General features: G+C 35.0%; 6 protein-coding genes and 1 long non-coding RNA gene across 11 annotated transcripts in view; 3 read left to right on the top strand and 4 right to left on the bottom strand.

Annotated features, from left to right (window-relative positions):
- Positions 1 to 3,385, top strand: part of LOC127845768 (uncharacterized) — a 12,085-nt gene extending 8,700 nt beyond the window's left edge. The window contains exons 3-4 of one of the 2 annotated variants that reach the window (XR_008033384.1): positions 5 to 2,196; positions 2,954 to 3,385. This is a non-coding gene — a long non-coding RNA (uncharacterized LOC127845768). The remainder of the gene's footprint in view (positions 1 to 4; positions 2,197 to 2,953) is intronic. The other variant, XR_008033383.1, reaches the window with a different exon arrangement.
- A 3,220-nt stretch (positions 3,386 to 6,605) lies between these two features.
- LOC127846295 (uncharacterized) lies at positions 6,606 to 7,217 on the top strand. Its single transcript, XM_052377463.1, has one exon. The coding sequence runs from the start codon at positions 6,606 to 6,608 to the stop codon at positions 7,215 to 7,217; it is 612 nt and encodes a 203-aa protein (XP_052233423.1).
- A 13,797-nt stretch (positions 7,218 to 21,014) lies between these two features.
- Positions 21,015 to 31,001, bottom strand: LOC127846297 (early activation antigen CD69-like). The gene is made up of 4 exons (XM_052377464.1): positions 30,937 to 31,001; positions 26,469 to 26,544; positions 26,207 to 26,236; positions 21,015 to 21,359 (listed from the first exon to the last, which is right to left on the bottom strand). The coding sequence occupies exons 1-4, from the start codon at positions 30,999 to 31,001 to the stop codon at positions 21,015 to 21,017; spliced, it is 516 nt and encodes a 171-aa protein (XP_052233424.1).
- Positions 31,002 to 42,864: 11,863 nt separating this feature from the next.
- Positions 42,865 to 50,254, top strand: LOC127846298 (putative nuclease HARBI1). Its single transcript, XM_052377465.1, has 5 exons — positions 42,865 to 42,875; positions 44,090 to 44,095; positions 47,122 to 47,251; positions 48,688 to 48,872; positions 50,062 to 50,254. Exons 1-5 carry the CDS (start codon positions 42,865 to 42,867, stop codon positions 50,252 to 50,254), a joined length of 525 nt encoding a protein of 174 aa, XP_052233425.1.
- Positions 50,255 to 58,690: 8,436 nt separating this feature from the next.
- LOC127845766 (uncharacterized) lies at positions 58,691 to 59,807 on the bottom strand. Of its 2 annotated transcripts, XM_052376895.1 has the most exons (3): positions 59,528 to 59,807; positions 59,195 to 59,269; positions 58,691 to 59,088 (listed from the first exon to the last, which is right to left on the bottom strand). In XM_052376895.1, exons 1-3 carry the CDS (start codon positions 59,669 to 59,671, stop codon positions 58,768 to 58,770), a joined length of 540 nt encoding a protein of 179 aa, XP_052232855.1. In that variant the 5' UTR covers positions 59,672 to 59,807; the 3' UTR covers positions 58,691 to 58,767. The 2 variants fall into 2 exon arrangements, with proteins under 2 accessions (XP_052232855.1, XP_052232857.1); XM_052376897.1 differs by lacking the exon at positions 59,528 to 59,807 and having other exon boundaries at positions 59,195 to 59,272.
- A 15,077-nt stretch (positions 59,808 to 74,884) lies between these two features.
- Positions 74,885 to 82,176, bottom strand: LOC127845764 (uncharacterized). 3 transcript variants are annotated; one of them, XR_008033382.1, is made up of 7 exons: positions 81,975 to 82,173; positions 80,422 to 80,719; positions 80,206 to 80,277; positions 78,801 to 79,661; positions 77,934 to 78,065; positions 77,341 to 77,662; positions 74,885 to 75,676 (listed from the first exon to the last, which is right to left on the bottom strand). XR_008033382.1 is itself a non-coding variant. In XM_052376893.1 (7 exons), exons 1-6 carry the CDS (start codon positions 82,047 to 82,049, stop codon positions 77,935 to 77,937), a joined length of 1,371 nt encoding a protein of 456 aa, XP_052232853.1. In that variant the 5' UTR covers positions 82,050 to 82,176; the 3' UTR covers positions 74,885 to 77,662; position 77,934. The 3 variants fall into 3 exon arrangements, 2 of the variants coding, with proteins under 2 accessions (XP_052232853.1, XP_052232852.1); XM_052376893.1 differs by having other exon boundaries at positions 74,885 to 77,662; positions 78,801 to 79,128; positions 79,195 to 79,661; positions 81,975 to 82,176; XM_052376892.1 differs by having other exon boundaries at positions 74,885 to 77,662.
- Positions 82,177 to 88,770: 6,594 nt separating this feature from the next.
- Positions 88,771 to 119,832, bottom strand: LOC127846299 (cartilage acidic protein 1-like). Its single transcript, XM_052377467.1, has 7 exons — positions 119,638 to 119,832; positions 119,048 to 119,120; positions 117,305 to 117,418; positions 116,604 to 116,777; positions 116,054 to 116,193; positions 115,358 to 115,574; positions 88,771 to 88,998 (listed from the first exon to the last, which is right to left on the bottom strand). The coding sequence occupies exons 1-7, from the start codon at positions 119,830 to 119,832 to the stop codon at positions 88,826 to 88,828; spliced, it is 1,086 nt and encodes a 361-aa protein (XP_052233427.1). The 3' UTR covers positions 88,771 to 88,825.
- Positions 119,833 to 127,243: the final 7,411 nt, after the last annotated feature.

A 127,243-nucleotide genomic window follows, 5' to 3' on the forward strand; every position in this document is an offset into this window, starting at 1 on the left:
GTAGACAAGATATTTGCACACCAGCTCTGCAAAGCTTCACCAACAGACCTGGAGGGCATCTAATTGGTGTGTTCCATCACAGACTAGAGGTGTGTTCAAGGCGAGTCAAGAAAGCTCCTTCAAATCACAGCACAAACAAGATGGGGTCTCCAAAGACTTTGTTATGGTCTACTCTAAGATATACCAGAAGTGTTTCACTCTTCTAGTACCCCATACATGGATTGTGGGTGCAGTATTCCTCAGTATCAGTGGATATCATATTTGGAATATACTTGATTCTGACCCTAGCCAACAAGAGAGTGTTGATGCTGACCCTAGCCAACAAGAGAGTGTTTCAATCAGACTTGGCAGTATACCAATGAACCCTTTGACAGTTTATTGTGTGTCATTTGCTTTAACACTTATATTTTTGGTTATTATGGCCAAAATGACAAAGAGCATTGTTTTGAGGATGTATTATAAGGAAGAGATGAACGAGTTTGTCGCTGTTGTGTTGCGTTATGGTTTCTTTCGCAGAACAATAAAATTTAGTCCATCAGATGTGAAACATGTAAAATTACAGGAATTTGGTGGGACTTATGAAGTGAAAGGAGAAAAATTTGATTATCTGCATAGTGAATTTTTGTCTGTAAAGTATTTGAATTTATTTACTGGAGTTATTGTTCAGAATCAGGTGCATCCTAAAAACACATTTGGAAACAGAATTATGAAAAGTTAATATTATCGATAAATATCATAAAACATTGTTAATTTTTATGAACACGTATTATAAATACTGGTGACCAAATAAGAGATGTGTCAATTCAATCTTCTAATATTTATAATGGATGTAGAGCATAACTACAATTAAATTAATGAATCATTGACCTATATACTTTTATATTGCATTTTGTTTAAAATAATTTAGATTGCAATGTTTGTTGACATCATTATTTTGTGTTTATATACTAAAATTCATATTTGAGAATTGTAATTCTTTTGTTGTTTGGTTAAAGTAATTTGCAATTATTACTTTTTAGCTTACCTGAAAAATGATGAGCTATGTGATCGCATATTGTTTGTACCTTGTTAATACTCGAAAGGCCACATTTATTTTTCATCTTTATGAATCTTGGTCAGAATATTTATCCAAATTATATTTTTGCCAAGTTGGAGACTGTGTTGCGTGACATCGAAAACTAAGTCAATAGGTCAAAATAAAGAAACTTGTGCAATCTTCATGAAACATGGTCAGATAATTTGCTCTAACATGTCTTGGCCTAGTTTTAAAAATAGTTAAGGTTCATTGAAAATCTTGGCTGCCAGGGAGTGGAGTAGTTTTCCTAATGTGGCTAAAGTAAAACCTTTTTAACGCTCTAGAAGTCACATGTTTCGTCCAATCTTCATGAAACTTGATCAGAATATATGTTCAAATGATAAAAGCATGTTTGCAAGGGGTCGGGGCAGTTTTCCTTATATGGATATAGTGAAACCTTGTAATCACTCTTTATAGTCACTTTTATAGCCCATTGATGAAACTTGGTCACAACATTTGTTCTTATGAAATATATGCTAAGTTAAAAAATGATTCGGCTTTGTTGATAAACATGGCCTACACGGTGCAGGGCAGTTTTCTTAAGCTTGAAGGCTTTGGTAAAACAGTGTTCACTCTCTAGAAGTCACAGTTTTGCCCAATCTTTCTGAAACTTTCTCAGATTATTTGTTTCAATTATATCTCAAATGAATTTGCAAATCTGTTCTGTGTTTTGAAAAAAAAGCCTCAACAGGATGTTTCAGTTTATCTTGTATTTTTTAAAGTGCACAGGTTGATGTAGCTTCTTTCTGGGGATGTTAACAACTTAAAAGTAATAGCTATGATAGTGTGATCTTGAAGGTGTTTGATTATAATATTTAATTACTCAAAATAAAATATTCCAATTACTCCAGAGTATTATAATTATTTTTCAAGAAAATCACAGAGGGCTGAAACCTTTAAAACAATAAGAACTACATGTATTTCATTTGAAGATTATTTGACCTGTCAATTAACATATGTTATGTCAGTAGCTGAATATAATCTCTTCAGTTGATCTATAAATAATTTACAGATGATCAGATGATTTGCAGACAGCCTATTTTCCAGGGGAGACAACCTGGTTGCTTGTTCTGTTGTTCCAGTACAGTTGTCCCCCATACACGAATCTATCTAAGGTGTAAGTATGTACATATACATGGTTCTTTGTTTGAAATGTTTTCAATTATCAAAATTTTGTCATAATAATGTGCCAAGAAATTTTATATGTATGTGCATAAAAGTTATTTTATTCAAAGTTATATTCCCACAACTTGTTTCATCACATGACAAAAAAATCTGTCTACATGACTCTATTTTGTATGTTATAAAGCAAATGTCTTCTGTAACTCAATAAGTAAAAAAAATTAACTAGTTTTCTCTCACCATAGGAAGATTTTAGATAATCATTTTGTAAGCCATTGCATGACCGTATTAATCATTGTTTATTATGAACACTCAAGAGGTAACATTAATGTCAAATCTTCTTGAAAAAATCTTGGCGAGTAAGATAGATGTCTTAATCATGAATAAACTTGCAAAAGATCTTATTTTAATTTATGTGTTCTTGTTCAGATCAAAAATCGTTACAGTCTGTTTAAACATTAAGGTCCAAGGGTGTGACAGTTTTACTTGTTTGACTTTATTGAAACATTTTGAACAAGCAACAAATTACGTTTTTACCCTATCCTCATGCAACTAGCTCATAATTTTAAATTATCACAAATTTAGAAGAGAATTTGAACGTTTTCAGACTTTTCAATCTTGATTTTGTTCGAATAATTACTCTGCCCACATTTATTGTATGTCATTAAGGGTAAAAAAGGGATTGTCATGTGTCAAATTTAGTAAACATTCATCACAAGAGAAGATCAGATCAATTAAAAAAATGTTTTGTTTCAGGTGAGCTTACCAGGGCACTTGGTCCTCTTGTTAAAAGGAGTTCTTTCCCTTCGTTTCAAGTCACATTTAAAAGCATCTGTGCGCAACTCATTCATTCTGTGTGCATCTTTCCACATTTTTACAGAACAATTATACGCATGTGCCACAGCACATATTGTCAAAGTTTCGCGAATGAGGAAATTTTTCAGGAGCTTTTGTCTTTTGTTTGAAATTACTTGCAAGAGCTTCTGTGCACAATTACTTTTACATTTATGAATGGTTTGTTCGCAAAAATTACAGAATAATTATCTGCAATTGCTACAGCGCATATTGTTTTCGGATTTATTTTCAGAAGTAAGTGCCTATTGTTAGAATTTATATGTAACGCTGTGTGCGAATTTCTTCTTAATTATGCATGCCATTGCCAAATGAAATAACATGATTTAATAGCCATATGATTGCACTCTGTCTTTTTGTTTGTTACAAGTGATCACTTCACTTGCAATATTTTAGTGTAACCCATTCAAAATCAATGCTGCCGTTGCGGGATACACTGTCTGGTACAGCTTCGTTCAGTTGGTCCTTTATGCAATATTTAAATCATTCACTACGATACATACACTTGTTTGTTACAGCTTCGTACAGCGGTTCCTTCATGCAACATAAGAATCACTGATAACGATACACTGTCTGTTACAGCTTCAAACAGCGGTTCTTTTATGCCACTATGCAAAATTTCAATCACAGACTACGATACACTGTCTGTTACAGCTTCGCACAGCGGCTCCTTTATGCAATATTACAATCATTGACTACGATACTCTCTGTAACAGCTTCGTACAGCGGCTCCTTTTTGCAGTATTACAATCGCTGACTACGATACACTGCCTGTTACAGCTTTGTACAGCAGTTCCATTATGTAATGTTACAATCGCTGACTACGATAAAAATGAGCTCATGTTTTACATTCATCAAGTCGAAAGCGGGGCATTCAGAAAAAAAACTTCGTGGTGGATCTTCCACCGTTTGGAGTAGTCATTTTAAAGCTTAAACAAACCGACAAAAAAACTGTACAAAATAGAAAAAGGTGTGAAAGAAGAATTTGTAACGAAATCATAACGAACCAATATAATATCGCAAGACACGGATAACGGACGGATGACGTGTTGATTCTGCAGGGCTACACGTGATGGGTAGGAAGTTAAGAAAAGGTTTACCATTTGATGGGAATTTTTATCCGATGTCGGCCATGCACATTTTTGGAAGAGGCAGACGCACGTTAAGTCATTCATACTGCGCAGCCGCACGGAGTACCCAGCCAGCAAACCTATATCGGGCTGCCGTCGGCCCGATATAGTTTTTATATCGGGCCGATATCGTAAACGATGATGGGCCGCAATCGGCTTGCCCATCGGCATTTGATCGGCCCGATATCGGCAACATTATTTATCGGCCCGATATCGGCAAAATGGCTTATCGGCCTGCCGTCGGTTTTATGTAACACCTCAATAATACCACAAATACAGCACTTTGCCATGTATATAACAAACAACACTGATTTATCTTATAAACATTTACTTTGAAAAGGCATTATGTCATAATAACATTAAAACAACTATTTTATTTATTCACTTACATGATTATTTTTATTACAATGAAGTTTTTCTTTACCATATAAGGTTTATGGTTTATTACAAATTCTACCAAGAAGGCCATTAACCCAAGTGGACAAAGTTTTACGTCAGTGACACTGTGTTTACAAATAGAAAACATATGAACACACATATATCATACATTTGCGTTTACAATTTAAATATGGCAACTAAAATCTTAACCAAATAAAAATCTAACTTATCCTCAGAATGTACTATGGGCACACAATTGAAAGTGGAGTATTACAATTTGATAACTTTAATGACAGTGTAGGATATCACTTGTATTTCATATTTAACATACATTTTAATGCAATCACAGATAAATAGTTTTCTTAAATTATCTTTTATTTCAAAGAGTCTTAATAAAAATACATAGATGAGGAAATGTTACTTATTCTGTACCATCATACTTAAGGGGTAAAACAATATAAAGAACATATTATACTTTATAGCAATTACATGTTTATAAACTGATGTTAACGCCTTATTTGAGACTACCTATTCTATAAAATGGACAGTGGTAAAGCAAAATAAATATATGATAATATCCAATAAATAAAATATTCGCAACCATTTAAATGTAGTCTATTAACGCCACGTTTAGACTGTCAATCCTTAACGAAACAATTAACAGTCTTGAGGCTTACTACACTGCAATTCAGAAGATAAGATTAGAACATAGATTATATAACATCCTTCTTTCTACAGGTGTTTAAGTATAATTGACAGCAAGTATGTTTTTTTACAGTTTTAAAATCACAAACAATCCATAAAGTCCACATTGGGTCCCACTTTGTAATGTGTAAGTAACAACATTATGTATGCTGTACATAACAAATACAATTACAGTAACAAGAAGGTATATGCTGTACAAAACACATCAGAATACATTAAGTTGATAGTACAAAGGAATAATGTGATTGAACCTGAAGAGTGATACATATAACAGCCCATTTTTTTTTATATTAAAGTAACATTACTACTAAAAATCAACGACAATTTCGTACAATATTTTTTAAAATAAACTTAACCAATTAAAAATTAGTGTTCCTTATGGCAATTGCTGAAATTTCAACGCCAGATGTGGTCAAGTCAAATAGATGTTTGTAGATACACAATGCTCGTTGTTTTTCCATTTTAATTTCCTACAATGATATCTAGTCATACGACACATGAACACTAACATGGTGTTCGTGTGTCGTATGAATAGATATAATCGCAGGAAATTCAAATAGATTTAATTGTGGTCACAAATAAATAAAAACGAGCATTTTGTATCTACAAAAATTATGTAATCATACCACATCTTGCGTTGAAATTGTGGCATTACCTATATGAAACACTGATTGTTTAGGTGTTAACTTTATTTGACGAAATACTTTACGAAATTTTCGTTGATTTTGAGTGTTAAAGAGACTTTTATAGCCCATTACTTGATGTAATTAGCTCGATAAATGTGTACATATTTGGTCTTTGTCTGTAATACAATTGAATATATATTTTTTTTAAATGATTTTGATCTCAGTTCCATATATACCGGTTATTTACATTCAAGAATAAAATTAAACTCATTTTCGAGTTTACAACAAATAAATACACTTTCTCTGATCTAATGGAATAGACACAGGTCTAGCCATCTACCTGTCTCAATATTTAACCTATATGATAAAATGCATACTTTTGATAAACTTAATCGAAACTTTTTTACATGACAAATATTCAGGTATGGTTGAAATTGAAAAACAGCAATATGTTGACACAATGTGCCTTCTTTAGGCAACAACAGGATTAAATACAAAAAGGAACAAAAACAATCCTGCTGATATATTTAAAATATTAATTTTTAGCAGTTTAAAAGTAACCTATTAAACGTACTGATGTATAAAAGTGTAAATTCATTGAATGATAGTGAAAGTAGAGACTATCTCAATTGGTGTTTGGAAGGGAAAGCACTGGATTTTTTCGCCATCACGACACAGGTGGGCGATATGTTTTCATTTTCTGAAATTATAAGAAAAATGGAAGGTCGATTTGGTGCCAAAGAGTTGACGGAAACCAGTAGAGTGAAGTTCCAGCAGGCAATGCAGAAAGCAGAAGAGTTCCTGGAGGATTGGGCTGATAGGGTGTTGACCTTGGCAACTCCTGCTTTCCGAAACCTGCCAGAAAAGCACTGCATGCAGGAGGCAATTTCTAAGTTTTGCCAGGGATGTGTCGACAGGGAGGCAGGAAAACATGCTTGTTTTGAGCGTCCCCGTGCAATGAAAGAGGCGGTGGACTTAGTAAGGCATCATCAATATGTCACACAAGCTGTAGATGGCAACCGAAAATCAAAGTACGCTGTGAATGCTGTGGCGGGTGAGGATAACAGGATGTCGCGCCTGGAAAAGATGGTTGAGCGGTTAACCTCAACCGTACAGTCCTTTTCACAGCGGAGGACATTTTCACAGCCACGATCACCAGGGTCGCCCCGTTTGTGCTTCAGATGTGGCGAGGAAAGCCATTTTAAGAGGGATTGTACCCAGCCTCAAAAAACTACCACAAAGAACTGGGGAAAATCCGGAGACGGAAAGAGTCCTTTAAACTCCAACGGGCAGATGGCATCGGCCAATCCCGACCGCCCAAAGAAGTAAATGGCCAACAACTCAGCGTGCACTTCGTTTCAAGGGCTTCTAGTCCTGATAAGAGTGCACATAAACGCAATGTGAAAGTCGGCGTCTCTTCTCTAGTGTCGATAGGCAATCATAAGGAAGAATGACATGAGGTAGGGGCTTATAGTCCTCCTCCAGTGCAGACGGTTACTGGGGTTTCTAATCCAGTTCCGGATGTCTGTGTTTCTTCTCTAGAGGCGATTGGCAATCACAAGGAAGAATGTCTTGAGGTAGGGGCTTATTGTCCTCCTCCGGTGCAGTCGGTTCCTGCGGTTTCGAGTCTTATTCCAGATGTCAACCAAACGTTTTTAAAGGAAGACGACATGACTTCAAACGAGAAGGTTCCCTCAGAAGACATTGTTTCGGTCAATTTGGTACGAGCGGGTTCGTCTTACGTTTCCATGGAAGTGAAGGGTGTGTCCCTAGTTGCACGAATAGATTCGGGGGCTGAAATAAGCATCTTTTCATAAACGGTATATGACAAATTTGTACGTAAACCAGGAAAATTGAAATATGTGAATATGAAGATGGCGGATGGTACAGTACTGTTGGGCTTTATTGTCCACCCTGTTAACATGAAGATAGGCAGACAGACTTGCGAAGAGCGGTTATACGTAGCACCCATCAGTGATGAAATGCATCTGGGACATGACCTTTTACTACATTTGGGAGTGTTGTTGGATCTGAAATCTGATACACTGGTTATCAATAATGAACATATCCCACTGAATACACATTTCAAGGATGGCCAACCGGTGGTGGCGAGAGTGACTATCGCGAAACGAACCGTGGTTCCACCAAACTCCGTGGTCAGACTAAAGTGTGATATGAGTGTTCAGATGAAGGATTACTTTGTGGAGCCAAAGACCGATTTGAAGTTGGTTGTGCCCATGGTTGTTAGACATGGTGGTGATTGCCCTGTGGTGAGTTTAATAAACCCTACAGAGAATTACCGTATTTTGAAGAAAGGTTCAATCATTAGAAATGCTTATGAGTGCTCAGAGTTTCAAGAGGATCCATTTTGTGAACAGTCTGCTGATGTCACTTGCTCTACCGTCAAGGAAGGGGAATTGTGTTACCACCAGTGTGAAAAAGGACCGATGGAGGTGCCTAGCCATTTACAGGAAAAGTACGTTAAGTCAAATGTCGGTTTAAATGAAGAACAGGCAAAGGAGTTGGCTAAACTTTTGTGTAATTTCCGAGATGTTTTTGCCAAAGACGAGTATGATCTTGGGAGTTTCAATCACATTGAACATTCAATTGACACAGGTACAGCGAAGCCAGTTAAGCAAAGGATTCGAAGGACGCCTGCTTGTTTTGCTGAAGAAGAGGCGACACACCTGAAAAGAATGGTAGATGCTGGTGTGATACAGGAGTCGACCAGTGACTGGGCATCAGCACCAGTGTTGATACGGAAACGCGATGGTACCGTCCGCTGGTGTATTGATCATCGTGAATTGAATAATGTGACGGTGAAGGATAGCTTTCCACTGCCGTTAGTAGAAGATTGTTTGGATACGCTGTCAGGGCATGTGTGGTTTTCTAAACTCGATGCAAATTCAGCGTACTGGCAAGTGAAGGTCAAGGATAAGACCGGAAGAAGACGGCCTTCACCACAAAGTATGGTCTGTTTGAACACGTAAGGATGGGTTTCGGCCTCACGAACGCGCCCGCTACGTTTAGTCGAGTGGTCAACCTGGTACTGAGAGGACTAACCTGGAAGACAGTTTTGGTATTTTTGGACGACATCCTGGTGATGGGACGGTCATTCGAGGACCATCATTACTGCGGTTCAGACAGTATGGGTTAAAGCTGAAGCCAAAGAAGTGTCTGTTTTTCCAGCGAGAAGTCGAGTTTCTGGGGAGAGTAGTCAGTGGAAACCAGATGACAATGTCTCCAAGGGACACCATGACTGTAGCGGACTGGCCAGAGCCCAAGTGTTCGAAAGATGTGCAACGGTTTCTAATGTTCGTAAACTATCACAGGTCATTCGTGAAGGGTTTCGCAGATCTAGCAGTACCGTTGTATGCATTGACGGGCAGAAATCAGTTCAAATGGGACACGGAAGAACAGAAAGCATTTGAAGCATTGAGACGGGCTTTAGTTGAACCGCCAGTCCTTGCTCTACCAAACAATCAGGATCCATTCCTGTTGGATACAGACGCGTCAGATGTTGGTGTGGGCGGTGTGCTGAGTCAAGTACAGGAGGGTCAAGAAAAAGTTATAGCTTATAGCAGCTTCTCGTTGACACCGGAACAGCGAAAATACTGTACTACAAGGAAAGAATTACTTTCGATTGTTTGTTTCACCAGACAGTTCAAGTATTACCTCTTGGGAAGATCATTTACAATGCGAACGGATCATTCCAGTCTTACATGGCTGTTACGCTTCAAGGACCCACAAGGACAGTTTGCGCGCTGGATGGAGGAACTGTCGCAATATCACATGGTGGTTAAGCATAGACCTGGGGCTAAGCATGGAAATGCCGACGGACTTTCACGTGTTCCGGACAGTTTGACGTTTTGTCCATCGTATGTGGCTGGTGTGCCAAGGTACTTGCCTTGTGGAGGTTGCGCGTATTGTGTTCGTGCTGATAAGCAGTGGAGCCAATTCACAGAGGAAGTGGATGAAGCGGTTGGTTTGTCAGTCGCACACAAAACGGAAGATGCTGTTTCTGAACAGGATAATAAGTCCCAGGTCGCGATTAATACTCAGGAGGTGAATACGGTGCAAAGTGGTGAAAGGCTGCAATCAGGTGGGTTTACCTTACCCCCTGAGTTGAACCGTGCCTCGGGAGAGTTTCCTTAACCCCCCGAGTTCAATAGTGCATCAGGTGGGTTTACTTTACTCCCTGATGGCACTGAATATCTATCATCCATGGAGGTCAACATTGTCAGTGATCCTGGAGGGAAACAGATTATGAGGCCATCAACAAGTGATGCCAGTTGTAAAAGTGGGCTTACTTGTCCCGGACAACTGGATCAAACAGAGTGTCAACCATCAAAGTGGAGGGTCCAGTGAACAATGACTCTAGTTTTAGTGTTTCACTTGTTCGTGAGGACGTTTGTGCATGTTCTGTGTTCGTGTCGGATGTGACAGATGGTGGCAAGCTGCAATGCTGGGGTTTCTCCTATGAAGAGCTGGAGAAAGCACAAGAGCAAGATAATAGTTTAATGTTCCTTCGGAATTGGCTTTAGGGCGGTTTAGAGCCGGATGAACGGCAGTTGTTTATTGCAAATCCAGACGTGAAGTTTTTCTGGGTCAACAAAGAATGCTTCAGACTGGTTGATGGGGTGGTGTTTAAGTCAAAGGAGGGCTCAGGTGATATGGAATTGGTTATTCCGGACATTCTTAAAACGACAGTTATTGAACTACATCATGACATTCCTTCATCGGGTCACCAAGGTGTTGCCAGGACAAAGGCAAGAGTTAAAGAGAAATTCTTATGGTATCATCTTGCTAAGGAAGTGCAAAGTTATGTGCTCACGTGTGACATCTGTAATCGGAACAAGAAGAACAAAATCTATGGAAAAGTGCCCCTGACAGAATATCAAGCAGGTGCGCCAATGTATCGTGTGCATATTGATTTTCTGGGACCCTTGCCGAAGACTGCACAAGGGAATGAACATTGCTTGATGATGGTTGACCAGTTTACCAAGTGGGTTGAGTGCACACCACTGCCTTCTCAGAAAGCCGAGGTTACTGCAAAGGCGGCGACAGATACATTTTTCTCCCGGTTTGGATATCCGTTCCAATTATTTTCGGATCAAGGCCGGAATTTTGAGAGTAATTTGTTCCAGGCTGTGTGCATGGCACTCCATATCCACACGTCTCGGACCACGCCATACAGACCTTCTTCAAATGGACAAGTTGAGCGGTTTAACAGAACCCTCATGGATGCAGTGCGCTGCTTTATAGGAAAAGCACAGGACAAGTGGGATGATATTATTCCGCAAATTGCAGGTGCAATCAGGGCTTAGGTTAATCGAAGTACGGGCTTTACCCCAAACATGTTAATTTTGGTGAGAGAAGTGAATACCCCTGCCCAATTGATGTTTCCTAACATAGCAGAAAAGTGTGGAGACACCGAAGAATATGTTTCGAATCTGGTGGAAAAGATCCAGAAGGCACATGAAGTAGCTAGGGAAGACTTCCTCAAAGCGAATGAAACGGAATTATGATCTCCGGGTGCTGCAAAGGCCATATGCGGAAGGTGATGTTGTATATCTGCTGGACACGGCGGTGCTGAAAGGAAATTGCAAGAAGTTGTGTTCGCCATGGAAGGGACCAGCATTGATAGTAAAGAGGTTATCAGCGTATCTATATCGTGTCAAAACCAGGAACTCTTTGTTGGTGGTGAACCATGGTAGGATGATGCCATGCAGGGATCGAAAGTTACCTGCGTGGGTTACGCAGAAGAAAACAAGAGATTCAAGTGTGAATTCTTCTCCTGTGAGTGCTGACGAAGAAGCTTGTCATTGTGTGTGCCGTGAACCCTGGGGTGGACGATTGATGATCATGTGTGATTTCTGTGAGACCTGGTATCATGGGTCTTGTGTGAATGTTTCACCGACTGACGCACTTGACATAGACAAGTACAGATGCACTGTGTGTAAGGGTAGTAACTAATCATGTTATTTTCTCTATTTTAGCAATGGCGAACAATGCAAATATGGAAAGAGCAGTTAGAAATCTCCCTGGAAAAGGCAGGCTCCATCCAAATCCTGACCAGTTTGCCAAGGACTTGGTATTGTTTGCGGGATCGGATCGTCAATTGGCGAAGGAGCTGCTCATGGAGATGGTTGCGATGGCCAACGGGAAAATAAATGCTTCAACATACACTGTGAAGAAGACCACTAAAAACTGGCTAATGAGGTTGGCGTCGAGCTTAGATGTGTACCAGGCGTACTCCAGGCAGTGGATCAGCGACAATGTCTGGAAGTTGCCTCAGGCTAAGGTTTCCAAGGTAGTCCCAGAAAAATGATTCCAGCCGGAACAGGCGGGATATCCGTGAGGGTGTTCCCACCTTGAGATACTTGAAGAACGAGATGCTGGATGAGGAAAACTTGCTGGCGTCTACATCGGATGACGACATGGACTTGGGCTCGGATCCAGGAAAGTTGCTGGAAAGCCCTCGGTCGAGTATTTCTACGGGTTCCGTGAAGGTACAGCCTGAGGCGAAGCAAGCAGGACTGTATCAGGGCGGCGTCGGAAGAGGTTTGTTGCCACGTATGAACCAAACAACTGGAATGCCGATCAGTCTTGATAGGTCATTGGGTTTATAACGTTCCATTTTATTTATATTTTCTCTCTGATAGGCGTTTCTTGTTTGATTTAATTATTTTTAATTTGTTTAGCAGTCACATAAACAACCAAGCTATGTAATTGGAATTTTTACACCCATTATTGCTGCTTCTTCCTGTATTTGCGCGATGATTATCTGAGATATTAACTCTATGATTCTACATTCTCAAATCTTTTCTATAAAGAAGGAATGTAGTTGACAATTGTTAATAGTTTTATTTGATCGTTCGTCAAAAAGTTGTAATTCTGTTACTCTTGTATCTTCAATGCAATTGAGTAATTAAATAGTAATTAAATTGAATGCGTTTTAATTCCCTTTTATTATTGTTTAATTTGAGTTACAATGCTATGACGTTAAATTTTATTTACACTTAAATGTATTATGAATATTGCTGGGCCAAGTGTGAGATTAAGCGCTCTATAACCAGGTTTAAACCCCCAATGCTTTGCATTGACCGTTCCAAGGCGGTGACCCCACCTTTATTCATATTTTGTGTTTATGTTGGTTTGTATTGTGCTGTATTGTGCTGTTTTGTACTGTTTGGGCAATCGGTCACTTGCCTTAAATAAAGGACCAACTAATTGTTTTTAATAAAATTTCAATACTGCTCCAGCAGCTGGAGTTTCACTTCTTTATATTGAGACAGTGTCATTGTTGCAGGGAGTGAAAACCGTTGCACTTGCTCGGGTTTCTTCACCCAGTGAGAGGAGCGGATGTATGCCTGCTCAAGCTGAACCGTTGCAGAGGTCAGACGCGTGTGTTGGGGCATCTTTGCTCACGGATGCTGATAGACCTGCTGAAAAAGAACCGGTACATAGGTCAAAGGAATCTGTTGGGGCTTCTTTGCCCACAGATAAACAAAGACCTGTTGGGGCTTCTTTGGCCACAGATAAACCAAGACTTGTTGGGGCTTCTTTGCCCAGAGATAAACAAAGACCTGATGTTGAAGGAAGGAGGCAGGGATCTCATCAACCACTGGTGGTTCGCCCATCCACGAGCGGAGTCTCAAGAACAGTGGCTGAGAAAAACCAGGAAGGGGAGTTAATTGTTACAATCCCTGGAAAGAGAAGGAGGGAAGATGAGATCCTTGGGGAGCCATCGTCTGTTGTTGCCAGTTCTGGTCCTATGAAGCGCCAGACTCGAAGAGGGTATAAGCCATGTGTGGTTCCAGGATGTACCGGTCCTACTGGATTTGTGAAGCTGCACGCCTACAAGTACCACATACCGGGGTTTTTTGATGAACATTTACCGGCATTTGAGGATGCAGTGGTAAGAATACGTGTGGCAGCACTGAGGCAGGCGGCAACGTGGCTCTTGAGCAAGGTGGCTACCCTTGTCGACTTAGTCAAGCATGTGGCCATGCAGAAGCTGCTTGATGGCAAGGACAATACAGAAATTTCAGAGACCCAGAAGGAAGCCATGGACGGGATTTGTAATTTCCTGAATGTTCGGGTACCATAAACATATCAGCTGGTCCCACCAAACAGACCTGCTGTATTGGTTCATTGGAAAGCCTTAGTACTAATTGCTGCGTCCCTTCAGGAGGACGAGAAGAAGTACTGGATAGAAACGTTCGGTGCTCCTGAGGGCTCAGCGGTGGAAGCAGCCCTTGCCGTAGGCCCGGAGGCTGTTGATAGTCATTTCCATCCGGACCGATTGGCTAGGCGGTTGGGATTGCGGACAGACGGCCCGGTTTAAGATATCCTGGAGATGGGACCAGTGGCGGAGGAAGAGAGTTTCTCTAAAAGGAGGAGTTTCTGTGTACTGTGATCCGGCTATATTTCCTTCGGCCGCATATCTCGCCAGGTTACCCCCATCAGTTGGCGTTGCTATAGGAATCCACCAACGTCTGGCCAATCAGTCACAAGAGACCTTGGATGAATGATTGGATTGGTCACATGAAACATCTGGTCGGGAAAGAACGTGTCGTTGGGTTTGGAGAGATCGGATTAGATCTGACGGAGCCAGAGAAAGATTGGCATCACCAGTTCCAACTAGTGGACCGGTTGTTGCCATCATTGAAACTGCGACATGTCCTGGTTGTCCACTGCCGTGGTATGCCTGGAGACAGTAGTACGGCCACGATCATGCTGTTGCTACATAGAATGAAGTCTGTCTCTTGCATTCAACGAATGCACTTACATTGCTTCACTGGAGACAGTTACGTCGTTGAGAAGTGGCTGGAGGTTTTCCCGGAAACCTATTTTGGTTTTACTAACATGGTTGAAAGGTTCGACAGACACCCACAGGAGGCAGTCACACGTATCCATGAAAGTAGACTGCTGCTAGAGACGGAGACGCCGTATTTCCCGTTGCCAGGAAACAAGTGGTCCTCACCAAATCACATCCACAGAGCTGCTCGACTTTTGGCGGAAATTAGGAACGTGTCCGTGGAGGCTGTGTTGGCAGCGACTACTGAGAATGCCATAAGGCTCTATGGACTGAGGGTTTAATGTATTGGCTTGTTTGCCCAACAACCTAACTCAAAGTTTTTGAGGACTGGACTACCAGGTGTTGATTTGTTAAGTTATTATACCAGTGACCATTACCTAATAATCATTAGGGCTTCTTTGCCCAATGAAGAAAGGGAATCATCCAGCTGATGCAGGAGCCTTTGTGTGGGCTTCTTTGCTCAACTTACAGCAGCGAATTGGAATCTGTTGGGGCTTCTTTGCCCACAGATAAAAGGAAATCATCCAGCTGATACAGGAGCATTTGTTTTGGCTTCTTTGCTCAACTAACAGCAGCTCCAGCGGCGAATTTGGTGGACTTGTTTGTTCATCAATGGAAGCGTACAAGAAGGTTCCACAGAAAGAGCACGATATTTGTTAGGGCTGCTCAACAAACCAGGAAAAGGCCATTAGTCACTCTTCCCCACCTCTGGCAGGAAACTTTTCAGTTAAAGTGGGGAGGAGTGTTGTGATTTATGGATTTAGTAGATTTAACCCTGAGCGATTATTACGAGTTGGTAATATCGGTGCACTTGGCGCGAATCGTTCTCTTTCTGGCTAGGATTCAATGAGAATAGACGTTTAATTACACATTTCTTGATTAGTATAGTTTGCGGAATCGCTCATCTTGTTTCTATTCACTGTTATCAGTTATAGTTCATTGTTATGAACACTTAGTTTCTAGCCATCTCTAAGGAATAGAGCAAAGAAATCACTTCAGTTCTAACGCCTCATTTAACTTGGCCGCCAGAAAATTTCCTTAACCGAACGAAATTATTGTTTTTAAACGAAAACATTTACAACCACAACGGGCCGTTGTCGGCTCGCTATCGGCAAAAACAAGCACAAGTTGCATATTAATTATTGACCATATTTATGTTTTATGGTACGAATATATGTATTTTGTAATATTTCATTAAACATGTTGCCTGAAAAATGTTTTTTTTGTAGTTACATATATCGGGCGGCGAAACGGATTAACATCGGATAGTCATCGTGCCGATTTGCCGATATACCGTTTTGCTACCGATATCTAACCGATAGTGGTGTGCTGGCTGGGTAGTGAGTAGCACTTCCGGAAGCAATTGATCTGATACTGGAAAGATTGGCAATGATGCCTAAAATGTGTCATCTTGAGCTGGTGAAGGGCACTAAGCTAATATTGACAACGTTTTTTTTTAATGGAAATTTTACCAAGCAGCATATTTCTAATGCCCGTTTCAATGGAAAACGACAGTACCCACTATAAATAGCATAGTTTTAAATGACCTTTTACAACACCCTATTTACGCATTCTCATCTCAGGAAGATTGAAATTTAGTCAGGAAAGTGAAATCATTTCTGCATTGTGAAATGTCATATGACTTTGTATAAGCTAACGCTAAAAATTTCGTTTATTCCCATAACTTGTATACTAAGTAATTGATTGACCGCGACCGTATTCAGACGTGCATACGGTTGCCATTTCAATATTACATAATTACTTTGCCCGTTGGACAAAGATTCGCAAATAATACCGGATGCTATATTCACCCCTCTTAGCGCTCATCCAAATTATTACGCCCGGCAAATGTTCTAATCCCATTTAAAGGAAAAGTACAAAATACGATTTCATGAGAAAGTGCCTATGCGGACGATGGGAATGAAGACATATCATTTACACAGCAGCACCACGGTGTAGATGCATATATGTGGCCTTTCTGTTAAAATGCTGCCTCTCTGTCCATTCTTGGCTGCCTCTCTGCCATAAACAAGAAAATGGATGACCGTTATTCACAAAACAGGTAAAAAATATTAATTAAAAACACATTTGTGCATAAAAAGAGGTGGTCCATGAGTTGAAGCATATATCCAGCTACAGGTTCACAGTATTCCTCAGGTCCGAACACTTGTCACAAACTCTATCGAAGATGGAATGATGACGATGGTGGTGGAACAATCGTGCATACATGCCATTTTGATGACTTTTTAACATAGCTTTTCCGTAATATGTCAAATATCTAGTGTCATTGATATCATCTTTATGATCAAATCTTTACGTACGTTGAATGCCCTATATAGTAATTTTCATCAATTTTACTTAAAAAAATGCCTACTTTCGCTATCGTTGTGGCACGGAAAGCCTCTCAATCGGCTCAATTTTCTGGCACGGGAAGCCTAGTCGTCGAACATCCAAAGATGTACAGAAACATACAATCTCAACCTATTTGGAAACGTGAGGACCTTAATAAGTTGTGCCATTATAGAATTCGTGAAAGCAAATCAATGTATTTTGCCTTTCTGACGAGCAAATTCCCTGCAATCAAATCGCTTTTTACATAATACGGTTGCTTTGAACTTGTACAAGTTAATGCGTGCACAAAAACATCGGCTTCTAGCTGATCTAATAGATAAATTTGCATTTTTCAAAAAGAGATGAAACAAATGCCAATGAGTTGGCGCTCAGATTAGGAGGTGGCGCCAATGCACATTTATAGCTATTTTAAAGTGAAATGTTTTATGTAATGGTTTCTATTATGTTTACAGGACTTTATTTTTTGTAATTTGACTACTTAAGCACATTTGAGTCATGTGCGTATTAAATTAGAAAAAGTAGATTTCTAATAATGTCTTGATTGATTCAAACGTTCGTCTTTGTAAGATAAGAGCATTTAGCATGCATTATACAAAAAAAAATTTGGAGTTGATATTGGGAAAACAACATATATGAGCCTTAATGAGATTAGTTGATCTTGACCTCTTAGTAAATTAAGCATTTGGATAAAGGGACACAAGTCATCGCTTCAAGAAGAAGTATTATTTTCTATTGATTTCGTGAACTATCATACTTTATACAAATATTTCTGTCGATTAATTATTTTGATTATGTTGAACATTAAGTTATTGGTTTTATTAAGTATTACACATTTTTGGTATATATCGTACAATATGTTTTATTCATGTTCGTGTCCTAATAATTGCGCACTTATATATTTAAAAAAAAATACATCTTATTTATTATAGAATGTGTTTATGATCTGTAAAGATTTCGGGATTGAGGTAATTTTTCAGGAGCTATTTTGTTTGAAAATACTTGCAAGAGCTTCTGTGCGCATCTTATTTTACATTTATGAATGCTTTTTTTGCAAAACTTTTACAGAATAACTATCTACAATTGCCACAGCGCATAAGTTATTGTCAATTGTTAGAAATTACATGTAACGCTTTGTTCGAACTTTTCCTAAATTGTGCATGCCATTGCCGAATGAAATACACTTCAACACCGTTATTTCGAACACCGATAATCCGAAGTCACCGTTATTTCGAAGTATTTTTCGGGTCCCGAGTTTGGTTCTTCTTTGTTTAATGTAAAATTTCATTGTTAATCCGAACTTCGTTAAACCGAAGAAATCGTTAATTCGAAGTGATTCAGTCGGTCCCAACACTATAATTCGCACCTAATTATCAATCTTTCATCCGAAGTCAAAACTGCAAAATACTGAGCGTAATTTCACACCTTTGTCGTGGCGCGTCAAAAGCCGATAATTACACCTTTGTCGTCTGCGCGAACGCCGGTGTTCAGAGAGACATCGCGTATTAGTTAAAAAAAATGTTAATTCATTTCCGAAAATGTATTCATATGTATGTATGTCTGATCATTTGTGATATTCGTTTTATTTTATATGTTGTGTAATTAGACAAAAATAGAAACAAGAAAAAGAATCGTTTATTCCTCCGTTTGTTACAAGTGGAAATCTATTGCTATCTGACTAGTTTACGCTTTTCAGTAAGCGTGTAGCCGAACCATGCGAATTCCACAACGTTTTTTTTACAGAATCAAAGAAGTCTTCGGTCAAATGTTTATTTCGAATTATCGTTAATCCGAAGTTTTTTAACGGTCCCGGCGACTTCGAAATAACGGTGTTGAAGTGTAGTACAATGTAAGTGCCATGTGATATCACTTTGTCTTTTTGTTTCTTCCAAGTGGTAAGTTTTCACTTGCAATATTTTAGTGTAACCATTCATAATCAATGCTGCCATTGTGATGTAACTGTCTGTTACATGTTCGTACAGTGGTTCCTTTATGCAATATTTCAATCATTGACTACGATACACTTGTTTGTTACAGCTTCGTACAGCGGTTCCTTTATGCAACATTAGAATCACTGACTACGATACACTCAGATAAGAATGATCTGTAAAGATTTGGGCCTTCGTATGTACGTTGAAAAATAAATTAAATATAACAATAACATAATTTATTAAATGTACATCATGTGACAATCACATTGCGATACGACCGTTAATTGATACATCCTGCATTGGCGTCACCTCCTGTCATTAGCGCCATCTCTTGAGCATTGGCTCTATCTCTTTTGGAAAAATGCAAAATTATCTACTTCGTCGGCAAGAAGCCAATATTTTGTGCATGCGATATCTGATGTATGTTGTACGCAATCGTTTGATGCCGTTAGCGATTTAATTGGGTGGAAATGTTCTCGTCACACAGGAAAAACCCAACGAAATGCTTTTTAAAACTCCATTTTTAGAGATTTTATTTTATTTATAATTCCGTATATCGAATGCATTGCCCATGTATATCCCATTCGACGCTTTGTGTACAAGTTTATTCCTCAGCATACGTCAATCACAATGATAAAGCTTGAAGAGTGTATGATTCAAATTATATTATAGAAAAACTTATTTATAGTATTCACATTCTATTTGCTATTAACAAAGACACGTTTTTCAAGTATCATATTTACGCCGTTCAGTTGCAATTTGGCGAATAATTAATGCACAGGCCAAAATAATTTGCATGAAGTTTGCAACTGAGCGTATTGACATGGCTCGTTAAACACATAGTATAGTTTAACATCAGGTAATAATACCGAGGGTCATAAAACAGAAAAATGACGTTAGTTGACCTTAAAGATGTTCATGAAAACTTATGCATTTGACAGATATTGTATTTTCAAATAAACGAATGTATAATAAATGAATCCAATAAACTATTGCATACTTGTTGTTGAGAAGAGTTTTTTCTTTCTAAAATATCTTGAAGATAAACTAAATAAATATTGTGAGGCTTACGATTTAGCTAACGGTATTTCTGAAATAAAATCCCAAAATAAAGGGAAAAAAAGAAAAAAAAGAAACAATTCCCACCCCGTTAATGAAACTTGTCGGTCTAATTTAACTATATAACTATCTGGAATGTAATAGTTGTCTTCCTTGCGGTCCCAAATCCATAATAACGTATATCGTTTGATCTTTTAGGCAAACGCTCCATGGTTATGATCGCAACGATTCACTTGCCGTGCGTTTACCGGTATTAAAGATTCCATTTGTTTGAAATATAGCCTTGATAAATTGCTTATTCTTTCAACTTTTATATTTATTCTATAAGCGGAAAAGATCGTAAGTGTTTTATTTATGTTTTTAATGTTCCGTTGAATAAAATTGCACTTGTTTCATCATTAAAATGTGATGAAGCTGAAAATCTTCAAAATATATGTTAGATCGTTTTTAATATATATATATATATATATATATATATATATATATATATATATATATATATATATATATATATATATATATATATATATATATATATATATATCTGAATTTATTTGTATACATGTAGCTTGACAGATAAGTTGTTTACCAAAATTATTTATATTATCTTCATCACTTAAATCCGATAAATACAATATTATAAATATAGAAGTAATGCAACTTTAAAAATACACACGGCTTCATAGAGATACTTTTCGGAAAACGAAACCCGAATAATGTTTGACTTGAAAAGAGACTTGATTGCCTTAAAAAAACATATTAGAATACCAGTATTAACGACGAGATTAGATTTTGGTACGTAACGTAATGGCACTTATGCGACAAGGAGCTAAGGTTTCAAAATACTACAGAGTACAACCATATGTAATATGTGTACAGCAATTCATGTTATTTTTTACACATACACCTTTAATAAGGTAATGAAGAGGTCCTGTTTGTTTAATATACAACTGAACGCAAGAGTTAAAATGTTATTTCACAAACATGCATCACCTCGGCGGCGCAGGTAGCGTCGTCTGGCGCACCCTGATAAACCAAAACGCACTTGATACTATATTCTCGATCATTGTCATTCTCCAACGGAAGTGGCGACATTGTAACACCAGACAACCAACGCCATACGTCGCCGATTTCCTTCTTTGCCCCTAGCCAGAAGTTGTTGTTCTGCATCAGAATCTTGGTTCTGTCTAACATGGACAATGATTCGGCGCTCGCCAGTTTCCATCCAAAGCTTTCGCAGTTTTGCTTGGAGCTGCTCCAGTCTCGGTAATCCTGTATACCAACGAACACTTTGTCGTTTGGATAAACCTGTAAAAAATTAACTCAAAAATACATTTAAGTTTTTGTTATAGAAATGGTTCATGTTGATACATTGACAAGCAATCAAATGTACAAATGCGTATGCACAATTTTCGGCTATAGGTAGTTAACAATAAAAACAATGTAGCCACTGACGATATGTGATGATTATGGGCGTTATTTCTGAACACTAGCATTAGATTAGTCTGAAAACACAAAAATGAAGCCAAATTGTGTCGCCCCAAATTCTTTACATATCTTAATTATTTCTTGTGCTATCTAGTCACGAAAAATATTGACGATTGTACATTTTGCATTACTTGTAGTTCTGGCTTACATAACTGAATTGTCGCCATTTATATTTTCTGAGAATGTCGCTTTTTATCATGTTTTACTTCGCGAAATAGCGTTCTACGAAACCCACATAGCAAATATTACAAAACTGTTACAAGTGGATTAATAGTCACCGAAAGTAACTCACCAACAGTGCTTTTGAATGAAGCACTGACACAATAGGCAGGGTGTTTGAATAGATGAATTATGTTTACGTAAAGTAATAATGCTTTCGACAAAGAAAAATCTAAAATATTGTAAAGAACTGGTTCGTTATAAAAACTAAGAGAAAATCTTGTGGTTACGAAATACGTCGAAAACGTCGGACATTTCCCGTAGATTTTCAAATGGTCCGCCACTTGATAAAACAACGGCGAAAGATTTGTCTACGTAATTTGTCTACGTAATTCGAAGCATCGAAGAATAAACTCCAATCATGTAATTATCTTATTTGTATATATTATTGTCTCCGTTTTTTCTGATAACCAGTACGTTGATGACGCTCGAAATCAGAATGTTATAACATTTGGTTAAAATGAATTTACTGATCTTTCCAATAAATATTTAAATTGCATGTCATAAAACTAGATAGCTTGAGGAAGGTTAAATTGTTTCCCAATTTAATATTTATTGTTTGGAGCCATTCTTAAATCCCTAAGCTCGATAGATCGACATGTTACAGTAATATTCTCGTAAAACATAGAGATTGAAATATATGTTTTCAGTTAATAACGCTCTTTATGCAACTCTTTTTTAAAGCTGTGTGCTGAGAAAGAATTGATGTTCACTAAAATAGAATAGTTATGTTCTAATAGAAACTGGACCAAAGGCGGGGTACAATCAACTAGAAAGTAGCTTGAAAAATAACTGAATAAACAGTGAACGTTTTCGTGTGTCAAGGGTTTTTTTCTCTGACAGATCACATAACATACCTCTTTAATTCTACAGTGAATTTAGCTTAGAATGCTATAAAAAGTATGGTTATGGGGGTCCCTATGTGCAAAATGTTTATTTCAATTTTTAATGTTAAAGCTTTACATCATCTTACATAAGAAGTGGTTTGAGTATATTGTCGCCTAAAACACTGTATCGATTGAAATGATCATTGGAACGTCGTTTATCTTTTCTCAATTTCAATCATGTAACTAAGATCAATATTTATGGGAAAAACACGATAAAGCTCAATGTTCATATTGTTTGGTATCGATGCTATGATCTGTTGAATTGATAAAATTATTCGACCAGCGTTAGTCGAAATACCAAAACCTTTGTAATGATTAATTATTAAATAAACATTAATTTACTGTCCAGCTATCATGTTTGAAATGTATATATAGCATACACAGCAAGTTTGTATTACCTAAATATACATAAAACAATTTTCACTATTTTGAACTTATTTTGTTTCACCTTTTTGTTGTTCAAATAGTCCTAAAAATGTATAGTATTCTTAATAAACCATTATATAGAAATATATGCAAATCATCTAGTATAATGATGTTATTTTTTTATGCATCCACTTTATACGTTGTATTTCATGTACTTGATAGTATAAGTAATATTAAAATGTGACGTCAATTAAAAAGTAAATAGTAGGTTAAACAATGTTTAACTTGAACTGTGTTATACACATAACACAGTTCAAGTTAAACATTGTTTAACCTGGTACCTACCTTAATGTAACCACTTGCAATTTGCAAGTTGTTCAAACGGTCATACATAGCATCCTTCAAATAATACAGATCACAGACACCAGCGTCGGGTCCACTTTCAGAATACACAACAAACCGACATCCCTCATTGCATAAAGATAAACACGCGAAACGATTCACCGCAGATTTTGTTATTTTGTTCTCGTATGTCACTGAAAGAGGTGCAGACATCATGAACTTTGCTGTCTTTGTTGAAAACGCACATCTGGTAAGAAGAAGAGCAAAAACGGCCACTTTTACAAGTTTTCCGTCCATCTTGTTTAAAGTCTGCGCCATCACGAGATCGCACAAACCGACGCGCAACAATAAATGGTTAGATTCCAGTCATGGTATAAATACTCGGTAGTTCGCACTAATTATTGATTGCGGTTATTCTTTGACACCGCCTAGCGGGAATAAAAGCAATAGTTACCTATGCTATACATGATATAAACAAACCAAATATTTGAGATATTCTGTACAAATAACTATGCTGTTTTATTTGCAGCAAAAATATATTGAAAAGTTGTATCAACCATCTTACTATTTTTGCGCAATAGTTTGAGGCTGTGTCAAATAAATATTTCAAGTAATTTCATCGTTAAAACAATGTTGCTGGTGGATTTATTTTTACAGATGTGTGCACTACGTATATATTTGTTGTATGCATTAAACAGAACACTGAAACTGCTACACACGGAAAATACATTTGCAACACAATGTGGCATGTTGACTATGTACACTTAGGCCAGAAACTCAAATTAAATGCACATGTTTCAAATATTGACAACAAAGGGGCCTATTTGCTTTCAATAACATATTATTATGAAAGCACATTGAAATTAAATTTAATTTTATATTTATGAATGGGCTGTATTAACAATCGGTGAAACATCATGATAGGAAATCAGAAATTGCAGATATGTCAATAATATGGTAGTGGCATTGAGGAAATTAAATGGTGCAATACGTTTTTGGGGGGACCAAACAGACTTAAATCACTGCATCTATGCATGAAAGAAACATTTATTAAAATATCTGTTACTTTAAATTAAACACAAGCTCTTGAAAAGGTCGTTCGATCAATTTAAAGGGAAACCTTTTTACAGAGAAAGAATTGAAGTAACATCACAAATAATTCAATTATCAACTCAAAGTAAGTGTTAAAAAAAATTAACAGTTCTTTTTGCATTAACATGATTATAAACGCAGATCATTCTATACCAGTTTGATTTTAATTGCATACCATTTTGTGAATGCTGCTATTGGTTAACAGAACCAATACATAAATATATAGGAGTTAAACTCAAGCTCTGGAGCCACACGGCGTTTGTAGAAATCATAATGCGCAAATGACAACTGTTTAAATAGTTATATTTTAACCAATAGTATAGATAACAAATTGACTTATTAAAAAGCAGTCCTTAATAGAGCCTTTCAATTAGAGTTCATGCTCCTGACATACCATACAATAGAGGTGCATGTATATATAAAATTTTAAAATAAAGTCGTAGAGTTGTGGTAGAAAGGATCGGCCTTTCATCCACTGCTTTAATTTGATGGTAAATGCATAGTGAATCATGAACAAAAGCATTTACTGAAAATGAGCTTTCAAAATTAAGCTCTGTACATAAATCTGTAAAAACTTAAATCCTGTTCACAACAGGCCGTTTGCCATTTGTTCCTGGAAAAGATACTTACTACAAGTTTCTGATGAATTCTCTTAAAATACCAACTGCAATCTTATGAATTAATCATTTGGATTTTCTTGAAGGATTTTTCTCCAACATTCCTTTTGCTGTAGATAAAGGTGAAAGCCTGGGTAAGAAAAAACTGGAGATGTCTTTTAAAAAAGAAAAACGACGTCAGCAATTGTTATATTGAACAAAATTTAGCTGAATTTAGTATAAACACAAATATTTTAAGGGACTGTCGCAAGGCAATTTAGAATTCTTACTGAAATGTTTGGTATATATAATTACCAAACATCAAGTTTCCTAAACATATTTATTAAATTTAAAAACTATAACATAAAATGAGGACAGAAAAACTAAAACCACAAGAGCGTGGCGAAAGCTTTAGGTCGGTCAAAAGCTATACATAGCTTATGTTATATACATATAATCTCATACCGACAATAAATAAATTTTGATTTGATTTTGATTTTGATTTGGCGATCTCATGGCTTAGGAGCAAGAAGAATACATGGCAGTAAACATAGCTTTTATCAAGTGCGTTGTCATGATTGATTATTTAACCGGTTCAACTAACGGATGAATACAGATTGGGTACTCACATGATGATAAAAAAAGTCAAGATTGCGAGTTCCTTTCAGAAAATGTCGCCTTAATATTCACTCTATATTTCGACTGAACTCGCTGCACACTTTAAGCTGGAGCTTTTCGCCATGAATTTCTCGTATTTAATTACTAATATGCATACAAACAGAGACATATTAATATTTCAAGTCCGTATACGATTTATATTCGGTTGTTTATACAATGTATAGTTGTCTGGTATACAGTAGAAGTTTAAGACTTGTATAATAAAGTTTTATGAAGCAGCACGCTTTATGATCTTAATGGGCATTCCCATTTAATGTTATCAAGACGATCCAGTTAAATATCGGAAAACATAAATCCTCATTTGAGGCTTTTCTTCGACGAGTACATTGACGTCGTCGTAACCACAGAGGTACAACGAGACAGCTGACTCGACTTAAATGTAATGACCTATTATCATATTGCACATATATCTGTAGTTTTTTTAATTAATGTAAAGAGGTGATCTTTTCTCATAAAGGTCATTATAATAAACTTCGATAAATGTTACCTTTTCTTGAGCAAATGTGGATGCATCGCCCTGAAATAAGACAGATATTAATATAATGATATGTATTTTTGGTACATGATACGATGAATATTAAAAGTGGCTAAACTGTCGTACATAAATATGTTTGTGCTCTGTAATTGACGGTTAATATTGAGCGCGTTCGGCATACTAACTCGAGCTAACACGAGTTAACCCGGGTAATGCTCGAGTATTACTCGTGTTACCCTGGTTATGGTGCGCGAGTCACTCGATTGCTACCCACCTCACGGAGCCGGGAAGCCGGGTAAGACTGTCCGAATATACTTCTTCGTCCAACAAGAAGCGGGAAAATGGCTGACCTGGTTGACGAGAAAGGAAACAGGTAGATAAAATATGAAATAATGTCATTATTTGGATGAAAATCTAGCAAGCGTGACTTTACTTGATAAAAACTATTTATTTATCTTTCTACTGTTTTGTCAGCCATCTTGAATTACTCCATAAGCGTTCGAACTAAATCCGTTACCCGAGTTACTCGGGTTACATAGGGTAAGCAAAACAATTTTACACGGGTATGAATGCCGAATGCGCTCATTTATTAACTTACTTCGCTTACATCTTATCCATCTTTTTTGATAAACAAACAAATAATATTGTTTACACTAACGAATTGATGACATTGATGGGGACACAATGTTCATAACATATAAATTTTCATAAATATTAAGAATCTGACTCGAAGAATCACATCTTATTATATGTATTAAACGTGTTGATGCATTCGGTAAAAGAAAAAGTCATGTCGAAGAAACGAACTTCATGGACGAGTGTAAAGATTATTGTATGTATTGTATATTGTACGAGAGGACGATCTTGCTCATCCTTTGTAACAACTCGAATCTAGTCTGACCCCAAAATATTAACACAACGTATATTTTATGTTCTTTGATGTTATTGCATTTCAGCGACAAAAAGCGCCATGCGATTGGTCTATCACACAATTAGAAGAAAATGTAAATGCTGAAAATGGTATTTTTCACGTAAGAAGATAAAACATTTCATAGTGTACGTATTCACAGAAAACAAGGAAAAGCGAGTGAATTGTATAAGTTACCTGTGACCTGTTAGATAGATAGATTTATTTCATCATAAAATGCATAGATTTTCATGGCACCATGTAATTTACATACAATAAATAGTAAAAACAACCTGCATGTATAAACAAAGCCATGCCAATCAACATTGCACGTTAAGGATTGCACTATAAAGGGTTTACAATAAAACCCTTATTTTCTATTTGTGGTCCATTAGAAATAATATTATATGACATAGGAGACAACGTCTTGTTTCGCAGTATATAATAATATCACAGTATATAATAATGAAAGACATATGACATATTTAAGTTACATTAATGTTTGCATACAATATATTCTGATAAGTTCTAGACTAGACATTATTAAGTTATCACATTTTAAGTGTTTAAAAGTAAAACATAATTATTTACCATGCTAAAAATAATCATACAGCAACTATATAAGACACAATAAATCTATCTTTATTAACATTCGTATTAAATCAACAGTAAGAAACGTTAAAGAAATGCATATGCTTAGGAAGAGTTCCAGAGAGTTTAACCATTGAAAGCAATGACTTTTTGCCAGACCCCTTTATGCTAGACCCCTTGGCCCTTGGAAAGGCATACTTATTGCAATCATGCGTGTTAAGATCGGTATGAGGTGAGTCTGACTGTGTTCTAACTATGGGCCTAGTATTCTTAAAGTGGATATTACTGACTGGAGTAAAATCATCTCCCAAATATATAGCGGAGCAAACTTTGAGCTAATTTAAAAAACATGACAAAGTGTGATCTGATCTACTCAACTTTCAATAGGCAACCAGTTAAGTCTAGTAAAATGTTCTTTACCTATGTACGACCTTGGATAAAAATTAAATATGAACCTGATAAGTTTATATTGGGTGACCTGTAACTTGTTTTTTAACATTTGAGTTAAACCAGAGTACCAAACAGAACAACCGAAGTCAAAGTGGCACTGAATTAAAGAAATGACTAGATGTCTTCTAGTATCTGTGGATAAAAGATCCCTTTTTCGATATAAAAACTTTAACCTTGCATTGGCCTTCTTTATGACTGACTCTGCAATAGAAGTGAAAGACAATTTTTGATCAATTGTAACCCCTAAGTACTTGACTGATGATGTAGATGAAATGGGCGTATCATCACATGAAATATTTAAAATGGATGATGTTAAGCTGGTGTGCTTGACTGCTTATGTATTTCCTTAGAGACATATTTTATAGATTAAAACTTCATTTGGTCGGGATCACTCAAGTGACAAATTAAAACAATTATATTTATGCGCGTTTTCTTAGCTTTCAACTTATCAAACGCTTAGTTCATCGCACTAAATTCGGGTCACTAAGTATAGTTCGCACTGTGCTTCAAAGAAGTGTGTTAATGAAATAATGAATCATTTGACTATTCAGACCTTCCTACTGTCCCAAAGGGATTCAAACACAATTAACAATCTTACGATTGAATATTTTGGATTTTTTTCTTTGATGGTAAAATTTGTGACGTGGGATGGAAAAAACTATTTAAATTGGATTCACTAATACATTTTGTTTGGTTCAGAGGTTGTTTTTTATGAAACTCAATTCGAGTCGAGATGGGAATTGTTTCTTTTTTAAATAATGCTAATGATTTTTATACTTTATTTCTTTATTTTTGTTGTTCGGATATATAAATATTTGCCAATTTAATGGTATCCTTGAAAACTTGCCAATATCTGATAACACGACCCATTAATGCACATGTTTCAATCCAAATGGATAATATGTAATCTTCAGTTTTGTAAACTTTTACAATTAAGACAATTGACCGACCCCATCTTTCGTGCAAATTTCAACACCATGTGTGCAACAAACAAAAAATATGCTTCGGGATATTTAAGCATGCAGGGACAATGCACTTAATCGAATTATGTTTGTTGTTGTTGTTTTTTTTCAACCTGAGAAACAGACATATATATATATGTTCGATTGTAGTATATAACATTGATTAAAACGTTGTTAAATACTGACTCTTGTTTTTATGTTTTTGTTGTTTTTATTCTGAAAAACTGCATATTGTCTACATCTACAATGCACATAGCGCACTTAAACAAGCACGAGTATTGAGTTTTATTTATGAATGCAGGTATTCATAAATACACACCCTGAGCTGAGCACACATTTATTTAAAAAAATAGGCATGTCCACTATGCATGTTGATATATGGCAAAGATAAAAAAAAGAGTAAGTCGTTCACAAATTTATGTACGTTCTAATCATATGATCATTCCCATGTTTGAATGATTAGATACAATTTTCAGACTGAGGATACTTCCAGAGGAAAATCGATTCCCTTGGCTTATTTCTTGTAAACGGAACATAACAAATATAATAATAATTACTACTTAAACGGCCTCATTGCTGTTTTTTTTTAAATACACGTGTTAAAGGTGTTACCGTCCCATGGCACGCATAAATCTTTCATAGAAAAGTTGTTTTCGTAATTGGCTGAGTCCATAACTTAGCCGCCCTGATGCGAAGGTTACACCGATTACCCAATATTAAAGAATTATTGTGTCGCTGGTTTTATGCATGTCTGCTTTTTAATTAAGAAAAAGTTGTACTATGTCTAAGATAGCATAATAATATTTTTTAATTTTTCGGACTTTGATCAAATTAAACAAGTTCAAAATAATTGATAACAAAGAAAGCTGTAAATGTATCTATCCTTAAGAAATTTTATTTTGGCATTTCTTATTTATTTAGCAAGTGCTAAAAGAGATTATTAACTTCAATACAATGAAACATATATTATATGTTTTATTCACCGGTGTACATGTTAATATTTAAAGTGTTTTGACTGGTTGTCAATTTCTGTTTGTGTGTTTTTTCTATTCCCCAAAAAAGCCTATTCGTGCCAGGGAATTGTCTTTTAAGCCTTGCATAAAGCCAATTACGCGCTTTTAAGCAGTTTTATCTACTTAATCCACTAAACACCAGAAGGCTTAGATCTTAATGCGTTATAGGACGTTCTGTGAATAATATAATAGTCATGTTCGAAGCGATGTCAAGCGGTAAATAAAAGACGCCGTTAACATTCTCTTTAAAAATTATATTTAATATTTTAAGACATTTTACTCTTCACATCTTACAGAACTCATGACGTTGTGCATGAACTTACTGAATGGCGTTTCGGATCGATGTTTGAGTGTATGTGTTCGCCGCGATTTTTATCGATGAAACAGAGTTTTCTTTAACTTAAAAATAAATAAGAGTTAATCGTTTGCAGCTTCGATCGTTCATCTTAAGAACAAGTTTTTGTTTTAATTTTTAGAAAGAGTTTCATAAAATATGGTATGAGATGACAACGGGTTTCAGTTTTCAGTTTACACATGATCAAAAAAAAATTCACATAAAACTTGTTAACAAATTGTATCACATGATCAGTAATCACGCTTGAGGATGATGGCGTCATTTGGCAAGGAATTTCATTCCAGTGGTTAGACCAAGAAATTATTACTATTAAAAAAACGTTCAAAATAGTGTATACAACTCTGATAAGAATATTCGCTACCTTTGAATTGCATAAATCACGGTGTATATGATGTGAGTAAAGTAAATGACCAGAAAATTGGCTGTGTGCTCGCCTCATCCAGTTTGTGCAGTTGTTTGATCACCTTATCCAGTTTGTGTGGCTGTTTGCTCGCCTCATCCAGTTTGTGTAGCTGTTTCCACGCCTCATCCAGTTTGTGTAGCTGTTTGCTCGCCTCAGTCAAGTTTGTGTAACTGTTTGCTCGCCTCATCCAGTTTGTGTAGCTGTTTGCTCGACTCATCCAGTTTGTGTAGCTGTGTGCTCGGCCTCATCCAGTTTTTGTAGCTGTATGCTCGCCTCATCCAGTTTGTGTAGCTGTTGCTCACCTTATCCGTGTTGTGTAACTGTTTGCTCGCCTCATCCAGTTTGTGCAGCTGTTTGCTCGACTTATCCAATTTGTGTAGTTGTGTGCTCGCCTCATCCAGTTTGTGTAGCTGTTTGCTCGCCTCATCCAGTTTGTGAAGCTGTTTGCTCACCTTATCCAGTTTGTGTAGCTTTTTGCTCACCTTATCCAGTTTGTGTAGCTGTTTGCTCACCTTATCCAGTTTGTGTAGCTGTTTGCTCACCTTATCCAGTTTGTGTAGCTGTTTGCTCACCTTATCCAGTTTGTGTAGCTGTTTGCTCACCTTATCCAGTTTGTGTAGCTGTTTGCTCACCTTATCCAGTTTGTGTAGCTGTTTTCTCATCTTATCCAGTTTGTCCAGCTGTTTGCTCGCCTTATCCGGTTTGTGTAGCTGTTTGCTCACCTTATCAAGTCATCAACGTTGGGTAAAACGATGCGAACGTACGTGTGTCTGTATTTAGCTGTAATTGACACTGTACTTTGCAAAGTTTCTTTCTGAACGTGTTGTTAAATTATATAGAAAATTATAAAAATGACTAAACATATTATCTTTATCATAAGCTAGAGTCATATGCTTTATATTTATTATTAAACATTTTTATCCATTGGAGCAATTCATTATAATGTATTGAAATTACTCACGAAAAAAAGTTTGGTCGCATTTGTATGCTTTTGTTTAGTTCCCAAACTGCATGAGACCGAATAATGTTCGTGTTTCAAAAGTTCTGTATTAGTAGGGTAAAAGTAGATGTTTCATCGCCATTTTGTTTTGGCGGTACGACGGTTTATGCCTGTTCCGGCCTTCTGATTGGTTGTAATGGAGTGAGATCTATGATACCCATTTAAGCGGTTCGATTTATTGCCGCTATATTGGCGATTTCAGTCGGTTTAACTATTAATGAGCGAGCATTTTTGCGGTTTGAATGATTGCCGCTATATTGACGACTTCCGTCGGTTTAATATAGGATAGATCCGCCGTATTGACGCGTTATAATAAGATCGTTTAGGTACAAGTATGCATGAGCATGTTAAATAGTGTCGTTGGATAAGGTGGTTTATCTTTTCATCCGTCATTTTACTTTTGTGTACATGGATTTAACGAAGCATTTCGAGCCAGTCCGCTAGTATAAATAAGCACGAGTCTTTTACTCAATAAACTTCATAAGTTGTTTTGTTGATTGAACTAGTAATGATATAATGGTGATTGTGAATAGGAGTTTAAACATGAAAGCATTTTCCTTTTTTTACTTCAAAATAAATTTTAACCCCCCGCTCTTAAATAGCATTTAAATGTACCTGACGTGGTTTACATACTTAAGCGTTACAATAATTGGGTGTAATTTGTAGTTAATTTAGTCAAGAGACTTTTAAATCTCAGCGTTTGAGGTATATTTACGCTTACACCTTTTAACCGAGCGCATTTTTGTAATTTCGAGTACAAAAGAGAAGTGAAGCAATGATTCATTAGAGTATATTATCTAAAAACGATCATTGAAACGGACAAGACCAGTTATCTAACACACATTTGTAGCCACGCGTGGAGGTTATCAGGATAGCAATTAATTGATAAAATGTTTTCATTTGTGATGTTTTGATTAAATTTAGTTTAGATTGTATGATAAATGCATGGTGTAATTTGTTGTTAAGAATTGTAAATGTATGGGTTAATGTTTAGAGTATGTATTTGTAGACATGCATTAATTGGTTTAAAAAAAAGGAGGGATTGTGGTGTAGCTTGCACTGGCCACGCTTACTTGCGGGACACGCCTCCGGCATGAATGCCTCTTTGATAGCATGTACACCAGATACTGATATAAAACAAAGCAATTCAATGTTATTATTCAGTCAAGGATTGATCTTCTAGTAGAAATGGAGTGTTCTGATAATATTGATGGGAATGTTTCTTTTGTGTATAATGTAAACAATGTTAATATCCAGAAGAAACTTTTACAAAAAAAGTGAAGTGTAGAACTGCCATGATGAAAATGATAGCTTTATTTACTCTCGTTGCTGCTGGTATTAGTACCGGGTATGTTCTTCTAGGCCATGATTTCGTTCCAAGCACTCCACCGCAATGGAAGCCTTCTGAAATGAAAACAACACCATTGGTTTTATTGTATCGAACGGAACAATTTTCGTAAGAAATTAATGGGTTTTAGTCATTTTGTAATATAAGCAACCAAGCATATACGACATTTTGCTAACGGAAATGCTACAATGTTTGGTGTAACCACTAATATTTTTCAATTTAATATTTTGAAAAGCTTGTTACCTTAAATTGATGACATGTTTTGTAAATGTTTGATATTTTGTAATGTTAGTGTGTTTATAATATTAACTTTGTACAGTTTAATTTGATATTCATAGTATAAAGGAAAATAATCTTGTATCTGATTGCTTATGTAAGGGGAAATATTCTGTTATCTGATTGCTAATGTAAGGGTAAATACTCCTCCAGTCTTGTTGAATGTAGGGGGGGGGGGCAATTCAGAGTGTTGAAGAGCGCATGTTTGTTGACAAATAAATATCAGAAAACTCAACAGTGTTTTATCACATTTAACATATAAAAGTATGTACTGTTCATGTTTTGTAATGAGATTACTATGTGTATAAAATTAATATTTTAAATGCATTGAAGTATTCATTTTGTTAATTTTTAAAGTTGTTTTCGTATAGTGCACATTGTCAATGTTTATAAATAAACGAGAAATATTGATTTACCATGGATAAATCACAAAAGGAGCGTATTCTTTCAGAATACTATTTTAATGCTAAGCAACCTGGCAGTTATGTAAGTGCTGTGAAATTACAAACAATATTGAGCGAAAAAATACCCAGGAGCGTTTACTTTGAATTGCATCAGCAAATGGTTGAATGATCAAGATTCCTATGCGTTGCAAAAACAACCTGTTACTTTCATTTTAAACCAAGAACACCTGCTCGGGAAAGCCCTAAAGGCTATATTTGGTTTACTTTACGAATGTCAGCATTATAATTTGAAGCCGAAATAAGTTCGTTCAGTTGTTTTATTCTTTTGTTAAGTCGTAAGTCTTAAATTCAATTTTTGGAGAATACGGATGAAAGAGACGTGATCAAACATTTCATGAAGCAATAAAGATAAACAGTTGATAGTGTCATTTCAATAAACATAATTGGCAATTAGCGGGTTAGTCCTTACAATATGTGACAAAAAGCCATGTTGTTGATGTTCAGTAAATGTCAATTCAGAATTAATCTATATCTTTGGCTTATATCCAGCCATCGATAAGCTATAAAGTGAATCAATTTATGTGATATTCTATTTTAATGGTTTTCATTATTTAATTGCAATCGGGTTAACTTTTATTTAAATGTGTGTGTTTTGAGATAAATTCTGGGTTAAATGATCGGCATGTCTTTTTCCATGTAAATTCCAAATGCTTGGCATTTATCTTTCTAAAGCGATGGCCCCAGGTTAAATTGTTTACAGGTCCCATTAAAATTGTAAAGTCGATTGATATGTTTGTATTAAGTTATGAATAATGTTTTGAATTTATTAAATATGCGATGAATGGTCTGCTTATAGGCAATAAGAAAAATGCATGTGCATACTGGATTAAAACAGAATTGGTGCAGTATATAAACACGCAAGAGGGAAATGATTTTTGTTTAATGGTTAAAACTTATTTTTATTAAGATATTTACGTTCATCTTGATAGTTATTGTTATTAATTTAAAACTGTTATATCCGATTAAATTTCAAGGCTGTAAGTTAGATAAAAATTCCTAAAGTATTAACGAGATTTAACCTTTAATAGATGTAATGTTATTATTCGACAGTTTCAGCAAGCGATGTTAACATAGAATTCTTTGAAAAATCATAAAAACAAAGCCAAAATAAGAATAGCTGGTATGAGTTTATTGTTTTGATATATACATTCCCTCCATGATATGCATTACAATATAAGAATGCTTTGCTGTGTTCAGTCGTGCAATCTAAATACTACTCCGTTTATATGCCTAGAAAGCAATAAGATATCCAGCAATTAAAAAAGTCAAACGTTTTTTCTCTTTATTAAGGCGTTATGTTTGAGCATTATGTAACTTATGCGACATTTTTTAAATTAAATTGTGACAAATATGATATGACTAAAACATTAACGAACTCTCAAACTTTATTTGTTAAAGCATACAACGTGTATTTTTTTAACAGTCCCTTATTTTCATACAAGTACATTCTCTTGATAAAAAGCGAAATGAATGATGGTGGTTGAAAAAATTTGCAACTGTAAAAATCGCAAAACAATTTAAGAAACTTAAGGCCTGTGATGTACATATCGATCGATTACCGATGTCAATGTGTGTCTATTGATAGTTATCGTTGTTATAGCGGTTTCTTTGTTTTGTCTACGCGTACTGGAAAGTTAATTGTACGTTTATTAAGTGTATCCCGAGGCTGCATTATGTGAGAACTACCTTCATGATTGACACAATCAATGGAATATATTATAACGTAATTTTTCATGATTTCTGATGTAAAAAAAAATTTCGAATGTATTTACAAGTCGAGGATACGAAAATGTGGGATGTCTTTTGTTTGTTGTGAGGTCATAGAAAACCCAATATAGATTCAGTTTTAAAATTGTTTAGTTTGAGTCATATACTCACGATATAAATATTATGCGTGAACATGAACACAATATGAAACAAGTTGAAAGCACATAGTATTACACTAATCACCAGAAGATGTATCTGTTATTAAAGGTAGTGAGGAAAATGACAATGTATGCAAATATTCACCACTTGAAATATAACAAGAGAACTGTGAGCACATTATGTATTAGCAAAACGTTTAGGAATGGATAAACACACCATCACGATTAAACAGCAAATGGAACAAACACGTGTGAGATCATTATTTGATAAACAATTATCACATAATAAATATCTTAACAATTAATGGCTGGTTTTGATAGATTATATCAAATGAAGATGAAACTATTTTAGAGCATTGAAGAAAATAATTACACAAAATATGTACAAGACAAAAATGTATTTGAAAATACCCGAATGAAAAGTGTTAAAGCAACCAGTTTTAATTAAAATTTTCAACATTGTTTAATATAAATTATTAAAGCAAACTGATTGTATGAAAATAATTTTAATTATGAAAATAATTTAAAGAATTTGAAAAAATAAGGTTAATGTCTTAGGAGACTGTTTTGGAAACTAAGTATAAGCAATTTATTTACGAGTGATTTTTTAAAGAAAAGCAGTGTTTTAGGAGAAAGTTTTTTAAATTAAGTTAAAGAACCATTTTAAGAATTAAATTTTATGAAAATGTTATTGAAAAATCTTCGTATTAGCAAAACATTTAGGAATTGATAAACACACCACCTCGATTAAATAGCAAATGGAACAAACACATGTGAGATAAATATGTGATCAACAATAATAGCATGAAGATGAAACTATTTTAGAACATTGAAAAATGTTAAAAGCAAACAGTTTTAATTGAAATCTTCAAAATTGTAATATAACTCATTAATGCAAAATGGTTTTATGAAAATAATTTTGCATATGATCATAATTTAATGAATTTTAAAAGTTATACACATGTTTTTTTAAATATAAAAAACTGTTTTTGAAAATAAGTTAAAGAAATAATTTTAGTATGAAAAGTTATTCAAACTATTTTTGAAAAGTGGATTAAGAAATAAATTAAAAATGAAAACACTATGCAAACTATTTTTGCTGTTAGAAAATGTTTTTAAAAAATTGATTTTGAAAAGTATAAAAGAAAAAAGATGAAAGAAAAATATTTTTTAAGGTGAATAATTTAAAAGAATATTTTTGAAACTTACTTTAAGAAATTTATTTACGAGTGATTTTTATAGAAAAGCAATGTTTTTTAAGTAAGTTAAAGAACTTTTTAAAAAATGAAGTTTTATAAAAACAAATTGACTAAGAAATAGTTTTAAGAAAAATATTTTTGAAGCAGTAGTTTAAAAAACGAAAGTTGTAAAAAATTATTTAGAAAATATTTACTCTAACAAAAGTTGAAAAGAAAATAGATCAACAATCACATAAAGATAAAACTATTTAGGACATTGAAGAAAATAATTACAAGACAAAAGTGTATTTAAAATTACCTGAATGAAAAATGTTAAAGCAAAAAGTTTTAATTAAAATCTTCAAAAAAAAATAAGTATTAATAATTAATGCAAAATGGTTTTATGAACGTAAATTTTAAATATGAAAATAATTTTGAGAATTTGAAAGTTAAAAAGAAAAAAAGTTGAAAGGAAAATATTTTTAAGGTAAATGGTTTATGAAACTTAGTTAAAGAAATTTGTTTTAAGGGTAAAAAGATTTTTTTTGAAATGCAATGTCTAGAAAATAAGTTAAAGGAATATATTTAAGAGTCAAAAGTTTTACGAAAATGTTATTGAAAATCTTTGAGAACAAATGTTGTTAAAATATATTTTGGGAGAGTATTTACAAAAAACAGAGCATGTTTCTATCTCTAATAAAAGCAGGACATGTGCGATTAGAGGTTCGGTTTGGGACAGCTTTACCAAATCCAACGAGTTGTATAGTGTATTGCAGTTCACCAGTTTTTTCCAAATTAATGCTCAAAGAGACATAATTACATAATGATCACAGCACAACTGCTGTGTTGTATAAACTGTAGCCCAGTGTTTAAAACATCTATTTAGGGTGTATTTGCTGCAGACCAACTACCAAAAGACATGATATTACCATGTGGATTTATTGCCAATACTGATGATCATTTGAATGACGAGAGACATTGGTGTTGATTTTACTTTCCAAATTCAACAACAATTGATTATTTTAATACTTATGTTAGTAAATATACATCTGTTTTTGATAACATTGTTGTTAATTTCAAACAGTCGCAGAGTGATTATAGTGATCGGAGTGGAATGTATTGTTTGTTTTTCTTATTACAACGTATAAATGGTGTATCTTTTCGTGATATAGTATACAGCTATTCAAATTACTTTGACTACAATGATTCAGTTGTATATAGTTGTATAAGTAATATGTTTTCATTTTGTATAAACAGTTTAAATGTAAATAAACAAATATGTAGACCTTTAATAAAATGTATCTGAAGTTATTTAAATGTGGTTGGTTTTATTTTTTTATTAGTATGTTACATGTGATCCTTCAATACACACATTATGATGGATACACTCATAAAATTTGAATGCCCTGCAACTTGCATTATTGCCGAATCAAGTGGTAGCGGAAAGTAAACATTTCTTTTGAATGTGTTTAAAAATGCACAATTCATGTTTACGGAGATTCCAAAAAAAGATCATTAATTGCTATTCAACTGATCAACCCTTATTTGATAATATGAAAAAGCAAATAGAAACAAGTGAATTTCATTAGGGTTTACCAAGCAAAAAAGACATAGTTGTGTGGTCAATGGAATCTGACTTCAAAATTTTAGTCATTGATGATTTAGCTCAAAAAGCATCTCAAAGTATGGATATAGTCAACTTATTCACCATCTACAGTCACCATAGAAATTTATCTGTATTTTTTGTGGTTCAGAATCTTTTTACAGGTGGAGAATAATTTTGCACTATACGTTAAAATATCCACTATTTTGCACTGTCCTAAAATTAGAATAAACAGAATGTTCATGTTAAATATTAAAATTGCAATATGAATTAATTTTATTTTAATTTTATTTTATTTAAACAAACATAAGAAAGAACAATATATATATATATATATATATATATATATATATATATATATATATAATACAAATAATGCATGCCTTAGCTACGGTAGGGCCCGTGACCCATGACTGCATGTGTGGATAACTCTAGTTAAATTAATCAGACGACAAATGCTTAAAGTGTTTGGTTTAACCAACTCATCTGCATGTTCCCACTGTTACACTAAATAGTGTATTTAACTGCTTGTACAACAACGTTGGCCTGTCTAGTGTTTATCATTGAAATATCTACATATTGGTTGCTTTCAGGGAAAACGGGGCTTCATGCATGTCAAATAAGAATGGCCTGTGCACACTGATTAGCTTTATCAATGATTTCAAAAATTGCGTCTGAATTATGTGTGAGCTTCGCTCATGGGTTACAGGCTCTACCGTAGCTAAGGCATGCATTATTTGTGAGCTTCAATGTAAGTAGACAAGTAACAGATCATAGTTCTTGCCAATTTAAATCGATTTGCCGATTTGTATAAAATGCAACATGACTCGCCCAGGAAAAAACAGATAAAAACCGTTTTCGAATGTCTAAGGAAAAAGCTCTGGAAACCTGTGCCCGTTTGTCAAATTGTCATGTTACCAAGTGTTGGGGCTCTCCCATACTAGTAGACTAGAAACAAAAAATACAATGCCATTTACACACCAATTCAACAGCACAATTCTATATGACAAATGTACATGTAAGCAAATTATTTTTTATACTGAAATGAAGATATTCATCAACCGAAACTTCCGACTTTCAACAACCGTGCTTAGCTAACAATACATCATCTGTGATTTTTCCGCTATTAGCAGCAGCGGATGCTTACCTATGCTCTGAATTGCTAAAAAAAATATCTCCCTTGTCGCACAAAACATAATTTCCTTTATTTTTCAAAAACGAACTTTTATAAAAAGATATTAGTTTCAAATAATGTGAGACCCGCAGCGATATACCTTTAACCAAGATACCGGACATAGCCTGTTATCTGTTTTTGTCACAATAACACTATTACCAGATTTTAATTGATCACATTTGATATGTTCTATAAAAATAGAAACATGAGAATCATGAAAAGAAAAGTTTCATTTTAAAACTCGACAACTCTTCAAATCTGAAAAAAAACGAATACCAAAGAATACACATCAAACATAATCTCATATTTTTGACACTTAATTTCTGACCGTCCTTACAGTGAAAGTAAATGATTTTATTTAACATATCCACAGTAAATGGTTCTTTCTTAGTCACTGGCCTAGTCAAAATTCGCTTGCATCCTTCAAATGTTAATTTTGCAAGCTTGTTCTTACAAGGATTTTCTCTAAAACCAAATCATTCTTCCAACTTATCCTGTAGAAATACGCGTCTACAACCGCACTCAAAAAATTGTTTGTCCACTAATTTATTTAAGACAAACACATATACTTCTTTTGCCGGCAACGAAATAAAGCCACTCTCGCTGCACCATTTTTTGACATTTGTCAAAGGTATAGTTCATACTTTTTGTTTGTATTCTTGGATTTTGCTGCTCTGGCTATACCCTTCTGAACCGCGTGTCCCAAATTATGAAGTGCACTCAATTCAATATATATACCGCCTTTCATCAAATCATCGTTTCATAATACATAAATTTGAAGCGAGAACATATCATTGTATTGACTGCTTACACAAACAAAACTAATCGTAATATCCTCAATACAATCATTCATTTTATTGTAAAGAGTTTTATGTTTTGTTTTAAATAACCATATATTTACTCCGATACATGTTAATGTATAAATGGGCTCAAATCAAGTCATGCTAATTAAAAACATATTTGCATATCTTAAAAACAAATCAATGTGAATCCTTAATAAATACACATAACATCTATACATAGATACACATATATCTCACGCTCTTAGGCAACAGCGTATCAGATTTGAAACATCTGGATACAGATCACCGTGGATTTTTTCTGAATGCACATCACATCTATACATTGATACACATAAATCTCATACTTTGAGACAACAGCGTATCATATCTGAACATCTGATTACAGATCACCGTGGATCTTTTCTGAATACACATCACATCTATACATTGATACACATAAATCTCATACTCCGAGACAACAGCGTATCATATTTGAACACCTCATAACAGATCCCCGTGGATCTTTTCTCTGATAACAGATCACCGTGGATCTTTTCTACGACAACAGATCATCGTGGATCTTTTCTGAATACACATCACAACCATACATTGATACACATACATCTCATACTCCGAGACAACAGCGTATCATATCGAACATCTGATTACAGATCACCGTGGATCTTTTCTCTGACAACAGAGCACCTTGGATCTTTTCTCCGACGACAGATCACCGTGGATCTTTTCTGAATACACATCACATCTATTCATTGATACACATAAATTAAGAAGAAACTTAAGTATGTAAATCACGTTCGCCAAACATGAAAAACAAAACAAGTTATTTAATCCCTAAACTTTCTGATACTGTTAAATTCATTTTCAAAACTGAAATGAACATTCTACTTCCGTGCTGAGCAACGACAGCCGATGAATTGCTGAAATTCCCTGACAAAACTTGATTTTTCGACATTTTTCCAATACAATATCAAACTTTAAACAAATATATTGAACCACAACGTGCGTTGTCTCCTGTAAGCGGACCTCGAATGGCACTATACCCGCCAAAACACACGAAAATTCCGTGCATGTAAACACGCATGTTTATTGAACTGTGACGAAAACAATAGCAAATAGACACACATTGACATCGGTAATCGATCGTTATGTACATCACGGCCTTAAGGTTCATGTAGAGGCTTCATTTTGAAAAATGTGGGACCCCTAGCATTGAACTAAAATTTGACTAAAGGAAGAGTACCACATTGAAAATGTATACATATATGCTTTAAAGGATGTTTTTCCTTCAAAATGCTACAAATTTTGTACATCAACGTATCATACCATTCACAAAATCAATCAAAATACAAAGCAATTTTAACACAAAAATAGACATTATTTTCAAAAATCTGAATCATCTTTATTCAACATAGTTCGGTGGAAAATTATATAACTAGTGAATAATATCTACATTGATGAGGGCAAGTTACGCTTAAATAGTACAAAAAGTTTACATATCTAGAAATATCAAAACTCGAACACATGTCATTTCATCACCATGGGGGCAGCCATTTTTAAATTAATAAAATAGAAAGAAACATGCTAAAAACTCACTCATCGCCTAATTGACATTCCAAACGGTTGACGATGACAAATGAATTGGATTGTAATCTTTCCGTTGATGTTTGCAAACTGCACGATCAGACTTTATAAACACTAAAAAATATAACTATGTAAGAAGCATTTCACCAATGTTTACAATTGTTGTCGAATCACATGTACTTATATTATTGCGCATAAAATAGTACGCTTACAGACTGACAGAAAGATCGATACGTAACTCCGTTCAATTCATCACGGTATACTAATCTATTGATACTATATAATAATACATCGCTTTAACAATCTAAAAGTAGAAATAATTCTTTTAAACGGAGTTTTTAATAACAAAAGTGAAAACAACGGAAGTTGGATGGATAGTCTGCGAGATGCACTTCGGCTCCAGAAAAACAATACAAATAAACTAAAAAAGACGTGTGGGGGACAATTTTTAGCTGGAAAATATTTGAAATAGTGTAAGTGATGATATTTCTACGTGGTCATTTCTGTTTTTTAGTGCGATCTCTTGTTGATTAATGTTAATAGTTGTTTTACTAGTTGCGATCAAACTGTCAAAATAAGTATGTGTTTTCTCAGGTATGTGTATACACATACCCGGTTTTCTCACCACTGCACGTGGTTTCGACCGATATCTTTTGCACGTTTTTCTACGGAGCACAGCGAGGGCCACGCTTTCATAATGGGTATAAGGTAATCGAAACATAAAATCAATCGGTTTGCCAATTTCTTTATATTCCTTTACAATTTTATATGTCGTCTGCAATCTATTTCAATTTGAGATGGTTTAAAATTTGCAATTTGGTTGAGAGGTAAATAACACAATTGTTAAGCCTTTGAAATAGAATTGTGACTCTTATTATCCATCATACCTGGATTTTTAAAAAGAAGTTACGTTTTAGTTATTTTTAAAACTTTGTTTAGGAAATTTATCCAAAAGAGGCAGTTGAATAAAAACTCATTTGTTGTTTTATGACAATAATTTTCTGTGAAATGTTGCTAACTTGACCTTGTATAAATGATTATGTTAGTTAACATCTAATATAAATATTTAGTAATATTCATGGGTCATCAAAACTTTGTTTTCTGCAATTAATACCGAATGACTTCCGTGCTAAGGTCATGTAAATTAGCAGCAATTATGACACAACGTGTTTTATATGCACAGCAGTTGCAATTAATTTCAGTGTGTTTTATTTTGTTACAAATTTATTTTCTTAAGAACAAGAGCAGAGCTACGGTACACATACAAAAATGGGTATTATAAGAATGCTTTAAGTAGTTGAAAAGACTGACCAAAGGCGTGCAATGATAACAATATTTATTTATATTCCACAAAAAAGATTTGCAACGATGGGAACACTGAATTGAAAAGCAATGGCAGCGCACATACAACACGTTAAATTATAATTGCGTGAACTAAACCACCAAAGTCATTTTGTAAGAATTGCCTATACTAATGTTGCACTGACTTGTTAATATTTCAGGATTTTTTTCTGCCTATTTTGGGAAAAGGAGTCTGACCAAATTGGGAATTTTTTATCGACAAAATTGTCCATTTTGGGAATTTTTGCTTTGATGAAACAGCTCATTTTGGGAAAACATTGTGAATTTATCATGCTTAAAATAAGTCAGTGGTTTAACAAATTAATTTGTTTTCATTTGTTATTTTGTCTTCTTTATATAAACACATGCAATATTGGGCATGTTCAACGTTTATTCAAGTACTGCAATTTTGTTTTTTAGTTACAGTTACACACTGAGATAAGAACTGTACAGGCAAAAACTTAAGGCAGATACTTTTTACCAAAACAAACACTGGTTAGTCACACAAGTTACAGCATATTTTTTCTCTGATTTCTGATTTTGAAAGCATCACACAGCTACTCCAATGTTTTGTCATTCAGATGCAGGTAAGCATCAGATGAGTCCGTTTGCTTTGTGTGAATGTGCTGCGTAATTGGGAGCACAGCAGGTTCATGATGCTGAATCCTTGCTCAACCACAGCAGTGCTTTATGAAATGATACACATCAGCTGGAAGAGTTGGAACATTAATAATCTAATAATCATTAGTTAAAAGACACTTCTTTCTAAAAAAAATATATTTCGGTTTGGGATCGGGTCCGTTTGCTTTGGGAACGCCTCCGTTTTTTCGGAGGCGCAGGCAGTGCTGAAAAACCCCTGTATTTCTAATTATTTTCTATAAAGATAACATGTTTACTTACATGGATGGTGTAATTTATGGAGGGCCTCTTCAGTTATTGATCAAAATATTCGTTTAGATAAGCCACATAAAACTAATAAGTGACGAATGTTAAATTATATGTGCTCTGAAATCGCAAGGTATGTTTTTACAACTATGTTTTCAAATTAAAGAGACCTGATTTTAAATTTAAAAAACAGTTCACAGTAGTCTATGAAGAATTTACCATTTCATATTTTGCCAACGAAATAATGAGCTAAGAATGCACTTGAATGGATAACTTAAATTAAGTTATTAACTCATTTATGACTAGCGTCTAGAAAAAATGCCTTGGCAAACAGCGAAGACCTAGATGAGACGCCGCATGATTTGCGCTGTTTGCTTAAAGGAATTTTTGTAAGAAATATTCTAAGTGTAGAAATAAATATACTAGACATCCCTAATTTAAATAAATATTTTTATCCGATTTAGAAGGATGGGAGAGTCCACTAGGCATAAATGGGTTAATATTACTTTCTTATTATGTAACATGCATCAGGGATAGAAATTAGTGGTTTCCCGTGAGCCCAGGGCAAGTAGATTTTGGCCTGGGCAACTCAATTTTAAAAAAATGGTAGTCTGGCCGGGAAACTTTGTTTTTTTAAAGCTTAAAACTATTCAGTGCAATAAAAATTGAATAACAATTGACCATCAAGGATCAATACTAGTTAAATAACATTCATTATTTAGGAATAGGAAATGATTCCATTCAGGCTCATAATAATACATTATGCATTGAACGTGTGTAATGTCAGCAATTTTATTTAATTATCTATTATTTTATTAAAAGAATGTATAATATACACATGTACATATTTCTGGGCTCGTTATTCTTTATCTGGGCAACCAAAATACTAATGATGGTTTACCATGCGGGCAACTAATAGTAAGAAGTTAGTTTCAACCCACGATAGAGAACTTAAGCTAGATCTCTGCGCAGTTTGCAGAGTAATTGGCCGGTTTGTCAATAGTATAAATGCGAATATTGACAATATAAGGTAAGAAATAGAGTTTATTTGCTATTTGGTGTTTTCCATTATACTTGTTTGATTGTTTTGACCTGATTAACTACATGTACATCAATCTATGACTGATTGCCCTAGGTATGTTTTATAACTCTGACAACATATGCATGGCATAAACTTTGCCGCTTTCAGACAATGGATGACAAGAAATGTGAAAAAATAAAAATAAAGTGTGTCCTAATAATGTCTGTCCAGTGTTTTTTTTTCAGTTTTGGGGGAAGGGGGTCGGGTGCCCTGAGGTTGGGAAAATTCGCGCTTAAAAGGGGAAAAGGGTGAAATTTTTTAACTTAGCTAGTAACAGTACAAAATCAAGTTTTACCACTATAATTCACCATACAGAGGGAGAAAAACATAATTCAAACTCTTTTATTCATAAACATGTTATGTTCATGTTCAACGTTCAACATTTCTGGGCTTTTCAGCGAATTTATCAATTATTCTGGTGACCTCCTGTTCACCAAGTCTCTCCGTGTGCAGACATTGTCTGATCAGGGACTCCGGTGTAGCTTCCCCAACGGCCCAAGCCTGTTTCTCTGTGGCGTGCAAAGCAGGTTGAGCAAACTAAACAGTCTTTCAACACTCTCTTGACCGGACGTTTCTGGCGTTTAATGCCGGCATTTGAATAAGACTGACTTTTAAGTTGTACTTGTTTGAAAAGAATATTAATTTATTTTTAAGATAAAACAGATTTGTCAATTTTTTTTACAATAGCTTTTGTTGTTGTGCGACATGTTTAAATACGTACGGTTTGCGGTAGATGTAGTAAAGGTCACATAACCCCAAACCGGAACTCCTGTTTTTAGGGTTACATGCAGTCAGTTTGATACTTGGCACACATTGTTGAGTGCATGCTGCCTAGGATTTGTCAAATACATTGCAAATGGTTGATGTTGGTATCAACTTGAAGGTATATTTGTAAGCAATAAGAAAATAAGCCATTTTTGTGCTCTACTTTTTGTGGTTCCCAGCTTTGAAAGTAGGTCATACTATTTGAGCCCAAAACGGTTGTCTGCACAGCTGTCAAAATCGGTGTGCCTATTCTAAGGTAAATATTTTGAGTTAGCACACATAGAATTTAATGACATGCATTTTTTACAAAGATTATGCATTTATCTTTCCAATGATGCATGATGATATAGTGGGTATGCGCTTGATCATGGTAAAAATTGATATCAAACTTAAACTATTTTATATGTTATATAGAAGGAAATTAATTGCGCATGCGTAACCTAAAGCGAAAGTCGTGATAGTGAACTACGTACGGTTTGCGGTAAAGGCTAAAATAAAGTAAACACGCGAATTATTTTGGTGAAAAATATATACTCTAAAGATGGGAGAATGGTGCCGAAAAACGCCGAATATTTCATCCAAAAAAACACTGCTGTCAGATTGTGAACAAATGCTTGCGAAATCTTGCAAATCTTGAATAATGTGTCTGATAAACTTTCGTTTATATTTTGATTATAGTTAATTTGTTTCAAAATAATTGGAAGTATATGTTCTATATGTAAATCTAATACTGTAATAGCTCTATTATAATAGTATTGTTAATAGTTGTACTTAGTAAGTATGCTGTCAGCTGCCTGTTAGCAAGACTGTAAAGGTTTTATGCTGTTTGCTGTTCAACAGTTTCTAAGGGTTTTAAAGCCTTTAAACATTTTACAATTCCAGACTTCCCACGCAGCCTCAGAGCTTGCTGCAGATGAAACGGGACTTTTACAGAAAGTGTTCACTGCCAAATATTGTGGGTGCGATTGATGGCACTTTGGTGCCAATAGTGGCACCATCAGAGAACGAAGAGGTATTCGTTTGCCGATAAGGGGTTCATGCTCTTAATTGTCAGGCGGTCTCCTGACCCGAGTTGAAGTAAGATTATTTGTAAGGTTTCCTTTTCTTAAAGGGACAAGGGCAATGAAAATCCTAATGTGAAATGAACTGACAAGGTTATTAAGTTAATCAATGCCACTTTATATCCCATTAATATTTAATAGGCATTAGATGTCCCCGCCTTTATACAATTTTATAATATTCAGTTGCTAAATATAAATTAAGGCGGTGCTCAGTGACATAGGCGGATTCATTTGGGGGCGGACGCGGCGCACGCACCACCCTAAAATCGCCAAAGTAAAGTCAATTCATTTGATGTTTCAAACTTAACTAGATCTAAATCACCTATTTAAAAAAAATCTTCTTTTTCGTACGCAACATTTCCCACTAATCACAGACAATCGCTAAATGTTTTAACTTTAGGCTCTCTGTCGCCCCGTTTTTCAAGTCGAACTTTGCGATTCTGATGTATCCCTCTTTTTGCACATAGATTCTCTTTTCGCTTCATTTTTGAGAAGTGGTTGTCAAAGCCTTCAAAATCACTAAAATAGTGGAGCTTCCGGGGAGCTTCGCCCCCCCCCCCCCTGGACCCCCTAGCAGGAGCCCTAGTGGCCCCCTGTAACCCAGCAAATCGTTCATTTATTGGTCCATATATTTGCACTGGACGTTTTCTGACACATGTCGCAAAAGTGTTTATATCTTGAAGTGTACACATAAATATACATAAATGGGCCAAACATTAAACAATAAAAAAAAGCATTTTTATGTTTTATTGTATGTTCATACATTTTCTAGTAATGATAAATATGCCATTTTTAAGATATTTGTATGCAGAATGTTACAATATACTTATTTCTTTTCATTAAATTTCCCCTTTGGAGGGCTTCAAACTGCTATAGCCCCTTAAGCTGTCTCATAAAATCACATTCTGACGGTGTATTTGCCAATGGTAAAATAAAGTACTATCTATTTACCAGTGTGTGCTCAAACAAATATAATCGTGTATGAAATCATGTTATCTGTCATTAAAAAATCTTTTAACAATTAAATAGATTTCTGGATGTGGTTGCTCGTTTTCCAGGTTCAACACATGATGCAGCGATATTTGAGAATTATCGGTTGAAGGTAACAAGAAAATGTAGTTCGACGTTTTAACTTATTGAATTTGTTCACAAATGTCATTGAGTAACATTAAAGATACATAACAAAAATGTACAAGAAACTATGTCTCAAAAAATCTTCGTTGCTGATTGTTGATCCCCTGACTAATTCAGAGGAAATATTGCATTATTTCCGTCCTTCACATTTTGTTGCTACGGAGCTGTTTCGACTGTTTCTTATCTGTCTCTTTGCATGGATGCTTGTATGTATTCATGGTATGATCATTCTTTTTAACCAAATTATTCACAGGATTATCTTGAACACCATGAAGAGATGATCCTGCTTGGGGACAGTGGGTATGTCCTCAAGAGGTACCTATTGACACCCATCGCAGTTCATCGCAATGAGCAAGAACAGCAATACAACAGACGTCATCGGCAAGGTCGTTTGTGTATTGAGCGGGCATTCGGTTTACTGAAGACGTCTAGATTCAGGTAGAGGCCAATGTTGAGTTGTAAACTTTACATGAACGTCATGTATTATTAGGAGATGTGCAAATGGTCAAATCGCTTAAGTTCAATGATTTCTATTGGAGTATTATAGCAAATATCTGTGACAAGGGCCATCTGGGGAGCTTAACCTCTCGGACAGGCTATTGTGTACCTTGTGAAAGATTTTGATGATTTTTTGTATACGCCCGTTCAAAACGGGACGTATTATAAGATCACCCTTGGCGGGCGGCGTCCACAGCAGTGTCCGCTCTTTAATTCAATTAGTTTTCATCTTATCTTCACCAAACTTGGTCAAAAGTTGCATCTAGACGATATCTAGTACACGTTCGAATATGGGTCACGCCGGATTAAAAACTAGGTCACGGGATCACTTAGTGCATTGCAAGGATTAAGCATGATGTCCGCTTTCTTATTGAAGTAGTTTTCATCCGACCTTCACCAAATTTGATCAGACACAACGTCAAATGATAGCTAGGTCAAGTTCAAATATGGGTCATGCCGGGTCAAAAAATAGGTCACATGGTCACTTAGTGCGTTTAAAACAATCACCAGTGTGTCTTTTACCCTAGTCCATTAGTTACGCTATCATTTTGCCACTCAAATGGTAAGTTATGTGTTGCTTAATTTTCTAAAATATATCATTTTGCCACTCAAATGGTAAAGTTATAAAGTTGTCCAAAACCTTCAAACGGGCGTATCTTGTGACAGTTTGGCACTCTTGTCATATTGAAGATAAATTGAACACTTCATTGTCTGCAATTGTTGATATCACTTTGAGGTTGAACTGTTTTTCCTGAATGATTTCATTAATAAAGTACACCGTTTTTGTTTTTTTCGCAAAATTTAATATTCATCATTTTTAATTTGTAATGCCCCCCAAAGGAGGGCATATAGTGATCGCACTGTCTGTCTGTCTTTCTGTCACACTTTTGCATACAAATTTTGACACCTTTGACCTTGACCTTGAACTTAGGGTCCGCGTTTAGGTTTCAAAATCTGCGTTTAGGTTTCGAAAATTCGTTTTTCGGGGGCATATGTCTTCCGATGGAGACAGCTGTTGTTTTTTTTTAACTTTCAACATTTGCCTTTATGAAGGGATATACCATCGATATGTCCCTTTGGTAATTAATAATTGTCATATGCCATTGTTTTGCTATGTTTTTGACTATAGATGTCTTCACAAGACTGGTGGCATTCTACCATTAACACCGCAAAAATGTGCGAGCATGTTCATGGCCTGTTGTCGGTTTCACAACCTGTGCATGCAAAACGGACTACCAGAACCACCAGCAATTGATGAAGAAGAGGACCATGATCTGGCAGTGGCTGCGCCTGACAACAACGTTGGTGGTGTGGCAGTCTGAACTCAATTTGTTCAAATACGTTAATTGATTGGACAATGGTTCATATGTGAGAGATACCATGTCTCATTTATAAATATTTGTCTTTTGTGTGCGTGTTAATTTGTGGATTGATTGGACACTGGTTCATATGTGAGAGATATCTAGGCATAGGTCACTTACAGCTTGCTGCATGGCCTGGATATCTCCCACATCTGGACCATGTCTCTTTTAATATATTTGTTATTTTGTGCATTTTTATTCTGGAGCCACATATAATGTATACATTGATTTTAGAATGTGGTTCGTATGTGAGAGATATCCAGGCATAGGTCACTTACAGCTTGCTGTATGGCCTGGATATCTTCCACATATGGACCATGTCTCATTTATAAATATTTGTAATTTTGTACATATTTTTTCTGAAGCCACATATAATGTGTACATTGATTTTAGAATGTGGTTCGTTTGTCAGAGATATCCAGACATAGGTCACTTACTGCTTGATGTATGGCCTGGATATCTCACACATATGAACCATGCCTCATTTATAAATATTTGTCTTTTGTGTGTGTGTTAATTAGTGGATTGATTGGACACTGGTTCATATGTGAGAGATATCTAGTCATAGGTCACTTACAGCTTGCTGTATGGCCTGGATATCTCCCACATATGGACCATGTCTTATATAATATATTTGTTATTGTGTACATATTTTTCTGAAGCAACATATAATGTGTAAATTGATTTTAGAATGTGGTTCGTATGTGAGAGATATCCAGGCATAGGTCACTTCCAGCTTGCTGTATGGCCTCGATATCTCACACATATGAACCATGCCTCATTTATAAATATTTGTAATTGTGTACATATTTTTTCTGAAGCCACATATAATGTGTACATTGATTTTAGAATGTGGTTCGTATGTGAGAGATATCCAGGCATAGGTCACTAACAGCTTGCCGTATGGACTGGATATCTCACACATATGAACCATGCCTCATTTATAAATATTTGTTATTGTGTACATATTTTTTCTGAAGCCACATATAATGTGTAAATTGATTTTAGAATGGGGTGTGTATGTGAAATATATCCAGACATAGGTCACTTACAGTTTTTACAGCTTGCTTTTTGGCCTGGATATCTTCCACATATGAACACTGTCTCATTTATAAATATTTGTTGTTGTTTTTAACATGATATTTTTTCATATTACATGTAGCCACATATAATGTTTACATTGATTTTAGACTGTGGTTCACATGTGAAAGATATCAAGGCATAGGTCACTTACAGCTTGCTGTATGGCCTGGATATCTCCCACGTATGAAGCATGTCACATTTATAAATATGTGTCATTTTTGTGTGTGCTAATTTATATGATTGGACACTGATTCATATGTGAGAGAAGAGAAGTCAAGGCATAGGTCACTTACAGCTTGCTGTATAGCCTGTATATCTCTAACATATTGACCAAAGTATCGTATTTGCCTACATTTCAGTGGCTAGTTGTCATTTTGTTTATTATTGTTACAGTTGTCATTGTTATATATTAAGTCAGTCTGTACTTTTTGGGTCCTTTGATGTAAATGTCAGAGATACCCTGGTTAGAAATCTTATTGGCCTGGAACCTCCATAGAGATTTCTGCCATGATAAAACTTGACATATAGATTACAAACTTTTACAATCAACTGACTTTAAGTAAACTGTCAAAACTTAAAAAGGTTAATCTTTTTTATATCTTGAAACTTTAACGTCAACAACAAATTAAATCATGTATTATTTTTGCAACTTAGACATCACCCATGAATAGAATCATTACGTAGAAAATAGTACCTTTTCTTTTAAATAAAGCTGTGTTGTTTTTTAGTAAATAAATAATTTATATTTGTATGAAATACAAGATTTTTACATACAAAAAAACCCAGCTTTTGTTCTTATCTTCACTGCAAATGATTATTCAAACAGATAAACCGCTGTATTATTCTGCAGTCTAGATAAGAAATAAGTTGGACAAAAGAAGTGTTACTTCTTACATGCAGATGTACGACTATCCATTGTATTTCCAATTGAAGATGAATCATGGGATCCTAGACATGAAACTGGTTTTAACTGGTTATAAATGGACTGTGTTTAACTCATATATTGCAATGATGCGCTGACATTGTACCCCTTGCAAATACATGCATGTAAGCTTAACCCTATAAATAACTGTATAAATACTCCCTTTCTAGTATATGTGTATGTATATATTCTATATTTATCTGATAATCACGTGTAATCACAGCTTTTAATTAAAAATAATCTATCTCAAATCATTCAAATCACAATGTTTTTTTATTGTCGGTATGAAATAACATGACAGATCTGACCAGTGAAATATGGGAGGGGGTAATTCTCACGCATTGAACATGCTCAATGAGGTAACAATATTTTACGCACATCGGACACTGTTAGAATTTAAAGTATAACAACCAATTCAAAAGTGAATTAATATTAAGATTAAATGCGAAATGTAGACATTTTTTCACATTTTCTTTCTGTATGTTTGTGGTCGAACTGATTTCGTTATGGTATGTCAAATTTTCGCTTAGAATTGTTGTTTTTGACCATTTTTTTTATTTCATTTATTTTTTATACTCGAGTGATAGAACCCAGGTAACTTAAACTACCAAAAATATTGCCAATTAAGTGCAAGAATTCCAGTAACTGGCGGAAATAATACCTTTTGCAGTGCAAGAAACCTTACATTTATTCATAAAATGTTAGATAATTGTAATACCTTTCATGCATACTACAAAATACTTTGTATAATATTCCTCTATGTGAAGAAACTGTTTTGCTCTTGTTTAAAAGTTGGAATGTAAGTTCTATGACTTTTTACATTCCAGTTTCATGTAACCAATTAAGAAACATTTATTTTGTTTGATTAATCATACAGTTTGAAAAAGGCTTAAAACATGCATGGCATAATGTCATTATTGTAATCAAACAACACTTTATTCCAATTGCTTGAAGTGAATATATGGGTATTTCTATAAAATTTGCCATTCAAGATCTAGCAAACCATTAGTAAAGAAGGTTATTTCAGTGTTGCAATATTAATTTGTCTTATTTAATAGTCTCTATTTTATCGATATTTTTAAATGTCCGTGCATCAGAAGTGCATTTCTTCATAATAAAGCGTTTTGAATTCGTCAAGTGTCATCTCAACGTCATTTCCGCAACTAACCTTCAGTTTACTCCTATCAAAAACTCCAACGCGTCCGCCGCAAAATTTGAAAGTTGTGTTGATTTGTATGGTCAACCTTAACATGCCACTGCGAAAATATAGAATATTTTCATATCAAATATAGTTTTAAGAGTAATCTTTCTTTAATCATCATTTCCGCAACGAAAAATATCGACACTTTCCTATTTTGATTAGTCTACGAACGTGATTTTTTTTTTATTCATTATCATACATACAATGTAAACATGTATATGATCATACAACATAGTGATTGTACAAAGCAATAAAGTTCAGACATGTTATACAAGATATGCTAATATATAAAAAAAAAATGAGAGAAAAGAAAAGAACAACAGAGGAATAGTTATGAAAAATGATGAGTTGTATAAAGTCAGAAGAAAGCATACTGGACTTGTGTGTTTTGTTGTATATTCACAGTGATCTTGTCAGATTGAAAAATAAAAAATAAAAATAAAAAAAATAAACAAAACTATTTTAGAGAGATAAACTAACATTAGAGTGAAATGTATATAAGTGGACAAAACATTATGAGATTTTAATCCGATTCCATTTTTGTTCAAAGATTTGTAATGTGTCGTTACTGAGGGCTATTTCTTTCTCAATCTGGATTTTTAGTTTAAGACTATGGACAAAACAATTAAAATTTGTTACTTGTTTTTTGTACTTCATATTTAAGATAAAATATTTCATCAATATAAACATAAAATTCACAATATTATTACAGTCTATTGATTTCAATTAGTTAATTCCGAAACTTACATTTAAGAAAGATAGTTTAACGTTTAGTTGATGTTGTTCAAGAAAAGATATTAATTGATTCCAAATAGGCTGGATGTGTTTGCACTCCCAAAAAAGATGTTCTTTAGTTTCAATGTTTTCACTGCAGAAGTCACACAGATTTGAGTTAGATAATTTGCATTTAAAGAGATATTTATTTGTAGCTATAATTCTATGGATGTATTTGTATTGAAAATTTCTCAGTGTGCTTTCAATAGTTGCTTTATATGGCATGGTAAATATGTGTTTCCAATTAATTTCATTTTGTCCAAAAAGGACTTGCGATTTATTTTGGATTTTGGAGTTTTCTGTAGGGTTTTTAATTTGTAGTGTGTAAAATATTTTATTTGTTTTGTTTTTTTCTTCCAAGTATATTCTCTGCAAATGTTGTTTGAGTACATGGTGTATTATTTGTATTGATTTCAGATTTAATATGTATGGGTATGCTTTTGATTAGTGTGTAGTATTTCAGAAAATTATTTGAAGGTATTCCGTATATGTAGCATATATTATCAAAAGAGTAGAAATCTTTAATTCTGTAGTCATATAATTGGTCGACATATTTAATGCTTCGTTCAAACCAGTCTTTATAGAAAAACGTCTTATTGTTTGAAGTTATGTCCTTATTGTTCCATAAAATTGTTTTACTGCTGGTTTGGGTTTCTAAGTTATGAGTGACATCACTCCACGCTGATAGAACATCAGACAGAAATATGTTTTCGTTTGCAATTTCATGTAAGATAGTATTGCTGATGTTACATTTAAAGAGTAAGGAGTCACCATATTTTTTTAGGATTTTCTGGTAGAATAATTTCCATTTACTCGTATTGGTATTATCTAGGTATCGTTTAACCCAGCTGCATTTGATTGCATTCAAGAATGAGTCAATGTTCGTTAATTGGATACCTCCATTTTCTACAGATTGAATTAACTGAGTTTTTTTTATTTTATCAGGCTCACCGTCCCATATGAAATTAAATATTGCTGATTTTATATCGTTAATAACATCATTTGGTGGATTTGGAAGAACTGTTAATGCATATATTAATTTAGGAAGTGCAAACGTTTTCAATACTGTGTTTTTTCCGATTAGTGTAAGTTTACGATGATGCCATGATTTTAAGCAGTTTTTAAAATTCTGTAATTTTGGTAGTATGTTTTTAAGAACTGTATCCTTTTCAGTATTTGTGAATGTAATTCCTAACGTTGTGGCTTCATCGGATGTCCAATTAAATTTCATTTCTTTTTTATATTGAACATTACTTTGTTTTAATTCACCTACTCGTAGCACAGTACATTTACTTTTGTTTAGTTTAAGACCCGATTTCATTCCGTAAAGGGTTAGCGACTCTATTAGGTTATGGAAAGAATCGTAATTGTTATTTAAAAAATAAGTTGCATCGTCAGCAAATGGGGATTGTTTGATTTCTTCGTCAGGTTCTAGTGATATGCCTTTTTATGTGTTTATTTGATTGGATGTGATGTGATAGGTACTCGATGCAAATAATAAATAGCGATGATGAGAGTGGACATCCTTGTCGAACCCCTCGTTCGATATTAAAACTGTTTGAAAAGAAGCCATTGTGAATGATTATACTGTTAATATCGGTATAGAATAGTTTGACCCATTGAATGAGACTTTCACCAAAGTTCATATTTTCTAAGCAAGAGAACATAAATGAGTGATCAAGCGAATCGAATGCCTTTTCAAAGTCTGCAAAGAATATTAGACAAGGATTATTTAAATTGTTGAAATAGTTTATGCATTCTTGGATAAGACGAACGTTTTCACCAATGTAACGTTCTTTTATGAAACCAGATTGAGATTTTGAAATGATTGATGGTAATATTTTTTTATTCTGTTTGCTATACTTTTAGTTGCAATTTTATAATCATTGTTTAGTAAACTTATCGGGCGCCAGTTTGATAAGGATTCTAAGTTTTTTCCCGGTTTTGGAATAAGTGATATAATACCTTGTTTTTGTAGAGTAGTTAAGTTTTCGTTGTTAAATGAATAGTTAAGTGAATTAATTAGATGTGTTTTTATATCATTCCAGAATATTTTATAAAATTCGATTGTGATGCCATCAGATCCTGGGGTTGTTGTTTTTTGCATTTCTTTTAGGGCTAATCCACATTCATATTCATTAAGCAGTCCGTCGCACAGTTGTTTTTCCTCCTGGTTTAAAGCGTGATGTGTATTTTTAAAAAGAGTGTTATTTTCAACATTTTTTCGTTCATAGAGGGTTTCGAAAAATAATCGTTGTTCTTCTAGTATTTGAGTTCTGTTTGTTATATCTTTGCCATTGACTACTAATTTGTGTACAATTTTTTGTTCACTTCTACGTTTTTCAATGTTTGCGAAATATTTTGTAGTTTTTTCATTGTGTTCAACATGCTGTGCACGCGCTCTTAGTATTATTCCATTGAGATGTGTATGATAGATTCCATCTAAAATTTGTTTTTTTAATGTTATTTCATTTTCAATGTCGGTGGTATCATTTGTGTTTGTTTGATGCAATTGTTTTTCAAGTGTTTCAATGGTTTTGATGGTTTCAGTTTCAAATTTTATGTGTTTCTTTTTGTTTAAACGATGTGTATCTAATTGTTGTGTTACGTATATTTCCTTTAATTACTTCCCATAAGGTGTTTGGGTTTGCATCTTTATTATTTTGAACTGTATTTAATATTTCCTGTTTTATTTGTGTTTGATATTGTGTATCCAATAAGATGCTGTTGTTAATTTTAAAGTATCCTGGGCTTCTTTCAGGTTGTATATTGTGCAGTTTAAGTTCAACTAGAGAGTGGTCAGTCATAAATCCTGGTTTTATGTTACATGTGTCAATAATGTTGCAAAGAGATTCAGATATTAAAAAATAGTCTAATCTACAAAATATTATTGGTTTTGTGTTTGAGTGCCAGGTGAATTTGCTTTCGTTTGGGTAAACTGTACGCCAGATATCTATCATATTGTAGTTTTCAATTATGTTATTTAAAATGTTTCTATTTTTAGTATGAGTATAAAGGTTTCCATTCTTTTTATCTATTAAAGGGTTCAGGACAGTATTGAAATCACCACCGATTATAATATTTTTATCTTGGTTATTAATTATAAAGGATTGTAATGTTTCGTAAAAGGTGGAATCGTCAATGTTAGGGCCGTAGACGTTGATTAATGTTATTTGTGTTTCGTGTATTTTGATATCTATACTTGCTTGTCTGCCAGTTATTATAACGTTAAAGTTATCGATTCTGATTCCTATAGTATTTTTTATTAGAAAGGCAATGCCTTGTTTATTAGTATATTGTCCACTGAGATATATGTCTCCGTCCCATTCATCTTTTAAGTTTTGTGCTAAAGTATGTGTCAAGTGACTTTCTTGTAATAGGCATATACTATAATTTTTTTCGTTTAACCATTTGAAGATTTTTTATGCGTTTGTTTTTATTGTTTAGCCCTTTTGCATTCAAAGAACATAATTTAATCATTTAAAGAGGTGTATGGAGATGTACATGATAAGTTGTGTGTCCAGTTGGTTTCTATTTTAAGACATAAGATGTGTATACATACAAAGAAAAAATAGAAAACAAAAATTAGGGATTCAAAAAACAGAAATTTCCATAGAAATGAAGAAGTAAAAAGAAATATCACAAAAGTGAGAAGAAAAAACAAAAAGGGAGATAAACACATAGCTCCTGCTTTTTAGATGTTAGAAAATTGTTGGGAAGGTAGTCTTATTTCAAGTAGATACAGAGAGGTGAGTTCGAGTGATGGTAAATAATAAGTGTATATCGTAAATAAAGATATGTGCAATCAAATTTACAAAGAAAATACAACAACAACAACACAAACAAAAAGCTATACAAAAAGGCAATTAAACACTACTTGCACAGGTATAAATAATATGTATATAGTCTACAATAGTTACATGGTTACATTGTTGATTTTTTTTTTTTTTTTTTGTCTACGAACGTGATGCTGCCAGTTTTAGACAGAAAGTATCTGTTTTAAATTGTTTTTAGCACAATGCATAAAAAAGTGACTTATATAACCGCCGTTGTTCATTAAATCCATCACAAATAGTTTGCGTTACGGGAATGACGAACTGTTGCGGTAGTGATAGAAACATGGATAATATTTATGTTTGTTACACAAAGAAAATTTCGGAATAAAACAGTATAGTAAAAACACAAAGCGCAATTATAAATGTATATGGAATCTGAACTTAATTAAAACGAGCATATTCATCATCAAAAATCGGGATTAACAATCATTGAATTCATATTCTGTTACGACTATTGTGTCGAGTATTAATTGGTCGTTTAATTAAAGTGCATACTGTGCCTATTACATATGTATGTAAAAGGTACATTATACACTGTGATATAATGACCAATTAATACTCGACACAATAGTCGTAACAGAATATGAATTCAATGTTTGTTAATCCCGATTTTTACATACATGCAACACAAAAGTACAACCCGAAAAACATTTTCATATCAAAAGATAATGATACATGTTTGCAGATCATATTTATCTTTCACTGCCTCCCATATTGGTAGAGGTAGGGCCTGGTGACGGCCACTCAGCTTCTCTGGTTCACAGGGTAACATGGAAATGATACGATCTCTTTCGTACCAGCATTCGTCATTATGTAAAGGCCAGAAATATCGATTGATACCGATACAATGCATTGCTTTAACTTTCACACTGATATCGTCTACTTCGGTTATCTTTCCTGGATATGGTTTACCATCATACTCGACCAAACAATAGCTGTCAACTAGACTCTCGTCAATACTGACTGGTACATTGAGAATCTGCAATTCAATAAATAGTAATTATAAATAGTTCACGAAACTATAATATTTTCAAAAATGGTCAGTGTTGTATCACTTATGTCGATGTTGATCAAACAACAATTACCTGACAAGGAAGATCAGCCCCGTTTTGTGGACCTACGATGCTGTCGTCATCCATCAGTACGGGATTTGCAAACGGCTGGAATTAAAGAATAAAACTAAAACAGTCTGTAAAAAAACTAATTAGAAACAATACTTTAGGCAATATTATCTGGTGTCAAAATGAGTCAATACTGTTTTTATAATAAACATCGAACATCACATAAGCAGTATGCACTATTTGCAGGGCGAAATGCAGATACTTAAACTGACGACATATGTTTTCAATCTCTATAAATCTTTAAAAAAAATAATTCATGTATTAAAGGTACTAGTATGTTAAACAAATATATTTAACCTGGACATTGAAATTGGTTGTAACCGGTTGGTAACATGAACAATCCGGTGAACATAAACAACTCAGGATTCTTGACTGAACTCTCCCGCTTTCTTTGACAACAACCTGAAAGAGTACAAGACTAAATTTAGGAGTAAAATACATAACGATTGTTTGGTAGTACAAGGTCAAGTGATTTTAGTCACTCTGATAATTATCAACCATATTTGTGTAGAACATAAATATGATTTTTAAACGTGTAAAATATTTACTAAACAAATTGTTTTGTCTGTGTTTAATAAGGTAATTACATGTTATCAGCATAACAAATTATTTCATATAACATGAGACAAAAAAAATGCACTTCTTTGTATCACATTGAAGAAAAAATAGAACTATGATATATATTTGTATATAGAAATAAACAATCGTCATTTCCGTTTAGTTAATTACTTCTGTTAAAAACAACAATTTATCTAACATCAAAATTAATATTGAAATTTCAATGCATGTATTTTTTTATATGTGACAAAACATACATAAAACAGCTGAAGAAATTTAATTTTTTTGGATGACAAAATAACAGATATGTAGGCTTAATAAGGCGTTTTGTGAATGTGTTCTCAAGTATGTGACACATGCACACAATTCATTATAAGCTTACAATTCAAACATCAAATTTTCTCAATGATTTTCGGCTTGAATGAATGATGAATTCATAAGTTTATGTATTACAAGGCATACATTTGTATTGGCTATCAAAATCTTACCCCTTTTTTATACTTAATTATGTTCTATGTAATATTTTAACATAATTGTATAATTTCTTGGTTGTTTTTGTTTATTGTAATGGCTTAATTGATGATTGTATTGATCTATGTAAATAAAAAAGTGTACTTACATTCAACACTGGTCTTCTTTTTTCAGTGGTTTGGATACTACCTCCTCTATGAAACAAAGAAGCATTTGTACGAACATTTTTTTTTAATTTAAACATTTGAGGACATAGCAATAAGAAGTTATACTTTGTTTCATGACAATATGCAATCAACCATATGTGACAATTGTCACATTCAACGACATTTCTGAGCATTTAATTGTATGACAGACATAGTCTGCATTTCATTAAGTACATTGTGAGGTAATTGACCTATGATTTCCAAAAGACCTATATACCATATGACAATAACGGAGTGACGTCACCGGGAATGCTCGAGTTCAGATTTCTGAACGACATCTTGTTTTCTAGATTGTCAATTGTTCACTCGCAAGTGCTTACGCGTTCTGCAAAACTCTTAATAAAATTATCAAGTTTGCACTACAATTGTGTTGGTTTCTTTTCACAATTTTCAACTTTGTTTGCAACCGTAGTCAATGCCTTTACCTTTGATGCAACCATAATAAGCCTTTCCAAATATAGCTTGATTGATCATTGTCAGCTCGGGTACTACTAACATGTTCCCCGGGTACTCTAAAGTATCGTATACTTAAATGTATCCCGGGTACGGAAAATATACTAACACGTACCCGGCCAATCTATACCGTACCCGGGTTTTATTTCCGAACTATCACCATTGTTGCTTAATTTAGACAGCATGAGAATTCGGATTTTATTTTATTTATTAGGATGCGTAAATGGTTGACATTAAATATAGAAAATATTAACATAAAAAGGCCATAAATCATCCTATACTAAGGCGTAACTGTAACCCAAATCACATTGTTAATTTAGTAATTATTGCGTTTAAACTGTTAATGTAAAAATCTATCTTCAACATCTTCAAGCACTCCACGTTTGTTGTCAAACTATTTATTAAAAAATAATCGTGTTAGAAAGAGGACTATTTAAAAATGGAAATACGTGTAAATATTTCACCACATAAAATCCTCTTGTGAAAATAATTGATATTAAATTAAATTGTCTTGGTCTATGCGGTTAATAAAACGGTAGTGGGTGAAGCCTCGCATTGGACGCACTTTTCATCAGGAGGCCGGCCTTAAAGATTAGAGGGAGTACTCGGGCAAGAACCAGCCGCCAGGTGTCTCCGTTGGTAGAGCCGGCGGTTGTAGGTTCGAGTCGCTTACAGTTACTTTGCCTACGTGGTTAATTAAGTTTGTTAAACTAGTAACCTTTGTAATGAAGTTGTTCGGAGTCCCTATGGTCCTGTGTTAACGAACCCTAGATTGATATTTTAAGATTTACGAATGTTTCCTGAATGGCAATATTCGTTTAGTTCCTGTGCAAATTGAAATAATGTATGCATGCACGGACAAAAACAGACGTACACAATAACAGAACGGGACGAAAGTTTTATTGAATCCAAACCCCACCCAAAACAAAGTGTCGTTCTGGAGCCGGCCTTGACTTTCATACACTTAATCTACTCTATTTGATGTCAGGAGTCTGCTCTGCAAAACACGAGGGCCACGTTTGCCCTGCACCAGAGGTCATGGTACCGGGGTTCTCGATGACTTTACCTTAATGTGAGGGGACAAACAATATCACTTTACCGCAAATGCGAACGACCACTGATATTTTGACAGAAACATCGAGTCAATTCTTATTTATCGATGCTTTCTACATTGAACTATTTGAACTTTAAAAAGGGTATTTTGCACCGTATTCACGGATATTTCCACCTTCTCTCGCGATATTTCCGCTTTCTATCGGGATATTTCCGCATAACATCGGGATATTTCCGCTTTCTTTATTGTTTGTATCCAGAGGAACTATACTTTCTGAGATCATTCAAAGACGAATTTCCATTTGACGATGTAAACGATCACACTTTTTGTTAAAATGTTGATGTTTTGTTAATCAAATTTCCGTTTCCAACTGATTGATTACATGCACACCTGTATATGTAAACCGCTTTAAAATGTCGATTTTGAGATCAAAGGAGGTTTCAAATTTGTGCAAAGATTGCCAACAGTTGCAAAGTCGAACTTTTTAATACGCGAATGACCACACTCGGAAAGTTTTTTCAAACGTTTAACAACAAATGTAGCAAAAGAATCAATCAAACCAATAACGGAAAACTTCATGTTTAAGATGGACCATTCCAATCCGGACAAAGTCACATAATTCGTTCGCCGTTATTGTGACAATTGTGGTCAGGTAATAAAGTCCCCGCGCCAGCATGAAATAAATTACACAGGGGCAATGATGAGGCACACTTGCAGGCACAGCAGGGTATATAAATCTTGATACATCAGCAATCTCCGCAATCCTCCGTAAGATGTAATTACCCTTCACCTGATCCAGAATGCAGCGCAAATCAAATACCGATAGGTAAAGGTACGCTAATTCTGAAACGGTTAAGTTTACACTTGTCGCAAAATAAAAGAATCGTGATTAATTCTAAATAATCTGTACTAAATACTGTTAATAACTAACTGATTAAATGATTATTTGTGCGGTGATTCACATGGCTGAATAATCGAAATTCTACTGAAATCTTGAAACTAATAATATATTTTTCGACGTTGATATAACTGTACCCAATTATATCTTAATAAATAGATATACAAACAAATATATAACCACCTTCAACACGTATTTTTAAACGTTTACGACGTGTGTGAAGTTAGCCTATTTAGCAAGTTTAGTACATAGGTTGAATCGTGCATCCTATTTAGCCTTCTTAGCACCCTTTTCAGCCTATTTAGCCTAGTTAACACGTTCAGTACATAGGTAGGAAAATACATGATAATGAGCCTATTTAGTATATTTAGCAGCCTTTTCAGCCTATTTAGGAGGTTTGGTACATATTTTGAAAAATAAATCCTAAAAGCATATGTACCAGTATTTTCCGCCTATTAAGCGAATTTAGCAAGTTGTGTACATGTCTATTATAAAATACATCCTATTTAGCATATCAAGCGTATTAAGCAACCTTTCATCAACTTTATAAAATAGGTTGAAACAAACATCCTATTAAGGCAATTTAGAAACCTAATCAGCCTTTGCAGTCTATTTAAGCTGTTTAGCAATCTTATTGAATAGGTTGAACCATTCATCATATTATTAAGTTTTAGCCTATTTAGCAAGCCATTTGCATTATTTGCACGACGAGTTTGTATGCACCGTAAAGTGCCCCTTTCGAACAAACAAGAGTTATCCCAAGGAAGTGACAAAGCGCACGCTGATCTACCGTCGGCTGCCTGTCGGGCGGACCTAGTTACGGCCCAGGGTTTTAGTTAGGGTTGGCGTCAGAAGGACGTTCGTCAATCCTATTAAGCGTAGTTTACGCAATATCTACGACAAGTCGATATGCAACTTTAAGGGCCCTTTCGGAAAATCAAGAGTAAGCGACCTATTGCACGCTGATCTCCCGGCGGCTGCCTGTCGTGATTACCTACTTTCGGCTCGGGGTTTTAATTATGGTCGGCACCAGAGGGACGAACATGAAGCCTTTTTAGCGTATTATGCGATATATCGACGACGAGTGGATATGCACCTTTAAGGGCCCTCTTCGAACAAACATGAGTTATCCCCCGGCAGCGACCTATTGCACCCATATCTCCCGTCGGCTGCGTTTCGGCCCGAGGTTTTAATTAGGGTCGGCATCAGGGACATGTTGATACAGCCTATTTAGCGTATGCGATATATCGACGACGAGTGGGTATGTATCTTTAATGGCCCCTTTTGGACAAACAATAGTTATCCCCTCGAATCGACCTTGTGCGCGCTGATCTTGCGTCGGTTGCCTGTCAGAATTACCTACTTTCGGCTCGGGGGTTTAACTAGGGTCGGCGTCAGAGGGACGTTCATGCAGCCTATTTATTGTATTATGCGCTTTATCCAAGGCGAGTGGGTATACACTTTTAAGGGACCCCTTCGAACACACAAGAGTTATCTCCCGGTAGCGACCTATTGCAAGCATATCTCCCGTCGGCTGCGTCTCGGGCTGACCTAGTTTCGGCTCGGGTTTTTAATAAGGGTCGGCGTCAGGTGGACGTAAATACAGCCTATTTAGCGTATTGTGCGATATATCGACGACGAGTGGGTATGCATCTTTAAGTATCCCTCTCGGACAAACAAGAGTTTTCCCCCGGTATGACCTTGTGTATGCAGATCTGTCGGGCTGACCTTATTTCAGCCCGGGTTTTAATTAGGGTCGGTGATAGGGGGACGTATATACATTCTATTTAGCATATTATGCGCTATATCTACGGCGAATGGCTATGCACCTTTAAGGGCCCCTTTCGGACGACCACGAGTTATCAACGGAAGTGACCTAGTGCACGCTGATACCCAGTTGAGTGCCTGCCGGCCTGACCTAGTTTCGACCAGGGTTTTTATTTAAGGTGGGCTTCAGGGGGACGTACATACTATTAAGCATTTTACGCGTAATATATACGGCGAGTTGATATGCACCTTTAAGGGCCCGTTTCGGACAAATAAAGAGTTATCCCTTGGAAGCACCCTTGTGCACGCTGATCTCCGGTCGGCTGCTTGTCGGGCAGACATAGTTTATTCCCTGGATTTTTAATGAGCGTTGGCGTTAGAGGGGGGGGGGGCGTACGTACAGCCTATTTAGCATAGTGTGCGCCATATCCACGGCGAGTTTAATGAACTTTTAAGAAACCCTTTCGGATAATCAAAAGTTATCCCCCGGAAGCGACCCAGTGCATGCTGATCTCCCGTTGATCATTACAAACACCACCATCACCACCACAACCATCACCTTCACCAACACCATCATCACCAATAACGTAACCACCAACACTAGCAGCATCATTATTTCCACAACCACTACCACCATCGCCACCACCATCAACATCATTATAACTAACACCGCCACCATCAGCATCACCATCACAACCACCGTCACCAAACCACACCACCATCACCACCATTATCAAAACCACCATCAACATCACCATCATCACCACCACCATCACAATCATCACCACCACCATCATCACCACCAGCACCACCACCGCCGGCTAAATTGAAGAATTGCCATGGCATCCGTAAACGTTGCGCCATCCTTCTTCAGCAGTGGAACCGGATCGTGATAGAGTCCCATCTGACACGAATTAGTAACTGAAATGAAAATAAATAAAACACTACTTTATTGAAAATATACAGTTTAGTATCATTTAAACCAACGAAAATATTAAGGGACGATAACAGATAAATAAAAATAAACACCGTTTCACGTATTAGCATATATACCGGTAGGTAAATAAGAATACGTCCATTTGCAAGAAAAAGAGTTAACGTTAAACAGCTGCAATGAAAAAAAGGGATAAGATGATGTAAGACCTAATTTACTGCCTTTAGTTAACCGTATTGCTTCTGGATAACAGAACGAAAACGCCATCGAGTAGACTTGATTTTTAGAGCTAAGGCGTTTTAACACTGCTTACGCTTACTCGGACGACTCGGACTCGCTGTACCAGCACCGTCGACCCGCGTCAGTGTTTACGCTAGCGGGTAGAAAAGTGTGTCCCTCGCAGTAAAACTAAGGACCCTTGCCAGAGTTTGAGCAGACAGACAAACAGACAGAGCGTCAAAAACATTAAAACGTCCTAGCTCTAGAAATCAAGTATAATGGACAGTGTTGTCTTTCTGCGCACTAACCGCAGTACTGCTTACCATAGGAACTAAACGACAATCGCACATCACATTTATCTCTTTAATCATACCTGTCTTACGTCAATTTCAAAAAGATATATTTTCACTTATCTTTGTATTCACAGCAGTGGAAGGGGTGACATTTCAACGATCCATACTTCGGTCTTTTTACTGTGACCTCCAGCAGTTGGTCATGGTTTATCCGATCCCGTCGCCAGTTACTGTCTGTATCCAAATAAACGGACAGCTGTTCGAAAAAAGATATGTTAGAGATGACACCCACTACGTATAATAAATACAGACCAAGGACATGACGGTAATATGTTTTGTCGAAATCTATTGATTGAAGTTATATTGTTCCAAATCACAATGTGATTTCATTTATCCAAATTAGTTGCAGCACGAAAAACTTTTATTTACGATAAAAATTGTCAGTTTTGAAAGTTCAAAAGGAGTGGATTCCGTAAAAGTATTCATACACATTTGGGCGCGCATTTGTAAAATGGCTATCGCTTTTATGTGAAAAACAACAAACATATAAACGTGTGTTTATGTTCTGCTTAAATTCGGTAATATACTCGTTGTTTTCAATGCTTTTAGCGGTATTTTAGTCAACAAATTATTTTTTTGTTCTTTTTCGTTTTACGTGATACATGTGTTGTGTTGTTTTTTTATTTTCCTTAACCGAACATTTAAACACTAATCACACTTACAAGCACTGCCTCAGTTACAAAGCATACGCAAATAAGTAATAAGTTATTAACATATAAATTTACCTTATCAGGTGAACTGAACATCCATTCATTTCAATATCCCAACAACAAATGATCAATCCGATCAAGTTTCACACCTTGATAAACCACCTGATCACATCTCAGAAAGGTGTAACGTACCACTAGCTCAAATAAAAAATAAAGTAGTGGTGCAAAGATGGGCACTGTCAATTGTATTTAATACAGCAATTATCAGCTTATTCACACAACTGAAGCATATATATTATTTATAATTGTCTCATCCACATGTACGTCATTAATATCTACAACATTATAAAACAAGAGATTGCCAAGCAATATGGTCCCCTACCAGTGAAACTCCACCATTGTCAGTAAAAAAAATATTTTTTTTATATTTGTTGCCATAGCAACCAGAATTTTTGACATAGGAACAAAATGAAATGACGTGCATAATCTCCATATTGCCTTCTATCCATGTTTCAAGTTTCATGAAAAAATATGAAGAACTTTTAAAGTTATCGCAGGATCCAGAAAAGTGTGATGGACTGACAGACAGACTGACAGACAGACGGAGTGCAAACCATTAGTCCCCTCCGGTTTCACCGGTAGGGGACAATAAGCACAAATGGCCATTCATAATAGAATTATAGGAGACAGCATTGTGTCGAACTGATAATGTATGATTAAAGAAGAATACTTTACAATTTGTGTGATTTTAAGTCTGCATTAACTGTAGTCCTATGAGCTAATCCTAGGCTTGAAAGCGTATGTAACGTATAATTATTATATAAAACAAAATCGCTGAATCATATTTGGATGGCACCTGTCAAAATTTAACGAATCCTTTAAACGTTAACACACACCTAGTGATATTTTTTAGTTTGGCCGCACACTGTCAGATCGTCGATGGTTTTTTTGTACTTGATCTGACGTAGGTTTTAAACTGTTAAAACATCTTCCAATTTCGAATAAGATCGTGGCGACAAAATATGCAACGAAAGGCACTGAGCAATGTTCAATAGACTGATGCATGAACTGCAAGAGTTTAGAAACCCCCACTAATCACCCCGTTACAAACAACGCTGGTCCATTATATCAACCAATTTAACAAACAAAAAAAGTAATAACGATTCATACGGTGTGTGACTTAGAAAGAATTATAAATGGGTCAGCTTTATTTGTACCTGCAGATTCTTTTCCCCAAAAAGATCCTTTTCCGGGATATTATCGTTAAGGTATCGAGCGGCCACCGGTACAGTCATCCAAAGGCGCTTATTTTACGGGCGGCGGCCTAAACTCGATTAATCTTTTAGTGAATTTCCTTTGCAATAATACTGCATGCGCGACAACCCTCACATTCACAACGTTACATTTATACTGTTATAAAGATTGAAATACATGCCCCATTAGTTGTTCATTATATGTATACATGTAAGCGTAAAATATATATAAATATAAACGTGCCATGGACCAACCGGTCGCGATACATTTCGTCACAACCCACTTATAAGACCCGCAGACACACACAAGAAAGCAGGACAAAACATATGAGTCGTGTTTTGGGAAACACTGTGCATAATGCATGTGCGTTTAGTGTCGTCCCAGATTAGCCTGTGCAGTCCGCACAGGTTAATCAGGGACGACACTTTCCGTCTCAATTGGAATTTTGCTAAGAAGATACTTCATTTTAACGAAAAATGTCATAAAAGGGGAAAGTGTCGTCCCTGATTAGCCTCTGCGGACTACACAGGCTAATCTGGGATGACACTTTACGCACATGCATTAAGCCCAGTTTTCTCAGAACACGACTCATATATTTGATGTAACTTTGTGAAGGCAGCTCGGACACGATAAGGCTGACGCAAGGTTACCTCACATTTGACGTACGTTTATTAATTTAAATAACGACAGAAATGGATCTGCGAATGATGCGGTTGACATGCTGCACCGTACATCAGTCGGTTGTTGTGAATTATGTAGATAACTGTAAACAACCCCGAATATACTTTCAGAAAAGAAAACAAGAAATATCTTGTACACAAAATATTCGGCGTTTATCCTGACATTGAAAAAAGTAGAAAATTGACGTTTTGAAGTAATTAAATTAAAAACAAAGGTTTAAGTATTGCATAACAGTGTTCGTGGATACAAACAAATTTTACTACGTGAGATGACATCACATGGTTTATTATGAATGTATTTCTTCGTCATCGAACCATGTGGTATGTTGATATTTAATTAAGACGTAGTTTTCTTTCCACACATTCAAATAACACGGTAACATCCGCATCATGCGAAAATGTGTCTTATGGCATATGCGGAAAGCGTAGCTTAAGCCAAGCCTGCTCACTTACGCAGTCTGGTCTTTAAAAAAGCACACAATGTATCTTCAGAGTAGCATATTTAGTATGCATATTCTGGAAAGACTGCGCGGATGCACAGGCTGTGCTGGAGCCACGCTGGCAGCATATTGCATAATACCCATTTTCGCATGACGCGGATCTTAAAAAAAATCACTGCGTCTTGTAAATGGAACATTAAATCACGATACATTCCGCTAGAAAATTGAAGTCACGCTGTTTTATTTATAGCAAACTGGCAATTGTCGGTATCCTATTCTGGCATGCATACGTCACACATGTGTGTCTAGATAATTAAACGATTGCCTTGTTTATCATGTATACTAATATTTCGGTTGTTTTGTCTCACAATACAAGACACATGTCATTTACCGATAGGTTTTAACAATAAAAAAACATGATTCTACTTTCCATTATAAAATACTTAAACAAAAACATCAAATAAAATCCTTCCAGATCTGGAAGGATTTTCTTGTGATGGCAGATATTTTATGTGAGAGCATAGAACGAAAACTGCGTGGAGATTGTGTGCCAGCATAAAGTAAACTGTAACAGGGAAACGATGAGGTACACGTGCAGTCACAGCAATAGTGATACATCGACTATCTCCTGATAATCCGCATTATATGCAATACATCTGTCTCTGATCCGGAGTCAATCGTGATACATCGACTTTCTCCGGAAACTCCGCAATATATGCAATAAATCATTCTCTGATCCGGGGTTAATCGTGATACATCGACTTTCTCCGGAAACTCCGCAATATATGCAATAAATCGTTCTCTGATCCGGGGTTAATCGTGATACATCGACTTTCTCCGGAAACTCCGCAATATATGCAATAAATCGTTCTCTGATCCGGAGCCAATCGTGTTACATCGACTTTCTCCGGATACTCCGCAATATATGCAATAAATCGTTCTCTGATCAGGATTCAATCGTTATACATCGCTTTTCTTCGGAAACTCCGCAATATCAATCGTGCCGCAATATATGCAATAAATCGTTCGCTGATCCGGATTCATCGTGATACATCGACTTTGAGATAAAACATCTCGTACGGTATTCGCTCCTGTTCGATGACCATCGAGTTGACCAAGTCTTGAGCTACTTGCAACCTGTCAACAAGAAACGATTAACCCATTTATGCCTATCGTCTAGAAAAAAAATGCCTTGGCAAACAGCTTAGACCCAGGTGAGACGCCGCACGATGCGGCGTCTAATCAGGGTCTGCGCTGTTTGCTTAAAAGAATTTCTGTAAGAAATATTCTAAATTTAGAAATAAATATACTAGACATCCCTAATTTTGGAAATAAATTGATCCAATTTAGAAGGATGTGAGAGTCCACTAGGCTTTAATGGGTTAAACGTTCGCTTCACCATCCTTTGGGCTTTCCATTGTGTACACATCGGTCTTTCTGACCTGTGTAAATGCGCGCTAAGAATTGTGGGGAACGGACTTTTTCCAGCATGTCGCTGGTAAACATAATAAACACGGAAGTGAAAAATGGTAATTAATTATTATCAAAAACAGGCCCCATCAAACCGGGTCAGCTATAATATATTATTGGATGCATGTTGTGCTTCAAAAGGAGCCACTTTTCACGCCAGTCTATTGTTGTAAGACTCACTAAACACGTAACTAACTAAACACGTTGCAAGATAGCTAAAGAAATTTCAGCGTACAGTTTATATAGTATTGACATACCTGTACGCTGAAGCCAAACCCGTATCTATGGCAAGCGAAGTGCACATTACCGAATATAACAGACGCCGAATATCGGCGTCATCCACACCAAACTACGCTGTTTTTTCCCCTTTCCGGACCACAAAATTCCCCCTATTTTTTTTTAATAGAAAGATGTGTATCATGATTATAATATCTCAATTCTATTTTAATTTCTCAGTCTGTCACAGTCAGCCATAGTCAATCCCAGTTAAGATGGTCTATGAAGAAAATAACACTTTTTTTTCTTTTCAACCAATTCAGCAGTAAAAGTAAGACTCTTAACATTTTCCCCCATTAAGGAAAAAACGCGCACAATTTTTCCCCAAAGTGGGAAATCGCGAGTAAAATTCCCCCGCATCCCCCACAACCCCCCAAAAAAACCTGTCTATAAACATAGCACATACTGTTAGATGCGCATAATATCACTTTAACCTATAAAACAGAAGTGTTTCTTGTAATCGAGGTTTAAATTTCACATTATTTATGTAGATTTGAAAATCTTTCCCGACAATTATTTTATTATACTTAATAATTGCTACTTGACCTTTTATGTAGTAATGGCAAGTTTAAAAATCATCTTACAACAAATATAATTATTATCTGGAATGCCCCCCAAAACCGCACAATTGCAGCATTTGTTGTAAACGCGTGGAGCCCAACGATCGGCGGTAATTGAAAACAGATGGAAATAAGCAGCTAATAAAATATCTATGAAAAGTCATATTAATAACTCATTCAATCTCAGAAAAAGATGTTCTTCACAATTCCTGCAGACTCAAATATCAAATCGAAATGTCTAAAAGAATGATTTCAACGGAAAGGAGATCCTGTCGGCTGTGCCGTTAAATCTTACCCTGCTGATAAGGAAAATAATAAACACATTCTTAACATTCAATCAACAGGGAACAGCCATACGGTATGTCCGATTTGCAACAAAAAGGAACACTCAGTCATTTCTTTGTCTGAGTCGGCCAGAATTCATGTTTTGCCCAAAAACATTTTACGGAAAAAAAGATACAAGTTACTGCAAAAGTCACATCTTGAATGGCAAAGTCGTGGCAGACGTCTTACAAAACACGATCACCGGCAAACTGAGATCGCACACAGTCCTGTCTGATAATGATATTGTAAGTCTTCTTGACGCTCTGTGTGATCTGATCAGAACCAAGCAATAGAGCAGTCTAGACTTCGATGACCTTTCTGCCATGAGTGACGAAGATTATTCAAACTTTACAGGTAAATTTATCATATTAAGTTATAAACATGTTTTATCGAACATACTGTATGTCAAAAGCACATTGAAAATGGGTATGCTACTATTGCAATAGTATATTTCAAATAACAAGGTATAGTATGTTCTGGCATCGATATGCATTAAAACGACAAATGAATGTGTAGATTTCTTGTATTTAACTCGTGTGTATATTAAAGACGAATTCACAGAACCTTTATAAATATGCAAATGGTCCTTTCACACCACAGTACATTCACAAGATCGTGGTTGTAATCCTGACCGACACGTGTTGCTGTTATTATCATCGCATGCTGTGATTCTGTTCAACGCGTGCCATGACTCCACCGTGTGTGTTGACGCTAATAAGCATATGCTGTGATACTGTTTATCATTATCACGTCGGACTGTGATCACGATCACCATGTGCTGTGATCCTGATCAACACGTGTAATGATCTCTTGGTGACCTCATGGTTATGTTCACTCAGATTGTGGCTATTAATGTGCCAATACAATTCAAAACATCACTTTATACCTACTGTGATCCTGATTGCCATGGGTTAATCAAAACACTTGAGTATCTAATAACACTACTAACCGTTACAGTTTCATACTATCCAGTCATTGACAAATGTTCTTTATATAACACAGGTCTTACAAAAACACAGTCTGATGATCTGATGTTAAATGTTACCGACATACGGACGACAAAGTCAAGGTCCATCAGATCTTGTGTTGCGGCGTTGCTCGTGAAATTGATTGCGGCTGTAGAAAACGCCCTATAAGGCACTCTTTTCGGCACGAAAAAGCGCAGGTGAAATTCAGTTATCATAATTCAAATCAAGTTGCGTACGTGATTTAAAATATATCGCTGTATTACTAATTACACAGTAACTTAAGGTGTATGGCATATAGACACTCAGAAAATTAATACCATACGAGAGCGAGTCTCATATGTAGTTTTAAGTAGCTGAGGGTGTATATCCCATACACCCTAAGTTACTAACTGTGTAACGAATATATCTCACCGACTACCTTTGATTTGTTACATTTTATTCGTTCTAAAGCCACGATGGTCAAGTTTAAATTATTTTTTAACGGACAACAATTATCGATCAGCCGTCATATCGAAGAGTATTGGAATTACTCGGGTGTGTGAAAAATACACTACGTTCACGTGACCGCACTTAGCCAATCAGATTGAGTCATTTTGTAGGAGGTGAGATATATATGTATTCCAAAAGCCGATATATATTCCAAAAATAAACCTGAATAAAAATAATCACACTACACTAACAGGTACGACAGGCAATTACTTCTGCCATATCATCCCTCATGAAGTAATTTGTGCCTTTAAACATTGGATTCCAACATGTGTCAAGAGATGTAATAATTGAACAGCAGACAACAGCCCTTGCTCAGCAGTTATTCGACCCGGAACGCAAACACGGGAGTCTTGTTCTGGATGGTACTTACATTAATGTGTGTTGTTCTGAGAACATTGGGCTTACAAGTAATTCATGTGCGTAAAGTGTCGTCCCAGATTAGCCTGTGCAGTCCGCACAGGCTAATCAGGGACGACACTTTCCGCTTTAATGGTATTTTTAGTTTCAAGGAAGTCCCTCCTTACCGAAAATCAAGTCTAGGCGGAAAGCGTCGTCCCTGATTAGCCTGTGCGGACTGCACAGGCTAATCTGGGACGACACTTTACGCACATGAATTAAGCCCAGCTTTCTCAGAACAAGACACATTTACATCCAAAAGAGCGGCAACTTTTCATTCTCCAGAAGATCATTCTCCATGCACAAACACAGGCCTCTAGTTAAGCCAATGATGGTAGTGTCTACAACAGGCTACATTGTCAGTATCCTGGGTCCTTACCTAGCTGATGACCGGAAATCGGACGCTAACATTCTCAAACACATGATCTCTCGCAACACTAATGATTTCAAGGTATGTTTTGAATATTTAGCACAAATATATTCAATGTATTTGCAACTGAATTTATATGTAATAGCTTATAAATATTAACACAGAGCATTTAATTGTTAAAGCTTTTACACCCTTTATTTTTGATCAGCACAACTCACATTAAGCGAAATATATAGCTCTTGTTTAACGACTTGCAGCGTGACGGTAAATGCTAAAATGAACTACTGTATTATATATATTGTAGAACTGGATTCGTGACGGTGATATTGTCGTGGTGGACAGAGGTTTCCGCGACGCTGGTCCGCTACGAGCCGATTTGGGTATCACCATGCACATGTCTTAATTTATGCCGAGAGGATCCACCCAGCACACGACGGAAGAATCAAATAATTCTCGTCTTGTTACCAAGGCATTTACACAGTAAATCATATTCTGTCAAACGTGTGTATCCCACTCTGGTGTATTTGTCCGTTTGTTTTGCTCTGTAAATGAGTATTTTTTCTTAGACGCAATGTTTTTTGTAAGATAAAGCGGTCTTAATAGTATAACTATTAATTATACAATTTTCACATTGCAATAAGACACTCCAACCCGTTTTGCAATAAAATACTTGCAAATAAATTTGCGATGATTTTATTGCAAAACGGGTATTACGCAAAACGGGTTGTTGTAAAATCAAATTGCAATAAGACACTCCAACCCGTTTTGCAATATATTTATTGCAAAATGGGTTTATTGCACATCGGGTTGTTACATACCTCTCATGTCAATCTAGAACTGAGAAACACAATAAAATCAAAAACATTTATTTTTTTATTAATTAAGATTCAAAAAGTTAAATTAAAATTATTTTTTTTAAATAAATTTGTAAAGCCCATATAAGCCTTGTCCCAAATACACACAGATGACTAAGGCTGTCCCAGATCGTCCCTGATCGCCCGGTTATTGATCCATTAAAATCCGATGACTTTTTTTAGCTCTTTAAGCGTCTACGGTCTTCCAAAGACGTTCAACCCGGTGACAACACCGGATCCACAATGACCAGTCCGTACCTACACAGAAGCTTCACCTAACAAACACAGCGGCAACACGGACTGTCCCGGCAGTGGTACGTTCTATTTCGGACCAACACTGCATAGACACGTAGTGCCACGGGTAAACACGGAATCTTCACGGACCATCCCGGACTTTTACGACAATGACGCGGACAAACATGGCAGCGATACGGAACAATCACGTCTGCCCCGGCGAGATAATAACTTTAATAAAATTAAGTTGATTTCCGATGATTCCATCAGTCTGCAGATCTCTAACGCTTAATATGGAATGCTACTTTTTACATTGAAATGTTTTAAATCGATATGACACTTATGACATATGACATAACATTTTCATTTTTATTATTATCACACAGAGCATAATAGTCAAATGCTATTATCAAATGATGTTTCCTCCTTAAATTTCGTAAAATATTAGTCCGCATACTATTGTTCACAATTATACCTAAATTACAATAAAATGACATGTTCATAGACTATTTTGTTCAATCACAATGTTCACATCATGTCGTCCTGCCAGGACACAGAGTTTCATCTGCTGAAAAGTAGAACGGCATTGATGCGTCGTCGTTAGGTAAATATTAAGGATCATGTAGAAACAACACGCCTATGTCGATGGTTGCCTTCAGTTCACTGTTGTTGAACACTTGAGCATGACAGGCTGATCTATTGCTGCCTACTTCAACGCAAATGGATATGTAGCAGGTATTGACAAAGGTCATATGTATTATAGAATGGTAACCATTGTAGTTGTATTGCAAGGGAAAATCACGCTGAGGACACTGTTTGCAGGTGTGCTAACCTATCACAGCGCAAGCACAGTTGTGCAGCTGCTAAGGGTCGCCGAACTGCTTGGCGATGTTCTCTCATTCATGTTTTTGGTACAGCGAATTAGTTCATCAATACACTCTTTAAGTATCGCATCGCAGACCGGATGATGGTCTTGGAGTTGGTGTTGTGTGCGAAGCCATACATCAGAGAGTGGTGTCCCCAAATGCTAGGTACCGCAATGTTATTGCCAACTTAATTCCAACTGACAGATGCTTTTTCGTAGCTTGGACTTCTTCAGCTTGATTCTGTCTCCAATGCGTATCAGAATGTCTTGGTATGTCTGATTGCCCATGCGCAGGAAATTAAAGAAGCCATTGGCGTCTTCTTCCTTATGTTTTCCATCAACGGAGCGTATTGACCAAGGTCTGGACTTCTAGGTCAGAAAATGGCCTACCAAAACAATAGTCCTAGATCAATACTCTCAGCTGTTGAAGGAACCGAATACAAAAGACGTCAATGGCTTTTTTGGTTTCCTCCATGGGCTATTAGACAAACCAAGAGATTCTGACGCGAAATTGAGACCGATCCAAGCCAAAGCAGCCAACCAAGAGAAGCATCTGTCAGTTGGAATTAAGTTGGCAATAACATTGCGGTACCTAGTATTAGGGGACAATAACCACTATCTGATGTATGGCTTCGTACACTGCACCAACTCCAAGATTATCATCAGGTCTGCGATGTGATACTGATAGAGTTTGTTGATAAACACCTTCGCTGTCCTGAAAACATGAATGGGAGAACATCGCCAAGCAGTTCGACGACCCTTACCAGCTACACAACTGTGCTTGTGTTTTGGTCGGGAAGCAAATCGACATACAATGTCCTCAGCGTGATTGATCCTTGCACTACAACTACAAGGGTTAGCCTTCCGTAATCCAAAATCACACCTGCTATAGATTCATTTGGGTTGAAGTAGGCAGCGATAATTCAGCCCGTGGTTTTCAAGTGTTCAAGAGCATAAAACCATCATCAATGAAATGGTGTGCCTGTTTGCCTGATCCTGATATCTTCATTTCGCTATGGCCATAAAAATGCGAGTGCTGTTGACGAGTTGGACAATTATCACAACATCAAACCAGGACAATGACAAAACGAAAACACGCTCATAGATGTGTTTTCGGATATCTTTGAACGCAATCAAAACGGAAACAAATAATCAACGTGAATATCGTCGGGCCTACTTCAGCTTAGAAGCCAGGTCTATGTCCAAAATTTAAGACATGATATGATACTTATATGTGCAAGATTTTATGCTGTGTGATAATAAGAAACTGAACATATTATGCAATTAAGAGTCACATAAAAATGAAAAGTTTCGAGGATACACATTCGAGATCTGATTGTAAAATAATGGATTCACCGAAAACCAACCTGATGGTAAGTGTCTCTGCCGTGTAGTTCTGAGTGTTCCGTGTTGTTTGCGTAATGCTGCCGGTATGTCCGTGTTTGTACGTGTGGCCGGTTAGGTGCCGTGTTGTCACCGACGTTATGATCTTGGTAAAACCTTTTACGCTTAGAAACCAACCAGTCCACGGATCGTCCCGGATCTAGATCCGGGTGTATTCGTGATGGTCCGGAACTGCCGTAGTCAACCGTGCTTATATGAGACTGGGGCTTAATTTAAATGTCTAAATGTCGACGTCGGGAAGGTGAAGGCTGGAGCTGTCCCGGCAATCAGGTACTCCAATCATCTCTGAAATACATTAAAGGCCACATTAATACAGACCATCGTTAAATATATTCGTATTTACACGCCCAAGCGATCATAATAGTACATGTATATTTTAAGTTTTAAATAAAAAGCACATTATACTACACAATTTAAACATATCGCGCAATATAAATATAAAATAATGCAATGCAACCGATGAAAAACGAATGTACTTTATAATTGTTTTTTGTTTTTTCAAATGCTTCACGCATTAATTGTACATGAGTACTCAGTTCGAATGGACCACGCGTACCTTAGAATTCCTTCACTGTCTTTGGTGATCTGCGAGCCTTGACGGCGGACGTTGGGACCATCGCGGAGTGGTTAACGTTGTCAACGACATCCATCTCAAACAGACTAGCCTTCACTGCGCTCTCGGCAAAAGCTGAAAATTGGTGCCAAACAATGTCAACATTTTTAAGTCGATGCAGTTTCACATGGTAAAGTGGATATGGTGTACACCTCCCGACCGTGTAATCGTAGATGCGATCCCCACTTATTGGTCTCTAGATCCTTCCGAGCCGCGTTCTTCGAAAACTGGGCTTAATACATTTGCGTTAATTGTCGTCCCGGTTTTGCCAGTGCATTACGCATCGACAAATGAGGGACGACGCGTTTTGCTTTTATGGAATTTTACGTTCAAATAAGTTTATTCTTAGCTACAATCCAGTTCAGGCGAGAGTTACCTCCCAGATAAGCTAGTGCAGTACGCACAGGCTAAACTGGGACAACACTTCACGTACTCGCATTAAGCCTAGTTTTTCCAAACCGAGGCTCCTTTCTAAGACACGGAGCCCCAAGTGCTAGTGCTAGTGCTCCAAGTTGTGCAAAGAGCTGATAGGTTTCTGGGCATGGGCCTGAACTTCGATGTGATCAAGCACATCTATAAAAATGACATTCATTTATGCATGTTTCTGATATAAGTTCCTAAACAATAGGTGGAAAAAATACTAGTTATATGTAGAAATAAAAGTGTTTTTTTTGTTAATTGTATTTGCCCTGGCAGGAAATATACAAAGAACTAATGTCCAGTTTGTTATTTTTATCCTTCGTTTAAAGCAACACAACAGTATGTTTACCATCAATAATTTCATCGCATAAGTATGCCAAAAAATCTTACCGCTTAACAGGCTTGAAGATACGGAAACGTTGTCGGTTTCCTTGACAACCTGTTCGTAGCTGATGTCGAAATTGTCGCCCTGTTCCTTCAGGACGATATCGGATGACGCCTTGATGACGTTCATGGCGTTGGATTCTTTGATGATGTCGGTATCAATGACAACGCGTTCGTTGGTGTTGTCTGTGTCAATGACAACGCGCTCGTGGGTGGTTTCGGTATCAATTACCACGTGTTCGTTGGCGGTGTCGGTATCAATAACAACGCGTTCGTTGGTGTTGTCGGTATCAACGACCACGCGTTCGTTGGTGGTGTCGGTATCAATCACAACCTGTTCGTTGGTAGTGTCGGTATCAATGATCACGCATTCGTTGTTGGTGTCGGTATCAATGACCACGTGTTCGTTGGTGGTGTCGGTATCAATGACCACGCGCTCATTGGTGGTGTCGGTATCAATGACAACCTGTTCCTTGGTGGTGTCGGTATCAATGACAACCTTTTCGTTGGTGGTGTCGGTATCAATGACAACATGTTCGTTTGTGGTGTCGGTAACAATGATCACGCATTCGTTGGTGGTGTCGGTCTCAATGACAACGCGTTCGTTGGTGGTGTCGGTAACAATGATCACGCATTCGTTGGTGGTGTCGGTATCAATGACAACGTGTTGGTTGGTGGTGTCGGTTTCAATGACAACGTGTTGGTTGGTGGTGTCGGTATCCTTGATAACGTGTTTGCCGGTTGTTTCCACATTGCTGTCGTTTCTCTTCAGTAAGTTCTCCGCTGACTCTTTCATTAGGTACGTAACGCTGGCTTCCTTGATCAGATGTGCCACAGAGTTGCGGATGACTGTAGTCACGAATTCATCTAAATGAAACATAAGAACAGTGTAATTATACAAGAAGTTATTACAAACATAATGCCTTTGATTTTATTATACAATCGATGATATCGTCGATTATTTTAAACATCAACAACAACAACATCAACAACAACGAGGACGACATTAATAATTAAAATAATACTAATAATAATACTAATAATACAACTTCTGCTACTTCTACTACTAATAATTATAACAATTACATAAATTAAAATAATTATGATAATAACACAAAATAATAATAAAAATAATAAAAATAATAATAATGAAAAATAATGATGATGATGATGATGATGATGATGATGATGATGATGATGATGATGGTGATGGTGATGATGATGGTGATGATGATGTGATGATGATGATGATGATGATGATGATGATGATGATGATGATGATGATTTTTATTATTATTATTATTATTATTATTATTATTATTATTATTATTATTATTATTATTATTATCGTTATTATAGTATGTAGTCATAATACTAGCTTATTAATTAATAATTCATGATTTTTTTATACCTAGTTCTTCTTCCTTGGAACGGGTTGGAGTGGGTTCGTGAACAACGGCTTTGATTGTGACCTGGCTTGAATCTAGAGGAAAACATTTTGTTATAATGTAAGTCATAATGCCAAACCTGTTGTGAACCCCCCCCCCCCCCAAAAAAAAAAAGCAAGAAGTAAGCCTTAATATTATCGATCCAAAATCTATTTAGAATTCTTAAAAGCGATTCTTACCGCGACAATTTGGCGAAGAGTTCCGGTTGTTTTCGTTGTTTGAATTCTTTACAACTTGAGTCCGTTGAATCTCGGGACTTGCTTCTTCAACATACAAGGAGGGTTGATAACCATTAGTTGATTTCTTGACGACCTTCTTTTTAGGGACATTACTGTCCGCTGCAGGCTTGGACATCTGTTTCGTGATTTCCATATCTCGGGTTCCAGTCTCATTGTGAAGTTGGTCGGCACGCAGGTTTCCCAGATGCTTGTTGTCACGAAAAAACTTCCGCTTGAAGTCATTTTTGAATTTCGCCATCTGATAACATTTTGTTAATTTTAAGTACATATTCATTAAATCATCGTTTATAATAAAAAATATAAATGAACATCAAATCGAAGCCCGGGAACGCACATGTTTTGTAACTTCTTATACACTTAATTAACATTCGGCCTCTTTCTGGAGCAACGGGGCCTAATGCAAGTGCATTGAGTGTCGATCTAGAATAGCCTATGCAGACGGCACATGATAATCAGGTACGTCACTTTTCACCAATTTGGATTTTGCTAAGAAGGCAATTCCTTTAAAAGAAATATACCATAAAAGCGGTACGTGTCGTCCCTGATATGACTGTGTGGACTGCACATGCTATTCTAGTTCGACACTACGTACATGCATTTAAACCCTTTTTCCGGAACTATGTTCAATTATTTTTAACAAAAGCAATTAAATCGGTAAAATATTGCATAGTTTCTATGCATGCGACAGCATGTGATGCATTTTGAGTACATCGAAAAATCGCGTACATTTCTTAAAAGCATATATTTTCTAGCATGCATCGGAGAATTTTGGTGCCCAATGGCTTTACATATTTTCAGTTTGATTGCATTAAATCACAATGTTTAATTTATGCCTAGTAGACTCTCCCATCCTTCTAAATTGGATCAATTCATTTCCAAAGTAGGGATGTCTAGTATATTTATTTCTATATTAAGAAAATTTCTTACAGAAATTCCTTTTAGCAAACAGCGCAGACCCTGATGAGACGCGGCATCATGCGGTGTCTCATCTGGGTACACACTGTTTGCCAAGGCTTTTCTTCTAGACGCTAAGCATAAATGGGTTAATCAATTGTCCACACATCATCCGGTTCCCCAGTTTAATTCATTCAGTCACAAAACTAAAGCAAATGAACTTTTTCGAGCATTAAATGAAGGAAAACTGACAACAAAGCGATGATAACATATATAATACAAATACAAATATTCAGTAATGCAATTTTGAGTTGCGTTGAAACATTCCATCAATGATCATTATCAAGTCCATCTTGCGCTTTCAAACAAATAAAGATATTCACAAGCCTTTGCAAGACTCAATACAAACTAGTGAAACTTCAATGCATACAGTCTATAGTTTCGAGCAAAACCCTTGGTATTCTCGATATAAGTTTAATATATGAACACAACATGGCCTAGTATTATGAAACAGCAAAAGATGATTATACCCATTAGTCTTAAACAAAAAAAAACGAATCTGGTAGCAAACAAGCGAGTCAATTTGTTTAAGACATTACCCTGGCATTCATCGACTTCTTAAATTGCACGAACCACCGGTAGCTGCCGGGCGGTAAACATCCTGACTTCCCCATATTTGTGCAGTTGGTGTATGTGTTGTTCAATGCACTAGCAACGACGTGAAATGACGTCACAGTGGAAGTGACGTTTGCTGTAATTGCGTTACACGTACGCAAGTATTATATTGGATAATAAAAACGGCCTAAGCGTCATTTATTGAAAATAAAGTAATTTAAAGTAGAATAACTTATTTTATATCTGGAAATAAGAATATTATGTTCCGAAAACTACATCGGAAACCATAAATAATTATTATATAAATTCTATCAGGCCCAATAATAATTTTTCTTTGTCATCTCCAAATATTTATGATAGGAAGGTCGGCCAATGTTTTGTAAGTGAACTTTTTTAGTATAAAAAAGTTGTTTTCCACTTCTACAAGGTTATTAAGAGACAGACATCTTCCAAGTCGAAATTTACCACATATTTCATTATGTTTAAAGTTATTGTTACGAATATGATAGGAAAAAGCAAAATTTTCGAAACCTCAACCTCACAAAAAGCTTTGTGTGAGCCAAAAAATGGGTTCGGTCGAGCTAGTAAAGCAAACCACTTATTGTTGAAAAACTTACTTCATTATCGCGAGCAAATTATAACACAATTTCAGTTGTCCTTAAATTAAAATCTTTGTTGCAAGAAACAACATAATTTTGCTGATCAAACATTTTACTTAAAAACCCTGAAATTCTGAGCACAAAAAGGTTAAGCTCGTCACTTGTTTTAGTCACTCGTTGATATAAATGTATAGTTTAATTAATGACTAGTGAGGATCTCTTCATACATTCCACCATATAATTATGTATAGAGCTTTGTATTTATTCAACTTAAGGTAGTGCATATCCTTCCTAACTTTAGATTGAGATTTTGTAAATTAGTGTTAAAATGTATTGGTTTTAAACCAAAATATGAATAAAGCACACAAATATTGAATGTCTACAATGTGTTTATGTTATTCTATCCGTCTTTAGCTTTAAAATGATATATAGTTTGACCATATTGTACCACATTGAATGAAGAAAAACCAAAGCGAAGTTTTAATGAAAGTTATCCCTCCTATGAACCTTAAGTCTCTTAAATTGTTTTGCAATTTTTACAGTTGCAAAATTGTTCAACCACCCTCATTCATTTCGCTTTTTATCAAGACAATGTACTTGTATGAAAATAAGGGTATGTGCAAAAATACCCGTTTTATGCTTTAACAAATAAAGTTTGAGAGTTCGTTGTTTTTAGTAATATCATATTTTTAACAATTTAATTTTAAAAAGTGGCGCATAAGTTACATTATGCTCAAACATTATGCCTTAATAAAGAGAAAAAACTTTTGACTTTTTTAATCACTGGATAGCTTATTGTTTTTTAGGCATATAAACGGAGTAGTATTTAGATTGCACGACTGAACACAGCAAAGCATTCTTATATAATAATGCATATCATGGTGGGAATTTATATATCAAAACAATAAACTCATACCAGCTATTCTTATATTGGCTTTGTTTTTATAATTTTTCAAAGAACTGTATGTGAACATTGCTTGCTGAAACTGTCGAATAATAACATTACATCTATTAAAGGTTAAATCTCGTTAATATTTTATGAATTTGTATCTCCCTTACAGCCTTAAAATTTAATCGGATATCACAGCTTTAAATTAATAACAATTACTAGGAATATGGACGTAAATATCTGAATAAAAATAGGTTTTAACCATTAAACAAAAATCATTTCCCTCTTGCGTGTTTATATACTGCACCAATTCTGTTTTAATCTAGTATGTACATGAATTTTTCTTATTGCCTATAAGCAGACCATTTATCGCATATTTAATAAATTCAAAACATTATTCATAAGTTAATACAAACATATCAATCGGCTTTAAAATTTTAATGGAACCTGTAAACAATTAAACCTTGGCCATCGCTTTGGAAAGATAAATGCATAGCATTTGGAATTTACATGGAAAAAGACATGCCGATCATTTAACCCAGAATTTATCTCAAAACACACACATTTAAACAAAAGTTAACCCGATTGCAATTAAAAAATGAAAACCATTGAAAAAGAATATCACATACAATGTACATTGATTCACTTTATAGCTTCTCGATGGCTGGATATAAGCCAAAGATGTAGATTAATTCTGAATTGAAGTTTACTAAACATCAACAACATGGCTTTTTGTCACAAATTTTAAGGACTAACCGGGTAATTACCAATAATGTTTATTGAAATGACACTGTCAACTGTTTATCTTTATTGTTTCATGATATGTTTGATCACGTCTCTTTCATCCATATTCTCACCGAAAGTAAAACATTGAATAAATGCTTTTGATATTTTTCAATTTATTAAATCTCTAATATTTTAGAGGCATAATACAAAACAAGACTTAACAAAAGAATGAAACAACTGAACGAACTAATTTCGGCTTCAAATCATACTGCTGACATTCGTAAAGTAAACCAAATATAGCCTTTAGGGCTTTCCCGATCAGATGTTCTTCGTTTAAAATGAAAGTAACAGGTTGTTTTTGCAACGCATAGGAATCTTGATCATTCAACCATGTGTTGATGCAATTCAAAGTAAACGTTCCGGGTATTTTTTTCTCAATATTTTTTTGTAATTTCACAGCACCTACATAACTGCCGGGTTGCTTAGCATTAAAATAGTATTTTGAAAGAATACGCTCCTTTTGTAATTTATTCATGGTAAATCAATATTTCTCGTTTATTTATAAACATTGGCAATGTGCACTATACGAAAACAACTTTAAAAATGAACAAAATGCATACTTCATTGCATTTAAAATATTTATTGTATACACATAGTGATCTCATTACAAAACATGAACAGTGCATACTTTTATATGTTAAATGTGATAAAACACTGATGAGTACAGATCGCGGTGGTGTAGTGGATGAGGTGTCCGCCTAGCGATCGGGAGTTCGTGGGTACGAACCCCGATCGGGGTGCGTTCCATTAACTCCTCCATAGACACCTTGTACTGGTTCTTCCCAGGAAACGGACTCGATAATGTCCCTCTGCCTATAATGCTCGAAAGAGCGGTTGGCAGTATACAAAGAAGAAAAAGAAAGAATGTTTTCTGAAATTTATTTGTCAACAAACATGTGCTCTTCAACTCTCTCAATTGTCCTCCCCTCTAAATTCAGCAAGACTGGAGGAGTATTTCCCCTTACATTAGCAATCAGATAAAAGAGTATTTCCTCTTACATTAGCAATCAGATACAAGATTATTTTCCTTTACACTATGAATATCAAATTAAACTGTACAAAGTTAATATTATAAACATTATAACATTACAAAATATCAAGCATTTGTCATCAATTTAAGGTAACAAGCTTTTCGAAGTAATACATTGAGAAATATTAAGGGTTACACCAAACATTGTAGCATTTCCGTTAGCATAAATGTCACATGTCTATATTTGCTTTGTTGCTTATTTTACAAAATGACGAAAGCACATTATTTTCTAACGAAAATTGCTCCGTTCGATACAATAAAACCAATGATGTTGTTTTCATTTCAGAAGGCTTTCATTGCGTTGGAGTGCATTGAACGACATCATGGCATAGAAGAACATACCCGGGAATAATACCAGCAGCAACGAGTGTAAATAAAGCTATCCTTTTCATCATGTCAGTTCTACACTTCACGTTTTTTGTAAAAGTTCGTTCTGGATATTTACATTGTTTATATCATACACAAAAGAAACATTCCCATCAATATTATCAGGACACTTCATTTCTACTAGAAGATCAATCCTTGACTGAATAATAACGTTGAATTACTGTGTTTTTATATCAGTTACAGCGAAACAATCTGTCTTCTTTCCGTGTAATTGTAATCACCATTTTTTCATCTTGGCTTTCCATTGATCCGTTTTCATAATGGCTAAAACGTCTTTGCTCTCTATAACTCGTTTGTGAAGGAAACCCATATCTGGGGTAATATTCGAAATAGCCATCATGTTTTCCCAAGAACGTATTATAGCATTTTCATCAATTTTCTACAGAATACACTTTTTATCACCATTAAAGGAACTCCATATAAGGAACAAACACAATCGAAAGTTATACTGGTTTTATTTACATCCGTACTCGCTAAGCATACAAAACAGTCTGTCTGGTGTACATGCTATCAAAGAGGCATTCATGCCGGAGGCGTGTCCTGCAAGTAGGCGTGGCCAGTGCAAGCTACACCACAATCCCTCCTTTTTTCAAACCAATTAATGCATGTCTACAAATACATACTCTAAACATAAACCCATACATTTACAAATAATTCATAATAACAAATTACACCATGCATTTATCAAACAATCTAAACTTAATTTAATCAAAACAAAACATCACAAATGAAAACATTTTATCAACTAATTGCTATCTTGATAACCTCCACGCGTGGCTACAAATGTGTGTTAGACTGGTCTCGTCCGTTTCAATCGATCGTTTTTAGATAATATACTCTAATGAATCCTCGCTTCACTTCTCTTTTGTACTCGAAATTACAAAAATGCGATCGGTTTAAAGGTGTAAGTGTAAATATACATCAAACGCTGAGATTTAAGTCTCTTGACTAAATTAACTACAAATTACACCCAATTATTGTAACGCTTAAGTATGTAAACCACGTCAGGTACATTTAAATGCTATTTAAGAGCCGGGGGTTAATATTTATTTTGAAGTAAAAATGGAAAATGCTGTCATGTTTAAACTCCTATTCATAATCACCATTATATTATTTCTAGTTCAATCAACATAACAACTCATGAAGTTTATTGAGTAAAAGACGCGTGCTTATTTATACTAGCGGACTGGCTCGAAAATGCTTAAATCGAAGTACACGAAAGTAAAATGACGGATGAAAAGATAAACAGCCTAATCCAACGACACTATTTAACATGTGCATGCATACTTGTACCTAAACGATCTTATTATAACGCATCAATATGGCGGATCCATCCTATATTAAACCGACGGAAGTCGTCAATATAGCGGCAATCATTCAAACCGCAAAAATGATCGCTCATCAAAAGTTGAACCGACTGAAATCGTCAATATAGCGGCAATAAATCGAACCGCTTAAATGGGTATCATATACCAAACCGACGGAAACTGTCAATTAATCGAACCGCCCGCTAAAATGCTCACTTATCATATATCAAACCGACGGAAGTGAAACCGCCGACATTCTTACTCATCATATATAAAACCACCGGTTGTAAACCGTCAATATGGCCGCCAAACCGCCAACATTTTTACTCATCATATATGAAACCGCCAAAAACCTACGGTTGTAAACCGTCAAGATGGCCGCCAAACCTATCAACCAATCAGAAGGCCGATCTCACTCCATTACAACCAATCAGAAGGCCGGAACAGGCATAAACCGTCGTACCGCCAAAACAAAATGGCGCTGAAACACCTACTTTTACCCTACTTGTATTCGCAAGAAACTGGATTTTCTGAATAAATAAAAATATATAAAATAATGGTATACGTTATCCGTATATTTTGTTTCTAAGTATTACAGTATTTAAATACTAATTCATTTTTCAAACCGTGATTATGTAAACAATATATCATAGTCTGCAGTCCAAAACGTAGCATAACTAAAGATTCTATGCGGTAACGTATTATATAGCCAACATGTAATCCACTAATAATCAGACACTTTTTATTTGCAGCCTCCCATAGAAATAGTTGATAGTTGATAATATAGCCATCACAATTCACATGTTGATTTAACGAACGAAACTTTAATCGAGATATTCAAATTATAAGATACAAATGGCAGAGAGCAGGCTTCTGGTATACATTGTAGTTGTTGATATTGTAAATTAAAAGATGGCAACCAACGATGCCAACATATCATTCCAATTTGATTAATCAATATTTGTGTTCAATGTACATGTGTCAACGAGAAAAATCGATGAAATCATTTGAAGCCGACGACGACGTTGTCACATATTAATTACAAAATGTAATTAGAGTTGACACAATCATTATGAAAATCCGATATACAAATTTCTTACAACACTTCTCATAATTTGTTCTACGTATTCGTTGTCTATTATTAACTCATGATATAATAAATACACATTATACACAACTATAAGTAGTATTGTGACGTGATTACTAACCCCAATATTTACCTCAGATGGGCTCCAATTATCGGACGTCTTTCTTTAACCTTTCAATTAGCCACGTCCAAAATAATCTTAAAACTGAACTGAGAAACCTCAATCACGTTCCTAATACTACATTTTAAATAGATGTTCTCTTTACAGTATTTACGAACAAATAAAAACTAATACAATACTGCTATAAATATTTAACATAAGACACATAACTATTGTTCATTAAGTAATATAATCATATTATCTGCAATATAAACAAATGATATATAATACAATTATGAAAATAACCGTGCTTTTGTAAACTCTCCAATAAGAAACTAGGAGGGAGATTAAAATACAAAATACAGCCACATATACTGTAGTACAGTACTTCTTCAGTGTTATCTTTGAAAACATTATCTTTACACCTATAGTAACGTACTGTGAAGGTCCTGTTTTCTTATTGCCCAACTGAATGCAATAGTTAAAATGTTATTTCACAAACGTGCATGTTCGCGTAATGCCAGTCAGCGTCGTCAAGCATACCTCCATAAAACAATGCGTACTTGTTAGTATGCTGATCATGGTCATTCTCAAAAGGAGAAGGAGACATTAGAACACCAGACAACCAACGCCATACGCCGCTGCTTTCCTTATATGCTCCTAGCCAGAAGTCTTTGTGCTGCATCAGCGTCTTGGTTCTGTCTAACAGGGACGGCGATTCCGCACTCACCAATTTCCAGCCTAACCTTTCGCAGTTTTGCTTGGACTGGAACCAGTCTAGGCGATCCGGTATACCAACGAACACTTTGTCGTTTGGATAAACCTTCAAAAAATAAAACATCAAGTTTTGTTGGAAATGCTTCTTGTTGATCCATTGACAATAAATGCAAATGTTAAATGTGCTTGCAGAAACTTGGGGAATAGATTGTTACAAAAATTCTAAGTAAACGGTAATGACAATGGGGTATTTCTAAACACTTGAACTCAAATACAACGAATTCTGAAAGCACAGACGCCAAAATCGTGTCGACCCAAATCCTTTAAAAATAAATCAGAAATATTTATTGCACAAAATAGCAACGCAAAATATTGAAAACTGCCAGAATGGAAACTGAAGATTGAAATTCGCCACATAAAATGTTCATAGTAATCCAAATTATTTACGTTCACACTGGTTATGATCAAAATCGAAACCATTTGTAAAACGATACTGTCGCGAAATTTTACAGTCATCTGACTTTTTAGCGATTTTGACAATCCATTCGCTTTTGCTGCTCTCAAAGAGCTGGAATTCTATGGAGATACCCTTGCTGTTGTCAGTTTTATCAACAACCTTATCTTTATGTACTCAGAAAAGGAATCTTATATCAAAAACAATATTTACATAATGTGTGTGCTAACTGAAATTATTTGGCTTTATTTCTGATGTTTATGTTGATCCACCTTAAATGATTGAGCCCAATTAATCACAAACAAGTTAAATTAGAAAATAGTAAAGTACATCGAAAGAGAACTACTCCATAAGGTCCCTTTAATATAATTAAGACTTTGATACTGTTCATTCACCTCTTTGTCTCTTGGCCAAAACCCGTAGATTTTAAATGATTTTAGCGATACATTTTTAACAATTATGTGGCAGGGTCCTTTCCATATCAAAGCAAAGGTCATAACATTTTTATTTCGCGTGGCCATAAATGTATTTATAACATGTATACAATCATCGTTGATATGACAATTAATATAGAACAAAGTGACTTTTTTCTAGAAAGTCTATATCTTTTTACACACAATGTAATGCAGGCAGATCAAACGCAATTTCCGCTATGACAAAAACAACAACAAAAAACCAATGCTTTTTGGATCGTTGTTACATCAGTATATTATGAATTGGTTACAATAATTTATATCGATCCTGTTGATAAACTATACGATATTCCTCTCTTTTTCAACAACCTCTTTTAACTGAGCAATAAATATTTTTTTTTTAATTGGTAAGCTATGGTATTCAGTATATTTAAGATAGATGTTATTACAGATATTGAACATGTGTTGTACGTGTACCTTTTATTCTAGATTTATGCAATAAGTCATTATAAGTCGTGAACAAATGGAACTCTGAATCACCCCCCCCCCCCACCGCCCACATGCCAAACAAAATGAGATAAATTCTTTTCAGATGATTTCTTACAGAGGAAAAGAGTAGGAAAGGATTTAAAATGAATGATAAATATATTGAATTGTAACAAACTAGGATTATCCACAAAATTATGAGAACAAACTCTTGCTTTAAAGGGGCATTTTCACAGATTTTGCATGTTTTGAAGTTTGTCATTAAATGCATTATATTGATAAATGTGAACATTAAAATTTAAAAGCTCCCGTAAAAAAAACAAAAATACAATTTTAAAAGGAACAAAAAGTAGCTCGCAGCAGGGCTCGAACCAGTAACCCCCGGAATCCTGAAGTAAAAACGCTTTAGCCAACTGAGCTATCCTACCAAGCTACATAAGATGTGCATTTTATACGTTATATAAGCAATATTCGTAGTTTCACAAATTTAAACGACAACAGAACTCTCGAAATTATTCAATCGTTTCGCGTTGCAACGCTTTATATTTTTTAGGTTTTAAATCGTCAAAAGATCTATATAATGGCTATATTAGACCATGGCAAATGCCCAGTAATACTGTTTCCTCACAAATATCATGACTAAACCGAAAATTTGCGAATCAGAAACAACTTTTTTCAATTTTGTCAATTAACCAAACCGTTAAAAGATCCCTTTAAAATTGGGCTTGTTGGATAATAATACGTGCACTTTTGAATAATGTCAGAAAAGAATCAATTACTCTGGATTTTATTCAGGAAGTGTTACACCGTACAGATAATTATTCAAGACACGCCCTATAGCTTTAAATCGCAGATATATAAATAGAAATAAACTGCAAAATGTTACTTCTGTGGATTCAAATGTAAATGAAACTGGTTTAAGCTTTTCAAGCAAAGAAACGCTCCCAAATTGTCAGAGCCTTATGGCTAGCCTACGATTGGCCTAGAATATTTTATGCAAACACAACAAGTGAATCAAATATATATTTTTTGGAGAGTGATAAGACTAATATGCAGTTCGTAAATGCATGAAAATCTAAAATAATTGATGTTATGCCAGCAACTCCCATTTTAAATGAAACTTGAAAAATGTATCTAATTGGTTAAGCTTTTTTGTTGTGTGCATATTGGATTCATAGTGTAAAACTGAACTCGTTGTGTAATGTTTCTTTAAAATATTAATGTAATTTTCATAAGTTGCATATATTGGGTTTATGCTATTTGAATTTTGTTATCATAGTTAAACTGTAAATGAAAATCTAAAACCCTTTTCATAAAAGATCACTTATTGTATTTATGTCATAAATATCAATAAATATTCCTGGGAAAGTATAAGAAAAGGTTACACAATTTAAAAGAAATCTAAATATATACAGTGTGTGTATCGATAGCAATATCCCTCATTAAAACACATTACAAATGGTAAAATAAGTCTACAAATGTACATGTCTTTGTAAATTAGATTAAACCTATTTATTTGAGCTCAAGCACATCGAAAGCCTAAGGCTTATTGAAACGCTCTCGAGTCCGTTTCCTGGGCCTAGAACCAGTACTTTGTGTATCTGGGAGAAAATCTAAAGAACGCTCCCAAAGTGGGGATCGAACCCGTGACCTCCTGGTATTTTGTGTGTATATACATGTTTTATGAAATGAAAAATAATGTCAACCAAAACAAAATGTGTATCTATGTCTGACATTATTTTTTGAACAAATATGTACCACAGAAAACAAAAATTTGGATAATTTCGAGTCCGCGGTCATTGTTGAATCGAAAATATCCGAATTAAACTCTTGTCACGTTATAAACCAACAATGGCATGCAGATAAGAAACATATTCTGTTATAATTTGGTGGATTTTACATTTCAATTTGCAAAACACGTCACATGCCAAGTATTAATTCGTAAGTAACTGTAAATTATTTGATTGTATTCACAAATTTCAACGGTATTGAATTATAGCATGGGAGTAATAAGTCACGTCTGTGCCAGACTTTCTATGCGGGGTCAGCATCATCGACAGGTCCAGTCGGTACTATGAAACTGCTGAAGTTGGTTTCGAGAATTTTGCGTTTGTACATTAATAAATAATAATGAGAGAATTTCAAGCTATTCGTTCCAAAAGTAAGTGCAGCATAGTTGGACTCATGTTACCTAGCAGATATTCGTTCCTCTATTGTACACGATGTATGTAAGGTTTAAAATAGTTTAACGTTGCAATGTTACAATATAGATAATAATAGGTTAGTGTTGAATATAGATTAGGTTTATCATGCGATGCTTAGAAAACAAATAGCACGAGCCTTGGCGAGTGTTTTTTCGTTTTCGTGCCGAGCATGATAAACCTGATCTATAATCAACACTAACCTATTATTATATTTATCCCACTTTTTATTCAGTAAACCATTTAATTTAAACAAAATTAGTTTAACTGGATAATTTTGCGTTTTCATAATTGTTTGCCGTACTTTGATAATGACTGTAGTGTAACCAAGGTCAGTGTATTACTCCGCGTTCCAAAAATAAACGCTGATCAAATAATATTTTTTTTATTCACAATATCGTTCTGTGACAAAGAGTCGTGCGTTATTAATTACAATTTTATTCATATTGAATTGCAAATCTATAATAATTTAACATTAATATAACATTTGGTTGTTATATACAAGGAACTACATTTGTTTACAACTTAGCCTAACAACGTAGCACATGCCGTTGATTATACCACACATTTAATAAACAGGGCTTTAATCAAACGAATTCGCTTTAAAAGGGGATAAAATAATATATTGATATCGTGATTCACTTAGTTAAAATAGTAAAATGATATGATTATATGTCTGTATAGAAATAGCGAAAGATGTATTTCAATGTGATATCAATATTTTGGCGATATACTTAATAAATTTGTGTTTAATATTTTCCCAACGCAGATATTGAAACCGTCCAAAGTTGCAAAGACGACTTCGATATTTGAATGTTTTTATTTAAAAAATAATGCATAATAATGACAGTGGTTTAATTTTCTAGTAACGCGCACAGTGAATTATTGGCGCCTGCGAGTACACGGACATATCCAAACACAACATTGTACATGTTTTAAGACTATGGCGTTTTATCTCTCTACATCAAAACTAAGTATCATGGTCGTGTTTGCTCTTATTTTATAATCGCTTTTGGTGCAGTGCCTAAATTCCCCTTTATGACGAAAGGATTCGTGGTCGAAATAGATGCTTTGCGTTTCTTCACTGCTACAGTATAATTACATCCCTTAGTTTTAAATTTGCCAGGTGAATAATATGAAATTATAACTTGTTCTTCATAAAGTAAGTTAGGGACGATTGAGCTTTACCGGTACGCAACACGTAACATTAAACAGCGTACCCTAACCCTAATCATAAACCTTAACACCTTAACGCAACACCTTACAATCCTTTTATCCTATATATTTTCTTATTATCGGGGGCTACCGCCCCCAAATCCCCGCTTTGTCGATAGTGGTAAACAACTGCAAACCGGTAAAGTTCAATCTAGCCGTAAGTTAATTGTTTGGCTAAAAATAATGTATTTAGCATTTAAAGACTATTTAATATTTAAGGAATGTGTCTAGTAAAATCCTGCGTATATATTATGCTAGTTTCTGTGTTAGTGAAGGAGAAATGCTGATCGGTAATCTCCGTAGAGTGCGGAGGGAATTCGGAAACGTCGGTAGTTTCCGGATCGTGTCTTTCCGTTGGCTAGGTGGCGCTTTGTTCGCCAGTATATAAAGACGCGCAAATCGGCAAAGTTAGGGAGTTCTCTTGCGGATGCTAACGGAATTGCTTTTAAAGAGAAAGGTATAGTACTCGCATGAACAGTATTCTGGAGCAGTTGAGTATTTACGTTGACTGCAAGCTTTAAACGGTGCTGCCCGGGCTGCAGAGTTCCGGTTTCTTGGAGAGGGTTTTCAGAGTGTTGGAGACTACGGACGTCGTACAAGGCAGTGACGGAAGCTTCACCTAAGGCCTTGGGGTGACGCGAGCCAGTGTCTTCGCGGAAGCCAGTAGCCTCACGAAGCCGGAGGGTTCGTTGAAGGCATCGATCCCCTCTGTGGTCGCATTGTAAATATTCGTAGCAACTCGATTATATTAAGTTCCTAATCAAAAGGCAGGCAGCCTGAGGAAAATTATAATTTGTATAGTGCTCAAGGAAATAGTTAAGTGTGTTTAAGGTCGTGCACACAGCTCTGGGTGGCGGCCTTAGGAAGTCGGCGGCTCGCGCTACACCTTCTTTGGGATGCAAGTGCGATATTTAAAAAATTAAACCAATCGACTAAATCATCGTATAAAGCAAGTAAAATTGAATGTACGGAATTATCCGACATTTAATAATTAGATTTTGACTTTTCTTTGTTTTTAAAGGAAACATAAAGTGAGATATGAAATCCCATAAATAGTGTAAGAATGAAAGCGAGATCTGAAAAAGTTCAAACAGTTGGAAATAATATGTTTCATGTTTTCTTTTCCTAAGTATATTCTGTGATTAAATGTTAAAAAATGACACAATTGTTTATTTGGAGTCCTTATTCCCTTGTATATCTGCACAATCTTTTATTTACTACAGCGTTTAAAGAACACAATTTAAAGAGGTAAACCAGTATCCACCTCTTTACCTTATTTAAGGTATACGTTCTTTAAACAGGGAAAAGGAAAAAAAGTCCCTTACTAATGATACAGTGAACAATTATAACTATTTTGTACTTATATTGCGTCACCTTTTTGTTGTTCAAATGGTCCCAATTATCAATAGTATTATTTAAATAACTCAGACCATTCCCAGGTATATATTAATATATGCGAATCTTCAAGTATAATGATGTAATTTGCATCCACTTAAAGTAGATGTGTTAAAACCCAGTCCACACGTGTTCATTAAAACCAAACCTATTAACTTTTTACCGTATTGCTTATTCTCCAGCAAGAAATGCAACTAAATGCACTATAAATATCTAAATATAAATGTGTATACGTGTTTTCGCTATTTTTAATTATATTTTTCAAGTGTTGTATTAATAAAGTGTGTTTATTATTTTACTTACTTATATATCTTAATAAAAGTTGTGTGGAAGATGTTACTCAAAGGTTGGTGTTGTTTTTAGGGTAGATTAACTAATACAGTGCAATAATAACTTACAATAATAACATTAGAAAATAGTAACACCTCAAAAGAGCGTTTTCTTCTATTTCCAGTTAAATACATTTCTTAGGGAATACTTAACAAGAAATATCTTTAAAAAAGATATACGGCGTAAATAGTTTAATGAATGAGATCAAGGATAGCGAATGTCTTTTTCTGTGCAGTTCTTAGCTGTATCACACGCAGTACGGGATGTTACGGGGAGTTTTCGCGGCTTATTTTACATTATAACATATTGCTGGTCATAAACCTATAAATACAAAACAGAAAACCAAAAGAAGAATGAAAGTGAAATTTAAACATATGAGTCAACCGGCCACACGAGAACAAACCTGTTTTAGTGGTCTGTCGGGCATTGCTATTTGATTCGATTATTCACAGTATCGAGAATCATCGTGCTCATGCTTAAAGTAGTATTATGGGCATTTTGCACTGTTGAATTGAACTGAAAAGAATTAACAGGTCAAAATAGTTAGTTAAAATGTGGTTACTGATCAATTATCTGCAACTCACCTTGCTACCAGTTGTTTATAAAAATATATTTTATATTCGATATTCTTACGTGACCCACCCAGTCCTGTAAGCCGAAATGATCCGTAAAACAATATTGTGTTTTTGTGTCGTATGAACAAATCTGCACTAAAACTAAATTTAGGTTCAACTCGTAAACGCATGATCAGTTGTCAAACGAAAGTACGGTTGATATTCAAATGCATTATTTTTCTCTTTCTGGTATATTGATTTAGTATGTTGATGCTGCATTAATTACTATAAGTGTATATGAAGTAGAAACATCAAAAATAATCAACGGTTGCGATAGACTTTAGTACATTAGGCAATATGGTGGAATAATTATTGTTAAATTTATTAAAAATAATATTTATCATTGTATTGTTGAAAACACATTAAGAATCTATTATTGACATACCATAATTATATTGCTGAATATCTTCTTTTAACATATTTCTGGTCTAAAGAAAATTCCAGGTCACCTAGTTCACGGATAGCGTCTTTATTATATAACGATTATTTTACTGACCGCGAGCTCCGGTGATGACCTGTATATAAACTCTGAATGTCCGCGAATTGACCCGAAACCTCGCGGGTTGAAATGCAATTCTTTAAAGTGAGGCCTCGCTTCCACTGCTCTTTATACTTTTACATGTTAACATGTTGACAGGAATATGGAAGTAAGTACTAAATATGAGAACATAGCCTTTTAAGTATAAACGCTTTTGCGCTGGTAATACTCTGAAAATAAAAGGTGTACGCACAAACTGTATTGATGTCGAGAATTGAGTGTAAAACTGTTCTATCTATTAAGCCTTTTCATTAGAGATAAAATTGTTTCATACAGTAAAACAGTGTTACAAAGACGCGGATATGTTTCCAATGTTCTGGTGGTATACTCAAATCAGCCAATGGAATAAATGAAGTGTATTCATTCGTACCTAGCCGCGGGAAATTTTATTTGAATTTTATTGGACACTTACAAAGGTCAAGTCAGGGTGAAAAGCTGGCTTAATACAGCTTACGCCGAAAAATCAATGATGAACGCTATGTAGCTTGTAGACTTAGCTAACATTAACCAGGCAACGAGAATCGGGTACAGTAAAAAATCAAGATGGCTGCATCTTTGGATTACGCCAGTTTAATGTGGTACACTTTTAAGTGATATTATCGCAACCGTATTTTTGTTGTTTTTTTCACTTCATATACACTTATATGTGTTAATGCAGCATCAACATACTAAAACAATATCCCGGAAAGGGAAAAATAATGCAATTGAATATCAACCGTACTTTCGTTTAAAAACTGATCATGCATGTACGATTTGAACCTAAATTTAGTTTAAGTGCAGACTCGTTCATTCGACACAATTTTGTTTTACGGATCATTTCGGCTTACAGGACTGGGTGGGTCACGTTAGAATATCGAATATAAAAATATATTTATATAAACAACTGGTAGCAAGATGAGTTGCAGATAATTGGTAAGAAAGCACATTTTAACTAACTCTTTTGACCTGTTAATTCTTTTCAGCTCAATTCAACAGTGAAAATGCCCATAATATCACTTTAAAAAACAATATGAACAGTAGATTTTTAATTGATAGACATCGTTACTATTTTAATTGACTGACGAAGAAAGTTATGCTCTAAGAAACAAATGACTGCCTTACCAACAGGAAGTAAATACAAGCAATTTCAAACAATGGAATAAACTCACCAAAATGATTCTAGCCTGTATATATTATTCTATTGACTGGCCATTTAGTATGTAATTGGTCAGTTATAATTATTATGTGACCAGGCTAGACTGGACAACAATTTAGAAGGAAAAAACAGTGAATAATGCAGCTAGAAATTAAGGTAAGACACTAAAGAATTCAATAAATAGCTTACATCAATAAAGTAGACTAATTGACACTGGGGACCAACGTTGTTCATGTAATTGATAATATCTCTTAAGTCATATGAAGAGTATAATATCGGTTTAAAAAGTAAACAGTGCATGATAAGGTACTTTTTAAGCACAACTTAATCCTTGTTAAACCAGGGTCTTACCTTTATGTAACCGCTTGCAATTTGCAAATTCTTCAAACGGCCATACATAGCATCCTTCAAATAATACAAGTCACAGACACCAGCGTCGGGTCCACTGTTAGAATACACAACAAACCGGCACCCCTCATTGCATAACGACAAACACGCGAAACGATTCACCGCAGATTTGGTTATTGTGTCCTCGTATGTCACTGAAAGAGGTGCAGACATCTTGAACTTGGCTGTCTTGGTTGAAAACGCACATCTGGTCAGAAGAATAGCAAAAACGACTTTAACAAGTTTTCCGTCCATCTTGTCTGATTTCGACGCCATCACGAGATCGCACAAACCGACGCGCAACAATGAATGGTTAGTTTCCATCCATGGTATAAATAGTTCTCAATAATTATTGATTGAAGTTATTTCTTGACACCGCTTCCGGAAAACTAAGTGCAATATTGTTTATCAAATAGCTATGTAGTTGATGTAAACAAACGCCATGTATGATTCTACTGTACAAATAACCATGCTTTAGGTTGTATTTGCAGTAAAATTCCGTTGAAAAGTTTAATCAATATCTGTTCTATTTTTGCGCGAAAGTTTGCGGATGTATCAACAAAGTTTTTCAAGTAATTCCGTTTTAAAAACAATACCGGTAGTGCCGGCGGATTTATTTTTACAGATGTTTGCACTACTTTTACGTATGTTGTACGCATTAAACAGAACACTGAAACTGCTAAATTCGGATAATAAAAATGTAACACAATGTGGCATTCTGTCTGGAAACTCAAATTCAATGCAAATGTTTCAAATATTGACAACGAAAGGGTCCTACTTACTGTCAATAAAAAAAATATTATGTAAACACAGGAAAATTAAATATATATTGAGATCGGGGCTATATTTACAATCGGTTTAACATCATTAGAGAAATCAGAAATCGCCGATATGTCAATAATATGGTAAAGTGGCCTTACGTGGCAATAAAATGGTGCAACACGTTTTTTGGGGAACTAAAAAGACTTAGGTATACAATTAGTTATATGCATAAAAGAAAATTTCACGGATATATACAGATTTGGTAATAACGTGATTATCAAAAGAAAGTCAAGATGGCGACATCCGTGCAGAAAAAAGGTCGTTTTTATATTCACTTTATAACTCGACTGAACTAGCGGAACATTTTTTGCATGAGCTTTTCGCCAATAAGCGTGTGATCGTCGCTTTGTTCCCCTTATTTTATTACTCTCATGCATACAAATAAAGACATGTTAATATTTCAAATCCGTATACACGTAATTTTTGGTTGCTTGTATAGTGGTCTGGTATGCCGTTAAAATTTAAAACTTGTTAAATAAAGTTTTATGAAGCAACATGGTTTATGATCTTCATTGCTGTCACATTTAATGTTATCATAAAAGATCCAGTCAAATTTCGGAAAATAGAAATCTTAATTTGAGGCTGTTCTTTGCCGAGTACATTTACGTCGACGTTATCACAGAGGTACAACGAGATACATACCTCGACTAAATATTCAAACCTATTATCATATTATAATACAGAAAAAGCAATATAAGATTTAGAAAATCTCATACTGTCACACAAGTGTCCGTTTCTGCATAATCAGGCATTACGAGGAATATTATAATACTTTTTACAGATTCAAAAAGGATAGGCGCATATCATTCGAATTAACACAACATTAATATTAGCTATAAAAAAAGATAATCATCCTTCGAAATCAGTAGATAATAAAGCGTTTCTAACGCTATTCATCGATAATTTAATGTGTGTTACCGACATAGTTTTTAAGGTAATAATTCAAAATTTGCGTGGTGAAGTGGTAGCCTGTCAAGGCAAGGCAGATTTCTTTTATTTTTTTCATGCTATGACAATTATAAAAAAAACTATTACAAATATATTTGTTTTGCTTTAAAATTTATATACAAATGTGATATTTTCTCATAAAGGGCATTATAATAGATTTCGCTAAATGTAAACTTTCCTTGTGCACCTTTGCATACATTGCCATAAATTAACATAGATATTACATTAATAAAATGGTTTGCATTTTTGGTACATGATGCGATGAATATTAAAAGTGGTTAAACTGTCGTGCATACATGTGTTTGTGACCTGTAATTGACGGTTCATATTATAAACTTACTTCGCTTTAATCCGATCCATGTTTTTGATAAACAATATAAATAATATAGTTTACACTGATGAATTGATGGGGACACATTGTTCATAATATATTTGTTTACATAAATTTAAAGAATCTGAAACGATGAATCACTTCTTATCATATGCCTTAAACGGGTTCAGGCATTCGACAAATGAACAAGTCATGTGGAAGTAAAGAAATTCCTGAACAAGTGTAAAGATTATTGTATGTTTTGTATATTGCATGAGTGTATGATCTGGCTCTTGCTTTTTAACAACAAAAATCTAGTCTGACCACAAAATGTTAATAAAACCTTTATTTTATGTTCCGTGATGTTATTGCATTTAAGCGACAAAACAGCGTCATGCGATGTGTCGATAACATAATTAGAAGCAAGGGTAAATGCTGAAAATGGTATATTTCACATGATAAAATAAAGCATTCCAAAGCGCATGTATTCACAGAAAACAAGGTAAAGCGATAAAGCGATTGAAATGTATTATTTGCCTGTGTCCTGTTGTTAAGCTGATGTGACTGGGTTCTTATATATTTCCTTTTACCCATATTAGATAGATTGAAACTTCATTAAATGACAAGTTTGGTCGCGATAACTGAAGTGAAAAATTAAAACAATTAATATTTAAGAGCGGTTTCTTAGCTTAAACCTTATTAAATGCTCAGTTGATTGCACTGAAGCACGGGTCACTCAATATAGTTCGTCATGTGTTTCAAAGAAGTATGTTCATGGACATATGACTCTTGTGAACATTCATACATCTGCTTCATGATATAATTTGGGAAACTACGAGGATTGCTTATATAGGTAAAAAATACATCCGCTTATAGCATTAGCATGGATGGTCGAGTGGCCTAAGCGGAAGACGTTTTACTCCAGGACTCCAGAGGTCAGTGGTTCGAGCCCTGTTGAGGGTTACTTGTTTTTCCTTTTTTTAAATTGTATTATTGTTGATTTTACTGGAATTTTAGGTCCAATGTTTAAATTTATCAATACAAAGCATTTAATGACAATCTTCAATACATGCCAAAACCGTTGAAAAGGCCCCTTTAAATTCTCAAAGAAAATTATTGAGACCGAGTGTACTTCTAGAGAAAATTTGACTCCCTTGGTCTATATCACAGAAATATGTTGTCGCTGGTTATATGCATGCCTGCTTTCTAATTAAAAAGGTAATACTGTGTCTCAGATTGCATATGGGTGTTGTTGTTGTTTTTTCATATGTTCGTACTTAAATAATATTAAGCAAGCTCAAAAGCATCGATAGCAAACAGAGCTATGTTTGATCGATATGCTCATTTTGCATTTAAGAAATAATTCGTGTACGTTATAGTGTGTTGTCGAATAACCCACGGCCGGATGTTTAGATGCGTAGGGATTAAATCACGAGTGCGAAGCACGAGTGATTTAAAACCACGCATCTAAACGTCCGGCCGTGGGTTATTCGACAACAAACTATAACGTACACGAATTATTTCGATTCGAACACGGTTTTTGCTAAAGATTTATACAATGCATCTTATTTTTCTTGTGTACTATTTTATGTGAAGTTCAGACCATAAAAATAACTTTCGGCTGTTCTGTCTATCAGATCCGTTTTCATTCATAAAATACCGGATAATTACGCTGGTGGAAAATGTATCGGCATGTTTTGTTTAGCTACAGCGCGTGCTTTCAGTGTATAAGCTCCGCCCAATAACTTGATGCAGAATAACCCATGGACGATTTTCTTCTTTGTTTATATGAAATTTGGCACGTGCCGTGTTAGAATCCTTATTAAGTAATCGAAAATTGAAATTATTTACTTTAAAACAATTGGTCTTCCGTTTCCGGTGTACTTCCGTTTCCGGTGTAAACAGTAAAGAAATAAAATGTAGACTTTATTTTTTAACGTGTGCAATCAGTGTAGTTTGAAGAATTAAAACTGTTATTATGTAAATAAAGACAGACCTTAAAAAAAATGTATGTATAAAAACGTGTGAAAATATATGAAAGCAAATTAGTACTTTGATAAACTGTAATCTGTCTATGTGAAATACAATACATAGTAGTACACGTGACCAAAACAAAATAGTATGGAATGTACTTCATGAAAAGGAATCATAGTAATTGTAGAGGCAGTAGTGGAAGTGAATCTGATTTGAATTTGAACCCTAAAAAGCAGACAAAGACAAGAGGCCCGTCAGGGGCGAAAACCTCGGATTTACATGATTTAAGTGACCTTGTTGGGAACTCTTTTGCAGTATTATATGAGAGTGACTCGGGTGAAAACTCTATAGAAACTTTTATTGACACGTGCAATGTACAGACTTGTATAAATGTAGAAAATATCGCATTTTCTGATATGAAAGGAAATAAGAAGTCACCTAAAACTGGTCAAGCTATGGCGTCACATGAACCATCGCCCACCACTCGTGTATCGGGCACTGAGAGTAATAGCCATATGTGGAACGGTTCTGATAGTGATAAACTTAAAATTATTATGGACACTGTCGTTGACATAAAAAAGAACTAAGATTCCATGAGGAGATCGATTGACTCAAAGTTCGATAAACTACGCTCAGAAATGAAAGAGACAATTGATACACGAATACGGGCCTTACGGGACGAATTATCGGTGGAAATGGCGCGGGATAGTTCCCGCTGTGATCAGGTCGTTACTACTATTCAGTCTTTACAATTACGCATGGATATACTTGAGAACACGACGGATCAACGTAACGGTACATCCACGTCACATGATACCGAATTCGGTCAACGAAAAAATATCAATACATTGAATGACCCGAATCTAACGATTACAGCCAGTGGGATACTGTACAATGAAGGTGAAAATCTGTTAACAATAGCACCAGATCTTATTGAGGCAATGGGCGCTGATGTCTCCAATAATGTATTGGTCACAGGAGCTATAAGACTGCCAACTAGATTCACGAATCGTCCCGCTTTAGTAAAGATCACCTTCCAGAACTTAGATGAAAAAATCTTAGTCTTAAGAAACAAAATGGTACTGAAAGACCTCGAGTCGTATAAAAACATTTACTTGAAAAGCTGCAAGTCTCACATTGAAAGACTCGTAGAAATTAACGCAAAAGCAGTGCTTCGCCAGCTTCCGCAAGGAAAAGAGTTCCGAGTTAATGCGAGCGACCGTATCATTCAGCGTGCACGACACCAGGATAACATGGAATGGAAACAGCACATAGTTCAGATTAGGAAGCGTCCCGGTCTTACAGGTGAATTAAAGTGTCTCACTTAAATATTTGTGGCTGGACACGTGAAAACTGTAAACTCAGAGAACAAATTATTATCGCACTTGATTCGGATATTATTTCGCTGTCAGAAACTCATTTAGGCGAACAAAATGTGATAGATATAAACGGATATACTTGGTTTGGTTTCAACAGAGTTAACATTCATAGAAACGCACCGAAACCGTCAGGGGGCGTTGGCCTTTTGGTTAAAAACTGGATTATAACGGAATACGATATAAACGTTGTGGATAAATCTAACGATGGAATATTAGTCGTGCAATTTACACATACAGTAAACAAAATAACTATGATTTCACAGTGTTTTCATGTTACCTACCTCCAAAAAACTCGACTTGTGGTCGCGACGCCCAAGGCTTCTTTTCCCATTTGCTGGCCCAAATCTATATTAACAGTGAAAGTGACACAATTATCATTGCGGCCGATTTTAATTCGAGAATTTGGTATTTATCGGATATATTAAGTGAAACCGATTGTATCCCTCAAAGAAATGTGCTTGACAAACTATAAATCAACATGGACATGCATTTATTGAATTTTTAAATGATACACGGTTGTGTGTCCTCAATGGAAGATTTGATACAAGCAAGGGCAATTACATCAGTTTCTCGCAAGGGACGAGCTACAGTGGATTATTTGTGCATTCCGCAAGACAATTTTCACCTATTTAAGACCTTTGAAGTAGTCACGGTACAGTCTATTGTTGACGCGCACGGACTTCACGGATTACTGGGCGAAAGATCAAGGTTGCCAGACCATAACATACTTATCACGGAATTTAACAAACTGAGTGGTGAATATGAAGGCCAAACTAACGACAAACATGAACGGATTAACGGTCTCCGCTATAATCTGCAACGGATTCCCGTGGACTTCATGACAAGTGAGTTATCACGTCTGGCGTTGCTAGATATCATCTCAAGTATTGAAAGGTGCAGATAAACGCAAGATCAGGTGGATTTTATTTACGAGAAGCTATGCTCATGTATCAGTACTGAAATGAACAGCTCTGTCCCGAAATTCTGTGATTCAAAACACGTCAGGAAAAGATATAAACACAAAAAGCCTTTTTGGAATGAACGCTTGTCAGAACTATGGAGTGACTTATGCGTCAAAGAAAAACTTTATACCAAGTGCAATGGGGCTCGTTCGATTAAAATTGAGAAGAGAAGGGAGTATATAACCGCGAGAAATCTGTTTAACAAGGAACTGAGAACAGCGGAACGGCAGTACCGCGAAGCAATTGCCCTCGACGTTGAAGACATGTCCACAAACAATCCAAGAGACTTTTGGAATAAAATAAATAAACTTGGGCCAATGAAAAATAAAGATATTCCCATTGAAATAATAGACAGTAACGGGCGTGTATGTCGGGATGAAGGTTCGGTGTTCGAGCGCTGGAGGTCGGATTTTGCGAACTTATACCAAACCACCGATAATAGTGAATTCGACGAAGAATTTTTCGATCGTAACAAAGTGCATTAACAGTTACTGGAACTAAATCTGTTAGATCCGTTATATACACAAAATGAACAGTTAAACTGTAACATAACAATAGATGAAATTACAAACATCGTTATGGCGGCAAAGTCAAGGTCAGCTTGTGGAGTGGATCAGATACCCTACGATGTTCTGAAATTCCCTGAAATTATTGTTGTGCTACAGCAACTCTTCCAATTGATCATGGATACCAGCATTATACCTACTGTGTGGCGGAAATCTATTAAATGTCCAATCTTAAAAGACTCGACCACTGATGCTCGTCTACCAATGAACTATAGAGGTGTAAGCTTATTGTCCTGTGTCAGTAAACTATACAGTTCACTTATTAATAAGAGGCTCACACATTATCTAGACGATAACAATATTCTTTCCGAAGAGCAAAACGGATTCAGAAGCGGCCGCTCATGCGAGGATCACGTGTTCACATTAGACAGTATTATAAGGGACAATAACTCTGTATTCGCTGCATTTATAGACCTGCGCAAATGTTTTGATTTTATCGACCGAGAAATGCTTATGTATCAACTTTTGCTAAACGGATTTGACGGAAAACTTTATAACTCTATAAAAAGTATATATATAGCCAAACAGTATCGTGCGTGCGGGTTAATGGTCGTTTAACAGAGTGGTTCCAGTGTGACAAGGGCGTGAAACAGGGAGACAACTTATCGCCGACGCTATTCTCTGTCTTCGTCAATGACCTAGTAGCGGTAATCAACAACCTTGACCTCGGGGTCATGATCAATGAAACTTCAGTATCCATGTTACTATACGCCGATGATATAGTCCTTATCACCAACTCGGAGGCCGATCTTTAGATTATGCTTATCAAAATGCATGACTGGTGTAAACGATGGAGGGTACTCATCAATACAGACAAATCTAAAGTCGTGCATTTTAGAAAGGGGCGCACACAACGAACAGATACCGAATTTAAAATTGGAATAAATGTGCTTAAAATTGTAGACAAATATAAGTATCTGGGCGTAGTAATGCACGAAAAGCGTGATTATAGTTTTCATTGTGAAATGCTTGCAAAAAGTGCCGGGAGAGCTCTCGGGTCTATTATAAATAAAATTCATAATATGAAGCAAGCTGGACTTAAAACCTATGAAAAGCTATACAATTCTTGTGTGATACCTATATCGGATTACTGTGCATCCATTTGGGGATTTAAACACTTTCAATCAGCAGAAAATGTTCACCACCGGGCAATACGGTACTTTTTAGGTGTACATAGATGTACGCCTATATTAGCGCTACTGGGTGAAACTGGATGGTTACCGAGCACTTACCGTAGATGGCTTGCAATGATCAGGTTTTGGAACAGACTTGTAAAACTTGACGAAAATAGATTAACCAAACGAGCATTTGATAGGAACTACAGTTCATCAAATAACAATAACTGGTGCAGTGATTTCAAAACGGTAGTGGCTAGTCTTAACCCAGGGACCTATACAAACATTGTCAGTATTACTCAATTCTATATTTCTAAAAAAAAAATTACGAATGAAAAAACAATGCAAGTATATACTTTATGCAGTTATATGTGTCCTAATTTTATATTAATGTATGTAATTCTTGTTTAAAAAAAATCATTTAATAATTATATTTTTCACTTATGAACTTTGGTACAGACAGGTCACTATGTATTAACAATATTAACATTCTCACGAAAACATGTTTATTCCTTATATTGTAAAAGGAACTTTTTTCGAAGTGATGCATGATTTGTATTTACTTCAAAAGCATGCTGTTATTGTAAATGTAATGTAAATGACGATTAGCTTAACATGCTTAAGGCAGAATAAACTTTTATGTTCTATTAACTGCATTTAAATCTTTGTCCATAATTTTGTTAAAACCATTCTACAACACGTTTTATATTCATTTCTTTGAAAATAATTAGAGGAATAAAACACTAAACTCCTTTGTACACACTATTTAGTAGTAACTGTAAATGCCTGATTCAACTGTCTCATCATTATTACACCGTATCATGTGTCCACTGTTTTGGATATCTTACTTGCATGTGCGAGGATTTGATTTCAGGGTTTTTTTCCCACTTTTTGGGAAGATAGCCCATGGCTTTGGAATTGGGAATTTTATCGGCATTTTCATGAAATTGGAAAAAATAAATTCATTAACCTTTGTTTCCACACGAAAAGTCCACTGGTTAGGGAAATACAAAATTTAATATAACCCTTTATAATCATTCAAATTAAAAGAACAAAATCATATAATACTTTGTTAGATGTAATTGAATTAAAATTGAGATAAAATACACATTAGAATTCTTTCAAAAAAAAAAAAAAAAAAAAAATTTTTTTTTTTTTGGAAATTGGGAATTTTTTGCCACATTTTGGGAAAAAAGTATACTTTTTGTGATTGGGAACATAGCCGAATTTCGGCTATAAAATCGGGCCAAAAAAAACCCTGGATTTATTAATGTTGCTTTATATATTGATTGTTCGAGATATATATGATAATAAAACGAATAAAACATGAGTATATATATATATATATATAGAACTACTAAAACACGAAAACCTTTCTTGTTTTTTGTTTGGTTTGTACGCAAAATGCAGAACTAAAAAAATGCATCCAATATTTATTACCTCGTAAATTCTGTTGATGTTTTTTTATGACATGACGTCGAAATCCTGATACACTTATACTCCGCACCACAAACAGGACAAATATAGCACAGCTCTTTCGTGCTTGCTTGCGATTTATTGTTTGCCTCATCATCAGTATAATCACCTTATACCAAATCTAAATCTATGTCGTCATCCCATGAAAGGAAATCTTTATGTTTAGAAGACATTTTCAGTAAATTCCATGAATTCCGACGTTCACTGTGACTTAAGGGAGTCCAAATGAATATTAAAATGACATTCGAAAATTTGCTGCGTCGGAGGTTAAAAGAACAATTATACATTTTGAGTTGTTTGCACTTAACATGTCTTGATAATGTTGCTATTTTAAACAAAACACGGTAACATTTTAATTCTATTAAAAGACCGGTCTTTTGTACATGCACATACGTGCGATAAACAACGGCAATTTAACCCTGGCGAAACAACCGGCAATTAATATTCATCAAAGAGTCCGATAATCGGGTGCCCGTTTGACATACTGCGTAATAATAAGACTAATTAATGATTGATTTTGAGATCAACAACGCAACAATTAAACGAATAGGTACTTGTTTATTTAACATAATATAATTTGAATCCGAAAAAACGTAACGCGTTAAATAAGCGAAATCCCTCGCAATCGATATCGTGTAGCCGCATTATCGCTACACAGGGACCAATCGATCGAGATTATCAAATCTCGCGCACCGGTTTATTATCGCTACACCGGGACCAATCGATCGAGATTAAAGTATAGGTCCCTGATCTCGCGCACCGGTTTATTTTGCGTGCTGTAACGGGATATCGCGAGGTTGCTAATCCCTTTGTTTGTATAGGTCCCTGCTTAACCTTACCGATTATTATAACCGTAAACGTCCCATTCCAATGGATTTAGCTAAAGAAAACATGACTCAGTTTTACTCAATAATTTGGTCTAGAGACTATGAACATGTTTCAAAGCTAAGAACATATAGAACCTTCAAAACTGAATTTGTTTGTGAAGAATACCTTACACTGAAAGAAATGAACGCGCTTTATTTGCACAATTCAGAACCGGAATTCTGCCACTTAGGGTCGAGACCGGAAGGTATGTGGGCGAAGCCCCCGAGCAAAGACGGTGTAGGCTGTGTCATAGTGGACTGGTCGAAGATGAAACTCATTTTCTTGTTTAATGTGCTCTTTATGAACACACAAGATCAGTTATATTTGGGAATATTTTGATCTCTGAAAAATATACTACATGTCAATCAAATAAAGATAAATTAATTGTGTTGGTTAAGCGTCATCCTAGAAAGTGTGCGAAATTTGTTGTTAATGCGTTTTATATCAGAAGCAGTATGCTATATTTGTAAAAATATATGTTGTATGCAGTTGTGTCATTTTAAACTTTAAAATAATATAATATTGTAAATGAACTTTTAAGTACCATCTACGTATTACATATTATTCAGAAATATGCTTTCTTAATTGGGTAATTTTAGTACTACTAAAAGTATTCTTATATTAATCTAACTTGGATAAACCTGAATTTATTATTTCTAATTTATTCATTGAACTCAGCATGTTGCTAAAATATTTTATTGCCCATTTGTATAATAATGATCACGTTATATGTTACACTGCCGCTAAGGTGACTTATAGGCCTATTAGGCCGGGTGTTCTTTTATGCATTGTATATATGTCTGTCAACACCTTGTACGTAAACACATGTCACTATAATACAAGATTATCTTATCTTATCTTACATTGGTTGGGGTATTTTTTCCTAAATGGCGCTATTGTGAGCGGTTTTTAGCGGGTTGGAGCGGCTTGCGAGTACCGTTCATCCGCCAAGCTCTACATGACAGATCGATCGTCACGCTTGAAGAAGCATAATTGAATAATTTAATAGTGCAAGCAGCTCGATATAGGCTGCAATCTTTACCGTTAATTGTAAACCCCAATTTTTAACGCCTAAAAAGACGCTCAATTCAGTGCAAATGAATAAAGGCAAGCGGTCATTATCGTCTACAGCAAGTGTAGCATCTACGAATACAAGCTTGCAGGAGACATAAGTTTTTGAGAAAAGCGAGCTCTCGGCCAAAAGTAGTAGCAAAACCAAAATTGCTAAAGGAAAATCAAAACCGGACCCCCCCCCCCAAAAAAAAAAAACAAACAACAAAACATGTCATCTTTCGTCACCAATACGAAAAATGAAAATCGCGATTCAAGTGAATTAACGATAGAAAAACGTCTTGAAGAAATAAGTAGCAAACTATCAAACGTCCTTACCAAAGATGGCTCAATATTTATAAAAGTCATTATTAAAGAAACCGTGGAGCAACTTAAAGAGAAACTCCTAGGTAACGTCATCCGACGTATAGAAATCCTAGAAAATGACGTTTTCGAGCAGAAACGAGAAAATGAGCAGCTAAAAAAGGAAAGCGAATCAAAAAGCAAACAGTTTGAAGACCTCCAAAAATCGCAAAACGCAGCTTTAGAGAACAAACAGCCCTGTGACACACTTAACCACGAAGAATTCGCAAACAACACTGAACAGTATAGCCGGCGGAATAACATTAGAATTGCCTGTGATCCACAGGACCAGGACCGTCAATCCTCGGTGTCTGTGACACAAAAAATCGTCGAGCTAGTAAATTCGCATTTGAGAATCCCAATTCAGCCTTATGACATAGACATAGCGCACAGGCTCGGAAAATTCAGACCCAACTCAAATCGGCCTGTAATTGTAAGGTTCGTGAGGAGACAGACAAAAATTTCAGAAATTTCAGAAATTAATACTAATTAATTGCGTCTAAATTAACATACATATTTGGCAAATAATATATCATATACAATAATGCATAATAAAATATCATAATATACAATAATATACAATAACGTTAAATATTGTAAATTACAAATTATATAAATGGAGTATGCTCCCACGATGTCTTTCAGAAATTAATACTAATCTATTGGGTAAAACTTAGCATGTAATTTGGCAAAATAATATACAATAATGTTTAATATAATATTATAAAATAAAAATAAAAAGAACGTTCAATCGATACATTACATACTGTGTCTTTCATTTCAAGTATAGCTACATACCATGCTACGCACGTACTTAAGAGCTTTCCTCTGCTTACACAGTTACGTCCCTTTCTTAAAATATGTTTATGCTAATAAAGTTTCACTTAAAGGCCTTAATATTTAACGTTTATGACATCTTTGTTGGCAAAATACTATTCACTTACAGAGGTTTTTTTTTATCTTGATGTTGACTTATGTTTTTATCTTCGTTATGCCGGCTATGAGTTTTTTTTAATTCGGATCATTGGGAATATTGCCTGTCTATTTTACTTTTCTCTTGTAAAAGTAGTCAAAACAAAACTTTACCTCAGTAATTCTAATAATAATTATAGTATAGTTATAATATTGTAGTTAAAGATGCTGAACCAACATGAACTGATTATCCATATTACTTCTGATATTCCTGTTAACTGATTTAAAATAAAAAGTGAGTTTTTATGTTAAGAATGTTCAAATAATTCCCAAAATATGTTCATGGTTGTAGATTATATTGTCACAGAAAATTAACCAAAATAATGTATAAAATAAACGTGTTATGTGTGTTTTATAAATTGCCTGTTTTTTTACATATCATACCGAGTGTTCTTGACAACAATTTGATATCCTAATAATGTCCTTTATGCATATGATGTTTTTTTTTGTGTGCTTACTCTCTGTATGTGTATATGCTTGTGTTCATGTTGTTTGTATATAATAAACCTGATTTGTGTTTTTATAAATTACCTGTTTTGACATATCATGCCGAGTGTTCTTGACAACACTTTGATATCCTAATAATGTCCTGTATGCATGTGTTTGTTGTTTTGTGTGTGCTAACTCTCTTTTGTGTATATGCTTGTGTTCATGTGTTTTTTTTTTCTGAAATTGAATATGCAAACGAATTTGACATTATGATCTTAATTGCTATCCTTACAAAATCCTTTATGCATATGATGTATTTTTTAGTGCAAACTTTATGTTTATTTATATGCATGTGTGTGTGTGTGTGTGTTTGCTGAAACTGAGTATACAAACAAATTTAATGATCTTATTTTCATTGCTTTCCTTACAGAAAACTTTATGCACAATTGTGGGTTTTTTTTATTGCAAACTCTCTGTTTATGTATACACACTTGCTTATGTAATTGTTTGCTCTAAATGAATATGCAAACAAAGTTTCAGATTTTCATCAAAGCAGTTACTGTTTGAAGTCAGGATTATACCTTTTGTTACTCATGTAATAAGACAAGTTTCCCATAATGAAAGTGCTTTTTTAAGGTCTTTATGTGTATGAGTGTGTGTGTGTGTGTGTAAAATAACAATATTTATCAATTTAAAACTGTTTATTGTAAATCCTTTTTTAAATACCAAGTCATTCAGGGTCCCCTTTGATAAATAATGTATGCACTTAGATACCCTCACACAAAAAAAGATTCCATTTAAGGGTTTACTGTGATAAATACGAAAGTTTGAAGGTATTGGAAGTGGTAAAGCTGTTTTATTTTCATTTAACACTATTCAACTAGCAATTCTTTCATCATACTTCTATACAATTGCTTCATTTTCGCTTTCACATTATTATTTTTTTAAGTGTTCTATGAAAGTGAGATGTTAAATTTAATTTCACTGTATGATTTAACATTATTGGCCAGAGTATTCAATCCTTTTTTTCCAAAGTATACTAGCTACACATTTAGTAAAGAAATGTGTTTTCTTGGGAAATTATTGATTTCCCCTGAAAGTTTATCTTATTAAATTTACAATAAACACCAGAAATAATAAATGGCTTATAAAATTCATAAAGGCAACAAAAGTAGCATGGTTGTCACACTGAGGCTTTGTCAGGAGAATGTATATCATTATATTTCTCAGAAAAACTAATTCAGGCATTTATAAAAATAAATCTATGCAAAATAATCAATAGTATCTACATTGTTTATTTGCAATTTAACGCTTTCAGTATAAGACCTTAATCCACATGTCAACAACCATTTCTATAAAAAGCAAAAACCTATTTTATTATATATTTTATGCTTATGATTATGTTTATCCTATGTTTGCCTGATTCTAATTGTTTCTCTAAAAACTATTTACCAGCTTCTTGATAAAACCTGCTGTTGAATATGACTATAATCCTTGATGTCGTATATGTCATTGTCCAATACATATAACCAACTTTTGTTTAACCAGATTCATTTATCATATCATAAAAAATTTAAAAATATATTGTTACAACATGTGAGTATTACTATGTAATTGTTGTGCGCACATGAAATGTAAAACGACTTCGCTTATAAACTCTTAAATATTATTCATGTACCTTTTTAAAAAAATAATAATTCAAATGTTAACTGATTAACTTTTAACATCTACTTCTAAATATTATAAGAAATTATACAATAGCTAAGCAATAAAACATTAATATTCGAATATGAAATTTCCTAAGTTAACTTTACACTGAATTGCATACGTTCTGTTTTATTCTTCATTATTAATTATATCTTTTTTATTTTTTTGTATATTTCCAGTGTACGGAAGTTCGCTTTTTGTGTCTTTATTTGGGACTAGTTGTTCATTGTTTTTTTCTCTCTCACTTTTGTCATTATTTTTTATACTTCTTCATTTCTATGGAACATTCATCTTCATGTTTCCTTATTTTTTGTTTTCTATTTAAGCTTGTATGTATGTACATCTTATGTCTTATAATGGAAAGCAACTGGACATGTTTTAAAATAAAAAATATCTGGACAATCACACACAAACCATCATTTATATCCCCCTCCACATCTTTAAATGATTAAAATATGTACTTTGAATGTAAAAGGGCTTAATAATACAATAAACGAATAAAAATATTCAAATGGTTAGACGAAAAAAAAAAGTTTATGCCTACTACAAGAAAGTCACTTGACAATTACTCTAGCACAAACCTTAAGAGATGAATGGGACGGAGACATCTATCTCAGTGGACAACATACTCATAAACAAGGCATTGCCGTTCTAATTAAAAACAATATAGGGATCACAGTCGATAATTTTAACGAAATAATAATTGGTAGACTAGCAAGTATAGATATCAAAATACATGAAACACAATTAACATTAATCAACGTCTATGGTCCTAACATAGATGATTCCACATTTTACGAAACATTACAATCCTTTATAATTAATAACCAAGATAAAAACATTATAATCGGTGGTGATTTCAATACTGTCCTGAACTCATTATTAGATAATAAGAAAGGAAACCTTTATACCCATCCTAAAAATAGAATCATTTTCAATAACATAATTGAAAACTACAATATTATAGACATCTGGCGTACAGTATATCCAAACGAAAGCAAATTCACCTGGCACTCAAACACAAAACCAACAATATTTTGTAGATTAGACTATTTTTTAAATTCCGAGTCTCTTTGCAACATTATTGACACATGAAACATAAAACCAGGATTTATGACTATTTTTTTAATTTCTGAGTCTCTTTACAACAGTATTGACACATGTAACATAAAACCAGGATTTATGACTGACCACTCTCTATTTGAACTTAAACTACACAATATACAACCTGAAAGAGGCCCAGGATACTTTAAAATTAACGACAGCATCTTATTAGATACACAATATCAAACACAAATAAAACAGGATATATTAAATACAGTTCACAATAATAAAGATGCAAACCCAAACACCTTATGGGAAGTAATTAAAGGAAATATACGTAACACAACAACTAGATACACATCATTTAAACAAAACGAAACACACAAACTTGAAACTGAAACCATCAAAACCATTGAAACCCTTGAAAAACAATTGCATCAAACAAACACAAATGATACCACCGACATTAAAAATGAAATAACATTTAAAAAAAACAAATATTAGATGGAATCTATCATACATATCTCAATGGAATAATACTAAGAGCGCTTATTTTTAAGAATTTTAAAAACTGCTTAAAATCATGGCATCACCGTAAACTTACACTTATCGGAAAAAACACAGTATTGAAAACGTTTGCACTTCCTAAATTAATTTATGTATTAACATTTCTCCCAAATCCACCAAATGATGTTATTAACGATATAAAATCAGCAATATTTAATTTCAAGGTCACCAAAGCTCCCCGAGCAGCTGCGCCATACTTGGTTAGCGGTACAATCGTTAACCAGTTTAACTTACTAGTATGTTCACTGCATCGGAAAACAGAAAGGGATCTTTGTTGATACAGACTGTGAGATACAATCAACGCCCGTCCGCCTTTACCTTCCATGTCGAAACTTGCATTACCTATATTTGTTAAATATGATTTAGTATATGGTTAGTTCGTGCATTGGTTTCGATCAAGACCGTGAAACTACTTTGTTTAAAAAGTACAATAAACAACGAAATATGGAATTCTATATTCATTTTTATTTCAAGCAATGTCATTAAGGCACCCATAAAGCCTGCCATTGTGGACACGTTATGGATTTCAGCTTAGCTAATATACCTCATCGACATTGTGTGAGAACCATATGCACGATAGTTTCCGTGGATGTATAAAACCAAGGTTGGCCCAAGATAGATAAATTCGAACGAGTCTTAACATAAAACTAATATGAGTTCTGAGGCGCAGGCCAAGTATAGATGAGGAATCGGCCAGAAGTTTGGAACACACAAATAATAAGTTAATGAAAGAGATTATAGTATACCTGAAATTCGAACATCGCGCAATTTGCTTGGAATATCCATCAGACCAAAGTTTGTTGAATTATCGGTCTCCAGTAACGTATACACGTTGTTGTCATTGGCAGTGTCCGCCCAATCGTCTGCGTCACTCGTCATTACGTCAGTGCGACCATCACAGTTGACGTCACTCATTAACACTGACTTAGAGGCTGTCGCTTTGCTAAGGTTATTACCTCGTATCTACGACATAAGCACGACATGGTTGGTCGTTTACAATCAGGCATGAAACCATCAGTGTCATATTCATTCGTTCGTTATAAGAGATTTGCTTCAAATAACTGTTTACATATGTGGAGGAAAAAATGAACCTTTTTTAAAGACACGCCAGTGTCACAGACATGTACGAGCCATTTCCAATTAAATAAAAGTTTTAAATTGTGTTCACAATTTCACGAACATTCAATAAAGAAACTTTTACGTTGCGACAAATATGTCTAATCATGTTGACATCCAAGTTAAGCAAAAGTTAATGTCAGTTCATCTGCAACTAAATTCAAACTGGGCAAACGTTAAATTAACACACATTCACAGTTATACAAGCCGATTCAATTAAGCAGACAATCTTCTGCAATTCAAAAGTTATACATGAGATTTAGATCAAACACATACGTAATCAATAAACATATGCTTCAACAATTAAAAGAATACCTTCAAGCTACCTGGCTAAATGAAGAGGAGTTGAAGTTAATCAGCAAGCGGCTGGGTCCCATCCAGTTGACATACACCATATCCAATTCACCATCTGCGCTGATGTCGCCTACTGAGGAACCGACACTGTCTTCGTCTGAATCGCCGACACCTTGACATTTGACGATGTACATTAAAATGCGTCTAATAAGAGCAGATTTTGACCTTCGATGTCAAAGTATGACATTAACCTGTAACGCAGTTTCATAAAGATAAAAGGATGGGTAAAAATCACTCAAGCGTTAATTCTAACTTATTCTTAGGAGGATAAACGTTTATCCAAGACGGCTGCTTGTTGGTCATTTTGAGTTTTATATAATCTTCATGATCATGTCATTGAAATGTATAAAAGTTCAAGAATAACTATGTGTGCAATCATCTCATCGGTATGCACAGCTAAGAGAGTTTAAACACATTCTTTTTAAATGCATAAAAGAAACCGCTCTTCAAAAATTTCATTTCTTCTGTATAATGTATAAATTGACCATGCAAATGAGAGCTACGGTTGCATCAAGTATATACCGTATGCGTGCGCCATGTCGGTGAACGTGCCGTCCCCGTTGTTACGAAGCAGCAGGTTGGAGCCGTCGTGGCGCCACACCGTGGTACCAACCGCCGGACAGTTGGTGCAGGCGATGAACAGGTCGCTTCGGGCACCGACTCCAAACAGAGGAGCAACCAGTATACTGCGGGCTACTACAACGCATAATGGTGGTTTTAGTACTTCCTAATTTAAACATCTTTTTTAACCAAATTACGGCGGTCAGTTTGGACATTAACTGATCTCAAGTGTTGACAAATGATCAGTTCACATATATGCCAGTAACCGATAAATGCCCTTCTTTTCTTTAAGTCTGGAGGTAGGGTAGCATAAAGTAATAAGATATTAAAATAAATTTCGTTACAAATCCCAACTCTAAGCTCAGCTCTATGGACGAACAGTCTCTGAAGCTTAGAATCGTGATCAGTGAGGAACGTCTTGTGGACTCAGAAAACGGCAAAATAGGACCAAAAAAAGGTTTTGTGGTTCCCGTGTATCAGCATGTTGGCTTTTGTCGAGCTTCAAAATGATGATTTCGCATATGATATTACATAGCTATCGTATTTAATACAATATTCACAATATGTTATGCCTACATTAGTTTAAATAATATATTGTGCCAAACAGGATTGCTTTAACTTATACTAGTACGACATGAAATATAAAGCCTTATTTGCGTTACCTCTGTGAAGAGGCGTTAGTCGCCTGTTGTCCTCGCTCAACACAGGAAGATATTGGACCACGACTTTGTTGCTGGTCTCCTCTATAAATATAAGCTTCAGGACGCCTTTGCCTTCTGTAACAAATAGGTCATACATGGCATGAACATTGGTGCAATGTTTTATAAAATATACTGTCTAGCTTGTTATGCCTATTAAGGATGTTTTTGTGTGTAAATGTACATGTATGTGTTTTATTATTTTATTTGTTGTGTTTTTCCCCTTTATTTTTTTATTTTTGACATTTACATGTGCACCAGTAATATGTGGGACATTGGAAATTTAACATGTAAAGCGCGTTTGTTCAGAGTTCGTTTGAGTTGTACATAAGAATATAGCAATATACTACAGTGCAATCATTCATTAAAGTTGATACACATACACAAAACACCCCCAAACACACACGCACACACACGCACACGCGCACACACACGCGCACACACGCACACGCACGCACGCACGCAAGCACCTGCATGCATACTCACAATACATAACGTGTATAGAGGACCCATGAAAAAAATGAAATAATATTTTCAAACAAGTTCAAAGTATAATAAAATAGCTCTAAGTTCTTTATTATTTATACGTTTGGTTGACGTTTTAAACATAAACAAGACCTGTGTTTGAGACACGGTGCATCCTACTCCGATTTGAAGCCGAACAGCAGCTATTTTAGAGAAAATTGTGTGGTCCAAGGTCAAGTCCTTCGCAAAAAAATCAATGGACCCGAACGAAACTCACTCTTCGTCTGAAGCCATGTTGAAAGACGTACATACCAAATGTCATGTCAATATATGAAAGGGGGTTTAGTCAGAAATGGAATGCCGGACGGACAGAAAAACGGTTGCAATTTGTAATCGATATTTAATAAACTAATTGGTCGCCAAATCGAAATGTAATCCAAGTTGTAACCAGGCTTTGGAATAAGTGTTATGATACTCTTTTTGTAGAGCAGTTAGTTCGCCATTGTCAAATGGTCATGTTTTTTTGTATAAATTTCAACAGTAAGTTCGTCAGAAAAGTGCATATATTTATCGCCCTTCCTAATAACGCCCTTCCACATCAATAATTCGTAAGTTTTCCTTCACATTTTGATTTATTTTATGTTTATTTATATGTATCCGAAGCTTTTTCTTTACTGTAATTTTGTTTGTAAAGGGCTTCATAATAATGTTTTCTTCTGCTTCAAATATTCTTTATAGTTTAAAACTGTGTTATCTTCAACCACTTTATGAATGGTTTTCTTTTCGTCTTTCCCTTTTCTTGGTTTGAAAAGTATGCTGAATTATTTACATATTCTTCGACTTGAATACTTTTGTATCTGAAATATATCCATGAATCTTTTTGCCACACATGTGTTCTTGTTCTTGCTGTTTAGTTTGTATTTGTTGTGGTATAAATCTGTTAAGTTATGTAGTCTATAACTATGTACATTACTTTGTATTTCATTAATCTCAATGCTATTGTCATTGTGTCACACACTCAATAACACCATTATTATGAATAATTAAATAAAATAATAGGTGAATGTTATAGAACGCTGTCGTATATGGTCTGGTACCTAAATAAAACATTGTCCCAAAACTTCATCCATGGGGGAGCAGCGTCTATTGTCCGTTGATGATCAATTATTGTAAAATGTATGAAGATTTGGTAGACAATGCACTTGTTGGACAAGCATAAAAGTGTAAATAAATATACTATACCATTGTCATAAGTCCCAATGACGACTTCATATCGACCGTCACCGTCTCGGTCTATACACGCATGATGCGGCGTCTCATCAGGGTCTGCGCTGTTTGCTTAAAAGAATTTTTGTAAGAAATATTATAATTATAGAAATAAATATACTAAACATCCCTAATTTTGGAAATAAATTGATCCAATTTAGAAGGATGGGAGAGTCCACTAGGCATAAATGGGTTAATTTAGCCCAAAAAAATGTATTGCCAATATAGCGTGTATAGTTCCTTTATTCTGCCATAACTTTCTAATAGGTAGGGGTTGAGTGTTAGATTTTGCTTTGATAAGTACCGAGTTCGAGTCACAGGGTAGGAATATCTTGTATTATAACGTTCCGCTGTTATTACAATCATGTAAAACTATTCAAATTATTCATTTGTGTAACAAAATTATATTAATGCTATTTGCCGAACAAATACCAAATTATACTACTGTACCGATTTCCGAAATCTTTAAAGGCAAATGGGGCACGGGTACATAACGGTGTTTGCACATTGCTGCAGTGAAGATCAACTTAAAAGACAAAAAAGAAACATTCAGTTGAAACGCTTACGGTGTGTACGTACATGGCAACAAGGCATTCAAACTGTCCATCCCTGTCGATGTCCTTGACGGCGATTCCCTCCGCTTGACCGTCGACAGTCCCTCCAACGAACGGCCACTCCACAATTGACCCATAAACGAGCAAGCTGCTTGACGACAAAATGACCACAACATCGAAGAATAGCACTATTCTCGGTATACCCATAATATTTGAAGTGGATTCTATGAATTTCCGCTTTACCAGTAGATGCATACACGTGCTATATGTAAGTGTCGTACACGTGATGAACGAATTATTAACTAATCCAACACGTGACATTGACGTGAACACATGTAAATGTGTTTGACGTTCTGGCGGCGAAAGCAAAGTTCGGTGTCTCAACTGTTTGTCAACCCAAGAGCTTCACTTATTGATCAGCGATATATTGTGTGTGTTTGTCTCACAAAACAGGTTGCAGAACACCAGTAGTTTTAGACGTTGAAAAAATGTCTCATCAATGATTCAAGCGCGAACGAGCGCTATTGGAAGTAAGATTATCGACTTTGCATTTGATAATTACTTATTCGCAATAGACTTCTATTCAAGCGTTATCCAATGGGTGGAGGGCGGGACATCAATAAAGGGTACACATATGTAACATTGTGCTGTCGTACTGGCTTAACGACTGCATGTGTGGTCACAGTTTCGATCCCTTGCAACACCAACACTTAATATCGGTAATACGACCTAACTACTTGTTGCATGATCATATATGTTAAACCTCATAATTGAGCATTACACTGCAACGACAATCAACATACACCCTGGCTTGATATTATGCGTGGGGAACCCGTAAGCGTCACAGTGTATGTTGCCCAACTCTTCATCATCATCATCATCATCATCATCACCACCACCACCGTCATCATCATCATCACAATCGTCGGTGATATCATAAATAAAGTAATCATGGTTGCAGCAGCAACAGCAGTAGTAGAAGTAGCTGCAGTAGTACTAGTGGTTATAGTGTTCACCTAGCTAAAGTAGTTTAGTTATCAGCAGGATCCAGATTTTAGTTTTCAGTTATTTTCACTTTCACTTTTTTCACTATTTTTTACTTATTTCTGTAACTATAGCAACCACAGAATTGGAGGGTGAACACAACAGAAGTAACGTGCATATTCCCTCTATCCGTATATCCAGTTTCATCAGCTTAGCTTAAGCACTCTTTGAGTTTTAACAGGGTCCTTATTTGAGTTTTTACTTATCTCTGTAACCATAGAAACCAAAATTTTGTCTTACAAAAAAACTGAAATAGCTTGCATAATTATAATATAGCCGTACATACATACTTTCATTAAACCAGCTGAAATACTTTTTGAGGTAGCGCAGAATCAAGATTTATATTTTTCAATTATTTCTTTGCTGTTTTATTTGTTTGTTAAAAATTCTAACAAAGTTTCATTCCAGTTATGTAATAAATGTGGCCTACATAGTGGTGACTTTTTTATGTTTTTTATGATTTGACCTAGTGACCTAGTTTTTGATGCACCCCGAGTCAAACTTTGCATAAATAGTTTTGGGATAAACATTCTGACCACGTTTCATCAATCTTGAGTCATACTTGTTGCTTACTGAGTGGTAAGATTTTTCAAAGTGATCATTTTATTAGACACATATTACCCAGATTCGAAACATGGCCTAGATATTGTATATATAAACATTCTGACCAGGTCGCATCAAGATTTAGTCATAAGTATGACATCAAGACTGGTACATGTAACTAGGTATTCTAAGATTTGATATTGTGACCTAGTTTTGTATACATGTAACCCAGATTCAAATTCAGCCTATATATTGTGAAGATGTCAATACTGACTAACTTTCATTAATTCCAAAATTTGATCCCATGACCAACTGTTAAGCCACACATGACCCAGGTTCAATCTCGGTTTAGATATTATCAAGATACACAGTCTCACAATGTTTTATAATGACGAGTAAGAAATCTGGCTTCTTTAGTTGTAGCAAGGTCTTTCAACAACTTAATGTGGTGACCTAGCTAATAGATGCATGTGACCCAGGTTCAAACTTAGCCTAGATATTGTCAAGATAAATATTCTGGCCAAATTTTTCAAAATTGCATGAACATAATTTGCTGGAGTGTTTACAGGCTAAACCTCGAAGACATTAAGGACATAGGTGACCACAAAAGCTGAGCATGAGCTCAAACTATCAATTGTGAAGACACTTTCTACAAAGTTTCATTAAAATCTTTCACCCATGATACTCAGGCACTTCTGGACCACTAGCAGTTATGGTTTTGTTGTGCTGCACATGCAAGTTCACGATTTTTCTTCACTTATTAATCTTTTCTTACAATATGATCAAAGCATATTTGTGTCAGACCGCTCATCTATTTTCTTTTTAAAGGTGAAGGGACTCTCATTTTCAATCACAAAGGAGGGAGGGGTGGAGTGAAGAGGGGTGTATAGTGTGGGGTTGTGGACATTTATAACATTATTTTCCAAAAAAGCAAAAAAAAAAAAAATTAAATAAATAAATCGGGGGCGGCGGGGGGGGGGGGGGGGTTGGGAAGGGCGATGGGGGGGGGGGGATTTTTTGGGTGCAATGGTTGGACGGTATTTCAAACATAACCGTTTAAAAAAAAAATTGGGGGGGGGGGGGGGGTATAGTGTGAGGGTGTGATGGTAATTTGTGAGATGATCTTAAAAAAAAAAAAAAATAGGGGGGGGAGGGGGGAGGTGGGGGGGAGGGGGGGAGGGCACGGGGGACGGTTTGGGTGGAGTATATTGTGGTATGTCAGGTAAGAGTAGTTTCGTCAAAGTATCAATCAAATCTAATCATAAATAAAGAAGTTATGGCAATTTTAGCAAAATTTAATAATTTGACCTTGAGAGTCAAGGTCATTCAAAGGTCAAGGTAAAATTCAACTTGCCAGGTACAGTAACCTCATGATAGCATGAAAGTATTTGAAGTTTGAAAGCAATAGCCTTGATACTTAAGAAGTAAAGTGGATCGAAACACAAAATTTAACCATATATTAAAAGTTACTAAGTCAAAAAAGGGCCATAATTCCGTAACAATGACAACCAGAGTTATGCAACTTGTCCTTTTACTGTACCCTTATGATAGCTTTTGAGTGTTCCAAGTATGAAAGCAATATCTATGATACTTTAGGGGTAAAGTGGACCAAAACATAAATCTTAACCAAATTTTAAATTTTCTAAGTATAAAGGTCCCATAATTCCGTCCAAATGCCAGTCAGAGTTACATAACTTTGCCTGCACGGTCCCCTTATGATAGTTAATAAGTGTTGCAAGTATGAAAGCAATAGCTTTGATACTGTAGGAATAAAGTGGACCTAAACACAAAACTTAATCAAATTTTCAATTTTCTAAGTATAAAAAGGGCACATAATTCTGTCAAAATGCCAGTCAGAGTTACATTACTTTGCCTGCACAGTCCCCTTATGAAAGATAGTAAGTGTTGCAAGTATGAAAGCAATAGCTTTGATGCTTAAGGAATAAAATGGAACTAAACACAAAACTTAACCAAAATTTTCAATTTTCTAAGTATAAAAAGGGCACATAATTCTGTCAAAATGCCCCTTCTCAAAATAAAATACACTTTTTAACAAAATACGCTTTAAAAAGTGTATTTTTTCTGCATTTTTACCGAAAAGTGTATTTTTTCTGCATTTTTTTCATAATTAAGTGCACTAAAGTGCATTTTTTCTGTATTTTCATTATCTTTAAGTGTATTTTACTGTACTTTAAGTGTATCTTCTGTAGACAAAGTGCATCTTTTTATGCAATAAGTGCATTTTTTTAATGAAGTGCATTTTTTGTGCCTATAAGTTTATCTTCTGATTTGCAAAAGAAATATTCTTTCTGTACAAGTGTAGTTTTAGTGCATCTTCATAAAAAAGAGCAACACTATAGCAAATAACTGAAGTTAAAGGACAGAGATATAGTGTTTAATAGGAGGATTGTACTGAATTCTTTTTTATCTTCACATAATGTTTATGGTCTTATTATTACAATTTGTCTGTTCATAAAATATGTGAGTCAGTTGAGCAGCTTTTAAAGGGAAAAGTACAACTAAATCAGGCTGTGGGTAAATAATTAAAAATATTGAAAGTGTCAAAAAAATTATGTGGGCTTGCCAGAATCAATTATATCTCCACAGCATAAAAAACAAGTATTTGAACTTTTTTACACTGATATTTAACCCCAATTCAATTTATGTCTACCACATTTACTATTAACATACATTTTAAAAGACAATTTAAATAATGTTTATAATATTATATTTATTTCCTAACACCATTCAGTATGTTATATTGAAATATTCACAATTAAATATAATATGCTAAGTGTGCTGTGTATTATTCAATAAATATCAGATAAGATCAGGATCAGATAAGAGATCAATTAGCATCATAAACACTAATCCCTATCAGTGCTCCATCTAGCCAAAACAAAGGGGTGTTTATAGAATTTTGATTGGTTCTGGGACCATCTATTTGAAAACACACCACTTTTGATTGGTTGGAGCACAGCAAGTTATTTGGAGCACAGGAATTTATTTTTGTAAACAAGTTGGTTTCAGCAACTTACATTGAGCTAAATTTTTAGGTATAATTCAGCAACATTAATTCTAGTGTCAAATGTCTTGAAATTCTTTCAGCACATGAACTACTGTGTGATGAAAACAATGTGTATTTACTACAATGTGTAAATCAACAATAAGTTTGTTGCAAAGAAGATTCAAAGTGGGTGGTTAAAGTGATCAACAACTGCCGTTTTTGTTTTTTTGGAATGCTGAAGAACAGCTGTAACAGGTTTGTATTTTCATTTCTGCATCTCTTTTTAATTAAATTTATTATGATCATTATCATATTTATGTATTGTCACTGGAAAATGTAACTGGATGAGTAAATGTAATGCAATTTTAAGGAAAAAAACACCATTTGAATTATTATGGCTGTATTTTATGGTTATTGTCATCTTAAAATTTATTTATACCTATTTCTTCTCATTAATGAACAGATTTCTTTCCCCCATATTTAATCAGAACTTTAATATTTTATATTTGAAGGTTAAACCCCAGAGTGAAATTTACATTGATCGGAAGATCGATTTGACAGAATGTGCATCATCGCCTGCCAAAAAAGGGAGCAAAAAGGGGACTACCTGATGTATGGACATGTATACCAGGTTTTACCCTGCACGAGCAGGCCAACCTGAGGGGAACAGGAGTGGGAAACCGTGCCCTGTAGCTTGTCCCTGACCAAGAAAAGATGGATTTGTTGAGAGGTAAAACTATATAATAAAGGTTATTGCAATTCAAAGACGTCACACTTCCGACCAGTCCACATAGCCAAAGGAGACCACATATATTAGTACATTTATTAACAGTATTTTCTATCAAACGTAATTTCTTTAAATTATTTATGAAAAGCGTTAAGTCACATGTGATCACGAGATTAAAATTGCAAAAATAAACAAACAAAAACAACAAGCCAACAAACTTGTTTTGATTTAAATTTATGATATTTATAGCAACTATTGAACAAGATTACCATAACAGCAATATTTAACACTTACATTATAAAATATCTTTCAGGACCTGATCTCAAATGAGATCATGCACGAGAAGCGCCTCGCAGACCATGACAGTAGTATTCAGACCTGATCAGCTGGTGAAGTGCTCTATAAAGGGTTGTTTATGAATGCATTCTTTGTAAGGAACAGTGTATAACAACAAATATAGTGACAGTGGCTAAGCTGCTAAATATTGTCAGCATGTATGCAGTGATTTGCTTTGGAAATTCAAAACAACCTGTACGTACTGGCTCTCAGAAGGGCATGTTTTAGCGCAATAATGAACAAAAAAAGGAAGATCTTAAAAATAAGGTATAGATTTATATAAATTTCATGAATACCGGTACTGTTCATTTATCATATATTAAGATCCAGAATATGATTGAATTAAATGTGCTGCTTTTGTCCATATTAAAAAGGGATTTGGAATTTATGTAATATATAAAAATCTAGTAAATGACAAAACATTTCAGCTTAAGGAGGGGAAAACTTTAATATTTTTGAAGTGGAAACCACCTGTATTTGGCTGTTAATCAGTAACCGGTAATCAGAGGGGAGAAAAATCACTGGTATGAGCTTGATATTTTCAATTGTCAATTCCAGATAGGCAATAGCCCGTTTGAATCCTCTCTTTTATGTAGATATGTAATATTTGTTTTTGTTTTTTAAGGTTTAACATTCTAATAAAAGTGTGTATTTATCTATTGAATTGTACTTTTTGTTTTTTATGTATGTGTTTACACTAACCTTTCATTTAAAGAATGAATGCTTACTTCAAAATGCTGGGATTTTTTTTAAATTTGGTTAATTTTTAAGCATATTAATTTGAAGTGATGAAAAGTACATTTGAGCGTATAATGCGCTTAAAAAATTCACTTCCAACACTTCAAAAAGTGTATCATTTGTATGACTGAAAATGCACTCAAGTGTATTAATGCGCTTAAAAATTCACTTTTAATATTGTAAGGTGTATTATTTGTATGACCGGGAATGCACTCAAGTGTATTAATGCGCTTAAAAAAATTCACTTTCAATTTTGTAAGGTGTATTATTTGTATCAGTGGAAATGCACTCAAGTGTATTAATGCGCTTACAAAAATTCACTTTGAATACTCAATGAAGTGTTTTATTTGTAAGTCTGGAAATGCACTCAAGTGTATTAATGCGCTTAAAAAATTCACTTTGAATACTCCATGAAGTGTATTATTTGTATGAGTTAAAATACACTCAAGTGTATTGATGCACTTGAAAGATTACTTTAGTTACTGATAAGTGTATTATTTGTATGACTGGAAATGCACTCAAGTGTATAAATGCGCTTAAATAATTTGCTTTTAATTCTGTAATGTGTATTATTTGAATGACTGGAAATGCACTCAAGTGTATTAATGCGCTTTAAAAAATTTACTTTGACCATGAAGTGTATTATTTGTATGTCTTAAAATACACTCAAGTGTATAAATGCACTTAAAAATAAACTTAAGCGCACATATTATCATAATAAACGCACTTAAGTGTATTATTTCGTGGAAAAAAATACACTTCAATGTATAAACACACTAGTAAAAAGTGTTTTTTTTAACAGATTAAAATGCACTTGTTAAGCAAAAAATACGGTGCCAATAACATGCGCATTAAATGCGCATTTAATGTGCATTTAATGCGCATTAAATGCGCATTTAGTGCACTTTTTCGAGAAGGGGCATGCCAGAGTTATCTAACTTTGCCTGCCCAGTCCCCTCATGATAGTAAGTAAGTGTAACAAGTTTGAATGCAATAGCATTGATACTCACTGAGAAAAGTGGACCTAAACGCAAAACTTAACCAAAATTTTCAATTTTCTAAGTATAAAAAGGGCACATAATTCTGTCAAAATACACGCCAGAGTTATCTAACTTTGCCTGCCCAGTCCCCTCATGATAGTAAGTAAGTGTACCAAGTTTGAATGCAATAGCATTGATACTTTCTGAGAAAAGTGGACCTAAACGCAAAACTTAACCGGACGC

This window comes from Dreissena polymorpha, chromosome 9 (genome assembly GCF_020536995.1).
Source record: "Dreissena polymorpha isolate Duluth1 chromosome 9, UMN_Dpol_1.0, whole genome shotgun sequence".
Lineage (NCBI taxonomy): Eukaryota > Metazoa > Mollusca > Bivalvia > Myida > Dreissenidae > Dreissena > Dreissena polymorpha.

Excerpts from the sequence above, each read along its gene's own strand:
- LOC127846295 (XM_052377463.1), top strand. The coding sequence starts at position 6,606 with ATGGAAGGTCGATTTGGTGCCAAAGAGTTGACGGAAACCAGTAGAGTG.
- LOC127846297 (XM_052377464.1), bottom strand. The coding sequence starts at position 31,001 with ATGAGGCGTGGAAACAGCTACACAAACTGGATGAGGCGAGCAAACAGC. Across the intron at positions 26,545-30,936 it reads AGCCACACAAACTGGATAAG|GTCAGCCATTTTCCCGCTTC; the intron begins GTGATCAAACAA and ends CTCGTCAACCAG. Across the intron at positions 26,237-26,468 it reads CGGCTTCCCGGCTCCGTGAG|GGCGATGCATCCACATTTGC; the intron begins GTGGGTAGCAAT and ends GTCTTATTTCAG.
- LOC127846298 (XM_052377465.1), top strand. Across the intron at positions 47,252-48,687 it reads CACCATCAGAGAACGAAGAG|GATTATCTTGAACACCATGA; the intron begins GTATTCGTTTGC and ends AATTATTCACAG. Across the intron at positions 48,873-50,061 it reads CTGAAGACGTCTAGATTCAG|ATGTCTTCACAAGACTGGTG; the intron begins GTAGAGGCCAAT and ends TTTTGACTATAG.
- LOC127845766 (XM_052376895.1), bottom strand. The coding sequence starts at position 59,671 with ATGTATTTTACTCCTAAATTTAGTCTTGTACTCTTTCAGGTTGTTGTC. Across the intron at positions 59,270-59,527 it reads CAACCAATTTCAATGTCCAG|CCGTTTGCAAATCCCGTACT; the intron begins GTTAAATATATT and ends CTTTAATTCCAG. Across the intron at positions 59,089-59,194 it reads GGGCTGATCTTCCTTGTCAG|ATTCTCAATGTACCAGTCAG; the intron begins GTAATTGTTGTT and ends ATTGAATTGCAG.
- LOC127845764 (XM_052376892.1), bottom strand. The coding sequence starts at position 82,049 with ATGGGGAAGTCAGGATGTTTACCGCCCGGCAGCTACCGGTGGTTCGTG. Across the intron at positions 80,720-81,974 it reads AGAAGTCGATGAATGCCAGG|ATGGCGAAATTCAAAAATGA; the intron begins GTAATGTCTTAA and ends AAATGTTATCAG. Across the intron at positions 79,662-80,205 it reads TTCCAAGGAAGAAGAACTAG|ATGAATTCGTGACTACAGTC; the intron begins GTATAAAAAAAT and ends TGTTTCATTTAG.
- LOC127846299 (XM_052377467.1), bottom strand. The coding sequence starts at position 119,832 with ATGGGTATACCGAGAATAGTGCTATTCTTCGATGTTGTGGTCATTTTG. Across the intron at positions 119,121-119,637 it reads TTGCCATGTACGTACACACC|ACGCCGCATCATGCGTGTAT; the intron begins GTAAGCGTTTCA and ends GACCCTGATGAG. Across the intron at positions 88,999-115,357 it reads GCGCGATGTTCGAATTTCAG|GTTTATCCAAACGACAAAGT; the intron begins GTATACTATAAT and ends TATTTTTTGAAG.